A 144,179-nucleotide genomic window follows, 5' to 3' on the forward strand; every position below is an offset into this window, starting at 1 on the left:
AGTGTGTTTGTGTGGACTGTGTGGCCCTGCTGCTCCACACTGCCATTGCAGTTGTGTTTCTCATGCATTGCATGCACATGGTGCCTTTTCTCCTCCTGTGTGGCATGGCGTGTGTGGTGTGATGCCATCCCATATGTGTGCCACTTATGGCTACCCTATGTGTGCCACTTATGGCTACCCATTGTGGGTCTGCAATCCCTCTTTTTGTGTCTACTACTGACAAGCAAGTGAGTTCACTTTGATATCGCTGTCCCCTTGGTTTACATGTGTGTGTGCCTCCCCATCACTTCATTTGTGACACTGTGCTTTGTAGTGCAGTTCTTGGGCCAGAGCAAATGTTCAACTCTGGACATTTGCCCAATGGTTTATGTGTGGTGTTCTTGTGCTATTAATCAGTGAGGATTGCTCATGTGCACTTAAGCTGTGTGTGCTGCCCAGTGCTCTGGTCAAGATGGTTCTGCTCTTGTGTCCCAGAGTGTTACATCTGTTGTTGTTGTGTTGGATGTATGTGTTTTGGCTGTGGTATTGCTTCAATTCCTGGGTGTGCTGTTGTGTTTGTACTGTGCTGATTAGTGTTGTGTGTATTGAGTTGTGGCAGTCAAGGCTGTGTGTGACTGTTCTGCTTGTTGTGCACACACTGCTTGTTGTGCATACAGTGCTGTGTGTATGTGGCCTTGGCATTGCCTGATGTGCATCCCCTGATGTCCTGTGGTGTTCGTTCATTTTTGATTTTATGTGCATCTGTGGTTGGTTTCATGTGGCAGTGTCGTTCTGTGCTGGTGCTCTTCTTGTGTGATTTGTGGTATGTTGTGTGTGTATTGTTCCTGTGTGATGAGGTTGTGAACTCCTGTTGTGTCTGTGCTCCCATTGCCTTTTCACAGTTTGGCTGACAGGGTATATCTGTTTCTGACGTGGTTCTGTGTGTGTTCCTGTAGTGTTTGTGTGTGATTTTTGGGCAGGCATCTGTTCAGGCATCCCTGTGTGTGTGCTCTGTTTATGGCTACACCCAGGGTGTGTGTTTGTTTGTGTGTGTATGTGCTGGCAAGTATTAGCAGCCTTCAGTGTGTGAGGCACTGGTGTTGTGTGTTCCTTGTCAGCCACTCCTGCAGTGGCTGTCTCCCTGGTTGTTTGTTGTGTGGTGCAGGGTGTGCATTGTGCTTGCTTGTTGCTGTGCTTGTTGCTTGTTGCTGTGCATGGGGGTGCACAGAATGGGCACCTGGCCTGTGACTTGATGGGGTGTGTTGATGTGTGGTTGGGGGAGGTGTGTCCCTGTGGTCTTTGTGCCCTGCCCATGCCTTGGAATGGCCCTGCCTTCTGCATTGTGCGCATGTATTGACCGCTGCGTTGACGTGACTGGGACCGGGACAATGCTGCAGGTTCGCGGTTGATGTGTGTCCATGATGCAGTGGGGTGCCATGGTGGCAGGTGGGTCATGTGTGGTTACTCTTGTGGATGTGTTGTTGCCCACAGCAGGGTGTCTGTTATGGTTTTAGATCATGTGTCAGCCCGTGTGTTGTATTTGTGTATTTGCGTACCTGCGGCGGCCCATTAGATGATAGTGCTGTAGCAGGTACAGCACCGGAAACACATGTGTAGAGCTGAGTCCATGGTGGTCATGACCGAGTGGTGTGGACCGGGTCTCTGCTATCGCGTTCCGCTGTCGAGTTTCCGCCGTCTCTGGTTGGGCGGTGTCTCCGCTGCGGTGTGTCTGCTTGTTTGGGCCATCCTAATTTGTGGAGCGGGGCGGGCGTCATTCCGTACGGCGGTGAGTCTCCATTGGCTCCCACCGCCGCGGTGGGGGGCGCGCTTTGATGGCTGTGCGCATTGCTCCGCGGCGGACGGGAACTGACTTATGCTTTGCTATCCGAATATGGCGGACGCGAGGACCACTGCTCGCGGGCAGGAAAATGCGTTTTTCTACCCCGCCAGCACCACAGTGGTGCCAACTCCCGCCATCCTAATGGACCCAATAATTTCCACGACAGCCCCCAGCGCTTTGAGACCTGTAACGGTGAGTAGTTTGCGCTATTCAAATATGTATTTATTTATTTTATTTATCAGCTGTTTCAAAGAATGATTAAAATGATTGGAAATCCTGAGAGATGTGTGCAGTATTTAATTTACTATTTCTTTGAGGAAGCCCTGCACAATGGATGCGACAAGCTAAATATAGGACTGTGAAGTACCTCCTTTAGCCATGACTTTGACATTATTACTGAAATTTTCAGTGACAACAAATCCAATGCTGAGGCCTCCAGGTTCATGCAAATTATTTACTTGGTATTATATGGTTCCATGATATTGGCAGCTGTATTTGATTTTACTATAGAGAACATTGCAACAGTTACATATCACAACATGCTGTGAAAACCATCAGCACCAGTTGGATCAATGGCTAGATTTTGCTTTACTATATTGAAGTACACACAGTATGAAGTGATGCACATGTAATCTGTAACTTGGTTACTGGTTCTCTTGTTCATTGTAAGATGGCTAGACTGAAGTGCCCTTTCCTCCATTGCTTCTTTAATCAATCCCACCACTCGGTGGTTCAATGCTGGCACAACAACAGTTGAGAAAAAGGTCCAGTTCCAAAACTTTCTTTTGGGCAGAGTGTCTCCACAGATTCCAGAAACCCCTCTCCTTCAATGAAAGAATAACGGAGGAGTTCTAGTGCTAATATTCAGTCTAGGTTCCTATTGTATAAAAGGATTAGCTCATGGTTATGGTGGTATGGTGACTCCTTGCATAACATAGACTTGTTGATAGTCGGTTGTTTTGGCAGTTGTTTTAGGGTGATTATATCACTCTTTTCCTTGTGCCATGATGCAGATGGTCAGGGTGATGACTTAATACTAAGAGTGACTGACTTCTTTCCATGATGATGACATCTTATTCACCACCATATCTCATACCACCTCTTTATATCTTTTGATGACTTCTTGAGAAGAAAGCTTCCTTATAGAGCTAAATCCTGAAGAAATTGTGTGGTGGTTTTACTTTCCCTAGGGTGGACTTTGGCTGGGTTGAGGGTTGGTATAGGTTTTTGGATTCTTGAAATTATGCAAACAGGCCATGGTGGTACTTCATGACTCAGAGCAGATAGAATAGAAGTGTTTCAATATCAATATTCACTGGTTCATCTGCCTTGCTTTCAAGGCTTTCAGCAACCAACCGTTTACCTTGCCACTGTCATCTGATGGGGGCTTTGTGAAAATTTGGGAGTGCTCTTTCTTTTTCTCAGAGAGGAAAGTGAAAACAACGCATTCAATTGAGGAGGAGGCACAACATTCAACAGTCAGTGCTGTGCTTAGAAACATTCGCTTTGATTTGGTGGTGGTAGTACCCCTGAGGTAATATGAATTTTTATGGTCAATTGTGTCCCCTAACGTAGACCCCAACGGCTCCATGTACGTGCTTCAAGTACATGTATGTTCCCTCCACAACCTGCTATGAAGACGCAAATACATTTGCGTCCAACGTTAACATGTCCTCTTTCAGATCCACCATGAATGGATCGAAAATACAGTTCCTAAGTATGCCGTGCCACCGTCTTTACATGGTGCACTTTCACGTTTTCCTGGCTCTGGCGAGCTAGGCCCTGATTTCTGCCATCGAGCCCTTTCTGCCTTCTGCCTCTGAAAACTGCAGCCTGAATCTGTATCCATGACCTTTTCCTTACTCCCTGCCCGGCGAGCGGTGCCCGGCTCGGCCTGCTTGCCTGCCAAGACTGTATTTTGCCTTCAAGTTATCTGCTCCGCTCCTCGAAAATACATTCCTGTCTAGTGTTTTAGGTAAACATCTCCCCAGCTACAGAGCAAAGGGCCCGGCCTTTCTGTCTCCGTGCAAGTAATTCATTGCTCCCGTTACCATGGTAGGCCCATGGCCCCTCGCATTACACGTAGACACGTAGTCACATATACACGCACTAGCAGTCAGTATAGAATAGCCTCTGCCCGAGAGACCTTTCCTTCTAGATAATACAGTTCCTCAAACACAAGATATCAGATATGATTGGGTTTAGGTTGTTCTGACATGCCAGACTTCTGTCTCCTCTTTTGGAGCTAAATGTCAAGTCCCCTTCACCCTCCAGTTCCACGTTAATCACACGTCATGTTGCCTGCGCGCGCATCTCAGCCATATATTTCTGCTGACACTGCAGGATTCCTCTATGGATCCACCCACCTGTGACACTCTCATGTGACGTTTCTAGCACACATCTCTGTGTACGCCCTCGTGCACGCCTTCTGTTACGTACATGTGTTCTTATCTCGTTTTCTCTCAGCTGTTACGCCTTCTGTATCCATCACCATTGTATGCATTTACTATATATATTGTACTCTGTTAATAAAGCATTGTCTATCCCTTCCTGAACTTTCGTGGTGATGGAACATGATACCTGGTTCGAACCAATTCCATTTTATGGAATAAAACCCTTATAAACTCAGATGCCACGGACTCTGCCTCTCATTTGATTGAGCTATTATTATTGAACTTTACCGCATAGAAATTCCGCATAGGTAAACTTTATTTACCACATAATTTGGCGCCCGAACAGGGACTCCTCCCCCACCTTACGCGCCGGCGGTGCGTTGCAGGCCTAGCCCCCTGCCACAGCCGTGACGGACAACTACGCGTACCCGCAGGATTTCCTGTATCTCCCTCAGGCCAACGGAGGTGACTGAGACTGCGATCGACACCCAGACGAGGCGGTGAGGAGTGCGGAGGATCCCGACCAGAGCCCAGCCGAGAGAGCAAGGTCCGAGGTGTTCAGAGGCCCACCAGTTCCGAAGTACCTACGTCACGAGTCGAGTCGAGTCCAGTCCGGTCCAGTCCAGTGTCGAGTTTCCGAGGCCTTCTGTTCCGTGCTTCCCGGTGAGTACCGTTGCTCGGGATGCATCTAGACGGGTGCATTAATTTGTGTCTGGTCAAGACGGGTTTGGGTACACAGACCCGGTCTGCACTGTTTTAGCAGTGTATCTGTACTGTTTAGCAGTATATCAAGTATCCAGCTATCAAGTTATTGTCCGTTCCGAAATGTTTTAATGTATTTTAATGTCGTGGTATGAGTGATTGTTTGATCTTCATTACTGTGTTTATTGTATTAGTTGTGTCCAAGTCCGAGTAAGTATCAAGTATCAAGTATCAAGGTTCAGAATGCCACTGTTTTCTAAACTGAGACAGATAGGAACTAGAAAAGGGATACTCGAGGAAGCTGTTCCCATCCCACCCAGGGACACTCCCGGATATTTTATGTACCACAAGCACGGCTTAGATGCGTATTATATCTCGACTTGTGGGTGGACTACACTAAGGACTTAGCAGAGAATCAGAAATGGCCCGTTACAGGGACATGGGATGCCGAGTGCATCATGAGAGTAGAAGAAGCGTGGTGGAAAAAGAAAGCCAGACAGTCACAGAAAGATGCCATTGAACTATGGCGTAAAGAATCACATAGACGGACAGAGAAAGCACTGAGAAAAGCAGAGAAAAGTAGAGAGGATTCTGAAAAAGCTAAAGAAAAGGAATTACTAGAAGAAGGACAGAGAGTCAGAATAGAACAACACGAAAGACAGAGCAACGCAATTATGACAGGATTATATCCAGTACTGACCGAGGGCCTGCCTAAGGTGACCCCGGAAATACTGAAAGATCTGCCCCCTCCATTGGTTCCGACTAAATTACGTCACAAGACCGCAGCAGATATCTTCCTTTCTTCCTATTTAGACGACGTAGCTCCCGAATATACCAATGTCCCACCTGCACCTGTACCACCCACTGATCGTCTGCCCCCAGGTCCGCAACCGCAGACCCCTCCTGCACCACTTCCTGCACCCCCTATAAATCCGCTTAATCCTTTTGGGTCTGGCACGGTCCAGGTTCCAACCCAGTTACAGCAAGCACCGACCCTACAGACAGGTCATGCTCAAGCCTCCGCCTCAGGAGGTGCATCAGGAGGTTACCGTACCCCGCCACCAGTACAGCGATTAACTATTAGAGAACTAGCAAAGCAACGTACTCCAAAACCAGTCACAATTGAAAAGCTTAAGAGTATCTTACAGACTGTAGATATGATCCAGTACCAGGCAAAGACGGTTGCGTGATATTAGCCTCAATACGTATAAGACGTGCTGCAAACTTTTTAGTTCTATTTCCAGGAATGCCAGATTATCTAGACAGGATATATCGTTTTGTTCAGACTGGGGAGGGTCCGGAATGTATTCACGAGGCCATGACACATCAGAAAGTGGACATTCAAAGTATGATTTTAACCTCTTAAGTGCTGCTGACGGCCAACAGTCGTCACAAGCGCTACCTCCCCAGTGCTGCGCACGACCATTGGACGTCCATTCAGCACTAGTTCCAATGGACAGCGCAGCACTGGGGAGGAATATTTGCCAAGCAGCTAAGGTGTTAAGATTCCTCATAAACTGTTTCATAAGAGAACGAGACCGGCCTGGTGTAAATAAAGAAGAGATGGAGGTACTAACTACATGGGGTCAGAATATTGCAGACGGAAAACATGATAGACAGAAATGTACAGAGGCCATGTACAGAAAAATCTGTAAAGAAATAACAGTATTTCATGAAAGAGAGAAAGCTGAAAGTGAAGCAGATAATAACAAGAATAAATCCTCAGAGGAGGATGAGCTAGAAGAAGACATAGGTACGGTAGCATATGTAGGACAGGGTAGATCTTTTAATAAAACGTTACGTCCAGAAAGCAAGAGACTTTTTCACTCTGCTATGTCAAATCCGAAGACTCCTGAACATCTATTTCAGGCTACCGATAAAGTACTTCAAGAACGAATGGGGTACCATGTACTCAATTCCATGGATGAACAAGAATTAGCCAGGTCAGCAGTACAATGGGCTGAAAATTCCGATAGATATAATGATGACGCATTAGCGCAAACATTTTTGAATCTTTCTCCAGACGAACAGCGACTAGCTGGTATGTACATGATACAGCACCTCCTTACGTTGTATAAGAGCCAACATTCTGATCCAGGTCCCCTACCTGATGTACTAATAGAGTTACTCATGGATAAATGGAGAGAACTAGGTACCGATTTAATTAAAGTAATTTTAGAACATCGACACAGATATAGTGCCTTCCTGAATCCACAGTTTGTTTCAGCTCCACCCCCAGAAAGAAAAATGTTCTACATAGACAGACAGAATCCCTTGCGAGAAGTACACCTGATCAGGAAGCCAGATAATTCACTAGAACGTGTATTTGTATACACACCCTTAACTAAAATGGTATTGTTAGAAATGAAGCAAATAGTGCCTAGTCATGATAAAGACCCAGCAGGTTTCCACCGTGAATTAAAAGACATGTTACTCATGGGAGATTATACCTATCCCGACATTATGAAAATACTGAAAGTACTAATGCCTGCCGGTATTTACGAGAAAATCAAGGAAAAAGAATGGGAGGTGGGAGACAAAAAGATTAATTGGGCTTTACTAGAAACAGAAGAAACTGGCCGAACCCCAGGTTTAGGTCTTGGGGACCATACTAAAGCACTACCAGGATTATTAGTACAAGTATTGCCAAGGTTGTTGGCAACTAAAAAGGAGGATTGGGATGCAATATCAGCCTGCAAACAGAAACCCGACGAAGACACTAGTGATTTTTATTCCCGATTTGAGAAATGTTTTATTATTAATAGTGGCCTGAAAGCAAGTAGCGAGTCATACCCACAACTTTTTGTATCCAAATTAGTCGAGAATTCTCTGCCCCAAGTTAAGAATCGTGTATTGAAAGTCGAGAGCACATGGCAAGCAAACACGCCTTCCCAAATGTTACAGATGTTACAGTACCACCAGAACAGAATAAGGGAAGAACATGATCACGAACAAAGACGTATGAAAGACACGAAAATGAAAATGCTCGTTGCTCAGTCAGTTCCAGCTGACGGTCAGAAAAAGGGCATGACACAGTCCAATAATTCGGCAGCTCCTGTTAAAGGGACATGCAACTATTGTAAACAGCCAGGTCACTATGTAAACGATTGTGCAGTTTTGAAACACAATATATCTACAGGTAAAACTAAAGAGAGACCGCGTCCTCCTAGACAGGACCAGGCCCAACAACACGTTACACAGAATGTACAGCCTATGCATGTTCCACACCAGACAGTACAGACCGTAGCGGTACCACAGCCACAACCGATTGCCGCAACCCAACATGCAACACAGCAGATGTACCAATATGCTCAAACTGATTATCCCGATTACCAGCGATACACATGAAACAGCCTAAAGAGGGAGGTTGGCTTGCCTCTTATTGAGGTTCCTGTAGATCAAGAGGGTCCTTATGTACATAGTCAGGTATTAGGAAAGGATAGAAAGTTTTTGATTGACACAGGGGCAAGCAGGACAACAATCAGTCACGACGAGGTTCCAGGGGCACCCCTCTCAGGCTCACAGAATGTTTCCCTTGGATTTTCAGGAAAGCCTATTGTAAATGAAGTATCGAAACCAGTTCCCCTTGCAGTTGGTCCGTTGTCCCGCACTACAGATTTATTGCTCACGAAATCATGTCCAGAAAACGTATTAGGTATCAAGACGCTGAAAGCTCTTGGAGCTGTAATTTGTTGTTCTCCGGAAGGAGTGAGATTGTTTTTGCGTGACTTTAAGGGTCACTATGTGTTGAGAGATATTGATTCCAGATTACAGAATGTTCCTGCACATTTATGGGCACAAGGCCCCACTGTCTTGCCAAGGTATGTAGAGAGAAAGGCGTTGACTGGATAGTAGCTTTACCAGTTGCACTCTTTTACATGAGAATGATAGCACATTCAAGAACAGGGCTATCCCCGTATGAGGTGGTCTTTGGTAGGCCGCCGAATATGTGGGGGACGCCTCTGCCCCATAAGATCACAGATGTTGACTGTAATATGCTGACAGATTACCTTGCCTCCTTGATGTCTGCACTACAATCATGTCGTTCACAGGTAGCTGCAGCCTTTCCCGACCACACCGAGGTGAAGCCACACGAGATCGTCCCTGGGGATCTGGTGCTTGTCCGGAATTTCGACAGGAGGAGTCCGCTTGAGCCCCGTTGGCAGGAGCCGAAGCTTGTGTTATTAACAACAAGGACAGCAGTGAAGGTGGAGGGCCGCAAGGGCTGGCTCCACTCGAGTCATGTAAAAAGACACTATGGACTGCCGCCAAAACCAGACTCCCAGCCCTGCCCCCTTCCAGAGACTGATACTAAACTCCCCCTGGTAGAGAAAACTCCTTCTCAAGAATTTCGTATGAAATTGAGGTCTAGCAAGTCAGACGGTTTAATTGTTTAAGTCCTCCCCTAGGAGAATCGGTTAGACAAGTTCCTGACATGTACCAGTTAGACCCCAATAGAGAGAGAGATAGACAGAAACAGATCAAGAAACATGAATATTGTAAATCTCTCCGCAGTCACTGCATTGTGACATTATTGATTATGTTTTTTCTGAGTCTTATGATTATTGCTACAGGTATATTGCTACACATGTACTTTCCTATTTTCACACGTGCACATTCTTCTTCAAATGACACTGCCGAGCATACTTTCAGTGAATTGCCCCCGCACGAGTTATCTTACCGACTTGCGCTGCGCAACAATACATTCATTAGTATGTTACATCATTCCCATCAGACCAGCAATGCTACCAATTGTTGGATATGTGGCCGACTCCCTCCCTATCAGAAGTACAAGGGAGTTTTGCCCCTCTTTCCGTACCCGTTCACACATAATGGTTCCTGTGGTGCATGGTTTAGTTTAATAAATTCTTTAGATTCTGATTCCGTAGTTTACCAGGGCAATTGGGTATGGGGAAATCTGAACACAGTTTTGCATAAAGTATGTTTCCCTGACAAGGAGGGTCTTCCCCAAAGGACAGGGACCGATCTAGAAAACGAAGTATATGGATTAGGTAATTTTACACTTAACCTCATGATTCTGAATGTCCAGTCCGAAGCCGAACCAGTCTTGCCCGCTATGTCAGTATTGCCAGTCAAAGGTGAATTATGTGTCAGAAAGAATGGTTCAGTACACCTAGGTCATAGTAAATGTACTACTGTGATCGAATTCAGTGATAAAGGCAAGTCTACATTCAAAGCTTCCCGTCATTCCTATTTCATTTGTGGTCATACAGCATATATACGCTTACCTCTAGATTGGGATGGTACTTGTTACATTGCATTCCTTCTGCCACCTGTTTTCCTAGCCCCTCCTGATTATCATAGGGACTCCCATCTAGTACACAATAGACCCAAGAGAGATCTCCCGATTGTCGACTATACTGAAACAGCATGGGAGCAGTATACAGACTTCAATAAAGGTTTCTTTCCCTATTTAGGTGCTGTCTTTAATAGTAAACTGATACGTAAATTAACCAGAACCCTCGAAGCAGTAGTGAATGAAACTACTTCCGCCCTAGGTAACTTAACAGAGGAGCAGTCTGCTATGCGGATTGTTGTCCTTCAGAATCGTCTTGTTCTTGACGTCATCCTGGCCGATAGGGGCGGAGCTTGTAGAGTCATCGGATCGAGTTGCTGTGTTTTCATTCCAGAAAACGCACTATCAGTATATAGAGCCATAACCCGTCTCCACAAGATTGCAAGTCAGATACACCAGAATCCAGGCACCTGGACTTGGTCCGGTTGGTTCTGGAGCGTGTTATCAGACTGGGGATGGAAAGTCCTATCCTTCCTCGGAATAGCCCTTCTCATAGTATTCAGTTGTTGCCTATGTTTACAGTGTGGGCCAGCGATTTGCGGTTTGTGCGCCACATCATGTATTCCCCATCCAAGTTCACGTTCTAAATCCCGCCTGAAAAAGGAAGAGCAAATGATGTTATATGAACAAATTGATGGACTAATGAAGATTGATATATCATGAAGGGTCCATAGGGGACAAGGAGGGAATGAGGTAATATGAATTTTTATGGTCAATTGTGTCCCCTAACGTAGACCCCAACGGCTCCATGTACGTGCTTCAAGTACATGTATGTTCCCTCCACAACCTGCTATGAAGACGCAAATACATTTGCGTCCAACGTTAACATGTCCTCTTTCAGATCCACCATGAATGGATCGAAAATACAATTCCTAAGTATGCCGTGCCACCATCTTTACATGGTGCACTTTCACGTTTTCCTGGCTCTGGCGAGCTAGGCCCTGATTTCTGCCATCGAGCCCTTTCTGCCTTCTGCCTCTGAAAACTGCAGCCTGAATCTGTATCCATGACCTTTTCCTTACTCCCTGCGCGGCGAGCGGTGCCCGGCTCGGCCTGCTTGCCTGCCAAGACTGTATTTTGCTTTCAAGTTATCTGCTCCGCTCCTCGAAAATACATTCCTGTCTAGTGTTTTAGGTAAACATCTCCCCAGCTACAGAGCAAAGGGCCCGGCCTTTCTGTCTCCGAGCTAGTAATTCATTGCTCCCGTTACCATGGTAGGCCCATGGCCCCTCGCATTACACGTAGACACGTAGTCACATATACACGCACTAGCAGTCAGTATAGAATAGCCTCTGCCCGAGAGACCTTTCCTTCTAGATAATACAGTTCCTCAAACACAAGATATCAGATATGATTGGGTTTAGGTTGTTCTGACATGCCAGACTTCTGTCTCCTCTTTTGGAGCTAAATGTCAAGTCCCCTTCACCCTCCAGTTCCACGTCAATCACACGTCATGTTGCCTGCGCGCGCATCTCAGCCATATATTTCTGCTGACACTGCAGGATTCCTCTATGGATCCACCCACCTGTGACACTCTCATGTGACGTTTCTAGCACACATCTCTGTGTACGCCCTCGTGCACGCCTTCTGTTACGTACATGTGTTCTTTTCTCGTTTTCTCTCAGCTGTTACGCCTTCTGTATCCATCACCATTGTATGCATTTACTATATATATTGTACTCTGTTAATAAAGCATTGTCTATCCCTTCCTGAACTTTCGTGGTGATGGAACATGATACCTGGTTCGAACCAATTCCATTTTATGGAATAAAACCCTTATAAACTCAGATGCCACGGACTCTGCCTCTCATTTGATTGAGCTATTTTTATTGAACTTTACCGCATAGAAATTCCGCATAGGTAAACTTTATTTACCACACCCCTGTTGCTCCAGTGATGATAATTCTTCTACTGTCTTCCCGAGCAAACGGCATGCAGCTTTGCCTAAATAAGGATAAGAGTAGATTCTATCACAAGCATCAATGGTATATATGATGGGGAGCAAGGCCAATCAGCTCCTCTGACGAGATTGGAACATCAACAAGAAACAGTTGAGAACTGTGCAACATGACACAACTCAAAACTGGCTGAAATATGATGAAACTAACTATCGTTAGCAATACCACCTTCTTCTGAGGTGCTTTGATAGTAGCCATAAATTGTGATACAAACATTTGCAATCATAATATGCATGCAAAATTAAACGGAGGTAGACACAAACTAAATGGGCAGCTATTGAGAATCCATAATTCAGTTTAACAATACGATCTTGCCCTTTATTAAGTGACATCCTACAATATTGCTTGCATTGTAGGGTGGCCTTTTAGGAGATATGATGCACTTTGGGGATGGTTTTATACAAGGGGGAGGAAGGTTGTCCAAAGTTAGTGTCTGTCCTCACAAAATTGCTTCATGACATACAAATTCAAAGAAAAGGGGAGAACACTGCTGACAAGTCAGCTTTAGTCCTCCCAAGAGCATTATAATATATGCAGTTCTTTGTAATAGCTGTACTCTCAATTAATAATATTCACCATCCAATATAGATGCAGCCAGTGCAGGACATCTATAGACACATAATTCTATTATGTTTCATACAGCTGCCCAATATAGACTCAGGTAGCTACTAAACCTTTAACCTATATTTCCCCATGCCATTACTCTACATAACAGTTCTTGGGACTGACCTTTTACCTAGTTATGGTAATGCCTAAATGACATGGGGTTTTCTCTGAAAACTAGCCTCATTCATTATGCATGAAGATTCTTGGAATCACAGCAGGACACCATCTCCTGCATAAAAACTATGTACAGGGGTCATTCGTTCCGTTGTCTTAGTCTGAGATATCACAGCAAGGTATAAAGCCTGGGGGTACCACTTTGGGTATACATACACCATATCTTGCTGAGGTAATCAGAGGAGAAAAGCACTTCCATGGCGACACACTGGCGCAAGACACTGAGGTTCCTGCACACAGAAACTCCAGCTCGCAGTGGTCTGACAACCCTTCGGGGTGTCCATCTCGAGACCAAGACGGGTCCCTCAGTCTCTCACTTCAGGTAATGGTGGTTGACTTTATCCTAGAGGGATTTTTGGCTTTTACACCTACATACATGCTAGGAACAATTAGGTTTATCTAGTTAGGGTCACATTGTAGGAGTATGCTTTGATTACTGTCATGTTTTATATACTTGCCTGTATTCATTGTTTTAGCACTATAGTAGAAATCTACCATCCTTTTACTCTGTTTGTGATTTTGATCATTTATATCTGCTTCTGTCTAATGGTTGTTTCAGCACACCTATTTTACACTAGAATGATGCTGGTTCTATAACTACTTATTGAGAAACTTTCCCACCGTTTAATCTGATGTATCTCTCTGAAACAAAGTAAGCACGAGTGACTGAGCAAAAAGTATTGTACTGTTTCATGGTCCTGAGGGATCAGGGTTTTCATGTTCGATAGTTGCCATGAACTATTCTTTCCTAAGAGGGGTTTCTAGTGGCACTGTGAGCTAGCTGGTGTACAGGCTAATGTACTAGGTAGGGGTGTCTAGAATCAGTCAGGACACCAGTCCTACAATGTATGTTATCTAAATGCTTAGATCCTATATAGGTTTCTAGGAACTACAAAACATGGTGCCGCCAATGTTGGTTTGGTACTTATTGAACAGTCAAATCTGAGTAGTTCTGTTGTGTAGTTCCTATAGTAAGCTATAGGACAAACTCTCTCATGACTTCTATCTCTTTAACTATCTGGAAATAATCTCTAGTATGGGCTAAACACAACACTTCAACAGTATATTTTGTTTATCGTAATACTTTACTTTATTCAATAGAAATTCATCATAAAAGTACAGACATACAAATATATAAAAAAGACAATCAATCCGAAGTACTACAATTACATCCAAATCATCGTATAAAAATTAAAGAAAAAAAAACAGCAAGATAAAAACAATGTTATGGTTATTAAAAAGTTTTTTTTTTAAAGTTTATGCATTACCAAACAGTCTAGAGCGTATTATCCAAGCGCTACCCCAGGTATTTTGCCACCCCACAAATAATGTACATAGAAACAGTATTAGTTGTAATAATACTTAGGGCTGACCTATGATCTTTTACACCCAACTCCCTACATACAGGTTTCAGCCATTTAGCCCTAACAGATTTGTATGCTGAACAGGCAAATAAGAAGTGGCCAAGGGTTTCCTCAGGACATTGGCAACCTGGGCATTTTAATTCAATTCCCGCGTTAGACTTCCACCTTTCCAAAAAATTTTTAAGGGGCAGGGTGCCATACCTTAATTTCAAGAACAGAGTTCTATCTCTGGCTACTTGGATGAAATCCAAGAATGGTTCCATCTTCATAGACGGTTTGTGAATAAGAAAGTTCATCGTTAAAGTCCCCAAATTTGAGCTGTTGTTAATCTTGGCCTCAACCCAGTCCCAATATAATTTCTTTACAATTTGCTTTGGAGGAGGGACTTGTGACGCCCAGGACTCCCCCAGGCCTATTGATACTACTGATTTCTTAAGGTTGTTAAGCCATTTTATTTGGTTAGAAACAGTTAGGGTTATTAATTCATCCAGCACTCTGGCATACCCAGCTAGTTCCTCGGTTCTTCTAGGCGCACCCAAAATAGCAGCGGCCTTAGTTGAACTTTATCCGGTGTCTAGAATCAGTCAGGACACCAGTCCTACAATGTATGTTATCTAAATGCTTAGATTCTATATAGGTTTCTAGGAACTACAAAACATGGTGCCGCCAATGTGGGTTTGGTACTTTTTAAACAGTCAAATCTGAGTAGTTATGTTGTGTAGTTCCTATAGTAAGCTATAGGACAAACTCTCTCATGACTTCTATCTCTTTAACTATCTGGAAATGATCTTTAGTATGGGCTAAACACAACAATTCAACAGTATATTTTGTTTATCATCGTTTTATTACTCAAAGTAGTTGCATCAAAATTCATGTACATTTTTTGCCATATTTTTTATATTTAAAACACTAAAGACATAAAGCCAGATGTAGGTAAATAGCATTTACCGATTCGAAAATACTGAATTTTACCGATTCGTTTTTTTCAATTCGGTAAATGCTATGTAGCAAATCATTTGGTAAAAATTACCGAATCGTTAGGATTCTGTATTTACCGAATCGGTATTGGAGGCCCATAGGAATGAATGTCAATTACTGAATCGGTAAATTCCCATTCGGTAAAAGGGGGAAAACATTGAAGGGTGGCAGGATGTCACTTTGACAACCTGTTGCACCCCTCAATTGTGCATGGGTGCACATGTTGCAAACATACATGGCACAGAAGTAATTTGCATAAAATTGCTTTTTGGGGTGTTTTCGTTATTTACCACCAACTTGTAGTTGGTGGTAAATAACGAATCCTAACATGGGGTAAACACTCATTTAAGTGCTCCCTACATTAGGAATTCGGTAATTTACCGAATCAGTATTTAAGAAATCGGTAATTTACCAATTCCTTAAATTACCGACCGGTAATAGCCTTCCTACATCTGGCCCATAAACTTCTATTTACATTTGATTTCTTTTTTTGTACATGATTGCATCTACTATGGCTTCACAGAAATGAAACAATGTAGAACATATTAGTCTGTTGAAGTACCATTGCGCAGTAACTGGTCCCATCAGTGCCGCCATTTTCAAGATTTTAGGTGCACATTTGCACCCTCTGTACCCCCAGGTGATTGCAATACACCATTCTATTTGGCAAGGTCCTGAAGAAGGTGGTGTCCATCCGCTTCTACCCCACGAAATGCGCGTTGACCTAACTGTCAAACCTTGTTGTACCAGCTTATCCGACAGGAACATGGAGACTAATTAGTTCCAAGTCTCCCCATGACCCAGATATGAATATTGGTTTTAGGTGATGTATGAATGTGTGTGGTTGCAAGTGTATGTGTCTGACATTTGACATTAGGGGGCATATTATCAAGGAACAGCTTTAAAATTATCACCGCAGGAAACTGCCGCTAAAATGGCAATAATGAGCTTGATAATGAGCCGTAGAGAATTCCAATAGAAGTTCATGTTAACACCAGAACATGGGCTTCTATTGGAATTCTCAAGGGCATATTATCAAGCTCATTATCGCTGCTTTAGCGGCAGTTTCCTGCTGCTAAAGTGGCGATAATTTTACCGCCGTTCATTGATAATAGGCCCCTTCAAAACTTGTTTTGTACTGATTAATCTTTATGGGGTCCAGAGTAAGACATCACATTTGTTTACCCTGTGTCGGTGGCATGCAATCATGTACAGAAAAAGAAATCAAATGTAAATACAAGTTTATGTCTTTAGTGTTTTAAATATAAAAAAATAGTACCCTCATGCAGGACCTGTACTTTTGGATATCAAACACTGTGGGTCCGGTGGTAGACTGATTCTGTGCTTCCCCACCGCGTATGTTAGCCCTGTTTTACATTAGTTAACCCACAGTGCCACTAAAATCTCCTTTTATCAGAGAGATTAGTTATTGGCAAAATCAGAACACAACAAACCCTGATTCCTCAGACTCATGAAAACAATATACTACTTTTCCCCAAGTCACTCGTGCTTCCTCATTTTCTCTCAGAGAGATACACAGAAGAAACAGTCAAGCGTGGTTACAGTAAGAATTTATTGTACTGTTGTTCTTCTAGTGCAAAATATATGCGCTACTAAAACTTTACACTGTAGAAGCAATATAGGATCAGAAGTAGAGTGAATAAAAAAGGAATAATACAGTCTACCATTTTGCAATAGTCATGAACAGATACATGAATATAAAATGCATTTATAAAAGATAGTGCGTACTCATACGATACCTGTCTAGATGTACCTAAGTGTACCTAGCATGTGAGTAGGTGCGAAAGAGCCTAAGCCTAGGATGCAAGAATCCCGCTAGGATTTAGTCGAACCCCATTACCTGAAATAGTGAGAGTGTAGGAATTCATCTTGGACTCGAATTGGACACCCCGCAAGGGATAGTCAGACTACTGTCAGCTGGAGCGATAGTATGTCGGAGCCACAGCGTCTCTGGTCAGTGTGTCGGCATAAAGTCTCGGTCCCTCCTCTTTACTGATAGCAAGAGGTGCTCAATGTATACAGTTTATGGGCGTGTGTTAACTATTGTTTAGTATGAGTATGACGTTGGGGATTAATCCTTGTGTGTGGATCGGAGAGGGAAGTATACCCCTGGGTATGAATGAATAAAACACTCATAAAGCGCAAGGCTACCAAAGGCCTCCCAGCGCTAAAAGACACACCTAAAACTGCGAGTAACAAGGAGATCAGGAAAGCAAGAGGGTTTTCAGATGCTTGCAGAAAAGAAGATGATTGGCCTCAAGACGAATACAATCGTGCAGCTGGTTCCAGCTTTTAGCAGCAATGACAGAAAAAAGACAAACCCCACTCCGGACTCGATTGAATCTGGGAACAGTGGCAAAATGTTTCGACTCAGAATGTAGAGGTCTTCTAGGGACATACAGAGAGATGATAAATTCAAGAATCGGAGGCGAGCTAGCAGTCAGTGACTTATGTGTAATACACAGGCCTTACATTGAATACTTTTATCAACTGGCAGCCAGTGCAATGCCTTAATGTGCGTTTTAGCAGACTCTCTGTTGTGAGCTTGCATAAGAAGTCGTGCCGCACAGTTTTGGACTGTTTGAACTTTTTTATCATCGAACTGAGGGAGCCCAAACAGAGCTCATTGGCATAATCAAGCCTTGATAAAATCAGTGCTTGAACCAGCAGTTTCCTAGCATTAAAAGGCAGGAGGGGCAAAATCCTTCTAATCATTTTAAGAATGCCGTAACAGGAGCCAGCAATCCTGGCTGCCTAAGTCTTAAAACTCAGGTTGTGGTCCAACCAGACTCTAAGGCTTTTTACTTGGTCTTTGGGGGGCAGGCATATCTCCCATGCATTTAGGCCAGAGGGTACCAATCTCCAGGCTTGTAATCTTTCCCAAAAACATCAATTCTGTTTTAGCTGCATTCAGCTTAAGGAAGGAGGAGTCCATCCATGCAGAGACTTTTTCCAGACAATTAGCCCAGATGGACTTTTTATTGTCTAAAAGATTGAGGAACACAATAAGCTGAGTATCGTCAGCGTATGTGTTGATCCTAACCTCAAATGGCTCAACAATCTCAGCCAGTGGGTGCATATAAACATTAAAAATTGTGGGGCTGAGAGAGGAGCCCTGCAGCACCCCACACTGCAATGGCATCCAATTGGAGGCGGCATTGTTCTCAAATACTAAAAAGGAGCGATCTGAGAGGAAGGACTCAAGCCATTTGTAAAAAATACCAGTCATCCCACTCTCTCTAAGTCTTGCCAGCAGCAGTTGGTGATTTACCGTGTCGAAGGCCGCACTGAGATCAAGTAAAATAATTGCAGCGGAGCCTCCGGCATCTCATTTTCCTGGATTCCTCAACAACCGCTAGCAATGCAGTTTCAGTACCCTGCTGGGGCCTAAAATCCGTCTGGAAGGGATATAGGCATTGATTTTCTGCCAAAAATGCAGGCAGAACAGAATTATCGTGCCTTTCACCTTTTTGGAAATCCCAGGCAGTAGCAAAATAGGTCGATAATTCTGATAAATTATTCACATGCACTAAGGATGACGTCTTAGCAATATCGATTGGGAAGAACCCTCCCTCAGCACGGAAGTAGTTGAAAGGTTTATTCCATAAAAGGCATCAGTCCTTATAAGGTGTTAAGTCCCTATAAGGCAGTATGTCCTTATTAGGAGTTATCACCTTATAAGGCTCGTTCATATGAAATGAAGGGGACATGATGTAGGGAAAGTGTATGATGTTCCCGGGACCTATATTAGGGTACCAATAAGAAATATAACTCCCACTTCTCTTAATACTCAACAATAATAATACACAATTTGAGATACACATTTATAACGGTGTCAGTGCATAAGATTTATAAATGAGTCATTTAAAATGTTTCTAAAAACGTTAAAAAACATTTAAAAACAGTTTAAAAAACAAGGAGAGAAATTTTTTTCTCTTGAAATATGTTTTTTGTTGTAAAGTTCTGCAAATCACAGTTCGAAATTAGTTTGATCACACAAGTTGAACTACTGCGAGCGTGCTTAGATGGCAATGCTTTCTGAAAGTGTAAATTTGAAAAAAGGTATTTTGAAGAAAAAGGGGAAAGAAAAAGTTCGGAATTCGTTCCCAGCACACAGTGAGCCAGATTTAGATTAAATGTCCTGGCTGGGAGACATACCATTATCGTTGCCTGCTGCTACAGGGGACAAATACTGCAGTACCTCGAATAGCACATCAAGGGTGCATAGATGAACCTCCTTCCTGCCAACAGCTGGTGTGGAGGCAGCTGTTGCTGAATTCGATACCTTGGTGCCAATGATGGAGCTGAAATCCAATTCAGTTGAAAAAGGCACCTGCGGATGCCTGAGGAATGCATTTGTCAAAATGGCAATACACTGAGGACAGAGTCGAGCATGGGACAGCAGTGATTGCAGCCTGGAATCTAACGGTCAGATTCATCAAAGTAAAATCGGCTCGCAAAGGGCCAGATTGTGAGAATCCGGCCCTTTGCTAGCGCTATTTTTGCATTTGGGATTCATCATCCCAAATGCAAAAATCGCAATTACAGAACTGGCTAAATTGTGAAGAATCGCATTTAAGGAATCTCAATTAGAGATTCCTTAAATGCTATTCATGAACCTTTTAAACATTGCGAATTCGCAATATGGGGCCGCTATTTACCGCGAAGTGTAACTTCGTGGTAAATAGCGAAAACTTAGAAAAATGCACTTTAGTGCATTTTTCTAAGTTGTATGTTACACACACATGTCATTTGGACATGTGTGTGCGCAACACCTGTGTACATTTGCATTTCAGGGGTGCTACAGGGTGTCCCTTGGACACCCTGGCACCCTTGAAATCGCATCCTTATTTGCGATTCGCTAATTGCTAATCGCAAATAAGGATTGACTCCCCATTCATTCCTATGGGCCTTTAGGCCCATAGGAATGAATGGGAAATCGCATCCTTATTTGAGATTCGCAATTTGCGAATCGCAAATAAGGAAGCAGTAGAAATCGCAAAAAATATTGCGATTTCTACATGCATCCCGTTTTGTGAGTCTGTAATAGCGATTCCTTAATAATCGCTAATACAGACTCGCAAAAGGGTACTTTGATGAATCTATATGTAAGTCCGCTGGCGTGTCCATTAGAGGTGTCCGACAAATGTCCAACTCGCATTCTCCTCCACAGAACAGGCATCGAAAGACCAGGTACGATGCAGTCCTGAAAGACTGGTCTGAAGGATAAGAAGCAAGAAACACTTAGTTCTCGTAGGCGAGGTGCACCCAGATGCTGTATTATGCGCTCACAGTAATATCTTTCCAGGAGAGCTTTTGCAATCTCGCTGGTGGATTGTTCGTCCATTGGGCAGAAGGTAGACGATAATCAGGATTCCAGCTACAGCAAGCAGGATCAGAGGTAGTCCCCGAAAATGCTTGCAAATACGGAGTGTATAAAGTTACTAATTACTCCAAGGATTGTATGGAAGGTGCTAAGGAATCCTGACCCTATGGTCTTAAATAGGTGTACAATACCGCTCGTATCTGACATGTTAAAGATATGTCTCACCATTTCTACCAAATGCAGTGGGCAGTTAGTATGATTAAGCATCTGTATCTCTGTTGAGGTCTTACGACTTGAAGTTCTAAGGTTTCTCAAGTGGAGGTTAAGGGTACGGTCTGCTGTAAAAGCATGGCTTTCATTCTGTTCAAAGCACCAAATTGTATAAGAGAAACATTCAGTGAAGGCCATAGCAGTGCCTCACTGACTGTATTTGTCGGAGCAAACAATACTTGCATACAGCAAGTAACCCTGGTGTTCACGGTGACCACATAGGCAATGCCTGGAAGCAACCCACAGCAACCTTGATTGTTCTGCATCAAGTAACTCATCAAGTAACTACCATTCGAGAGTAACTCGAACACTGGCATGATCATGGCAGCTGGAGTTCCTTTCATGTGGCAAGGCAGATTTGCAATCAAACCATTACAAGCTCCATGCAAAATAATATCTTGGCACATGAGAGAACCGCTTAAAGCGTTCTTGCAGTTAGTACCACTAAGAAACACTTCCTGAACCCTACACCAGCATCGAAATCTATATGGTAAATCCCAGGATTTCTTAATATATTCTTTACCCAATTGTTCATATCTGCCTGCCTTTGCTCAAGGCAATAGTGAAACTGAAAGTGTGTGACCGGGAGAGTGATTTGGCCATGAATTAGCCATTCTAATGATGGTAATTCAGCCACTGTGAATGGTAGCCTGTCCAGTTTTTCAATTTGCAGCCGTGTATATTTAGCTCCCCTTTGTGCCATTTCTGTGTATCAATTAGATTGTATTCTGAAAACAGAGATGTACCCTTTATGTTATGTTATGGTATGTTAGGTATTTTAATATAGCGCATAGCTGCCTCAGTGAAGAGGCATCCCAGCACCGGTAGCAGTGTCGGTAGAGAAGCAGGGGAACAGGTAGGTTTTGTTGGCTTTATGGAAGGACAACAGGCAATCCAGGCACCAAATCTGGATAGGGAGGGAGTTCCACAGTTTTATGGCAAAATACCGGAAGGACCGACCTCCAGCACGGAGGAGCTTCACCCGAGGGACCATAGCCAGATATTGCTCTGCCGAGCGTAACAGGCGGGTGGGTACACAGGGCACAAGCAGATTGGACAGAATCTCAGGGGAAGAAAGTTTAAGTATTTTGAAAGTCAGGTAGAGAGTTTTGAATTCAATCCTTTTAGACATGGGTAAACAGTGTAAACGGCGAATGGCCCCTGTCACGGAACTCTAGGGAGCCTCAAAAGGACTCGGGCAGCTGCATTCTGGACTCGCTGCAAACGTATCACTTCTGCCTTGTCAGCACCTAACAGGCATGAGCTAGCATAGTCCAGTCTGGAAATGATAGATGCTTGGACTATCAACTGGCGAGTAGAAGGATAAAAAAAAGCCAGCATGGGCCTAAGTCCCCGGAGGAGGCCAAAGCAGGTGCCTGCAACATTCTTAGTATGTTCCTGAAGCCCAAGAGTGGAATCGAGCCAAACCCCAAGATCTTTTACCATCAACTTAGGGGAGGGGGCATTGCCCAAGGTCGCAGGCCACCATTGCGCACTCCAGAACCCCTTATCTGTCCCCACCAACAGCACCTCTGACTTATTGGCGTTGAGCTGAAGGCAGTTGGTGGTCATCCACAGTGCGACTGCCGCTAGGTGCTCCGAAATTTCGAGGCGCCCCAGGTGGGGTCATAAGAGAGGGCCACGGCCAACTGTGTATCGTCCGCATACGAGACCACGGTCAAGCCATGGTCCCTTGCCACCGTGGCTAGGGTTTGTACGTACAGATTGAAAAGTACGAGCTCAAAAACAAGCCCTGAGGTACCCCCTGCCTGATGGATTGAGCGCAGGAAAGAAATGGGGGGCAGTTACTTGGAATGTTCTGTCAGACCGAAAAGTTCGAAACCAGTCCAAGGCGAGACCTACACCCCAAGCCTCCTCTAGGCGATGTAAGACGATCTGGTGAGAGACAGTATCAAATGGAGCGCTTAGATCGAGCAATAACAGGGCTGCGGTATGTCCCTCATCCAGAATTGTTCGCAGATGTTCGGTCACAGCTAAGAGTGCGGTCTCAGTGCTGTGTCCCGGGCGGAAACCATTCTGGGACCGATCCAAAACCCCGATGCAATTCTGAAAGCCCGAAAGGATGTTGTTGGAGTGGGCCTCAGCAACTTTAGCAACCCAAGGGAGTAGAGATATAGGGCAGAGGTTTTCCAGTGTGATCCGGTCCAGTGAGGATTTTTTCAGCAAGGGGACCACCCTTGCTTGCTTCCATAGCAGAGGCACGACTGCAGTGGTAAAAGAGGAGTTAATTGCCTGACCCAATAGCATAAGGAGTACAGGTAGGGAGTCCCTAAATTGGGCAGACATCAACGGATCCATTGGGGAGCCAGATTTGACGTTTTTTGCTCAGCATGAGGAAAGTTGAGGCCGGCACATCTGGTGTGCCAAGGCCCAACCAGGCCCAGGACCCCATCCTCCCCACCACCACGTCTGCTGCACCAACAACTGCACAGCAGACCCCTGCAGACACGGCCTGTGCCTTCACCGCTGACACCTCAGAAACTACCACCACTACCACCACCACCACCACCACCAGCACCCTCCTTGTCCAAGGGGACAACCAGGACACACCACCAACTGTGGAGGGCAGGGAGAGTGTGCGAGGACCCACCGTGGTGAGGCAACAGGTCTGTGGCAGCCGGGCAGATGGGAGGGCCAGGGCCCCCATCAGACATCAGGAGGTTGGCACACCATCCCTGGACCACTTCACCCGAGTCATCGGTGCATATGAACAGGTCCAGGGACAAAGTGGCTGGTCGGACAAACTTTTAAGTGAGCTCATCCTTCTGATGAGGTCCATCGACAGACGTGTAGGTCACGGCCCAGCAAGTGGCGTTGCAGAGGGACAGGCCTGTGTCCCAAGTCCCAACCAACACCTCTGCCCCCTTCTGTTGTGCCGCAGAATGATAGTGCACCATCTTCCCCTGTGCCAACAGAGAGGGGCGAGTCCTCTGATGCCGCTGGCCACTCAGCAGGCCCCCCACCGCCAAAAAGATCAATAGGCATCCAAAGGAGAGCCTGTGAGTCTCGGGAAGCAAAGCACCTGCCACACCCCAGTCACGGAGCCAGCCCTGATGGCAACCCTCTACCCCACTGCATTGACTGTTTGGACTGTCTTTCCCCACATTTGGCAATGGTACTTGTCTGTTGGACTGGGTCACCACATCCATGTGGTGTCTACTCTTGCATCTCATCTACCATAACTGTCAACTCACTGATCATTCCCCATCCCCACCTTCATGTAAATATTCCCACACAAATCACATGTCCACTTTCCAAATAAAATACCTGACACACCAGATTTTGTTCAGTATCGTTTTTAGTGCAATATTTACAGTGTTGACAATGTCCATGATGTGTCCAAAAGATGTACAGTATGTAGGGCAGGATCATTCTGAAGCACCTAGGGAGACACAACAGAACAACAGTCACTGGTGTCATTGTGGCATCACAGACAGAACACTACACAAAACATACACAAGAGACCACTCGCATACAAGACAATGGGCTGCAGGTGTGAACAAATAGAGTCCAGCATGCATCCCCATATGGAACGTGAATGTCACATTTACCACACACAGGTGAATGAACGTGTGCCTGTCTCTACCATCCGCAGATAGCCCTGCAGAACAACAACTACCACAACAGATAATGTACAAGTTGAACATCTGTACACACCTTCAAGTGAAGTAGCGGTTGATGAGCTGCTGACGAATGTCAACTCCTTCCTCCTCTCCACTGTCCTCATCACTGGACTCAGGTCCTTGGGCAGGTGCGGGCCTTGGTTCCTCTCCATCATCCAGGAGCAGGGGAATCTTCTTGTGAATGGCCAAATTGTGCAGCATACAGCATGCCACAACGATCTTGCAGACCTTCCCAGGCGAGTATGCCAGTGCTCCTTTAGTCCGGTCATGGCAGCGGAACCTTGACTTGAGTAGCCCAAAAGTCCGCTCAATGACACGTCTTGTCCTGCCATGTGCCTCATAGTACCTGACCTCAGCCGGGGTCCTTTGATTTCGCACCGGACTCAGCTGCCAGGGTTGACTGGGATATGCTGAGTCACCTAGGAAATAAAAACACACATTGCAATGTCGCACAGGCTGAGTGCATCAGGTCACAAACACACCTCACACCATATCACAGGTCATACTTACCCACAATGCAAGCACGATCCGGATGCAGGTTAGCCATCATACGGGGCACCATGCTGTTTCTCATGTCGTAGGAATCATGGGCAGAGCCGGGGAATTTTGCACACACCTGCGAAATCGTCATGTCCGCAAGGCACACCACCTGCACATTTATAGAATGATAATGTTTCCGATTCCTAAAAATATGCTCAGTGGCCTGTGGCGCCACCAGACCTACATGGGTGCAATCGATGGCACCTACTTCATGTGGTATGTGCCCAAGGGCATACCAGTCACCCTTCACTCCTGGCAATTCAGCTCCCCTGGGGAAATGTATGTATTGATTTTTATATAACATCATAGCTGAAAGAACATCCCTCATCACCATGCTGAACATGGGCTGCGACATCCATGCAGCAGTGGTGCCGGTCTCCTGGAAGGAACCAGTAGCAAAAAAGTGGACGGCTGCCATCACCTTGTATGTGGGTGTGAAGGCATTTGGGTAGTGGCGACGAGGCTGCAGGTGGGGCTCCAACTGGTCACAAAGGGTCTTGAGGCTCTTCCTGTCGAGGTGGCATTTTCGTATTATTGCAACATCCTCCATGTCCCCCAGCACTGTCAGGTGGCATATGAGATGTGGCCTCCTCCTAGGTGTGATGTACATGAACACATGTCAATGACAACCATCAAGAAGTTGAACCAGCACATACTGTGGTTCATGTTACACAAAATATTATAAATTCCATGTGAGATGCATGACACACAAGGTTACATGTGTATAAATTGGGGACACACCAATCCATTTACCTAAAACATGTCCCACAGACTTAACAGATTTTCAATGTAAAAAGCACAGTTCCTGAACTGGACATTCCACATGTGCACGACTCATCCAGTAACATCCACAAAAGTGTGTGAGATGACCATGAATGCCTCACACACATCTGCTTTACCTGTCAGACCTCAATGCATCATGTGAAGCTGGCGCATATCAAGAGCACACTGATCACAGTAGATGTTAAACTTGTGTGCATGGGCTGATATGGTAGCACAAGTATGGAACAACACCATACAGTGAGACAAGCCTTGCCAAGGTCAGCACAGACCCACAGCACATTGCTTGGTTACACATAATTAAGACCAGCTTAACACTGTCAGCCATCATCAACCATCAAATGCATCAGTGCCAATGCAGGCACACAGAGCAATGTGCGTCACACATAGCATGCAACCACCTGTGCCTGATACCAAGAGATGCAATTGTGTGTACAATGATGTGCCATTAAACCTGTTGCTGCAGTGTACTGATGCAGAGTTCACGGTTCAAGTTCCCATTGCATGTGACCAAATTTGCAGAAACTACTGCCTGTCCACGCCGTTGTGTGTCGCCAGCACCACCCTTGTCCACAAGTGCAGTAGCTATTGGCATGGGTTGCTGGTGGTGGGCATGCTGCGCCACACATATGGCGGTTGATACCGCCTGTCCACGGCGGTGTGACACCAGCACCACCCCCGTCCACAAGTTCGGTAGCTATTGGCATGGGTTGCTGGCGGTGGGTATGCTGCGTCACACAAATGGCGGTTGATACCGCCAGATGTGGTGCAGCATGCCCACCACCAGCAAAGCATGCCCCCCTCCCCTACATACCTAATTTTAGGCCACGCATGCGCATTGGTTATCAAGACAGAGGCGTGAATGAGCAGAGGGAGCCCCGGGACGCAGCGGATATGGTAAGTGCCTTTTATTTATTTTAATTTGCGCATATACTAAAATCAGCTATGTTCAGGAGGGGGGAGGGAGGTGGGTGGCAGTCAACTTCGCTACGCCCAAGGAGTGGGCGTAGTGTTGCCTGCTACGCCTCCTTTGCAAAGGGCGAAGTAGGCAACACTACGCCCACTTTGTGGGCGTAGCGAAGTCCTTTGCCCAGGGTTACCTGGGACCCTCTCCAGCTACTGCCTGGGACCCTCTCCTGCTTCCTGGGACCCTCTCCTGCTGCTGCCTGGGACCCTCTCCTGCGGCTGCCTGAAGTGCCTGCTGTCTGGGACCCTCTCCTGCTGCTTCCTGGGACCCTCTCCTGCTGCTGCCTGAAGTGCCTGCGTCCTGGGACCCACTCCTGCTGCTGCCTGGGACCCTCTCCTGCTGCTGCCTGGGACCCTCTCCTGCTTCTGCCTGAAGTGCCTGCCGCCTGGGACTCATCAACACTCACTTCAACCACAGGTGTCACAAGTCCACAGGGATGGCAAGAACAGAGAAGATCCATGCCAGCCCATTCACAAGCGAGGTGCTGGAGGTGCTAGTGGAAGAGGTGCTGGCACAGTACCCGAGGCTGTATGGTGGCTCCAATGTAGTGGTAAGTTATCATTGAGTGTGCTATTGGGCAGGGGGGGTCATACATGCATGGGACTGGTGGTGTGTGCGACACACAGAGGGCTTTCATTACAGTCATCCTGCATGTGTGTGTGTTTGGCATGTAGCCTGTAGCTATGATGACTATTTGGCCCATGCAGAGTGCCCTTGTGCGGTGTCCCCCAGTTTTGTGGGATTCCAATAGGTCGAGACTCTGCATAATGCTACTGTAGTAATAGATGTGTGAACATGACACTATGCAACTGGTAACTTACCCTACTTTTCTCCCATACCTGCAGCTCAAGGTACACCAGCGTAAGGCCGTGTGGAGGGCCATTGCTGCCAAGGTACGGGCCCTGGGGGTATCCAACAAACGACGCACCCACTGCCACAAGAGGTGGGACGACATCAGCCGGCTGGCAAAAAACGTGGCCGAGATGACCTTGGGGCTGCTACCACTCACTGGGCATCTGGCACGGCGAAACCTAACACCACTGATGTACCGCATATTGGCAGTGACTAATCCGGAGTTGTATGCACGTCTGAAGGAGCATAGGCAGCAAGGCAGGGGTGAGTATTTGGTGAGGGTGACTTTGCCTGGGAGCCAATGCATGTGTACAGAGCCAGTTGCAGCGGTGTGCCATTTAATGTTTGCGGTGTGGTGCAGTGATGTGTCAAGTGAGTGGCTGCAGGGATGTGTGCTAGTGTCAGGCATTGTGCCTAACAGCTCATGTAAAGGTTGATAATCCATGCTGTGCTTTATCATAGCCAGGTGTGTTGGGATACACATGGTCATTCAGCATTGTGATGGTGTGGGAAATGTATTAGGGGTGAACAGAAGGGTCCACTATCTGAGTGTGAGTTCATATAGTCCTACTTTTCATGCACCATGATTGTTAAGGCTCACACGTATGACTACAAGGTGCCCCTGAGTAGCACATGTTGCTTAGTATGGCCTACTTGGCATTGTGGACTGTCATGTCCTAATAGGTGTGTGTGTTCTCCCATCCGGTTCCCTGGAGGCATGTCAATGTCACTGAGCTTTGGTGCATGATAGTTGTGGGCATGTGAAGTTGTATGTGGTACACTTCATCCACCGGCAAAGTTTTGAGCTGTGTGGCCAGAACATGGCTCAGTCATGGCAGGTAGTCAGTGTTGCAGGCACTGTTGTAGTATATGTAGTGTGTTGCTGCAATGTTTGTGCAGGGTGTGGTGGTCAGCATGTTGATTTGTGCATCCCCTGTATGCATACTTTAATTAGCTTGGTCCTGATGATGTAATTTATACAACCCTGCATCTGTCTCACATGCAGATTCGCCAGTGTGCATGGAGGAACCGGAGCTGGAAACCAGTGGAGGGCAGAATGCATAGACAAAAGCCCGTCAGGGAATAGCAAGGCCGGAAAAGCAATGAGGCAGACATCAGCCTCACAAACCTCTGAAGCATCTCCAGCAAAGGACTCTCCTGTCCCTAAAACTTCACGTAGAGCTAGGCGTGCATTGTCTGTGTCCATGGAGGAAGTGTTGCATAGCAAGGGTACACCTAGGAAGGGCACAGGCCCAGTTACCCCACCACATCAACTCCAATTCCAAGCCTAGTGAAGCAGGTGGAGGAGGGCGCTGTAGGTGCCACCTGAGGCATAGAGGCAAATGAGGGGTACGTGGGACACCTAGCAGACAAGCAAAGGAGGATACTGTAAGTGGGACACCTATCAGACAAGCAAAGAAGGGCAGTGTAAATGGGACACCTATCAGACAAGCAAAGGAGGACACTGTAAGTGGAACATCTGGCAAGCAGGGTAAGGTGGTCCAGAGGCGTAGCCAGACAAAGCGTCCTGCAGGATCCAGCACATCACCAGAGGGAGTGCCAGTGTCTGAACCAGATGCGGGCCAGTCGGTGTGTGTACCTGTTGCGTCATCACCTGTTCCCATTAACCCCTAGACAGGGAAGCCATTTCGTATTCCCAAAAAGTGGAAGGGCACCCCTCTGCATGACTCCACCTCCACGTGCCACTATGTCACCTGGTCCAAACAGCCCTCCAGCTTGCCAGCCGACTGATAGCCCTACATCCCCTGTTTCTCTGTCTCCCCAGTTAGGTGTTCCTGCTGAGCCCGAAACACAGCCAGCTCCAAGTCACCATGACAGCCAGATGTGAGTGTTAGTCCCCCTCATACACCTGTCTCTCATAGGCGTGCTAGTCCTGACCATCGTTTGCCACCTGGTTGTGTTGCTGGCCATGAAAGGGTACAGTCACACACTCACTGCAGCTTCTCATGCCCTGACTCTGCACTTGTCCCTGCCCACTGACCTTGTCGTTCACTGCTGTCTTGGCTTGCCTGTGCAGCCTCTCATGTACTTGCTGGGCCAACTGCCATGGCCACTGACCCTGTTGCTCTGCTGTGTTGGAGTCTCCCCTGTGCCATAGACACTGACCCTGTTGCTCTGCTGTGTTGGAATCTCCCCTGTGCCATGGACACTGACCCTGTTGCTCTGCTGTGTTGGATTCTCCCCTGTGCCATGGACACTGACCCTGTTGCTCTGCTGTGTTGGAGTCTCCCCTGTGCCATGGACACTGACCCTGTTGCTCTGCTGTGTTGGAGTCTCCCCTGTGCCATGGACACTGGACTTCCTGTTTATACTTTGCCTATGCAGGATATCTTGCTTTTGATGTGCTTTTTATATCTTGATGATGTGTACAGTTGTTAAAGTTTCACATCTGTGCAATATGTGAATAAATACAGTTACTCCTGTTGTGTCTTTTGTCGGTGTCCTTGCTGATTAAAGTTCTTTTTGTGTGTGCATTTAGTTGACTGGGCCCCATGCTCTATGTATCACTTCTTGTAACAAACAACAGGAGCGTAACCCGTCAACCGTGTTGGGATTGGGGTGAGAAGTAATGCGAACAAAGGATATCCCAATTGGTATGATTCATAGGCAAATATTAAGGATATGCATACAACATTATTCACAAGGAAAAACAAGAAGACTCTATTTGGTTATAGTAAGTGCTCTTGGCATTATTTATATAAACAATTTGAGGTAAATTGGTAAGGAAACAAGATAAATAATACAGTTTTAACAGCACTGTAATACATAAATGAAAATAATTGGTTTAACCCAAGTGGTACAAGGTGCTCGTGGTTTGTGAGTGAAAACCAAGTTAGCAGCTCAAGTGATGTGTGAGCAGTGTGGACGGTGCAAGGTGACTAGTGTAGAGATATATACAGTGAGTAGTTAACACAGTGTGGTTCCGAGTAACTGAGCGGGTACGTTTCTACTTCAATTCTATTTCATTGTTCGTGAACCACTTTGTGAAGAAGCGCCTATGGTTGCGCTGGTGTGTCGATGGCGTTTCGATCCACAACATTCGGGATCATCTTCAGGACAAGGATGGGTTGAAGACAGTGCGGTGACAGGGAGGATGCGCTGTAATATCCCTGTGACAGCGAGGTGTTCGCTGTGGGCAGGCCGGTGTGTTTCTCAGGACCCGGACAAGCCAAAGTTGTCGGACGGAGCGGATGAGGTGATCGCGGGCCGAGGCTTCAAAGTGGCCGATCCCGAAGTGATCGGTCTTGAGGGAATAAATCTCTCCTCTGCGTAGGATCGGCGGGGAGTTGACTTAAACGTGAAAAAAGTTGCTTAGTTCAAGTTGGTGATAAATGCGACAAAGTTCTCAACAAAGTACCTGGATGTGTAACTCAAAATAAACAGCAGACTCACAATGGGAGATGTGTTGCTTCCCTGCTCCGGGGAGGATGATGCTTCACGCCTCAATGCTTGCGCCGAGTAGGGGATGCGTCGTGATCCTTACCGGTGCGGGGATGATGCGTAGGTTCTTGGCTTGCGGGCCGGTTGCGATGCGCAAGATGGCGCATCGATGCAATGTGATAATCTTGGTGTGGGGTGAGAAGATGGAGCCCTTGATGCGACGATGCGATGATGCTACGTAGACGCCCTGGCAGCCTAGCTACGACTCTGTACTTTGGAGCCGCGGCAAGCCCTGTGACACGCTCCTCCAGTGATGCGATAGCGACTCTTTCAATGGCGACTCTCTCGATGGCGTCATGCTTCTCCGGTGATGCGACAGCAGGCAGCTTTGATGAAGACACGCTTCCTGAGAGATGCGGCGGCACGCTTCTCCGGGGATGCGACGATCTCAGCTGCGGCGGCATCATGCTTCTTCTCGATGCATCGCACTTCCAGTTCCCAGTGACACGCAGGCTTTGGCAAACAGAATTCCCAGCAAGGAAACTCTGAGGGGAGCTGGAGATGAAGTCTTTTGTCCCTGAGACTTCAGCAGGAGGCAAGCACAAGTTCAAGCCCTTGGAGAATATTCTGTAGGATGATGAAAGTCCTTAAACGAGTGCAGGCCAACCCAGCAAACAGCACACTGGCAGAGGGGCAGTCAAAACTCCTGCAGCTTCCTTGGTTCTTCTCCTTGGCAAAAGGTTTCTTATTCCCAGAAGTGATCTAAAGTTCTTGGGTCTGGGTCCCACTATTTATACTACTTTTCTCTTTATTACCGGAAGGCAGAGGGGCCTTTGCCCAGTCCAAACCAGTTCTGGAGCACTCTGTTTACATGGCTCCTTCTGTCCTTTCACAGTGCAGGGCAGAAACATCAGACGCCCCACAGAAGGTGGAGCCAGCATTGCGGAGGGAAAGCACAGCCCTGGAGGACTTTGTTGACATGATTCCTTCTCTTCTTTTACAGTGCAGGGCAAAGACATCAGCTGCACCCCAGGGGGTGTGAAGAAAAGTGGAAAATGACTCACTCTCCCCACCAGGGATCTATCCAGTAATTTGCATAATAAAGCAGGTAAGGAATTGACAGCCAATCTGTAAAATCAAAATACATCTTTATTATTATTATTATGAGGCTTCGTCGTCCAACCGTAGTTTTACAATTGAAAGAGGGAGCCTGCCTGAGCTTTCTCAGGCAGGCCTTTTATACAAAAAGTTTGGCCCTAGGCTCACATTCTTGCTGTGAAACACATCATTGTAGGTCGCTCCCATGGTACCATAACAAAGCAGGCTATAATTATGAATTCCATTCTACTTGCCCAAACTGACCAACCCATCTTCCATCATGAACATATGTCAAACTTCACATATTTTCCTGTGCAGGCCGGAGAAGCTCACAATAGACTGGTTTCCTCCCCATCATATAAACAGTCACCTCCCCATTGTAAAAGCCCAGAAGCAGAGAAACAGAGCCAGGTGTGGAAGATAGAAATGTAGGATAAGGGATGCTTGTGGGTCATAAACAGGCATGGCTACCGTATTCGGCCTTCTAATCTTGCTCAGGCCAATGTACACAACAAGTTGCTCAGATCTTTAATATAGATTGACTAGAGGGCATGGACTGGTTTGGTGAGGCCAACATCACGTAGGCAGATTCAGCCTGTTCAGGTCATGGAGAAGTCAGAGAAAGGTGGACGTGTCCTTTGGATCAAATTCAGCCTTTAATCAATTGACTATTATGAGGGCAAGACACAAGATGGATGCCGTGGGCTCAGGACAAGAACAGTGATTTAAGGGTGATAGCATCACTCAATCGTGGTGAAAATACACAGGCATAATGTCCTGATCATTACCGGTCTATTGATACCAAATTCGTCGTGGTATGATGATATTTTCTGCACGAGTGTTTAGGCCTTGGTACACCATTATGGCAGGGTCCGGAATTTTCAGAACCACAGACGCCCCTTTTGCCCTTATAATAGGCAATAACCCAAACCCATGTCAGTCTGAATCTAGGTCTATACTTATAAGATCATCAAAGGGGTTGCTGTAGTATTATTTTACTACTTAGCAACTCTCTCGGGACAAGTCTTCTTACACACGTAGTGGTACAAAGGCCATGTATGACAGGACCAAATAGTGAACACCTCTATCTGTAGTACGTGGTATAAGATCACCCACCCAACAATTATTGATGTTCTAGTGTTGATGTAGAAGCTGTACAGAAGGGTCTATCAGTAAACTCTGGCCTAACCAATGTATGTTCAGGTGAAATATGAAAGTCATGTGAAGAAACAGTAAAGAAAGAGTAGGTTGAGAAGTTGGTGCAGACGCAATATAATAACTAATAGAATACATAAAAGTATTAAAATAGATAAAGTTATACCACACTTAGAGAACAACATTCTACAATTTCGGTTTTTCATCTCTTGCTTTTCATCGTCATTCCTCAATACAATCTCCATTTTCTAATGTCGCTCACGCGATCTTGATAGAGTACTTCAGCTGTGATTATTAGCAGGTCATAGGGACACTGCAAGTCCTGCAGGCCTACTGCCACTACTCAGGTCACAAACTGAACCGTTGGTACTCCTACGTGACCCTGCAACTGGCAAATGGTAACCAATCAAAAATTTAACAAAAAACCATAATACAATTTCAGAAAAAGCAAGAGAAAAGGAAAAGCAAAAGTCAAATGCAAAGAAGTAATAGTAGGAAGAGACATAGGTTGGAAGGTGGGTACAGATGTCAATTTGGGTAGCAACAAGAACAATCCCACCCACAAAAGACAAGGTCATTTTAGAATGACACTAGTAAACACGTTGTTGAGAACATATAGACCACGGGAGGATGTAGTGACCATTATTACGAATGAAATCATAATTTTCCACAATCCTAAACAGAAGGCAAATCCTAGAATTATCTAATAACATTCTATATAGCTTCCTATGCATTTCAGTAATCTATTATATGTTCAAGTGAAACAGTGGCGTTCCTGATCAATGCTCTCAGATGAAAAAGGGATACACTTCCACAGAGAGACTTCATTCTGCTTTTACTAAACAGAATAGTACTTTAAAACAAATGCCAACAAAGCAGCAAAAATTAGTTTCCAAACTCCAATTCTATGCAAGCTCACAGAAAATACCCAGAGTCCGCCAAAGCCTCTCATTGCAGGCTTCTATTGTCCATCAAATCAGCTTCCAGTGTCTTCTTCGCGTTGGACCTCTTCAATTCAGGCTTTTTCATGAGAAGACAATACTGTTTAGTACGAGTGCCCTCCGGGCAAAACACTCACAGCTCACTCGAAAGTCTCAATGTCTTAAAACAATGCACCAGTGTCTCTTCTCTGTGACACCTCAGGAAATGTGCTCTTCATTGATCAAGGGCACAAAACATCTTGTGCAGAAACAAGCACCACTGAGAATCAACCTCTCAAGATCAGTAACTCCTTTCAGACTCCAACACTCATCAATTAGTGTCAGAGGACGATCAAGCTGCTCTCTCATGGGCACCAGAATGTAGTGCCGTTTTCCAAACGTGGATGCTTGGGTGCACCGCCGTTCCGCTGGTGCAAAGCAAAAGAGGTGTGGGTGAGGCCAAAACTCGGGCCAAGGGGTCAGGGGACCGCGCGCTGTCAGAGGTTCAAGCACATGACAGTTTGAACAAATTGCACAAAGTGGATGACAGTCCTGCCATCAAAAGCAGGGATCCTTCGCATCTTTGCACTGAACTTCTGAGGCAAAACAGAAAATCAGCTCCTTTATTCTTTTCTTTTCACAACGCCTTCTGATGAAACAAATGGCTTGCTTAGGAGGTACCACTGGAGGCACGCTGATGATCGCTGTCCATGCTGATGATTGCTGTCAGGAATTGCAAGGCCAAGAAGTCTGTAGTCGTCTGCCATGTTTACTGATGGGGACCAGGCTTTTTTGATTACCGGTCTGCAGGGTAACATTCTTCCTTTTTGACTCTGGAAGATTCCCGCAGAACCTAGTGGTATAGGAAGTGTAACACAATTGTTAGTTTCCTTCAAGTCAGATATAAAAACAGTTCATGGGTTGGCTTTTTGACAAGAGGGCTGCAAGCAAGTGGCCTGCAATCTGCAAAGGAGTGACAATTCGTCATGGGAACCTAAATGGATGCCCTCATACAGTGGCATTATCTAATAGGATACATTATTTAATGGGGTAAATACATATTCTCCTTAATGATGAAGCCTAGGTGTTCCTAAACTCCTTATCTAGAACATCTCAAATAGAGCAATGGCATAATACATATTATCAAGGACATGAAGAAAAGTCCCTTTTTAAAACAATGTGCATCAAGTGCGCTATGTAATACAAAGGCTAATGATCAACTGTGCAGACAAGAGGACAAGAACTAGAGAGTCCTGGTATCTGCATGATTAGAACACATCTTATTAAAAAATTGAAACAGCAGAAACAGAAGGGAACTGAAAAATTAAAAATAGACATAAAAATATGCCGTACTAAAAAGAATGTAAACTTGAGATATCTCCTATTGAGATGGAAAACTTGTATTGGGTCATTTAACCAGGCTATCACTATCCTGACAGTCAGTCTGAAAAAGACATTTGAAGTGGGTCTAAAGTAAATTCTTGAAAATTAGTCTCATCAATCAAAAGGGAATGTATGTGGAACATGAACAATACACCCATAATAATAAATGGGCTGACTGGTGAAAGGAAGATGGAGAAGGGAAAAAAAAATGGAAGTAGGACACAACTAAAATCTTCAATAACTAAACATGATGCAACATTGGTCAGGGAAAAAGCAAAAAGAAAAATCTATAGGAAGGACAAGAGTTTGCTTGGGTGGCCTAAGGCATGTGACACAGCACCAAGAGCACGGGGATACATGAAAAGACCAATGTTACAGAATTTTAACTCTACCGCTGACAATCTATACCCTACACGATAATTCTAACTAATGTTCAGTTGTCTCTTCAGCGAAAAAAAATGAATCCATAGGCTTATTCAGGAATCAAAAAATGTGATAAAAAATGCGATATCAAAATTAGGCCACCTTTAGTCACGGATCTATAATTCCATCCTTAGGCCCAATCAAGGATACATAAATGCAGAGCTGCCTGTCCTTAAGGAAAAAGGGCAGTTAAGTGACTAACAGCGGATGGCATACTTTAATCCAGTATATCATTTTAGTTTTCTTAAAAAAATCATTACAGCCAAATTAGGCATACACTGGAAAAACTGCTGCCTTACTGCTCACAGTATGAGGTCCATATCTGTGAAATTTATCTTAATACAATATTCATCCAATTTTCTCAAGCCATAAGATATACTTGCTGTATATCAAGCACAAGGAAAAACAGCCCAGACAAACAAACAGCATATATGAATAAACGGTCATGCATAATACCATGGCACATGCCCTTCTTTTGACAGCAGGGCATCAGGTAATTGATACCCTGCAGTCAACTATAATGTTGCTGTGTCAAATAACGCGTTTCAGTGGACCAAATGTACAAATGAAACATAAACACACACATTTTTTCTTAAAGAAATTACGCAAAAAAACAAACATTTCTCTTCAACCAGCCAACTCACGTGTCTTGTGAATTAATCCATGAATTATCTGTAGGAAGAAGCAGAAAAGATACACAACACACACATTTCTCATAATACAACATAAATTTTAACCCTTTTTATCAGACTACAAAACATGGCACAACGTGACATACAAAAACTTTTCATTACTTACCTGTAACCTATTTTCCATGTACCTTGCAAAAACGCGCATTCTCACTCAGGCCTAAGGCCTTTAAGTTGCAGAACTTTGGGGAAGGGCTTCTACTTATTGCCTATCTAAAACTCAATGTAACACTTCGTTTTTCTTTTTGTCAAATAAACTTAACTAAAAAAAATTCGTTCCTAGCATGGAGACACACATATACCAGTTCTACAGATCATTTAGCAGAATGTTTGATATTTGTTTTCTCAAAGAAATCACTTTTGCATTTGCCCTTTTTAAATCATGTTCCTTCATTTTACACAGTGCTTAATTTGTAAGACATGAAGTGCAGGTGCTACAATTTTGCATGAGTAATACCTTTCCTATTTGTTTATTATCTCAGATGTGCGCTTTTAACGCAGATGTAATGTGAATGCGGCAAATGAGAACAAGCCAGCCTGCAATGAAATGAAGGTTACAGATTTAAATCATATACAATCAACTACATCTCATATAAAGCGCTTGTGTGCAGCATTTTGAAAGCAACTGGGAGCTATGCAAACCACGTGTGGTGTTCCTTTTATTATTATTAGCGGGATGCAATGCTGTGTCAGCACATATCTAATTGAAAATGAATGTGTTGGTGACATAATTTACCAAACAACAAGCGTTTTGAGGGAACATGCTAGAGCTATTATTTATTCTTTGGCTAAAATGCAATCATCATTGCTGTACATATGCCTTGCATCCTCTGCTCATTTTAGTTCAAAAAAACAAAAACCCCATCCCAGCTAATGTCAAATTTGTAACAAGAAGACACTTTTAAATTATGAACATGATCAGGAATTAAATTTATCAGAGCAAGTCAGGCTATTCAAGTGACCTCAGGTCAGGACCGTGGCATGGGCAGGGATTTAAATACAAAGAGGCAGCTGATGCATGCTTAACCATGTCATGCTGCATTCCACAGGCAAGGCCCTAATTAAAAGGTCACAAATGTCAACAAGACAGCCTTACAAGATAACATCTCGGCCGGCCGCTACTGCTGGAAACACGTTATACAGGTTCTGCCAGTCCCCTGCTCCTGGTAACTGAAGCTGACAAGGCCAGTAGGTTTAACCACTTCCACATAACCTGCAATATTTCACTATATTTAAAACAATTTCTATGACGCATTGACTCGCTGAATCCTAAGAAGGCACAACCTGCAAATATATATATATTAAGATCTAAATGTATGTATTTAGTAAAGAGACACTTTAAACAGGGGCCCTGAAACCATTTAAAACAGTCTATTTATGTGAAAATCGACTTTTGCATTCTAGATACTAAGAAATAAATATTCTATAATTTTATTGGTTAATGGGTATTACTAGAATGTCTATTATCCAATTTACGAGAAATGCTTTTGAAAATACTAAGTTATACCTTATAGAAATGAGCTTGTTTGCGCCTGGGGTAAGGGAAATTGCGCACAGAAGTGTTTGGTCATTTTCGTGGTACAACATAACTTAAATCAAACATTTTAATGCTAGGGGGTCATAGTATGAGTGTTAAGCTTCACAAATATTAAAAAACGATTTTTGTAGCACTTTGTTTTTAATAATTATTTTTCATAATTAATAATTTTTTCCTCCTAATGAAGCCTAATTATTGCTATTTGTGACTGTTCTACATGTAAAATGCTCACTACATCCCTTGCCTATTATTTAGATACATATTAACACACAAGCCTAAGCGCAGCTGCCTTACTGGGAATGCGTGAGATGATTGCGCCACATTTATTTAAAAAGGACTGTTTGCAAAATTCCACCACCCGTGTTTAACTAGAGAGGTGCTGGCTGAATGATTAGATATACTGCAGCTGAAAAGACTTGGCTGTGAACATCTAACACTGTGCGTCTAAAGAACAGGCAATTTCGTTTTTTCATTTTTTTCTTTGGAGCCTTATTTACATCTATTGAAGGTGACCCATACACATACATACATTGAGCTCATTCCAGACACAAAACAGAAGGGGGGTCAAACACTCAGGACACACAAAACAGCGCGCTCTAACCATTTCTTGTACATAGCGCAGTTCTTGTACATAGCGCCGTCGCAATGTACAAGAAAACCTTCAAACAACATAGACATTTAAACACACATTTTAACCCATAGGTCAACACTTAGGACAGGAACAAGGAACAGCCTACAGACTGTGTTCAAAAATAACCTGCCAAAACTAGTTGTAAACCATATTTACAACAAAAACGTTTTAGTTCCTATTTTTTTTGTTTTTCTTAAATTCTTCAACAGATTTCCAGAAGGCTGCAAAAGGGACAGCCTCACAGACCTTTTAGAGAGAGCTCATAAATTGGAGTTCCAACCGGAGGTATCAGACGCGAATCCTCCAACCGGGAATCCTTTGTTGCAACCTAGTCAATACTAATACCAAACAAAATACCGCGACCAGGCATCTGCGCTCACTAGTCGGGTTTCAAACTTCATGGGGCTATCTCCAACGATATACACGCAAATGTACGTGACCCACGGTTTTTGAATACTGCAGTGTTCAAATAAAACCAAGGAACCAATACTGAGGAAGATTATCCAACGATAATCTGAACCACAGCAACCAAAAGGCCTACCAACTGAACCAAATGTACCGGTACCCAAACCAAAACGTCACATTTCTGCGATCAATAAATAACCAAGGACTGGGAGCGACCCATTTTTATTCTTCAACTAAAACAGATGGAGAAAATATCTCTTCAACTGCCTATACAAATTGCAATTTGCATATACACAAATATTTGTCCAGATTATAACTGTCAATTCCCCACTGCACTAACAGTCTGTTAAAAATACTTACAGCAAAAAAAGAATGGGTTCCTTAGTCAGGAGTGACATCTTTAGGAGAGTTTTAAGTCAGAAAAATCAAAAAAACGTACTGTGCCACAGAGACAGATAATCCCCCAGAAAACCCTGTGCCCAGAGTACCTCTTTTTGGTAGAATTCTGTCCTGCCTCCAGTAGTTTTTCCATCCTCTGACAAAACACTCCTGCAGATAACCACTCCATGATAAGGCCCCACGTTGGGCGCCAACTGAAGAAAAGTGGAAAATGACTCACTCTCCCCACCAGGGATCTATCCAGTAATTTGCATAATAAAGCAGGTAAGGAATTGACAGCCAATCTGTAAAATCAAAATACATCTTTATTATTATTATTATGAGGCTTCGTCGTCCAACCGTAGTTTTACAATTGAAAGAGGGAGCCTGCCTGAGCTTTCTCAGGCAGGCCTTTTATACAAAAAGTTTGGCCCTAGGCTCACATTCTTGCTGTGAAACACATCATTGTAGGTCGCTCCCATGGTACCATAACAAAGCAGGCTATAATTATGAATTCCATTCTACTTGCCCAAACTGACCAACCCATCTTCCATCATGAACATATGTCAAACTTCACATATTTTCCTGTGCAGGCCGGAGAAGCTCACAATAGACTGGTTTCCTCCCCATCATATAAACAGTCACCTCCCCATTGTAAAAGCCCAGAAGCAGAGAAACAGAGCCAGGTGTGGAAGATAGAAATGTAGGATAAGGGATGCTTGTGGGTCATAAACAGGCATGGCTACCGTATTCGGCCTTCTAATCTTGCTCAGGCCAATGTACACAACAAGTTGCTCAGATCTTTAATATAGATTGACTAGAGGGCATGGACTGGTTTGGTGAGGCCAACATCACGTAGGCAGATTCAGCCTGTTCAGGTCATGGAGAAGTCAGAGAAAGGTGGACGTGTCCTTTGGATCAAATTCAGCCTTTAATCAATTGACTATTATGAGGGCAAGACACAAGATGGATGCCGTGGGCTCAGGACAAGAACAGTGATTTAAGGGTGATAGCATCACTCAATCGTGGTGAAAATACACAGGCATAATGTCCTGATCATTACCGGTCTATTGATACCAAATTCGTCGTGGTATGATGATATTTTCTGCACGAGTGTTTAGGCCTTGGTACACCATTATGGCAGGGTCCGGAATTTTCAGAACCACAGGTGGAGCCAGCATAGTGCAGGGAAGGCACAGCCCTATTCAGGTCCCAGGTGCAACTCCTCTCTCCCATCTAGATGCAGATCTCTCTATTCACCACTGGGCTGACTCATTCTGTTTCCTGGAATCCCCCAGTCCTGTCACTCAAACTCCAGACAAGGAATACACAACCTAGCAGAGGCAGGCCTGGATAGTTAGACAAGAAAATACCTAAGCAGTATTTTCAAACATAGAATGTTAAAACCAACTTTACTAAAAGATGTATTTTATCATTCTGAGTTCAGGCATACTAAATTCGAATTCCTACCATGTTCCCCGAGTCAGTTAGGATTATAAAATATAATAATCTAACTGCCCATTCCGGCCTATGAAGAACAGGTAGCCTTGCAATAGTGAAAAACGAAAATGGCTGTAATTCACTATTAGCACATGCTACACACACCAGGGCAAGTCCTACCTTATATTTACAATGCACCCTGCCCTTGGGCCTACCATCGGGGTGTCTGATATGAAGAAAAGGGAAGGTTTAGGGACTGGCAAGTGGGTGTACTTGCCAAGTCGACCTGGCAGTCACAGACTGCACACAGGCCTTGCAATGGCAGGCCTGAGACACACTTTATAAGCTGCTTATGTGGGTGGCACAACCAGTGCTGCAAGCCCACCAGCAGCATTTGATTTACAAGCCCTGGGCACACAAAATGGTGCACTGTACTAGGCTTTGACAAGTAAATCAAATAACCCAATCATGGAATCACTAATTAGTACATCAATTTAACATAGGGAGCACTGGCACTGTGGAACTGAATAGCAGTGGGACAGTGCTCAAAGCATATAACCAGCAAAAACATATCAAAAACAGAGGAGGCAATCAGTAAAACTGGAAGGGAGACTCACACCAATGATGCCAGGTCTAACAGCAACACTATGTGCATTTTGGACAGTAAATGTCTTCATGTATGATTTTAAATGTCTGTAATCTAAAACTAGACAATATGTATTGTCAGGCTTAGAGACGGGAAACAAAGGATTGTTCATTGGATAGATAGATTTTTAATGACCCCCTGGTATTCAAGTTTATCTAAGATGTCCCTGACCATTTTTTTAGCTTTTTGCTTTATTGGATATTGCCTGTGGGCAGTAGTAACAGGATCAGCCCACCTAGCATGATTTTTGTAAAATGCTGGAGCTTGGGCTAGTACCACTCCCTTGCATATGTGTGTTTAAGGTGAAAGGGAACGTGGTCGAAGAATGCAGGAAAAATTATACTTTCTCCCCAGGGGTACTCCATTACGAAGGCTGGTGGCCAATCTTTTTCTGCTAAAAGGATGTTATAACAAGATGATAAGTTCTTCCAAAAAAGACCTTTTACTTTCCTGGGCTTGTCCCCCTCCATCCGGAGTTATTTCATATAACTTATGTGGGATTCTCACACTGGTGTCTGGTGTTTCCACTGTGATGTAATCATTCAAGTCCGCTGTCACCGGAAATTCCTTCAGTTTTTGGCAAGCTATTGTTACTTTTGCTACACTGTCTAGCATCATCAGAGCTCATACCTCGTTCAGAAGTTGTGTCCTCAGAATTCTGGGCATGTTTGATTTTCAGAACAGCAACTTTATTTTTCTTAAATTGAGGTTTTGAGTTTTGCTTATCTTCTTCTTTAGAAGTAAAGTCTTGAGCGCGCTGCTTGTCTCTGGACTGTGTGAGCTCCTCTCTGTAATCTGACCATCCTTCTCTTTTGGAGCTTTTCTTTGAGCCCTGAAAGGAATGGGAGGAACTTGTATCAGTATCCTAATTCCTGTCAGGTTTCCTAATATTACCCCTATTCCTAAGGTTGTACCTCTTTTCAGAGGGCTCCTGTTGAGGAGACCTACCTCTGGGCTGAGATCTCTTGTCTTTAGAGTTTTCTATTTTATTATCCCACTTCTTTTTTAGAAGAAGTAGGTGTTTGCTTAGAAGTGTCCTTTTCAGTACTGCCCAGAAGTTGAGGTTTTAAAGCTTTCCCCCCAAACTATCCCTGCCTACTGCTGCATATGCAGTCTCAATTATTTTGGGTAGTTCATTCACCTGTTCTAATGGAGCGCACTCCCGTAGGCCTTGGCGGATTTACACTGATGCTGCTTCCCCTTTATTGTTAGCTAGTAGTATGGCGGATACCTGGTTGTAGTTATTTTATAACTTCATCCCTAAGTTTAGAGCAGGCTCTGCTCCGTACTCATTTTGTATTTGTCTTAATACATCAGGTATTACTGCTAATGAAGGAATAACATGAGTTCTGGTATATATGGCAGCAAAGACTGGACCCAAAGATGTACAATCCTCTAATTGTGGTGTAATCCCCATGGGCAAGCAGATTGTTAACATTCTGTGTTTTGTTTGGGAATACTGCTTCTAACTGAGCTACCCAGAATGGAATGTGTTCACTTTTTGTGGGCACTTTGCCCATTACTGTGTGTAATGTTTGTGGAGTAATTTTAGTAGCAGTGGTCAATGTAGGAGCTGCATTAGGTGTAATTACTGTAGGTTGAACAACTGATGTCCTCAAGAGGAAGTATGTCATGTTTCTGTAAAGATTTTTCAACTCATTGTGTTGTACAAGCAGATCATCACATGGCATTGTGTCAATGTCAGGATGTGATGCATAGGTCGCTGATATCAGCCATGTTGTTCCTGGTCTTCCTGAAGGACCAAGCCTTGCTCTTTTTCTAATGTGGTGTGGGGCACCTGTTGCAGTCTGCTTAAGATGTTATGTAATTATAAGAGGCACATTCCGCCCCCCCCCGGACTCCTACCTGTTGGTGTGTTCCACTGGAGTCTGCTTTGGAATGTTGAGATTCTCCAGGTATTCTAGAGAGCTAGGTGACAGATTAAAGACAGTTCTTACCTTCTCCTGTCTAAAAGTTTCATCTTTTCAACAGCACCATTAACCCAGAAAAAATATTCCTGGTAAGTAAGCAGAATCTTAAACTCCTCAAAGTTTCATCTTTTCAACAGTGGCGACGATTTCAGCCCAGGGGGCCGCTCTGTCACCTCCCCTTTGAGTTCTCTCTCCATTTGCTACGAGTTCAAAGTGGATGTGAAAAGTGAGTAGTGCTCTACACTGAAGGCCTGGCAGTTTCCTCCAGAAGAAACCTTGCTTCGAGTTGAAGGTGGATCTGTAACATCTTGGGAAGAGTTTCACATTATTGCTGACGGTTGCTGTCAAGTGAGTGCCCCCTGTGACAAGTGCTTCTGTGAGTTTCATGCTGCTCCTGCATGTGGTGTGGCGGGTCCTGATGAGAACATGAGCCTACCTTCAGCTACACAAGAGTCCTAAGAAGTGTGAGTGCAGCTAAGTGTCGTATTGTGGGATGCTGCATCTCTTCTTGTTCCGGACCGAGCACTATTTGCAGAGTGATCATATGGTGCCTTTGTGTGGAAATTCCGTTGTGATGTGCGGAGCATCTTACAGATATTGAGTTGATGTCTGGCTGCACGACGTTGGCGTCCTTGGTATGATCCAGTTCTTCGATCTGTTTCTTACGCCTAGTGTTCACAGAACCTGCAACTTGGTAAGCCTCCTCCTTCCCTCAAGTGGAGCTCCGGCATGTTGGGATTTAGAACGGGTTGCGTCCAGTCCTCTCTCTGTGCACATGCTGTCAATTACACCCCTCCCTCTTGACCCATGTGATCGCATTTAAGGACGAGAAACCGGGCAGTCAGTGCTTGGTTTAGTTACCGGTCACGTTGTCTTTTCTGGTGACCGAGCTACGTGGGATTATCGGCTGTGTTCGTGTTGGATTACTGGGAGATTCTTTGCGTACTGAGCGAGGTTTTGCTCAGAAAAGGATACCTCCTGTATCTGGATTGGGAGTTCGAACTTTGTTGGGTAAATTACCTGTTTTAGGCATTGGAGTTTGTACGCGGCTGCGGGCGGACATTTTTAAATGCCAGTGCCTTCATTTCCGGACTTTGGATCTCACTCGATATCCTTTTGTGTTATTCGGGTTCATTTTACGAACCAGCTGCTAGTTGGCGGGTTACGTTTTCCTTTTGTTTTTGGTGGCCACTGAATTTTCGGGTTGTTGGGAAGCGGGACGTTTTGTTTGTTTACACATATCCACGACGGAAGGTTTTTTTTATGTCGGACGACTTTTTCCCCTAATGTGTATAAAGAATCCCGGATGCTACTATAGAGTGGAGTTAACTCTAGAGGACTGCAATGAAATGAAATGAATGAAATGAATGAAATGAAAGGAAAATGAAATGAAAAAGGAATTTCTAAAGCGCACTGCGGCCAAGCGGCTTCCTGGCGCTAAGGGGCACATCAGTAACTGCAGAGGATCCCAAGGAGATTAGCCGGGGAAAGCCTGAAGAAAAAGAAAAGTTTTGAGGGCTTTACGAAAGTGAGAAAAAATAGGGATAGAGCGAATAGAGAGAGGGAGATTGTTCCAAATCTGGGGAGCCCGCACAGGGAATCGGGTGCCCCCGGTGCGGGATTTGCGAAAGCGGGGGACGTGAAGAAGGGAAAGAGAGGAAGAGCGGAGAGAGCGACTGGGGACATGGGAAGAAATTAAAGAGTTAATGAAAAGCAGGGCAGAGCAAGAGTGCGCCCGAAAGGCCAAGCAGGCTAGTTTAAATTGAGACCTGAAATGAACAGGGAGCCAATGAAGGGTTTTAAGGGCCGGAGAGATGTGGGAGGATTTGGGAAGACGAAAGATGAGGCGGGCCGCCTGGTTTTGGATAGCTTGGAGACGGCGAGTTTCGTAGGCAGGAATGCCTACGTACAAGCCGTTTCCATAGTCCAGGCGGGATGTAATCAGGGCCGTGATAATGGTTTTAAGGGTGTCAACAGAAAAGAACCGGGAGATCTTACGAATAAGACGGAGGGAAGAAAAACAAGAAGACACAACGGAACTAATTTGGGCATGCATGGATAGGTCATTGCTGATCTTGATGCCCAAAGTCCAAACAGAGGGGACTGGGGAGGGAGGAGGGCCAAAAGAAAGGGGCCAGTGAGCAGAGGACCAGGGATTAGATGAGCCACCAGTGAGGACAAGCTCTGTCTTGTCGGGATTGAGCTTCAAATGATTGAAGCTCATCCACTGGGAAATGAAAACAAGAGTGGAACAAAACTTAGGGAGAGAGTCAGCTGGGGATGAGAGATCAAAGACGAGCTGGAGGTCATCTGCGTAATTGTACACAGAGACCCCCAGCTCAAGAAGGGAGGAAACAAGAGGGCGGATATAAAGGTTGAAAAGAAGGGGGGAAAGAGATACTAAAGAAGAGGCACAACATCTCCGGTCCAGCGATACTGACACCTTCAGCGGGTAAGAGGAGAGGGGTTGTTGTGGTTCCGAAACCCTGGATGTGCATAGAGAGAGTACAGGGGGGTGTGAATTCTCATTTGTATTCTTTGTGTTTATCTCTCCTCTGCAGGGTGTGTTTCTCTATGTACCCCTAGAGAGCCATAAGAACTGGAGAAGTACTGGGTCCTCTGAAGTCTTCCTCTTCCCCGGGACGGGTGCTTTTCTATCCTGCCCCCTCTCCTGGCGCAGGCTGTAGTGTGCAGTGTTATACGTATTGAGCGCTGCAGTCTGTGTAGGGATAGAGGGCTGGGAAGATCGTCGCTCCTGCAGCGTGGTTCCTAGTGGGAGACAATCTGACAAAAAAAAACAAGCCCACGAATAGTTGCGCTGCCCGAGCGAGGATGGACATTGATAAGAATGAGGATAATGGGCAGGAAGAGAGGGTCCCCACGATGCAGGAATTAATGGGTGCCATAACTGCTTTACAAACACAATTGCAGGACTTGAAACAAGAGAATCAGGGGTTGCGTAGGGAGTTGGATGTGGCTAGGTCCCGAGAACAGGGAAGCTGGGGAGCTGGGAAGCCTGTGATACAACCTGCCACTTTTCAATATGACCGAGGTGCTAGTAATAGCTCTGCTCCCATGACAGTCAATGTTACCACCCCTACTCCTGTCCCTTTAGCGGTCCCTGAACGCTTTACGGGTGACTCGAATAAATTCGCTGTCTTCATGAATCACTGCCATCTCCACTTCTTGTGCAGTCCCACCGCTTTCCCTAACGATTCCGCCAAGGTGGCATTTGTGATCTCATATTTGGCAGGGACTGCAGCTACCTGGGCTGTGCCCTTAGTGGAGAATGACGATCCCGTCTTGAACAATTATGATACGTTCAAGGAATTGATGCATGCCCTATTTGCTAAACATGCGTTTATGCAGGCCAGTGACGCTGAACTATTGAAGTTACGGCAAGGTAAACAAGACCTACTTACCTATGTATCCACCTTCAATAGACTGGTGTCCGAAACGCATTGGCCTGTTGATAAACGTACCTCCATTTTCTATCAGGAGTTATGCGAGGAACTAAAGGATGTGGTTTCCCAGGTGGTTAATCCTCCTTCTGATTATACTGAGTTTATCGATCTGGTGGTGAAGTTGAATCACCGGTTATTGGAAAGGAAGGGAGAAAGAACTAGACACTTTCTGTCAAGATCCCTGCCTATTCGGAGTGAATCACGGGGAACAGGGGGGGAGGTAAAACAGACCCCTGAACCGATGGAGATAGGTGGAGTCAGAGGACCGTTGTCATCTGTAGAAAAAGAAAGGCGTAGAACCAACAACCTGTGTCTATATTGTGGCCATGAGGGACATTATGCAAGGGACTGTCCCGTGAAGCCCTCTAAGGAACCTTCACGGAAGGCGGTGGCTTGTGTGCACAGGGACGCCCTGCATAAGGACTCTATGGTTCCATGTACCCCGTATCAGATACCCGGCATAGTGAAGAGGGCCCCCAGACATTTTACTATCACCGTTTGTTTGGTTATATCAAACAACCATAGAGCTTCAGTGTCGGCTTTGTTAGACTCCGGTGCTACGGGGAACTTTATGGACATCAAGTTGGCCGAGAGAATTGGAGTTCCCTGGATTTACAAGGAACAACCGGAACCGGTAAGGGCTATTGACTGTACTGAATTGTCATCTGGTACAATCACACGGCAGACCGAACCTCTATGTATGGTAGGAGACAATGGTCATTCGGAGGAAATAGGTTTTGATTTGATCGATGCCCATTCTTTCGGTGTGGTTTTGGGAGTACCGTGGTTGCAGACACATAATCCCAAAATAGATTGGATAAGGAGAACAGTGACCCTTGACTCCGTTCATTGTTTGCAGAATTGTTACAAGGTCGCAACAGATTGGATTACCCCCTTGACTTGTGCTGCGAGTTCCGGTGGGACGGGGGAAGAGTTGGGAGTCCCTGAATCCTATTCGGCCTTTAGTGATGTATTTGATAAAGGGAAAGCTCGAGAATTACCCCCGCACGCCCTTTTGATTGCCGGATTGATCTGATGCCAGGGGCTACGCTACCTTGTAGTCGTGTCTATGCTTTGTCGGGCCCTGAGGAACAACACTTGAAGGAGTATATCGAAGAGATGCTGGAGAAAGGGTTCATCCGTCCCTCCTCCTCGCCAGTGTCATCGGCTATCTTCTTCATACCGAAGAAGGAAGGTGGACTTCGGGCGTGTGTGGACTATAGAGCACTCAACAAGGGTACGATTAAGAACAAGTACCCTCTTCCCTTGATACCTGTGTTGCTTGATCAACTGAAACATGCGACGGTTTTCACCAAGTTAGATCTCAGGGGTGCTTACCATCTCATCCGCGTCCGTGAAGGCGATGAATGGAAAACTGCCTTCCGGACCAAATTTGGCCTTTATGAGTATTGCCTTATGCCTTTTGGGCTATGTAACGCTCCGGCTGCGTTTCAGTTTTTCATCAACGAGGTATTGAGGGAATATTTGGATTTGAGCGTCATAGTCTACATTGACGATATCCTTGTGTTTTCCACCACTGTTGAGGAACACAAAGTCCATGTGGGGCAGGTTTTGCAGCGTCTGAAAGAACATCAGTTGTACGTCCGACTCGAGAAGTGTAGCTTTCACACGCCTAAGGTGGAGTTTTTGGGATTTGTGATTTCTGAACAGGGGATCATGATGGATCCCAAGAAAACAGACGCTATCACTTCTTGGCCGTCACCGACTTGTGTGAGAGATATCCAAGTCCTACTAGGGTTCGCCAATTTCTATCGGCGGTTTATATCGCATTTCTCGGAGATCATAGCCCCCATGACGGTGTTGTTACGGAAGGGGGTGCCTTTTGTTTGGTCCGATCATGCCCAATCTTCTCTGGATCTATTAATTGAAAGGTTCACTACCGCACCCGTTTTGGTTCATCCTGACCCTACATTGCCTTTTTTTGTGGAAGCGGATGCTTCTTTGGGCGCCGTGGGGGGGGTGTTGTCCCAGAGAGACGTGGAGAATGGATACATGCATCCGATTGCCTTTTTTTCAAAGACCTTGCTGCCCGCTGAAAGGAATTACACAGAGGCGGAGCGTGAATTGTTGGCCATCAAATTGTCATTTGAAGAGTGGCGCCATCATTTGTGGGGTGCTCGGCATCCAATAACTATCTTCACTGACCATAAAAACTTGGAGTTCTTCCGGTCAGCACGCGCCTTAACCCCTCGACAGATGAGGTGGGTCTCATTTTTTAATGAGTACGATTTCATCATTACTTATAGGCCCGCGGTGCAGCAGTTAAAATCAGATGCATTGTCCCGTATCCATGTGAAACACACTAACCTGACAGTTGAGAAAGAGAGGTGTTCCTTCATAGCTCCTGAAAGAATAGTGGGCAGCATTTCCATTGAGAACTTTAACGAATTGGTTCGGGAAGAACTGGCCAAGATAGATCTTACACCTTGGTTGTCGCAGCCTTTGATTTCCTTAAGGACAGGGTTGCTGTATCATGAGGACAAACTGTTTATTCCCCCTGATCTTCGAGATATGGTATTGGAATGGTGTCATTCTTCATCTCTTGCTGGGCATCCTGGCTCCACCAAGACCATGGAGTTTTGTTTGCGGTAGTTCTGGTGGGAGTCAGTGTCTAGAGACGTACAGTTGTATGTAAAGGCCTGTCCGGTGTGTGCAGTGAATAAACCAACTCATGCTAAACCCTCAGGATTGTTGCATCCTCTCCCTGTCCCCAAGGCTCCCTGGCAAACAATAAGTATGGATTTTGTGACGGACTTACCTCTGGAGTCTGGTTTTACAGCCATATTAGTTGTGGTTGATTCATTCACTAAGATGGCACATTTCATACCCTTGGCTAAGTTGCCTACTGCAGGGGAATTGGCCACGATCTTCTTGTCCTCAGTGGTACGCCTGCATGGATTGCCTCTGGCCATCTTTTCAGATAGGGGGGCTCAATTTGTTGATGGTCGGATGGTCAGACGGAGCGCACCAATCAGACCATGGAACAGTATTTGAGGTGTCTGGGAACATCATTATCTTGTAATTGGGTTGTGGCTCTCCCGCTGGCTGAATTTGCCTATAACAACAGTGTGCATTCAGCAGTGGGAATGACCCCTTTCTTTTGTTCCATGGGGTTCCACCCTCGACTAATCCCCATTCAGCCTTCAGGCCAAGTACCGGCTGTGACTGCCTTAGGTCTCTCTTTGGTTCAGATCTGGAACACAGCTTTGGAACATCTATAGAAGGCCAAGGTTGACATGAAGAGACAGGCAGATAAACATAGGGCCCCTGCTCCTTCCTATCGGGTGGGGGATAAGGTGTGGCTTTCCACCAAGAACTTGAGATTAGGGGGGTCGCGAAAATTACAGCCTAGATTTGTGGGTCCTTTTCCTGTTCTCAAGGTAGTTAATCCTGTAGCAATGAAGTTGGGGTTACCTGATGAGTATGGGATCCATCGTGTCTTTCACACCTCCCTCTTGAAACCCTATGTTGTTACCACCCAGGATTTGCCCCCTTCTCCCCCTGTGATGGTAGGTGAGGAAGAGGAGTTTGAGGTTAGTGCTATCTTGGATTCCAGGAGAAGGAATGGGAAACTCATGTATTTGATAGACTGGAAGGGATATCCCCCTGAGGATCGTACTTGGGAGGCTGCGAGTGGGGTCCATGCACCTAGATTAGTGAGTCTTTTTCATTTGCTCCACCCATCCAAGCCCCGTCCGGTTGGGAGGCCTTTGAGGGGAGGTACTGTTGGGATTTAGAACGGGTTGCGTCCAGTCCTCTCTCTGTGCACATGCTGTCGATTACACCCCTCCCTCTTGACCCATGTGATCGCATTTAAGGACGAGAAACCGGGCAGTCAGTGCTTGGTTTAGTTACCGGTCACGTTGTCTTTTCTGGTGACCGAGCTACGTGGGATTATCGGCTGTGTTTGTATTGGATTACTGGGAGATTCTTTGCGTACTGAGCGAGGCTTCGCTCAGAAAAGGATACCTCCTGTATCTGGATTGGGAGTTCGAACTTTGTTGGGTAAATTACCTGTTTTAGGCATTGGAGTTTGTACGCGGCTGCGTGCTGACATTTTTAAACGCCAGTGCCTTCATTTCCGGACTTTGGATCTCACTCAATATCCTTTTGTGTTATTCGGGTTCATTTTACGAACCAGCTGCTAGTTGGCGGGTTACGTTTTCCTTTTGTTTTTGGTGGCCACTGAATTTTCGGGTTGTTGGGAAGCGGGACGTTTTGTTTGTTTACACATATCCACGACGGAAGGGGTATTTTATGTCGGACGACTTTTTCCCCTAATGTGAATAAAGAATCCCGGATGCTACTATAGAGTGGAGTTAACTCTAGAGGACTGCAATACTAAAGAAGAGGCACAACGTCTCCGGTCCAGCGATACTGACACCTTCAGCGGGTAAGAGGAGAGGGGTTGTTGTGGTTCCAAAACCCTGGATGTGCATAGAGAGAGTACAGGGGGTGTGAATTCTCATTTGTATTCTTTCTGTTTATCTCTCCTCTGCAGGGTGTGTTTCTCTATGTACCCCTAGAGAGCCATAAGAACTGGAGAAGTACTGGGTCCTCTGAAGTCTTCCTCTTCCCCGGGATGGGTTCTTTTCTATCCTGCCCCCTCTCCTGGCGCAGGCTGTAGTGTGCAGTGTTATACGTATTGAGCGCTGCAGTCTGTGTAGGGATAGAGGGCTGGGAAGATCGTCGCTCCTGCAGCGTGGTTCCTAGTGGGAGACAATCTGACACGGCGCACCAGCCTCATCGGCCCGCCAAAGTTCGTCAGTTTCATCCTCTCAGGAGCTCCGGCGCTCCAGCCTCTTTGGCCCGCCAAAGTTCGTCAGTTTCCTCCTCTCAGTGAGCTCCGGCGCACCAGCCTCCTTGGCCCGCCAAAGTTCGTCAGTTTCCTCCTCTCAGTGAGCTCCGGTGCACCAGCCTCTTTGGCCCGCCAAAGTCGTCAGTTTCATTGATATTCCTTTTAGGCTGTGAGGGAAACTCCTCATCCTGGTCAAGCTCCGGTGCTTCAGCCTTTTCGTCTGCATCAGGAATTTTCCTGTCAGCTGTCCGCTCAGGTGACGTGCTCCTGCACTCCAGCCACATCTTCGGTGATTCGATCTGTTCACTAAAGCATTCGTCAAGTGCTGTATCTCCTCAGTACCGTCTCCTTGCGGCTGTCATGTTGGAGACCTACAAATTTGTTTCATATACGCCCACAAGTTCTACAAGTAAGACGCTTTCGTTTACCTGTACCCTACCGTTTGGCTGCTTCAGTATTATCATTCTGTCTGTCACGGTTGCCTCATATTGTGTTATCAATATCGGTGTCCAAAAAAAAAAAAAATGCCCGGCGCAAAAGCCTTTTCAAGACTGCCATATACTTTTACTCAATTATTCTTCACTTTCTGGGCAGCCCTGCAGTTCCTGGACGTTTTCGTTTTGCTGTATATGTGCAGTCGGTGCTAATCGAGTGACAGCAGCTACCTATCCATCCTGTGAAGCGATTTCTTGGTAGACTGACTGTTTCTACAGTAAGACTGCCATTCTTTTACGCCTTCCTGGAACTGAAATTTCTTCATTAAGACTGTCCCGATTTGTTTTTCTTCCCCTTTTCCTTACAACAGCCAAGGTGTAGTTATATGGTTGCATGGCCCACTCTGCACTGTGTAAATTTTTCCTATCTACAGTATTTGACAATACTTTTGCCAAAATTGATAGTATCGGTATCAGTTCCTTTAGGTTAATTTTTAAGCGTACTTTCAACTATCGGGGTGGGGGTGTTTTTTATCCCTAGGCATTGACAGTTTCATGTGAGGTTGTGCATTCGTGAATAATTAATTTATTGTAGAAATTGTGACATTCTGGTACACTAGGTACAATTTGCAGTGTTAATACAGTGCGTGATATCTATCATTCTATATTTTTGAGTAACTTGCATTCCCTATTACAGTCTAGTTTGTACGCTTAGTACAATTCAGAGTTTTTTGCACCTTTAGGGTAAATTTCTTGCCTCTTTTTGGGTAGTGTCAACTTTGGACACCATTTTATGTACCTTGTCATATTTATATCTCAATTGTATTGTTAGTGAGTTTTTTAGGGCTAAGTCAATCCCTACATTTCTCAACCTATTTCCTCTATTGTAAATTGTGTATTGCGCTGTAATTCCCTCTCATGGCGGCATCATCAATGAACCCACCCCCCTCTTTTTTAAACGATATCGGGGATCGAGATATCCACTGGAAGGACTGGATCAATTTATTTGATTCATACCTCATTGCCATTGGGGGGGAGAAATTTTCAGCTGTACGTAAGCAACATGTGTTACTCCATAACCTAGGAGTTCGGGGAAGAAGAATTTATGACACCCTTCCTGACCCAGTATTGGAGGATGATGAGATAGACTTAGCTGTGTTTAAAATTACCATGTTAAAACTAGAAACCCACTTCGGGGACAAAGTTAATGTAGTTCTTGAGCGGCATAAGTTTTTTTCGCAAGTTCAGGCTAAACATGAGTCAATTACCAACTATATAGCCGCTCTCCGTGGTCTCGCCCAGTTGTGTGAATTTGGAGATTTGAATGACTCACTTATCAGGGATCAGCTGGTGAGGTGCACACACAACCCTCGAATAAAAGAGAAGTTACTTGCTAAGAATCCCTCATTGAGAGTAGCCGCCGCAATGGCTCAATCCATCGAACACACTGCGAAGTGTATTAAGGAAATGAACCAACCTAAAGGACCTGTCAGTGATGTGAATAGAATTAAAGGTTACATCCTTGAGGATAATAGAGATGGGGAAGTGCTCAAGATCAAATCTAGGGATATTAAGAGTGAGAAACCTATTAGTGTTAAAGAAGGGTTGAAGTGTTTCAGATGTGGGAGCAGCAACCACCTAGCCAACAGTGTCCATTGCACTGCACGTAATTCCACTTGCATCAAGTGCAACAAAAGGGGCCATTTTGCAAGAGTGTGCAAAGAAGGGGTGATGAATCAGGTAAAGGCGGTACACAGTGAAGATGAACAGACTCTAAATTTTGTGTTCTAAGGTACGGCTAGGTGAGCTCCTGTTTTCTACACCGCAAGGTTCTCTGTAGCCTTATGCCTAGAATTTTTGCATTATACATTTCTTCCTGTGACTTAGATCCTTTTTATTGTGGTTACATTGGTGCTTGTGTTACCTTGGCCTGCTACATGTAATGCGTTTTTGCATATGCTAGTTCTATCCTTTTGCCTTCCCTTCCCTACTAGTCCATGGGACTTCCCACTCCCTACCACCCCCTGGTGCTGGGGGTACCTTTAGTGTGTTTTCTTGCATCCATGTGACCTTGACCCCTGATTCGCATGTAATTTTACCAGACCTCCTCTCTCTCTTGCTCTCTCTCCCTGTGTTATACCCCCTCCCTTCCCCTTTTCCCCTTTTGTTAGCGAAAGGAGATGTGTTGCAGTCTGCTTAAGATGTTATGTAAATATAAGTGGCACATTCCGCCCCCCCCACCCGGACTCCTACCTGTTGGTTTGTTCCACTGGAGTCTGCTTTGGAATGTTGAGATTCTCCAGGTAGTCTGGAGAGCTAGGTGACAGATTAAAGACAGATCTTACCTTCTCCTGTCTCAAAGTTTCATCTTTTCAACAGCACCATTAACCCAGAAAAAATATTCCTGGTAAGTAAGCGGAATCTTAAACTCCTCAAATGGAGTGTAGACCGCCAGTGTATCCTTATGTGTGTAATAATGAAAAGTGTTTGTTACGACATTCGCTGCTGGGAATGTAACCCATGAGTAGAATACCTCTGTTTGGAAATCTTTGTGTGCCTCTTTCACAAATATTGCTACTTCTCCTCCCATTTGTGAGTAGTTTAAATGTCAGAGTGTGTCTTACTTTGGCTGAAATATGTATTGCATTGACATCTTCCTCACCTTCTGATTGATTCAGTGCTTGGTTTAAATCTCCATTTTCGGTAGTCATTGTGTATAGAACACAAACTAACTATCCAAGGAAATTATGAACACAACACAACAAACCCTGATTCCTCAGACTCGTGGAAACAATATACTACTTTTCACCCAGTCACTCGTGCTTGCTCATTTTCTCTCAGAGAGATACACGGAAGAAACAGTCAAGCATGTTTACAATAAGAATGTATTGTACTGTTGTTCTTCTAGTGTAAAATATATGCACTGCTAGAACTGTTACACAGTAGCAGAGATATAGCATCAGCAGTACAGTGAATAAAAAGGAATAGCACATTTCTTCCATTTTGCAATAGCCATGAACATACATGAATATAAAATACATTAAAAAAAATAGTGCGTACGCCTACGATGCCTGTCTAGATGTACCTAAGTGTACCTAGCATGTGAGTAAGTGCGAAAGAGCCTAAGCCTAAGAGCCAAGAATCTTGCTAGGATTTAGTTGAACCCGATTACCTGAAATAGTGAGAGTGTGGGACTTCATCCTGGACTTGAATTGGACACCCAGCAAGGAATAGTCAGACCACTGTCAACTGGAGCGATTGCATGTTGGAGCCGCAGCGTTTCTGGTCAATGTTTCGGCGTGAAGTCTCTGTCCCTCCTCTTTACTGATAGCAAGAAATGCTGAATTTATATAGTCCATGTACGTGTGTTAAGTATTGTTTAGTATGAGGATGACGTTGGGGATTAAACATTGTTCGTGGATAGGAGAGGTGAAGTATACCCTCAGGTATCGTTCTCATAAATTATTCATATGCGCTGAGGATGACGTCTTAGCAATATCGATTGGGTAGAACCCTCCCTCAGCATGGAAGTAGTTAAAATGTTTAGTCCATAAAAGGTGTCAGTCCTTTTAAGGTGTTCAGTCCCTATAAGGCAGTATGTCCTTATTAGGAGTCATGACCTTATAAGGCTCGTTCATTTGAAATGAAGGGGATATGATGTAGGGAAAGTGTACGATGTTCCCTGGACCTTTATTAGGGTACTGATATGAAATATAACAGTACAGTCATGCTATTCTCGGAGATCTCTACTCACATTTCCGCTGAGACATCTGGAGTGGGAAGGGAACAGTGAGCCACAGCTGAGTAGGCATATCCTATGTATTGGCTGTATGTTTATCAAGCTTGTAGGGCAAATTATTCCTATTGTGCATAAAACCTTATCTCAGTTTCCTTGAAACTTTTCCTTGAAAACATTTTTTTAACAATGGCTGACGAAGACGACGCTATGCCAGCTCAGCGCGTTATAGTTAGGGAAGAAGAGGAAACGAAATTAACATTTCTGAAAATGTCAGAAATGCCCTTACTCTAAAGCTAGCAGACTATGGTGTCTCAGCTACGGGTGGGATAGTCACCTTTGTGATTGAGGGTCATGAGTCATACAGAACAGAGGTATTCTATTCATGAGTTAAATTCCCAACAGTAGATGCAAAATCACATACATTTCATTCTTACACTGAGGATGAACTACAAAATGAATACTGTCCACATGAGGACGTTGAAGTTCCACTCACCTATCAGGAACACATAAACTGGTTTAAAGGCACCCTCCCCTACACTAAAGACAAAGTGAGACTTGGTCCGCTGGGAAGAGATGGAGACACTTGGCCAACCTTAGCGGCTTACACAACACATCCAGGGATTGACACAATGCCAGTAGCAGGCCTACGTCCACTTCATAAAGAAATATTAAAACTTTATAGAAACCTGACACCATTTGTGATGAAGGCACTCACAGTTCAGTCAGCAATAGCTACACAAACAGGACCAATTCAGGATTCTGCAACTAAAATTAGACCACAAAGACTACATGTCGTTATGGATAAAATGCCAACTAGACATCAGCAAATGCCATTCTGGATAGCTCAGAAAATAACACAGCTCGAGGCAGTATTTCCACACACAAGCCCTCCAGAAAAACACAGAATGCTAACAATCTGCTTGCCAATGGGGATAGCTCCCCAGATAGAGGATTGTACTACTTGGAGAACAGTTTTTGCTGCAATATATACCAGAACTCATGGTATCCCGTCATTAGCAGTGATACCAGATGTATTAAGACAAATACAGAATCAGTAATGGGCAGTACCTGCACTGAACTTAGGGCTGAAATTGTTAAGACATTTTGCCCAGGTATCAGACATTACATTAGATAACATTAAATGGGATGCAGCAGCAGTGGCAATATGTCAATGCCTGAAGTATTTCACTCCTTTATAACAGGAACATGAATTACCTAAAATTATCAGAGACACCTATGCTGAATTAGGTAGAGATTGTTTGGGAGCTAGAGCAACAAAACCTCAACTCATGGGCGGTCCTGAAAAGGATACCATCAAGCAATCACCTGATTTTTCCGAGTAGAAATGATATAATAAAAATAAACAACAAAAGAATAGAGAAAATAGATCTCAATCCAGGATTGGGTCTCCTCAACAGGAGCCCTCCGAAAGGAGATATAACCTTAGGAATAGAGATAACATTAAAAAAACTGACAGGTATCAGGATACTGATACACTTTCCTCTTGTTCCTTTTAGGGTTCACCAAGAAACTCTGAGAGAGAGAAGGACGGTCAGAACACAGACAAGAATAGTGTACAAAGTCCAGAGACACGCAACGCGCTTCAAGCTATACTTCCAAAAAAGAAGACAAGCCAATATTTAAACCTCAATTTAAAAAGAAGAAGGTAGCAGGTCTCAAAGTTAGATGCCCAGAATTCTGCGGACTTAACTTCTGATTGGAGAATGGGCTCTGACGATACTAGACAGCACAGCAGAAGTAACAATAGCTCACCGGAACCTGATGGAATTTCTTATTACAGCAGTATTGAAGGAACATATCACGGTGGAAACACCTGATACAAGGGTACGTGTCCGGCCCTGGTTACATGAGATAACACTCCAAATGGAGGGGGACAAACCCAGAAAAATTGAGGGTCTTATTGGAAGAACCTGACTTACAACTATGACATCCTTTTAACTGAAAATGTTTGCCTACCTGCAATTGTTATGGCTTGCCCAAAGGGAGAAACAGTGATTTTGCCGGCTTTTTCTGGCCTCGTTCCAATATACTTAAAATACAGATACGTGCAGGAGTGGGCGGTAGCCCTAGCTCCAGCATTATATTGCAACCATGTTGGGTGGGATGCTGAGTCACCTCACCGTACAATTCCAGTAAAAACTACTCCAACTCCACAGAGATAGTACCCAATAAAACAAGAAACAAAAAAACAGGTCAGGGAGATCTTAGATTAACTTGAATACCAGAGTGTAATAGAAATGTGCACCTCTTCAATGAATTGTCCTTCGCTTCCTGTAATACAATCTGATAATTCATACCTTCTAGTTTTAGACTACAGACATCTGAACACATGCACTATAAAATGTGCAGTACAGAATGCACATAGGGCTGCATTGATGCATAACATGTGTGGCAAAAATACAAAAAAACACTAGATATCTCAAATGGATTCCTCTGCCAAAATATAGCGCCTGACAGCAGGTATTTGACAGTATTCTCGACTACCCCAGGACTATAAGAATATCACGGGGTTGTTTTCCGCTAGGGTAAAAGAACTACTTCAGAATTTAGATGAAGAGGTATTGTCCTATGTAGATGATATTTATCTGACGGATGATGATTTAAAGGATCACTTGTCCAGGGTGAGCAACATAATTTTGGGGTTCGCTTCTGAGGGTTAGAAATTCAAGTACAAAAAATCTAAAGTAGCCCACCTCAAAGTCCTCTTTTTGGGATATGAGCTATCAAGTGAAGGTAAAAGTCTGGCAGCTAACTTTTTAGAAAGGTGTACGCTGCTTTAACCACCTAAATCTTTGAAAAACATACAATCCATATTAGGATTTTTAAATTTGTGCAGAACATACATTTTGGATTATGCAGAATGAGTAAAACCTTTCTACGACTTAATCAGACCTGATTTTTCAGTTAGGCATTGGACACAGGAAAACACAGATAACCTTTGTTCCCTACAAGCTGGCATGATAGCATCGAAACACTTGCAGACATGTGTAAATGTTCTCAACTTGGTGATCCGTGTCATAGCGGGTCAATCTGGTTACACTTACCTAACCTTCAACAAAGAAGAAACAGTACCCATAGCATACAAATCACACTTGTACACAAACGCTGAAATGCGCTTTGCTTTTACGGAAAAAATACTGACAGCAGTACAGACCACTGTAGTAAGAGAAAGAGCATTGGCTCAGGGAAAACAACTAATTGTTGTAACTCCAGTACCAGCCTTAGAGGCTCCTACAAAGGCAAGCGTTCCAAACGCTAAACCCTTACATCCAAGATGGATACAATAGGCTAATTCTCTCACTGCAATGGACGTAGAATACGGATATGATCCTAGTTTAAAAACACAAGGTTTCCTGCAATGTGAACAAGAAGATCCTCTGCCAAATGGAATAATGTCTCTAGATCAATATGAATACATTTTTTACACTGACAGTTCTGCTCAGTCCACCGTAGGAAGTAAACAGCAATACAGCGCTGCATGTGTTATTGTGAAAGGTTGTATGCTGGATGGTAAGTTCTGTCCCGGCGATACAAAGACACAGTCTTTAGGACACTGCACGGCACAGCTAGCAGAACTAAAAGCACTGTTACTTGCACTAATAAATATGAATCGAGAATTCCCCTCACTGATTGTGTACAATTCTTTTTATTGTATCCAGTCATACAACGAATATCTTCACTACTGGGGTTGAAATGGGTTTAAAGACTCGAAAGGTGGCACAATTAAGCATTAAATGCTATGGGAACAGGTAGCTGAGTTGAAAAATGAACTACCAAGAGCTCACATGATTCACACACTGAGTCATCAATGTGAAGGCATTCATGTTGAAGGAAATTCATTGGCCGATGAAGCTGTAAATGGGGCAGTAGGTACTGCTCCCATAGCTGAAATCACTTGTTTGAAAATGAGAATAGACGGACAGATAATGGTAGCTGTCATTGCTTCACGCAAAAACAGTCCGGACTTACCGAAAGGTTTTCCATTCAAGTACTTCTACAGGTAGATGCAAATATCATTCCATATGCTCAAATTCCACAAGTGGGGGATAGAGTAATGCCAAACATGGATCGCAGATTAGGTTTAATTCTTGCTGCACACGAGGGTCTAGGTTCTGCACACACAGGGATTTCCACGACGGTTTCATTATTGAAAAAGCGCTATTGGGTGCCTGGGTTAACTAAACAGACAAAGAAGTTAGTCCTTAAATGCTACATTTGCTAGCAGATGAAGGGTTCCACAGTGACATGTCCAGCGCAGACACCTTTACTAATATCAGAAAGATGACTCACTTGTGTCTATTTGGACCACTGCGCCCCTTACACTTTGATGGAGCTTTCAAGTTCATTTTGATGGCAGTGGATTCATGCTCCAGATTCCTATGGGTTTGGCCTGAGCACTCGGCTGATACTCAAACTGTTATAAAAGATTTGCGAGTCTTTATAGGGACATACGCAGTTGGCACATTACATTCTGACCATGGTCCCACGTTTAGCTCTAGGGCTTACAAGGAAGCCATGGAAAGTTTTGGTGTAGCATTGCGGTACTCCTCTCCGTACCCTCCCAAGGGATATTTGGTAGTAGAGAGGATAAACCGGGACTTAAAGCAATCTTTAACAGCAAAAGTATTAGGTTCAGGTGGTAGTTGGGTCAATCACTTATATGGAATCCAGCGAGCTCTTACTAACATGGCAAGAAGTTCTCTAGGGGGTGTCAATTCTTACGCAGTCCTATTTGAGATGAGAATGTGGGTACCTGATCTTGATTGTGAAAGCACAGTGGTGAATTAAAAACCATTTGACATCAATAAATCTTTGCCTGTTTTACAGGATCTGAATGAATCCCGAGAACTAATAAAATGCAAGTAAAATGCACCGCCACTGGGGGAGTCACATCAGTCATAGCAAGACCTGTCTGGATCCAAAAATTCTGGGATCTGGTCAGAGAAAAGATCGAGGACAAGAAAGAATTTGGGCCATTGTACAGAAAAGCCGTACCTGTCCTTACTGTCGAAGGAACAAGAACAGTACTTCTTCCGCACCTTGCCGGAAAAAAAGAAAAGAGATTTGTCACCATTGATCTGATCAAGCCACACTATGTGGCTGATACTGAATAGTAGCCCTTTTTGGCTCCTGGTTAGCCGACGCTCTCCTTTTGCTACCATACAGGAAGTTCAGACAGAATGACTCATAACATTTGAAGAATCACCAATACCAAGGAATGGAATTTCCAACAATGACATGGAACTCGTTCCTCTGGAACAGAACTTCAAACTACAAATGAAAGACAAATATCAATCGGCTTACAAACGACATCTACATCAATATGCCTCAACAAGAGGCACCTGCCATTTCAACAAAACCTGCTGAGCTACCAAAGATAGATCGTACTGCATCTGGCTACTTCATCGATTTTGATACCTCCTCTCTTGATCCCAGTGAATCTGAGACAACCCCCAGCTCAGGTTTCACTTAAGCAACACATTTGTGAATTCTACACTTTTCTGAAACAGACTTACTTAGTATTACCTTGGCTCCAGCTTTTGATCATAACTAGAATATTGTTTTTTCTGTTCTGGATTGGCCTAGTGACTGTTTTCTGATTACTCATAAATGAAAAATATCTCCCAGAAGGTTCTGCAGTTTCAAATGTGATCTTGTTCCTGAAACCTCATACATCATCTCATTGTGAACAAAGAGGCTTGTTTTCTGTGAACAATATAGATGTTTTAATTACGGATGGTATAGTTTGGGAAAAGGTTGATTATGATGTTTTTGGCCCTACTGAACTTTTGAAAATACCACATTTATTTAAAATTTCTCTAAATTATATCGTTACCTCCAGTACATTTTCTGATGATTGGGATTTTGAACTGTAAATAATATGTTGTCTGATTCAGAACAATCTGCTGCATTTTCAAACAATGAAATGTTAGAGGAGACATCTGACTTTGATAGCATGTACTGTTATGGTCAACACTTCTTCCACAAATCCAGTATCCCAAAAAATGTTTTTATATACCAGCAGTCAGCACATTGCCCAACACCGCCAAATGTCAGTTCAAAAATATTTGCACAGAAGTTTTTTTTTATTTATCAGGGTTTAACACTTCTGACCCAACCTCATATTACTATAAGGTTGCACCTACACCTGCACAGAAAAATATGCTAACTAACACCAAACAGATGTATTCTGCATCCTTTATTTCCCAACTGTCTGAACAGGGTTTTGACTTATGGAAGGACACAATAGACATAAAATCAGTCTGGGGTTCAGAAGCACTATTTAGAGCTTGCCTTATCCCTCAGCAATTCATCTTTTTGAATGACACTGTGGAACAGACTTCCTGTCTTGAAATAGCCAAAAACAAGGATTTGATACACCTACCCCCACATGCATCAAGCATTTTTGGAGTCGCAAACGGTGCGATTCCTTAAAATCGGCCGTTTGCGATTCCAAAAATGCTTTTTGGAATGCATCAAGCATTTTTTGAAATCGCAACATTTTTGCGATTTCCAAAAATGCGATTTCTTTTAGGAAATCGTAAATTTGCGATTTCCTAAAAGCAATGCATGAATACTTTTGAAATTGCGAATTCGCAATTAGAGGGACAAATTTACCGAGTAGTTGAACTACTCGGTAAATTTGCAAAAAGTGTAATTAACACTGAAAACGCATTTTAAAAGCATTAATGTTACGGACACACATGTCCTTTGGACATGTGTGTGTGCAACATGATGCGAAAAATACATTTCAGGGGTGCAGGGGGGGTTCATTTGAACCCCCCTCACCACCCTTGAAATGCAATCAGGATTTGCGATTTTGAAATTGCGAATTCGCAATTCCCATTCATTCCTATGGGCCAAAAGGCCCATAGGAATGAATGGGAATGGCGAATTCGTAATTTCAAAATCGCATTTTTTATGCGATTCGGTAGAAATAGCGATTTCTACCGAATTGCATAAATATTTAAAAAATAATCATGCATAGGCTTTTGCGATTTCTAAATTGCGATTCGCTTTTTATCGCAATTTAGAAGTCGCAAAAGCCGAGATTGATGCATGTGGGCCCTTGTGTTCCCACACCTTCACACATCAATTTTACATAACGTGGAGGAGATACATTAGATGGCATAATTCAGTACAATACTTCAGACCCAAATTGGGAGGGATGGTTAGTTTGGCCCACAGACACAAATAGATGTTAATCAAGATTTAGAGGTACAACCGAAGGGTTCAGTATCCATAGGCCAGACCCATGATAAGTATACAGAGAAAATCCAGGGGTATTGACATCATACAGTGTTGGGAAGTTATGGCTCAGTTGGCTAAAAACCTCGACACTGTCCCAGGTGAAACAGCACTTATCCTTACTCTCAGATGAGGTGGATCTAAGGGATTTTTTTATTAGGACCCCAGAAGCCACGTCAGAAATGTTTCTATTAAGCAGCCTAGAATGAACTCTGGAAGTTCTCTCAACAAGCAGCAGCTGAGAGACTTCATGAAATAGATAGAATTAACCTAGAAAAGGTGTTAGCTGTAGTTGAAAATGGTATGACTACATTAACATTCAGGATTTTTTTACTGGACAACATTGTATCTTCTGTTATTGATATACAAAAAAACGACTTGTCCATACTACAACACGGACAATCTCAACAGCGTTCGATTATGTTTTTAAGCTAGACGCTGCAATCATTGCTCGCTGGTGATGTGCCTAGGCGATTTACCAACAGTACGTCTCTATTTTCAGCATACAATCTAACTGAAAAGCAGATAACGATGGCACAAAGGGGAGCAAAATATACAATGCTGCGTATTGAAAAACTTGACAAGTTACTTTTTACTGTGACAGAGTCACCATCCACAGAATGGTTAATCCATGGCCATATAACGTTACAGGTCACAACTTTCCAGTTTCAGCATTGCCTAGAACAACAACAGGCAGGCATATATGAAGTGATGGGTAGGGAATTCATCAAGGATTCTTTGGAATTACCATACAGATTTTGATGCAGTAATGGGGACAATGAAGTGTTTCTTAGTGGTACTAACTGCAAGAGCGCTTTAAATGGATCTCCCATATGCCAGGATATCAGGTTTCACAGAGCCTGTAATGGTTCAGTTGCTAACTTATCCTGTCACTTGAAAGGGTACCCAGCTGCCATGAATAATCCGATGCTCAAGTTACTTTCATATGGGAGTTACTTGATAATCAAGGTTGTTTTGGGATGCTCCAAGGCATTGCACATCTTGTCACTGTAAACTCCAGGGTTACTGGAAAGGGGCGACCATTCGGTCCCCCCGAACGTATGGTGGAGTACCACGATCCCCCCGGGAAGCCATCTTGGGCGGGAGGCAAGTCTCGGCTGGTATGCCCGAAGCGGCGTAGCCGGGGCGCGCCTTTTCCCGCCCTGGAGTGGGTTGTCCTAGACACTGACGCGGCCGGCCACGCCCTCGGAGGCAGGCGGGGGCGGGTTTACGCCCGCCCGAAGACGGATAAAAGGAGCAACAAGCCAAGAAAGCATCCTCTTGTTCCTGTGCTCTGAAGCTGCACCTCCCCGCTGCACGTGAGCCCGAGACAGAACGAAGAGCCAATTTTGAGCGTTGTAATCTTTCTTTTTGTTTTGCAGATATCTTCGTTGAGAATGCCAGGCAAGAAGGTCGGAAAGCGGGTCGGTACCGATCAGATGCTCCGCATGCTCATAAAGGAGGTAGCCGATTTGAAGAAGCAGATGGCGGCTAAGAACGTGGAGGGAGGACCGAAGCGAGTCATCGGACCAGCTTTGCCAGGAGTAGTCCCTGGTGGGAGAGGCAAAAGGTCCAAAAGGGGGGCACTTGGGGGGGAAACCCCGGTTCCCGATACTCCACTTGAGGAGCCAACCCCGGTTCCGAAGGAGGGGCATCCGATCCCCGTGGTGGTCACCCCCGTGACCGGGGAAGATATGCCTCCCGAGTTAGCGGCGCAATTAGCAGCGTGGTTGGGAAAAGATAGTGAGGGCACCACGGCTGACGACGCCCGGGCAGTAATGAGACAACTGCGGGAATCTAGAGAGGCTGCGAAGGCATCTTCTGTTACCCCTCCAGTGCCGGCGGCGAAAAATGCAACAGGCCCAAGTTCGGCGGCAAATGCAGCATCTGGTCCAGGTAAGCGGCCATTGCCGATCTCGGGGGAGGGGTCTGTACCTTCGAGAAGGGAGAAGGTGGCTCAGCATGTTCCACTGGAAATTAAGGAAAAGATTTGGGCAAATAAGTATGTGAACATTTTTTCTTTGCTTACCGACCATTACGAGATGGAGCATGTTAAGAGCCAAAAGGAGCTCATGCATCCGAGTGTTTGGCGCGCAAAAATGGCCGCCTTTAAGGTTGATGAAAACATAGGTACTTGGGGCAGAGCGTGGGGCATTTTTACCTCCATCATGGGCGAGCACAGGCCCGAGTTGCTGACCGAGTTGCCTATTTATCAGTCACGTATCATGGAGTATTCCGTATCGTACGGGGGCAATCAGTGGTTCTGTTATGACAATATATTTAGGAAAGCTAAGGAGCACGACCCAGATCTGACGTGGGATTGTTTCGACTCCGTTTCATGGCCAAAAATGGAGAGTTCAGGAATGTTAAAAGTGCCATTGTCAGGGAGTAACGGGGGTGAGTTTACCCGCCAATCCTCTGGGACACCCTTTCGGACGGGTGCAGGTAACGAACACCACTCGAAGTCGAGTGGCAACGCAGGTAAAAGGGGGATTTGTTGGAATTTTAACAGGGGAAAATGTACGAGGCCCCAGGGGTCATGCAAGTTCAGGCATGAATGTGGGGGGTGTGGGCAGCCATCCCATCCTGAGTCCATGTGCAGAGCCAAAACGGGTGATAACGGTGGTAGGGGAAGCGCCAAACAGGTCTGAAATAGTCCGAGGGGCGCCTTTACCTACTCCGATTGATACCATGGCAATGATTCCTTGGCTCAACGAATACCCGGATCATGCTTCCGCTGGGGTGTTGCGAAACGGGTTTTCATATGGTTTCCGCATCCCAGTGGGGGATTTTCAGGGTGTAGCAAACTGTAAGAATCAACTGTCGGTCTTGCAGCATACAGCGGTGGTACAGGTAAAGATTGGGAAAGAGGTGACTCGAGGGCGGGTTGCCGGTCCATTCGATTTACCACCGGTTGCTAACTTTGTTTGTTCCCCCTTAGGGGTGGTCCCCAAGAAGGACCCGGGTGAGTTTAGGCTAATACATAATTTGTCAGCCCCACGAGGTCTTTCCGTGAATGATGCGATAGACCCGGAAGTGTGTTCGGTGCGGTACGCATCTTTCGATGAGGCCGTCGCCATGTTGAATCGCCTGGGACCCGGGGCGCTGATGGCAAAATCAGACATCGAGTCAGCGTTCCGGTTGCTCCCGGTGCACCCAGACGATCAGCGTCTCCTTGGTTTCATGTTTCAGGGTCGCTATTACATGGATAGATGTATGCCAATGGGGTGCTCGATTTCCTGTGCCTATTTTGAAAAGTTCAGTTGTTTTCTGCAATGGGTATTCACAAGGAAGATGGGTTTTCAGCATGTTATGCATTATCTCGATGACTTTCTGTTTTTGGGGGCAGGCGGGGATCCTGAGTGTGGACAGGCTTTACATGAATTTTGTGTCTTAATGAATCAATTCGGTGTGCCATTGGCGCCAGGTAAGACTGTGGGTCCCTCGACTTTGCTCGAGTTTCTGGGGATCGAGCTCGACTCGGAAGAAGGTTGTTTTAGATTACCCAGGGAAAAAGTGTTAAAATTCAGGGTATCCCTTGAAACATGTATTTGTGCAACGAAAGTAAACCTGCATCAATTGCAACAGGTGGTGGGTCAGTTGAATTTTGCCCTGAGAGTGATGCCAATGGCACGCCCCTTTTCCCGCTCGATTGCACAAGCCATGGTCGGCCTGAAAGAAGGACATCACCGCACGAGGCTCTCGGCAGAGGTTCGCCAGGACATGCGCATTTGGTTGGCATTCTTGGCGGATTTCAATGGTCGAATTGTCTGGAACAAACCGGCGGTGTCCTCCGAGGAGCTGGGGCTTTGGACAGATTCGGCGGGGAGTATAGGTTTTGGTGCCATATTTGGTACACAATGGTCGGCTCAGAAATTGCCGTTATGGTGGCACGAGTGCGGCCTGACGAGTAACATTGCTTTCCTTGAACTCTTCCCTATTTTGGTGGCCTTGAGGACATGGCCGGAGGGGTTTCGGGATCAGTCTGTGGTGCTCTGGTCTGATAACATGACTGTGGTTGAGTGTATCAATAGTCAGGCAGCACGTTGCAAATGGATTCTGAGACTGCTCAAAGAAATTGTGTTATTGTGTATGCATTTGAATGTGCTCTTTAGGGCAAGACATGTCCCGGGGGTACTGAACAAAGCGGCTGATGCGCTTTCTCGTTTCCGTATGCAGGCCTTCTGGGGTTTTCTGCCCACAGCGGACCTGGTGGCAGCACCCTTTCCCGAAGCTCTCTGGTCTCTCGGTGCCCCGAACTACAAAACCTCGTGGGAGAGAGTTTAGCACCCAGGACAAGGAAGGCGTATGAAGGGGCGTTCCGTTCCTATTTGTCCTTTTTGGGTTCTGCTGGGGGGAAGCTTTGGGGACAGGAAGAGCTTGTCGTAAGATTTCTGCTGTCTTTACATCAGGCAGGCAAATCAGTAGCTACGGCCCAGAGGCATCGGGCCGCCATTTCCTTTATGGCAAGGGCTCATGGGATCCAGGACCCGACAGCGTCTTTTGTGGTGCAGAAAGCGCTACGTGGGTGGCAACGCCTTGAGGGTCGCAGAGTAGATGAGAGGCACCCGATAGGTCTGGATAGGTTGACCCTGTTATTGTCCGTACTCCCGGCAACGTGTTCATCCCAGTACGAAGCAGGGTTATTCCGAGCTGCATTTGCGCTAGCATTCCATGGGGCTATGCGGGTAAGAGAATTAGTGGCGAAGAACAAGCAGGATACGATGGGGGGACTGTGCCGGGAGCACATTCAGGTCAAGGAGGAGACGATGACGGTCTCGTTTGTTAGGTCCAAAACCGATCAGGGTGCAATTGGGGACTGCATAATCATTCAGAGGATCCCCGGGTCTTCCATGTGCCCGGTGGTTTGCGTAGAGGAATATTTAGCGCAGAGGGTGGCATCATGGGGGGGGACCTTGTTGAGACACGCTGACGCCACCCCACTGACGAGGTTTCAGTTCCAGCGGGTGCTTGCGATGTCGATTTCGGCCGCGGGCTTGAACCCCGGCGAGTTCGGGACCCATTCCTTTCGGATAGGGGCTGCTACTGAGGCTACAGCCAGGGGTCTGAATGTAGAAGAAGTAAAACGTTTGGGGCGTTGGTCCTCGAACTGTTATAAAAGGTATGTGCAGTTGCACATGTTGTGAAGCTGTAATAATGTACTCACGCTTCTTGTTTTTGTTTGGTTTTCAGTTGCGCAAGCTTACGAGGCGGGGCAGACTGTGCAGTTGACCCGACACCTGGGGAACAGCGGTCAGACATCACCGGCTGCGAGAAAGGAGGTGTGGGTCGTGGGCCACTCATACGTGAGGCGTGCCGCGGACGTATTCAAAGCAGGTGACATGATTCACGTGGCTGGGGAATACGGGTACAGGGTGTCCTTCTACGGAAGGGGCGGGCTCTGTATTGACCAGTTTCAATCCTTTTTCGAGGGTTTGTTAGGGCGGACAAGGTCACCGCCGTCTATAATCATAGTCCATCTTGGGGGCAACGATTTGGTGGCCACTGGTAGACGACTTCTTCTTGAGGCAATGCTTTCCACAGTAAGTTGGTTGGCGAGAAGAGTTCCAGGGTGCACAATTGCATGGTCCCATATGATCCCACGGAAAGTGTGGCGGGGGGCTATTTCGGTTTCTGCTCTGAATCATTCAGTAAAGAAAATAAATAACAAGTTGAGTAGATTGTTTCGTTCAAATACACTGCATTCTGTTTCGCATGGTTGTATCAAAGGGGACAGTATGTATTTGGGGGATGGGGTTCATTTGTCCCGGGTAGGGAATGAGTTACTCATAGGAGACCTCATAGCTTGGCTAAAGAGTTTAAAACATGACCTTTAGGCAGGAGTTGTTGTGGGGGGTCCGGATAGCCGGTCAACTATCCGGCCTGTGGCGGTAAGGTCATGATCGGTGAGCAGTAATTGGAAGATCCCTATGGGGGGGCGTCACCCATTACGGATGGGAGCGCTCGGGGGAGGTGGCCATTGGCCCCTCAACGGGGAGGCGGTCCCTTCTAAGGATAGGCCGCCGGAAGGAAAGGAAAGGTGGTCAAGGCCCCTTCCTGGATAGGAGGGGCTACGGGCCCTCCTGGGGAATTTCCCGGGGCCAGGACATCTGCGACGGCAGATGGGGTAAGTTGTGTGGGGTTCGGGAGGGGGTTTACGCTACCTTTTAGACACCTCACACGAGTCCTCGGACGACCGTTAAATGGCGTGGAGTTCATTGGGGCCCCCGTCAAGTCCAAGGGAAATTGGTAGATGCACTTGAGGTACGCCTCTGTGCGGTCGCTCCCCTCACAAGTGAGGGGTGGATTTATGGTTTAGGGATCTGACACCGGTTACGACCTTGCCGTTGGCCCTTAACGTTAGCATGTACAATTTCAAGTCAAATGTTTTGTAGGATGTTAGTTCGGCTAGGAGAACCTTTGTATTAGAGATCTGTTAAGGTTAGCCAAACATCGTAATGTGGAAATGAAATTGTACATGATATGAAACTGTTATTTTAATGTTTTGATTTTGTTTCATATTTTAATAAATACGGCCGGGAGGGTCACTCCCTCCCGCCTTCCAAAAGTTCAGAACCGTTTCCGGTTTCCCATCCTTGGGGATTGTGTTGAGAGGGGGTGGCGGGTATCTCAGCCATATGGAAAGGGGCGACCATTCGGTCCCCCCGAACGTATGGTGGAGTACCACGATCCCCCCGGGAAGCCATCTTGGGCGGGAGGCAAGTCTCGGCTGGTATGCCCGAAGCGGCGTAGCCGGGGCGCGCCTTTTCCCGCCCTGGAGTGGGTTGTCCTAGACACTGACGCGGCCGGCCACGCCCTCGGAGGCAGGCGGGGGCGGGTTTACGCCCGCCCGAAGACGGATAAAAGGAGCAACAAGCCAAGAAAGCATCCTCTTGTTCCTGTGCTCTGAAGCTGCACCTCCCCGCTGCACGTGAGCCCGAGACGGAACGAAGAGCCAATTTTGACCCACCCACCAGCCCCTTGAGGACAGCTAGTTGTTTTGAATAAAGTTTTGATGTGGTAACTCTATTTCTTGCAGGTTGTGATGATTGTCGTGATATTTTGAGTATGCAATAAAGAATGGTTATTTTCAGTATGTTTTTTCAAATAAAGTAATTCTGCACTAGTGTTGATCAGTAATCATGCTTGCAATAGTTATGGTGGTTTTGTAAATTAGTAAGTTAGGTAAATTGTCGTATTTATTTTGGTCGGGCGGTAAGGTCATGATCGGTGAGCAGTAATTGGAAGATCCCTATGGGGGGGCGTCACCCATTACGGATGGGAGCGCTCGGGGGAGGTGGCCATTGGCCCCTCAACGGGGAGGCGGTCCCTTCTAAGGATAGGCCGCCGGAAGGAAAGGAAAGGTGGTCAAGGCCCCTTCCTGGATAGGAGGGGCTACGGGCCCTCCTGGGGAATTTCCCGGGGCCAGGACATCTGCGACGGCAGATGGGGTAAGTTGTGTGGGGTTCGGGAGGGGGTTTACGCTACCTTTTAGACACCTCACACGAGTCCTCGGACGACCGTTAAATGGCGTCGAGTTCATTGGGGCCCCCGTCAAGTCCAAGGGAAATTGATAGATGCACTTGAGGTACGCCTCTGTGCGGTCGCTCCCCTCACAAGTGAGGGGTGGATTTATGGTTTAGGGATCTGACACCGGTTACGACCTTGCCGTTGGCCCTTAACGTTAGCATGTACAATTTCAAGTCAAATGTTTTGTAGGATGTTAGTTCGGCTAGGAGAACCTTTGTATTAGAGATCTGTTAAGGTTAGCCAAACATCGTAATGTGGAAATGAAATTGTACATGATATGAAACTGTTATTTTAATGTTTTGATTTTGTTTCATATTTTAATAAATACGGCCGGGAGGGTCACTCCCTCCCGCCTTCCAAAAGTTTAGAACCGTTTCCGGTTTCCCATCCTTGGGGATTGTGTTGAGAGGGGGTGGCGGGTATCTCAGCCATATTGCTGTATGCAAGTATTGTTTCCACTGACACACACAATCAGGGAGGCACCGTAATGTCCTTTGTTGAATCTTTCTTTTATAAGAATTGATACTCTGAGCTGAATGAAACCCATGCTTTTAAAGCAAACAGTGCCCTTAACCTCCACCACAGGAAACGTATTATCTCCAGGTTGCAATGTCCCTGGCTGAGGTACAGACACTGGTATGAACAAACTTCTCTTTCCATTTCACAGAAATGGAACAACGTATCTTCAACATGTCTGATACAACCAGGATATAGCCTACCTATTTAAGACCGTAGGTTCTGGACTGTTAAGCACCTTTTAGACTATCAGAATTATTCCCAACTTCATACACTCTGTGTATTGAAGCATTTTGGAGGGCTTCCACTGATCCTGTTCCTAATACCAGGAATCCTGATTGTCATTTTTCTGCCACGCAATGGACGTCCCAGTCACCAAGGAGTTGGAAAACGCTCTTGGAGTGCCAATGCCTTGATCGCATGGTACTACTTCTGGGCGCACCTCGCCTTCAGGAACTATGCAAGTCTTGATTCCTATCTTTTCAACCAGTCTGGATTGACTGTGTTCTGCCTGTCCCCCGCTGCCTATTCTGCAGACACAAATGCATGTTGGATCTCTGTCTAACACTTCCATCGGTTGCGCCACCGGACGTGGATGCTCTACTGGAACCATTAAAGGCCCATGTATTGCTGTGTCCTCAGCGTATTCCCATGTTGATTTCGGCATTCTTAGAGCCACCACAGGATGATTCAGATCCTGTTGGAACAGAGACCGGCTCCTCTACAGGCACACCAGTCATGGAGACTAAACAGAATTCCCCAGCATAGGATGTGGGCACTGCAGAAGATCATCTGTGCTCGATTGACCTAATCCGTGAGGTGTTACAGGGAACGTAATCTGCGTTGGCAAGCAACAGTGATCTTCCATCTCCCAGCCAGTACACAAACATTTTGGCTCATCGTGTGCTGGGAAAATTGGCCTTTTCCAAAACAACCTAAATTTGGAATATTAAGCAATAGACTACTTTTAAGTGCTGCTTGGCTTTTAGGCACTCATAGTTGTTTGGACCATATATACGAACATATTTTAAGAGACTTCTTCTAGAGATTTCTACAGCTTTTATAAGAATGTCTTTTTTTTATAATACGTTATTTGTTTCTTGTTAGATTCTAAGATTATCAACGTTATTTCTAGAAGTACATGAAGTATTTTTATATGTCATCCAGTCATAAAAGGAGTGGGTTTTATGTTCCGTCCAGGTGCCCTATATCGGCTTAGGTAACGACTCAACCTTTCACCTACATTTCCCCTGCCATTACACAACATAACAGCCCACATGCATCAATGTTAGAAATTGCGATTTCTTATTTGCAATTTTTAAGGAATCGCAAATAAGGAATCGCAATTGTCTATTCATGATTGTTTTCGCATTTTTTTGCGAATTGCAAAAAATCGCATTTGTTTGCGATTCGCACAAAAAATGCGAATTCTTAATTGCGAATTCGCAAAATGCGAATTTGCAATTAAGAATAGACAATTGCGATTCCTTATTTGCGATTCCTTAAAAATCACAAATAAGAAATCGCAATTTCTAACATTGATGCATGTGGGCCGTTATTGCGAAAAACGACACATGATGAATTCCATCAATCTGATTGCCAGGAAGCCAGTAAGGCAATCACAGGCACCTGGGAACTGGTTTGACTGAAGCTCTGGCAGTTGGACTTTGAGGCTGCTTTGAGAGGTTGCTGCTGCAGTCTGTGTTCTTCACTTTTAAGGAGAAATTGAGATGGAAAACCAAGTAGAAGAGGGGCCCTCAAGAAAAAGGAAAATAAAGTTTTCCGAAAAGGAACTTGAAATCCTTATTGAAGAGGTGACTGACAGGCATGAGCAACTTTTTGGCAAGTTGTCACATAAGGTGCCTGATTCTGTAAAAAGAAATATTTGGCTTAACATACAAACCAAGGTGAATGCTGTTGATGTTGCCCACCGTGATATCAGCAACTTACAAAAAAGGTGGTACGACTTGCGTAGTCGCGCAAAGGAGAAGATTGCGTCAAGAATGAAATCAGCAAATAAAACAGGAGGTGGTCCCCCCAAAGACATACCCACAACCCCTTTGGAAGACCTTGTGGAAGGGACACTTTTGACTGAGGCAGTTGTGGGTGTCATGAACATAGACACGTCTGATCTCATTACCCCTTCTGAAGGTAAGTCTTAATATAAAATGTAATAAAAGAAAACTTAATGAAATACTTGTGGCCTTTGCCAAAGTAAACATAGGGAAAGCTTATTTTTTATAAAACAAATTACTTATTACATTACATTATCTGAAGTTGCCAACTCCAGAGTAGCAATCTATTCATGCTTTAAGCAATGCATCTTGGGAAATGTAGTTTCTCACATTAAGAAGTAGGGTAAAATTCATAATCGTAACTTTGACTGAGACACAGAGTAAAGTTAATGTAAATGAAACCATGTCAAGGAAACAATTACGCATAATGTAACTTTGTTTTTATTTTCACATTTACAAAGCAATTTCTAAAGTAAAAATATGTGCACTTTTTCAAACAGAATTGCTTCAAGAATTAATTGAGCAAGATTTGAGGGATTTCAGTACCCTAGAAATCCATGTAAATGAAGAGGCTAATAATCCAAGTACTTCCACTGCTAATCTGCAAGTGAATGAAAGGCAAAGAGTACGCCAGTTACTACAAACTGATTCAGAGGAGGGTAACAGTCAAAGTAATGCAGTGACAAAACCTGAACCAACACCAACAGTCACCAATGCAAGGCCTAGTAGGCGAAGGAGGCAAAGTCAATTTTATAGACGGCGTAGACGGCGTTCTAAAACATCAAACTTGGCCACATTTGAATAGGGATCCAGCACTGGCAGTGTTGTGGAGGACAAAATATTGAAGATACAGCGCCTGCAAGGCAAAGATGTTAGAATCATTAAAGGCAAAATAGCACATATGTCTAAACAACTTGGTGGCATTCTCAGCACTATGAATAGGATGGTTGAGGCTTTGAAAAATGGCCATGAGGCAACTGCTGAGAAACTTGACAGGATTGCTAAGTCATTAGAATAAATGTGCACAGTAATGAAAATGCAACATAAGGAAAGTTTGAATAGGCACCTGAGGCTAATGACCAGCTTACGTGGTCAGAACAGTCAGTTGTCACGTATTTCTAATTGTGCAGCAAAAATCGGCAAACAAAATGTTGTCATGCACGAAAAGTTAAATAATATTTTTGTTGAAATTCCAAGGGGAATGGTGAGAGGGAATGAATTAGTACATGTTTCAAACAGTAGTGACCCACCAGGGATTACTTTTTCTAATTTTGACAGTGTTCAGGGTCGGAAAATTGTAGACCAACCTGAGTGTGCCATTGCTGGGACAAGACGTAGCAATAGAAAGCTGAAAGAAGGGTGCCTAATGGTTTGGGAGAAAGATAAAAATGTTGGGAAGGCTTTAGGTGTGCGCAGGCGTAAAAAGTAATATGATATCAATGTTTTTCCCATGCATGACTATTTGAAGAATGTTGCATTTACAAAAAGTTACATTTTTACAAGGATTACTTCCTTTAAACATGTCATTATTTGATTTAGTTATTTGCAGAAAAAGGTATTTTGAAAGCACATCATCTTATGTTTGTTGAAAGAAATTAATATTATTATGGCAAAAACACAAATAAAGCATTGTACCTTTCTCAAAAATAATTCTGTGTAATCTCAGCTCTTCTTCTCCTTCCTTCTGCTGCTTCTGGTCCATGTTGTCTGGTTGGGGGTTGTCATTTGGCGGTAAGACATCTTCTTCCAAATGTATGCCTCTCTCTGTTGCCATGTTGTGTAGCATTGCACATGCAGCAACTATTTTACAGCAAGCTTTGGGATTATATTGCAAAGTTCCACCAGTCTTATGCAGTATGCGGAACCTTGATTTTAGAACACCAAAGGTTCTCTCAATTACATTGCGAGTTGATATGTGAGCTTTATTGTAATGTTGCTCCTTTCTAGTTGCTGGGTTGAGGTATGGAGTCAATATGTAAGACCTGACACCATAGGCACTGTCACCTTTCAAGAAACATAGATATATAAATGACATTACTAAAGCAGTGAAAGTGTATGACTTTTCCTAATTGAATAAAAAATGATTTTCCATATTTACCTAGCAAATAACCATCTCCAAACTGTCCAGCAAGAAGTCTTGAATGTATTGGGCTGTGCTTAAAGATGTATGAATCATGGGCACTGCCAGGGTAACTAGCCACTATGTCAGTAATAATGGTCTTTGAGTTACAAATCACTTGAATATTAAGTGAGTGGAAACATTTCCTGTTACGGAATATATACTCATTTTCTGAGGGCGGACAAATAGGTACATGTGTCCCATCCACACAGCCTATTACATGTGGGAAATGTGCCATATTATAAAAATCTACTTTTGTTTTCAACAAATCCTGTTGAGAATTTGGAAACTTTATGTAATTCCTTATTCTATGCAACATAGCATCCAAAAAAGCATTAAAAAATCTTGAAAGTGAGCTCTGGGAGACACCGCCAGCAATGGCTACTACTCCCTGAAAAGAACCAGAAGCAAGAAGGTGTAGAGAACACAGGACTTGTACATGAGTAGGTATTGCTTTTGTCCTGCGAGTCTCCCTTTGCAAAATAGGGTCTAAATCATTAATTAAATCTAAAATTAAATTACCAGTAAGCCGGTATCTATCATAAATCTCATCATCAGTTTGCCCAAGTAAGGTTATGCGTACTCTGAAAATTCTCTCTTGTATCTGCCTTCTCCTCCATCCTGCAGCTACTCTCAATCTGTGGCGGGGAGCCAAAAAGAAAAGTGCTGCCATTGTGCAATGCTCCTGGAAGTTCTGTGTGGCCCATCAATAGAGGGAACTTGAAAGACACCTGCCTTATATACTGTAGCTGCCAATCAGCAAGGCACTTCTAATATGTGTTCTGCCCTAAAGAGCAGTGGAGATGGATGAGAGATTCTAAACATATATGACTCTCTTATTTGCACACCTAACTGCACTTAAACTGTTAACATCATCAATTTCCAAGAAGAAATGTTTTTTGAAGAAGCAGCATAAATGTATAATTACATTATGTGCAACTTTGTCTACCTACATTACAAAATTTACCATTGTGTTGTGTATGGAAGGGAGAATTTATTCAGGACATCCCTCCTGTAACATCTTATTTTTTAAAAACCATTGTGTGCATGTGTGAGGTCAGAAACCATCAGCCTTTGTCATATTTTTACATTTAAGGTCTGATTTATTTACACAAATAGAAATCCGGCATTTTGAAAAGCTTCTTCCAGTTCCCTAAAGGCCCACTACAGCTGTTTCCCTGAAGAACACAAGTTTCCCAATGGCTGCAAAAATTTAACACCAACTCTGACAGCTTCTTATTTTTGGAAATGCAAATTGCGATTTTAGTAAAAATCTCAATTTGCGATTTTTGATGCATTAGAAAAATTCGCAAAAAAATGTGATTCGCATAAACTGCGAGACATTTAAGAAATCGCAAATGTACTTGCGATTTCTTAAAATGCGAAAAACCACAACAAAAATCCTGCATTTCAAAAAGATAGATTGCATTCGCAAACGGGTGAATTGTGCGATTCGCACCGATTGCGAATGCAATGTACTTTGATGCATGTGGGCCAACAGTTCTTGGGACTGACCTTTTACCTAGTTACGGTAATACCTAAATGACATGGGGTTTTCTTTGAAAACTAGCCTTATCCATTATGCATGAAGATTCTTGGAATCACAGCAGGACACCCTCTCCTATATAATAACTATGTAAAAGGGTCATTTCCTCCGTCATCCTAGTCTGACATGACACAGCAAGGTATATCCCCTGGGGTACCACTTTGGGTATATATGCACCATATTTTGCTGAGGTAGTCAGAGTAGAAAAGGACTTCCATGCCAACACACTGACGCAAGGCGCTGAGGTTCCTGCACGTAGACACTCCAGCTCGCAGTGGTCTGACATCCCTTGCGGGGTGTACATCTCGAGACCAAGACGGGGTCCCACAGTCTCTCATTTCAGGAAATGGAGTTGACTTTATCCTAGAGGGTTTCTTGGCTTTTGCACCTACATACATGCTAGGTACACTTAGGTGCATCTAGTTAGGGTTGCATCGTAGGAGTATGCTTTCATTACTGTCATGTATTTTATATACTTGCCTGTATTCATTTTTAAGCACTATGGTAGAAATCTACCATCCTGTTATGCTGTTGGTGCTTATGATCATTTATATCTGCACTTGTCTAATGGTTGTTTCACCACACCTATTTTACACTAGAATTGCGCTGGTTCAATAAATGCTTATTGGAAAACATTCCAACTGTTTATTCTGTGTATCTCGCAGAAATAAAGTGAGCATGAGTGACTGAGCAAAAAGTATCACACTGATTCCACGGTACTGATGGATCAGGGGTTGTCGCGTTCGATAGTTGCCAGACTTATTCACTCCTCGGTAAGAGGGGTTTCTAGTGGCACTGTAAGCTAGCTGCTATACAGGCTATCATACTCAGTAGGGGTGTCTAGAATCAATCCGGACACCAGTCCTACAGTTTTATGATGTCTAAACACGCAGATCCTATATAGGTTTATAGGAACTACATGACAATTCAAGGTATTTGTCTATCATCCTCAGAGAGAAGCCTTTGGGGGTACAAAACAGACTGCTTTCAGTTTCCCAAACCTATAAATTCCCCCGCCTTATTTGGAATGCAATCAATTTCGCAAGCAATGACTGAACTATCAAGCTCTAGTTGCGCACACGTTCCTTTGAAGAAAGTTGCCTAGCTATTACTCGCCTATAACACCCAAAAGTCTATGAATTCTCATCATATTAAACAACAAGCATCAGGCGTGAACCCAAGTCTATTAATACACTTTGCTTATAGCTTTCCAGGTCCTTTGAAAGTTATACAGTAAAACAATCATTGCCACTTTATATCTCTTCAGATCCTTGGTTTGAGCCTCAGCATCATCTTTTAGTCCTCCTTTTGAAAGCGCCCCCCTGCCTCCGGGAGTCTGCATCAAGTAAAAAGCCGTTTGCGGAAGTGAAATACATCAAAGGAATCTGTTGTCTGAGAATTGACTACACTTTTCTGGAAAGGTCCACAGAGTCCATAGAGTGTCTCAAGTGTGTGATTTAAATCTCTGGAATGTATCCAAAAAGCCTTATTTAAAAGTCAAGTACGGCTGTGAGCTCATTCACAATGTTGTCATTGCTTTTGAAGGTCAGGCTGCAGCTCATTGCAGCTACCGTTGAAATTTGCAAGCACTGACAAAAAAACTTCAAAGAAAGAATGTTTTTGTTTCAACTGCACAAATAATACGTTTCTGAATGATAGTAGCACTTCATTTACAGATTGTGTTTTGCTGCAAGATTTTTCTAAATGAAAGAAACCACATCTCGCATGCTCACTGCACTGTATAATGTCTAATTCTGTAGGATCTGCAAGTTGATTAATACACTTAAATGTTCGCTTGAATTTAAAAATAAACCTGTCCAATGCAAGCATTTTTATTTCACAAACGTCATCTTGCCTGAAAACAAACTCCCAAGCGGAGGTTATTTCCCCAGGCCAGCTTCAGCGTTTGTGTCACCTAGTCCAGTCTTAGTAGGCGCCCCCGTGCAATTATCTCTTTCTTCACAAATTCCCACAATACCACCTTTCAATGGTGCTCCTTATCTCTCCTCAGCCCCTCACTCACATTTATTTATTTTATAGCGCTACTCATCCAATGTAGAATTTCAGATCAATCTATCGGGCACATGTATCATTGTCAATTGCATTCGCAAACGGTGCGAATCGCAATTTTTGGCCGTTTGAGAATGCAATTGACAAAATTGGGATGCATCATATTTTTCGCAATTTTAGAAATTGCAATCATGTTGCGATTTCTAAAATTGCGATTGCATTTAAGAAATCGCAATTTGAGATTTCTTAAATGCAATGCATGAACATTTTAAATTTGCGAATTCGCAAATAGGGAGAGGTAAATTACCATGAAGTTGACCTTCATAGTAATTTGCAAAAACTTTCAAAAATGCACAAAAGTGCATTTTTGAAAGTTTCATTTTACACACACACATGCCCTTTGGGCATGTGTGTGTGAAAAATGCACTTAAAGTTATATTTCAGGGGTGTAGGCGGGGTCCATTGGACGCCCCCCTGCACCCTTGAAATTGCATTCTCAATTTGCGATTCGCAAATTGCTAATCGCAAATTGAGAATGACTTCCCATTAATTCCTATGAACCTCTTGGCCCAAAGGAATCAATGGGAAGGGATTCCTTAATTGCAATTTGCAAATTGTGAATCGCAATTAAGGAATTTCTAGAAATCGCAAAAAAAATTGTGATTTCTTGATGCATAGCCTTTTGCGATTTCTTAATTGTGATTCCTTAATTTTTGCAATTAAGAAATTGCAAACGGCAACAATGATGCATGTGGCCGTAGATCACAAACATATTATACAGAGACAATGAATAATGCACGTGTGTAAATCAATGTATAGGAGATGTTAAAGACAACAAGGACTAAATAGTGTGGGAGTCACATCATTCACACCAGTAGTTAGTATTTGATAAAAGTGCCTGCTAGGGAGAAAGGAAGGGAGAGATTTACTAAGTTTTAATCTGATACAAGAACTAACGTGGAGAGCAGAACAGCACCGTATCTACTGAGATATGTGAGGTTGCCCTCTCCTCTAGTGCTTGTTTAACACCTCACCGTTTTATATGTGAGCTGTACAGTGCAGCACATACGCAAAATTGGAAAGGCCAAAAGACAATAAATCTTTTCTCCAATTTTACACCTTTCTTGAGAATGAGTAATTTTTTGATGCAGATCCCTTTCTACCAAAGTTTGTAGTTAAGGATTAGCACCAACACCTGTTGCTCAAATATTAATTTATTTTGAAATAATGAAAGATAAGAGCCGTTTGGCAAAACAGGAACAGATGGTTTTATTAAATGCAGCAACCAGGAGAACGGGTAACAGAGTCGCAGTCCGAAGACTGTCTCAAAGCACATTGGTTTCAGCTGTCTTTTTATACATTTTTTAAATAGTGTGTGGTCTTTTTGTCTTGAAACCTTAGGCCTCCTTGGGACTTCAGAGGTTGTTACTGAAGAGGTGGTGAGCCAGAGTAAAGGTGGTGCACGTAAGAGTTGATTGCAGACCTATTGGATAAAGTTGTGGGTTGTAGGTTAGCTTTTAGAAAAACATAAATCATTATTCGGTCTCGGACATTGCTGTGCCTGTCCTTTTTGGGGCATTTCTGTGCATCCATTTTGCGCAATCTTTGATGAGGTACTGTAAGGAGGGCCCCAGTTTGGGCTTCATTTTAGGAAAGAGTTTTTGGCCTTGGGTTGCCTCAGTTTTATTTTGTGGGTCTTTTGGTCTCCAAAGTGATAAAGGTGAGTGTTTTAATGGGGGTGATCTTCATCGGTCTGTGGATGACTTATTTTTTACCTATAATTTTATTAGTGTTGTCGACCCTTTAGTACCCTTTTATCTCAAGTGTGTGTGTATGTGTGTAGTTTTATCGATGCCAATGGTACCTTTTGATCTACACATGTATGACGTGCCATGAAAGGAAGGGGGAGTGGCACAATTTAGGGGTTGTGGGCACTGTTCTGAGAACACCTGGATGACCCTCTGGCCCCTGCATGTGGCGTGTAATGAGGTTTCCTTTAATGGAGTTGGGTGTTTTGACTACACATTTTCTCTGGAAGCTTTGAGCCCGATTCACAGAAGTAACTTAAGACAAAATCCTAAACTTACTACTTTTGGTATTCACAGAAGTAAGGATTTTGTCTTAAGTGTGTCTTAAGACAGACTTAACCCTTTCGATGCTGATGACGAGCTCAGCTCGTCATCACCCACGGGTGGCGTGTGCTGATGACGAGCTGAGCTCGTCATGTAACGCGGCTTTTAAAAAAAAGCCGCACAGCGCAAAAATCGCTGCAGCAGCGATGCGGTTAAGACAAAATCCTAACTTAAGTCTGTCTTAAGTCTGTCTTAAGACAAACTTCAGACAAAATCCTAACTTCTGTGAATACCAAAAGTAGTAAGTTTAGGAATTTTTCTTAAGTTAATTCTGTGAATCGGGCCCTTTGTTTTTGGGATACTTTTGGCAACCTCCTGCAGGTCATTGGGGGCCTTCCTAATGTCTCATATAGTGGTGGTTTTATGGTGTGGAGAAGTGTGGCTCACTGGTTAGAGTAGCAGACCCTGATGCAGAGATCTGACCTGGGACCAGGGTTCAATTCCCGTCGCGGCAGGGTCTTGGGCTCAATGTCCGCGGACCAGATAATTCTCGCCATGGTGCCTACTCTAATCATGGGTCCCACTCTGCAACTCTGGGCAATAGCTTGCTTAATCTCCACACTGGCCCTAATCGCTAAGAATGCCTGGCTTCACCTTGGGTTTCCCAGGAGTGGGCGCCTCACAGGAACAGGCCAGGATGGGTTCCTCAGCGATACAGCGCAGGGAAACACTGGCTAGTGTAACCAGGCGCTTTATAAGCTCAATTACTTACTTACTATGGTAGCATACCGTAAGGGCTGAGATGCTGATCTGTGTTCCCTGTGTGATTTGGATCTATTGCGCCCCTTTGAGGATTTTGGTGAGGCCCCGTTTTGTTTTGATTCGACAAGCTGGGTGCATTTGTGAGCACATCCATGCACCAGGTGTGGGGCAATGGCCAGTTACAGAAACCATTTCCCTCCTGGCACCCCTCTCTCCCTCAGATAAATGATGCTTTGGGTGTGCACCCTCGGTAGAGGTCAGGGAATTCTTACCTGATGACGCACTTCTACTGCGGTTTTGGAGGAACATGATCTGATGAGTCAGGTGCGCTGCTGAAACTTGACATACTGTGAGTAATGAACTGAGATGGCTGACTGCCATGGCCAATTTCTCTACTGACTTGGTGCCACATTGTCACTGATGTTTGGGTGGACTAAAGAGTTCTTTAGGGACTCCATTATCCCAAGTGTATGGAAAACATGGCTTCCGCCACTAGAACGTCCCCTTGTTTTGGAACTGAAAGGGGTGATCCACTAGCTGGAGGTCTAAATGGGGTCCTTTCAATCTCGTAATAGGAAAACTGTCCCAACTGGACCTGGATGCGTGTATCTGGGAGCCTGTTTTATGCAGTGATTGGTGGCTGCCCTGGCCGCTCATTAGACTGCCATCCCCCATGTCTTGGCCAGCCAACTCCGTCCTGGGGGACTAGCAGCAGAGTAGGGCCTAGGCCTCTGCAGTAACCCAAATGGTTGATTTTAGCCAGGATTCCCAATTGACCAAGCATATGGCAACCCTGAGTTTCCTGAACACAAGTAAATGTTTGAGTTTTCTCCTACTGATGTTTCACTCGACTTTATTGCTTTGCTGTGTTCCCTGGAGCTGGTGTCAAGTGGATGGGTCATACTGGGGGTTTGGATTTACTGCGTAATTGGATTGGGCGATTGCGTGAAGGTTTTGCCTTCCCATACAGTTACGTCTCCCAACCATGGCTGTGGCTCCGGTGCTTGCTGGGCTGAGTTCCCTGCCTGCTGCTGTGGCCATGTGTTCAGCCAACCACCTCCTTGTTGAGGTAGTGTGTTTGCTTACTGATTTCCTTGCTGCTAAATGTGCTGTGTGATTGGGTTGATCTGGGCTTGGTTTTGTGGATGGGGATTTTGTGAGGACGGCCCAGCCCTACCAATCTTTGCTCATGGTATTCCTTTACGTGGCAATGGTCGATCAGGTGGCCGATCCTGAGTCAGTAGGAACATTCTCTACGGTCTGACTGCTGCTAGATTCCTGACCTCTGTCACCATAATTGAGCGGGAACCCTCTGGGGTAATGCAGCTTGCTTGGGGGTGGTTTTAATTAGTTTGTAGGGGCCTGGCTCAGTGGAGTTTTTCTGGACTTGCTCCTGGTTTTGGCCCGTCCTAGTGGGCCATTGTGTGGGAGGTGAATGTGGTTGCCAGTCCCCTTCTCACACTGTGACCGGTTGCAGCACTTCCTTTTGGTGGTGTATCATTTGCTGGGTGTGTCGAGTTCCCTCCAATTGTCACTCGCTTGGTTACCACATTCAGCAGCAGGTAGGGGCCTTCAGGTGTGGGGGACCCACTGTACAGTGCTGAGAAACCTTGTATACGCCACATTCTCACTCATGTAAGTGCTAGAGTGGCGACAGAGGTTTAACTTGGTAATCCGGGGGGGTACGAGTTGTCTGTTGGTCGCCACATTGCCCCGATGTGCCTTAGGCTGGCTACTCAGCGTTATTTTTTGTGGAAGTTGCAGACTTGCCGGCCCTACTTTAGGCCATGGGTTAATTCCCTTTCTATTTCCAGAGTCACTGCCTGGATTTCGCACTACGGTGCATGTTAGCATATTCTCACCCGCTCCGTCCACAGACACGCCATCGAACTCTGGAACCTCCTCGACACCACAGCCCCTGACGTTGCCTTCCTCACGGAGACCTGGATAAACGCCTCTTCAGCGCCCGACATCGCCATCGCCATCCCAGAGGGCTACAAGATCACCCGGAGGGACCGCACCGCCAACCAGATGGGAGGAGGCATTGCCGTCATCCACAGGAACACCATCCGCATCACGACCAGCACCGACGACACCCATACGACCGCCGAACACCTGCACTTCCAGATCCACACCGACCCGAAGACCACCCTCAGAGGCACCCTGATCTACCGACCCCCGGGACCACGCACACAATTCAGCGAGGACATCGCCGACTTCGTCAGCCTGCATGCCCTCCCCTCCGCTGACTACATCCTCCTGGGGGACCTCAACTTCCACCTGGAGAACAACAACGACCGCAACACCATCGCCCTGCTCGACAACCTCACCAACCTTGGACTCAAGCAGCTGGTGTCCACCCCCACCCACCTCGCCGGACACACACTCGACGCTGTCTTCTCATCCAGCAAAGACATCGCCTTCAGCCACGCCACAGAACTCCACTGGACGGACCACAGCTGTGTCCACTTCACCTTCAAAAGAACGACGATCCACCACCACCAGCAACAGGTTGCCCGAAGAAGCTTGAGCAAGATCACAGCCGACCAGCTCGCCGCTTCTCTGATCCAGCACCCTCCTGCCAGCTCAGCGAACCCCAGCCAGGCCGCCGACAACCTCTCGAAGTGGATCAGCAACTGCGCGGACGAACTCGCCCCTCTGAGGACCCGCCCAGCAGACCCGGCAGCAAGAAAGCCCCAGGGTTCACCGACGAACTCAAGAGCTCCAAGAAGAACTGCCGAGCCCTCGAGAAAGTCTGGAGAAGGGAACCAACACCGGACAACATGACCACCCTCAAGCTCGCCACCCGGAAGCACCACTAACTGATCTGCGCCGCCAAGAAAACTGCATTCAAGGACCGGCTGGACAACAACGCACACAACTGCAAGGAACTCTTCAACATCGTGAAAGAGCTCTCCAACCCCAACGCCGGAAACAACGACATCACCCCATCGCAAGACCTCTGCAACTCCCTCGCCTCCTACTTCCACAACAAGATCGCGGACATACACAACAGCTTCAGCATTCAACCGACGCACGCCACGACCGCAGCAACGCCGCCCACCACCACCCTCCGCGCCTGGACTCCGATCAGCACTGAAGACACCGTCCGCATGATGAACTCCGTCCACTCCGGATCTCCGACCGACCCCTGCCCTCACCACGTCTTCAACATGGCCGACGCTGTCATCGCACTCCACCTGCGGGACATTATCAACACCTCCTTCGACACCGCCACCTTCCCTGAGAGCTGGAAGCATGCCGAACTCAGCGCTCTTCTCAAGAAACCCACAGCGGACCCCACCGAACTCAAGAATTACCGCCCCATCTCGCTCCTCCCGTTTCCAGCCAAAGTCATCGAGAAGACCGTCAACAAACAGCTGGCCGCCTTCCTCTGAGACGAATGGATCCCTCGACCCCTCACAGTCTGGCTTCCGAGCCAACCACAGCACCGAGACCGCCCTCATCGCTGCCACCGACGACATCCGAGCCCTGATGGACAACGGAGATACAGCGGCCCTCATCCTCCTAGACCTCTCCGCGGCATTCGACACTGTCTGCCACCGCACCCTAGTGCAGTGCCTCAGCAACGTCGGAATCCAGGAGAAGGCACTGGAATGGATCATCTCCTTCCTCGACGGAAGAACACAGAGAGTCCGCCTACCACCGTACAAGTCAGAGGCCACCAAAGTCATCTGCGGCGTCCCTCAAGGATCCTCGCTGAGCCCCACCCTCTTCAATGTCTACATGAGCCCCCTCGCGGCCATCGCATGCCAACACAACCTCAACATAATCTCCTATGCCGACGACACCCAGCTGATCCTCTCCCTGACCAACGACCCGCCGCCGCCAGAGCCAATCTGCACGAAGGGATGAAAGATGTAGCCGAGTGGATGACGACCAGCCGCCTGAAACTGAACTCAGACAAGACGGAGGTCCTCATCCTGGGCTCCTCGCCCTCCACCTGGAACGACTCCTGGTGGCCCCCCCGCTCTGGGCACCGCACCCAAACCGACGGACCACGCACGCAACCTGGGCTTCATCCTGGACTCCTCCCTCTCCATGACCAGGCAAGTCAACGCCGTCTCCTCGTCGTGCTTCAACATCCTACGCATGCTACGGAAGATCTTCTGGTGGATCCCCACCGAGACCAGGAAGACCGTCACCCAGGCCCTCATCACCAGCCGACTGGACTACGGCAACGCCCTCTACGCCGGTACCACCGCCAAGCTCCAGAAGAGACTCCAGCGGATCCAGAACGCCTCAGCCAGACTCATCCTCGACATCCCATGAAACAGCCACATCTCCGGACATCTGAGAGACCTGCATTGGCTCCCCGTCAACAAAAGAATCACCTTCCGTCTCCTCACCCACGCACACAAAGCCCTACACGATCAAGGCCCGAGCTACCTCAACAACCGAATCAACTTCTACGCTCCCAAACGCCACCTCCGATCAGCCAGCCACGCCCTCGCCGCCGTCCCCCGCTTCCGAAGAGCGACAACAGGAGGAAGGTCCTTCTCCTACCTGGCCGCTAAGACCTGGAACTCCCTCCCTCCCGACCTGCGCCTGACCCAAGACCACCTCTCCTTCAGGAAGAAGCTCAAGACCTGGCTGTTCGAGCAGTAACGGCACCCCCCCCCCCCAAGCGCCTTGAGACCCTACGGGTAAGTAGCGCGCTCTATAAATGTCTTTGATTGATTGATTGATTGATTGATTCTAATATTCAGATACACTTTTAGAATTTACACATGCTGCTATCGACGTATGGAACTCAGTCTTGAAAGTTCTACAATAAAGATTTACTTTTAGATTACAGGGACACAGATTGATTGCTGTTTACCGATTGGACCCCTCTCTTTTCACTGAACTTTTTCTCTTTGAGATTGGAACCCTGACTACATTTTGAACCGCTCTTGAACTAAGATTGATTATAGTTTTTCTCGATTGGACCACCCTACTGTACTACTTTCCTTAGAGATGGAGACCCTGGGGACAGTTTGAATCACTATTGGATCAAGAATACATTTGATCTTTGAGTTCCGGCTCGGTACATCTGTTTATGCAAATTTGGTCACAATGAACGCAATTTTACATGTGTTTGTTCGATTAGAGGGGTGATTACCCTGAGAAACCCTGACGAAGTTCTCAATGAGAACGAAACGTGTTGGTTGAATCTTTGTTTGGAATTTTTCTACAATAACCTGATAATAAAAGACCTTTTTTCAAAATTCTACATTGACTTGTTGGACTCTCTTTCATCCTGCCCACCCTGTTTAATTATTCGACAAAGGATCTGGAGCGCAGTGACACCATAAGACGGTTGGTGTCAGGGTCGACTGCGCGGGATCACTATAATAAAAGAACTGGTATAGAGGTGCAGGAAGTACGGTCCACCGTCTTTTCTGCTCTTTTTCTTAGGCTGGCTACTCACCTGGCCTCGAGGAACTCAGCATGCATACACAAGTCGAGGTCCCAGATCTCTTCATCCTTGTGTACCTTGCCGGCTAACAACATTTTTGGCACTTTCCACTAAGAGGTGGTGTGCGCGGCACGCCCACATTCAAGCTAATTTGCATAACTTGAGGAGATTCCCACTATACTCCAGGACTACCCTAGTGAATGCAGTTCAGCTGGCTGGGGCCTGTCTGGCGTCCATGTGGCAAGGATGAGTATTGTTGGTTGTTGCCCTGAGGTGGGAACTCCAGGGGAGGAGCAGGCTATAGGAGCAGGCTATAGCCCCATCCTCAGAAAACTGGATTTACATTTTCAGTGTGGTCATTAGGTCCCATCCCAAGATATTGGTCGGGTAGGAGGCAAAGTACAACAACTGTTCCTACACCCTTTCCCCCCTATCTCCACCTTGAAGGGTTCTGTGAAGGGAATCTCTGCCACCGTGCCTGAGATACTTTGTATGGTTGCAGTGCTCTTTGATAGGGGGACTTCCCCTTCCCATAGGCACAACCTCGAAAGTGGTAAGGTGTTCCGTTTATCAGCACCATGACCACAGGGTCCCGCTCTGGACAGGCTGGGGACGGCAGTAGTGGGTGTGCTTCTTTATGTTGCCAGTCAGTTTCTGGCATGGCTATTCCTGCATCCTCACCATTGCTGTCCTCTTCATCACTATCACTAGTCATGCTACTGTTTAGATCCGTTAAGAGGTTCCCTGCTGCTCGTGGAGTGTATGTTTTGTGGGCTAAACATGGAGGGTGGGTTCGAGCTTCAGGGGATTCTAGCACCGAACTTGGGTGAGGCTTAAGTCACTTAGTTTAGCCAGTTGGCCAACCTCCCAGGCCTAGATCTAGTTGCTTGCTGTCCAGTGGGGGTCACCCCAGCCCCCTTGACCAGTGGATTGTTGTAACCTAGTGCCTGAAAAGCTGTGTTTGCCTACATCAGAGAGAGTGGCTCTGTGCTGGTGCACAGTAGGGGAGGTGCGAATGCCTTGCTTGCGGATTCTGGAACAGAACTGTAGGTCGGGCCACATTGATGATGTCCCACAGTTCTAACAGTCCCTCTCTTTTAGTCTTTTTTTTGTCCTACATATTTGGTCCCAATATGCACCCTTTTGTGTTCTATTATGTTGGTTTTGAAGGTTCCCCCCTCTGGCCGGGGGAACACATGCATCTTAGTGTGTGTGTGTGTGCCATTGACAGCAGATTTTATCTAGCTTTTTAGCCTGCATGGTCAATCTGGTTTTCATGTGGTTCAAAGGTGACTCCATGATGTGTTGGGAACTTTTAAGGGATTTAGTGCACTTCTAACTTCTCAAGATAGTCCTACATTTTACTTTGATCATGGGGAAAATATGTCAAATGGATTATGCTGGCAACAACTATTTTACTGTGAGTTCCGCTTTAGGACTAAGATGCATCAAACAAACATCCGCATATGAAGGGTAACAACCTGTAAGAAAGTGAAATGATTAATTCAAAACATTGTAAATTGTACTTTTACCAGTGTAATAGCAAATATGAAAATAGGCAATTTCTTTATATGCACATGGAAACGTTAGCAAGACCTAATATTCAACATGAAACACAGTCAATAAAATGGAGATCATGGTCTTCGGTAGGGCTCAACTACTTGGGTCCCTGTACTGGTGGCCATCGGATTTGGGAGCTGTACCTACCCCAAATCCTCACTTAAAAAACTGGGTGATCGCTTGGACCAGGCTCTTACTATTAAAGATCAGGTAGTGGCTACCACTGGCAACTGCTTTCATATGATGAGTTTGTCACGCAGAGTCTTTCCTTTACTCCTACTTTCGGTATGCAATACCCAAGTCCAGGCTTTGGTGATCAGTCACCTGGACTAATGTAATCCTCTTCTAGCCGCCGTTAACGAGTCTCTACTTGATGAACTCTGAGTGGTCCAACATAACTGTGGCCAGTCTAATCCAAAATATGCCAGCCAGATCTGCCTCTACTCCCCTTTTGCGCTCACTCCATTGACTTCCCATGCAAAGACTCACTTTTAAGATCAGCTGTATAGTGCATACATCGCTAAATGACAAGGGACCCAGATACCTTGCCGAGAAACTCATCCCTTACCTGCCAGGTAGACCTTTAAGATCGAAGGGCAAGTTATTTCTTACTGTGCCCCAAATAAGAAAAACTCACTCCAGGGGCAGAGTCTTCTCTTATTTGGCCCCTTGCTACTGGAACAAATTTCCTACTCATATACGGAAGTGCACTGATCACCTTCTTTTAAAAAATCTTCTCAAAACCAATGCTAACTGGCTTGTTGGTCTCTGCTGCACTGAGATACCCCTCTAGGGGTGATTCATGTGCATTAGTAGCTAAATTAAGATAACATAACAATAATTGATCAGCACCACAATATCAAGAAAAAATGCATCAGGTGAATACCATAATGAAAAGAGAAGAGAAAAAAGAGACATTGGAAAATGTTTTCATTTTGTCCAAAGAACCTTAGCTGGCTTCTAATGCATGCCATTCAATGACGAGGGGAGGCTCTACGTCGTACATGGAACTAAGTGAGCACGTTAGTCTGTCAGAGTATCGGCTTGAGGACAAAGATAGCAATAATTTACGTGCAGAAGAAGGAACTACGCAATAACTACAGGCCCTCCTTGGCCAAGCACAAGCTGCACCTTATTCTCCACGGTCTGAATTTTTCCCTAACGTCTGAATTGCACCCTATGCCACACCCAAGGATCATGCGTACCGGCTGTGTCACACCCAGTGGGCCAAGCGAATAACACCTCTCACTTCTTTCAGATACCACCAGTGTTAAGATACCATTGTCACTAAGAAAACTTCTTAAGACTAAAATATTAGGATCACGATGCTGGCTCTTTATCACACCCAGAGCCTATGCGTACGATCTGTGTCATGCCCATTGGTTCAAGCGGTGAGGCCCCATCCCTGTATCACACCCAGGATACAAGCATACCCTCTGTGTCTCGCCCAGCAGTCCAAGCAGTCCCTGTATCACACATAGAGACAAGCATAGCTTCTGTGTCACGCCCAATGGTCCAAGCCACTAAACAACCCTGACCTTTCCTAGCATGCCGACCATTGAAAAAAGGGACCTCCTTGGGATTGTCTCCGAGGCTGCCTTGTGACTACTCAGCTTAGACACATACAATAGGCACTATATCAGATTTCTGTTAGTAGCAGGGTGATCAGGTTATATTTTTATGCTTCTTCCTTGTTTGTCATACTCCAAATGTTGGTACTAAGGATCAGAGGATGTTCCTTACCCACTGATGGCAGATTCAGGACAGATCAGGACAAAGGTTACGAATACGCTTAGGATGTCATTGGACAGGGACTCCCCAGTCATGCTGGTGCTGCTTGATCTGGCGGCGGCGGCATTTGACACCATCTCTCATCATATTCTGCTGAAAAGGCATAGGGAGATTGGTGTCATAGGCCCGGCATTTGACTGGATTCAGAGTTACCTATCAGATAGAACACAATGTGTGCAGTTGGACTCATTGGTGTCACCTACAACTGCAGTGGACAAGAGGGTCCCCCAGGGCTCTATACTGAGCCCCACGCTGTTCAATCTTTATGTGGATCCCCTGGCCTCTATCATCAGAAATTATGGTATTGAAACCATCTCCTACGCTGATGATATGCAGTTGATAGTACACATTGAGAAAAACCCTGTAGACACTAGGGCTTAGTTTGTTGCGTGTATGAGGAATATAGCCAGCTGGATGAGGAAGAACTTTTTGCTACTTAACTCCTCTAAAACAGAGATTCTGTTGTTTGGCAAGGCAGAGGAACTGTGGAATGCCGACTGGTGGCCGACAGAACTAGGAGAATCCCCTGCCCCCAGAGGCTGGGCCAAGAATCTAGGGGTCAACATAGATAATACACTTTCTATGGAAGAGCAGGTAAAAACCCTCGCAAGTACCTGCTTTGGGACCATGTGTATACTCAGAAAGATCTTTCCCTGGATTCCACTGAACTCTAGAAGGACCCTTATCCAGTCGCTCCTTATGAGCCGCTTCGACTACGGCAATTCATTGGTGGTAGGAATCAGGGAAGTCCTGCTATCTAAGTTGCAGGTGGTGCAGAATACCGCAGCCCGTGTGGCCCTTAGCAAACCAGCATGAACCCCTTCTCTCCCACTCCTGCGCCTTTTACACTGGTTTCCCATTAGGAAGCGTGCCATCTTCAAACTACTCTGCATGGTCTATAAGTATCTGTACGGGCTAGGCCCGGTCTATCTGACGAACAAAATCGCACGCTACCAACCTGCGCGACAACTTAGATCCTGCAATCGCAGCCTGCTCTGTGGTAGGAGAATTAGGAAAGTAAAAATGGGGGGTCAGGCATTTTCTTATCTGGCCCCCAAATATTGGAATCAGCTCCCCGAACCTCTTCGTGCCTGCCCGAACTTTGCACAATTTAAAAAGTTGCTCTATAGAGTAAACAGTCATCTCTCCTGCATTTGCCTCCTTCTCTGGGCGCCGAGAGATCCCCTTTGTGCACCTTACAAATGAGTGATATAAAGATCTCCACCCCGCAGATTCAGCAGAACTTCCAATCAATTATGACGTTTGCTCACCTCTCTTGCTGCGCAGATTTGAACGTGTACGGGCTGTGTCCTGTTCTTTCGGCTGCAGTTGGGCTCAAAGAAACAATCTCTACTGGCTGGCTCACAAAAATATTGCTTGAACTTGAATTTACCTTGAAAAAGTTAAAGACAAGAGGCATTTGGCAAAACAGGAACAGTTTGTTTAATTAAATGCAGCGGCTGGGAGAACAGGCATACAGATAAGTAAGGTTTCACATCAGGCAGGCAGTAAAAATTAATTGACACATCTTCTGATAAGCTGCATGATATCGGCAACAAATATGAGGTATCACTTGCCATTGCTACCATAGATGCAGCTAAGGCTTTTGATAAAGTAAACTGAGCTTTACTGTGGGAAGTATTGTCTGTTTTCAGTTTCAGTAACAAGATGATAAACACGATTAAAGCATTGGTTTTATATGCCAAGGATCTAATATTCTACACACCTGACCCAAGGCTGTATGTCTTTTTTTCTGCTGTGCTCTCCAGGAAAACCTTGGTGCTGAGAAACCAGAAACAAATATAATGTCCCCTCATCCTAAGAAAAGACTGCCAGTGTATAGGGGCATTAGCTTTTTGTTTTCCATAACAAACTCCTGCATTGAGAGTTTGTGTGAAAAACATAAAAAAGTTAAAAGTTTGGTAGGATGCCATTAAACCAACGCCAGCCATCTACCGGATGTCAGCAGAGCCAGCAGTCATCTCTAGATTTGGTGGGCAGTAGTCTGTAGCAGTGGCAGTGGTAATGTCTGCCACCACAATGCCTGGCTGTATTCCTTCTGCCAAATTCTAAATAAACATTTAGGGGTCCATTAGGATGACGGGCGGACTTTGCCCGCCCCCGTCATCCTATCGTAAATTGGGACCGCCCGCCATAAGGGCGGGGTTCCCGGGGGTGCCATTAGGATGTGCCCGCCACAGCGGCGGGCACATCCTGTATTTTCAGCATTGTGGCGGGCGGTGCTATCTGCACCGCCCGCCACAATGCTGAAAATGCACTTTCACATTTTCATTTGCAAAGCGGCAGGCACCGCGCGGTGCCTGCCACTTTGCAAATGACAATGAAGGGGGGTACCACAGGTACCCCCCATGTGCACCCCTCCAACTGTACTTCACTCTGGGGGCCCGCAGAGGGCCCCCTGAGAGAAGACTGCATGCCTTTCCGTGGCGGCATTGCCGCCACGGAAAGGCAATGAAAAATGCCCATTATAATAAGGCTGGCGGTGTCTGATAGACACCGCCACCATGTTATCCCTTTTTCGCCCCGGCCGCAAGGCGACCGGGGCGGAAAACAGGCGGGCGGTGTTTTCCACCACTGCGGTTCCCTCCGCCATCGTAATATGGCGGGGGGGAATGCAGGGAAGGATGTCGGGCGAATTGCCTCCGCCAGGGTGGCGGTGGCCACCGCTACCCTGGCGGAGGCAATCCGCCCAACATCCTAATGGACCCCTAAGTCATGTTGCTGCTAAAGATCTAACAAGCTCTTTATAGGTTAGGTCATCATAAAATAACAGTGTTTTCAGCCATGAAAATTAGGTTAATAAAATAGCTTTTTGTTTCAAAGCTATTGAAACTTTAGAAAACAAAAGTGTAGCATGTAAATTAATTCAAGAGCAAGAAGATGTTTCTCAGAATTGTGACTAAGTACAATGAAAATCATATATAATTGCCGAGCTGCTGCAAGGTAGATTATTCGAACTCACATAAGTACAGATACAAAGAAGCACGGGAAATGGCATTGATTCACCTTACAGAGTTATTTAAAAACATGAGAGATATATCTTTTTGTAATTATGCTTTAAAGGTGTAACAGAGGAGTGCTCTGCAAGACAATTAATGATAACCATTGTATTTTTATTAGAAAGGCTCAGAAAAGACAAGACTGATTGCGAGGTTGTTGATAATGAAAAATAAGCCTATTTACATTCAAAGGAGTATTCATGGCTGGACGTAATTCAGCAGCATTACCCCCATGATGGGGGCATTTCCAAAAAGGATGTTTCTGGGGTGTGGCACTTCCTCCAGAAATCTGAAGATTTTATATTTCCAACCAAATCTAAGTATTGCTTACCTTTGGTGGAGAAAACTCCACTGGTGTAATTTTCTCCAATTTACCACTTCCTCCACAAATCAGAAGATAATCCATTACCATCCAAATCCACATTGAGCACATAATTTTACTTGTTTAATGAAGAAATTCAGTTCCCTCATTTGGTATAGTCAAGTGAGAGCCACAGTCTACACAGACACCGCCATTTGCCTCATATATGTGGCAGCTGAAAATGTATAGTCGATTATTCAATCTATAGTTTTTGAGACCAAGAGCTAGATGTACTATTTTCAGTTTGAAAGATGCTGGTCACAACTTAGAACCAGCATTTTTGGAATGAGTGGGATGAGTGAAGAATTTGTGAAGCCGGCCTTTGTACTAGTAGGTTGGATTTTACAATTCTGAATCACAATCCATTGCAAATTTGGGATCACTTTGATTAGAGGCCATCACAGTGATGGTGGCCTTCTGGAGTCAGCAGACCACTATGTCTGTGATTGCTTTTAAATAAAGAAACGTTTTTTTGATTTAAACCAACCCATTTTCTTTAAAGAAAACTAAGTTGCATTTTTTTAAAACTCTATTTTTTAAGGTTTAAGAGTAGGCAGTAATTCCTTTGACCACTGTCACTTTTCAACACACTTTTTTGTTCACATTCACAAAGAGAAATGTTTCAGAAAGGGAAATATTTCCTTTTTGCAAAGGTACTTCCACCACCTTTGAAGTGTTAATAAACATTCAATGTTTTGCAACCAAATTTCAGTCATATTTGATAAATATGACACTTATTCAGTATTTTGGCTGGACGCCTATAACACTCCCCTTCCAGATACTGAATCAGTATTTGTTGTTCACAAATATTAATCAAAAAGTGACACTTGGAAAGGGGCGACCACTCGGTCCCCCCGAACGTATGTTAGGGGGCCCGGATTGAAGGACTGGGTTCTTTTGGACCCAGCGGTGCCAGGGCACAACACCTGAAACCTTCGTGGGTAACCTGCTCCGGCGTACAAATCACAGAGACACGGGACACTTCCTTCGGCGTCAAAGATTCAAGGTTTATTTGCTGCAGGGAACACAGAAGTCACAGGAAGTACATCGAGTGTAGTTCGGGGAGACTGCTTCCAATTGGTTCTGTGGATCGCTCCTTTTATACAGTTTTTACCCATAGGATAACATGTTACACAAAAGTTTACAACCCGGTTCCCACAATTAGCCCCCAGAGGGGTCGCTTTGGTCACTTTGAAACACACAAGGTCCGGAACATAAGTACGGAAACATTTGGCGGTTCCCAACTGTAAAAACCCATCTTCCCACCATTAGCGAATTCCAATCAGCAGTAAAGTAGATCGAAAAATAGGAACAAAGACAGGTGCAGAGGAAGACGGAGACAGTGGGGAGATCGGAAAGGGTGTAAAAGGGGAGGTATCGGGAAACACGAGATACAGGCATCAAAGGGATGTGCCTAATGAGATGCACGGCTGAGACAATAAGCCCGTGCGGCAAGATGAGCCTCGAGCGGCGCCATCTGCCTTACAGCAGCAACCCCCTTGTCATAAAGACACTTTCAAAGAACACGTGTCTTCCGCCAATATCTTGGGAGTCCCAGGGTCGCGAAGCGGACAGCGTCCGTTCGCTGGCTACTTGAGGGCAAGAGACAAAATGGATGCCGTATCTAAGATGGAACCCGTGGGTACAGATGAAAAACCCACATAACAAACGAACGGTTTAAGTTAGCACAGCGAAACTGCGCACACTTACTAAACTCGTCATTTGCGGTTCATAGATACCAGACTCGACTATATTCGTGCGAGTTAAAAACACCACTTACAATTGTCACGGAACCTCAGACGCTCCTTTTGCCCTCATGTAGGCAAGCACTAGTCGGAATCATATTCGATATTCATCAGACCATCAAGATGTTGTTGTAGCATAGCTCTGTCCAACCGAGTCCCCTTGGTAACAGATGGTTGTCTCATACACGTTGTAGCACAGAGGCCACATAAGGCAGGACCACACTGCACACAAAGGCAACACGTGAACAGGAACACTACCACAACTCCGATGATCATCAGAATCTTCCAACCCCAAGTCGACATCAGGCCCCAAAACCATCCAAGTAGCGTCCAATCCCCTACATCCACGTGTATGGATTCGGAGATCTTATGCAACTTCGAGATGGCTTGATAGACAGTAGGAGCATTATCCGGAATGAAAATGCAGCAGCTCGAATGGATCACTTTACATACCCCACCGCGATCTGCTAAGACGACATCTAAAACCATACGGTTTTGTAACGTCATAAGCCTCTCCGCCTGAAGTTCTGTGGTGATATTACCAAGGGCACTGGCAGTAATATTAGCTGTCGATTCTACCACTCGAGTCAACTGTCTCAGGTTCCTACTATTAACCATAGGTCCCCAAAACGGGAGGAAACCCTTGAAAAAGTCTCCTGCCTCTTGACCGGCAGTGTCCTCTTCGCTAATTATGCCTCGTACAACTCTAGTCTTATGATAATCGGCATCTACAGTGAACGTCGGAGGCAACAGATTTGCAATAAAACATGAGCCCATGAAGTCTGCGGGCAACCATGTGTATGCACGATCATAACAGATAAAGTATGTACCCTTGGCAGCCAGAAACACAGGGGACGAGAACATTGGCAGAACGTAACTTTCAGTGCAAGCACTTGCTCCAAGTGGGGCTTGCGAACCACGACCCATAAGACAAAGATTACCAGTGTGGGGTACGACCCATATTGGAGGCGAGCTTTTAAGCTGCTTTTCACTAGTGAACATACTATATTCCCCTCTACTTAGGACCCTATAGGCTTGTACCTCTTCTTCAGGGATAAGAAAAGGATCATGGATCTCATCTTCCATATCCTCTATTGCCATCGATAGCAGCCTCTGATACGAGGTAGGACCAGAGTAGGGGGAACGTTGTTCTTGAATGGGGTGGAAACCCAGTGCGCTTCGAAACATTGTTTGAAATGCTCGAGCTGACCCTTGGGAACTATACGGTAACACCAGATATGGAATTCCCTTACCCGTAGTATGTGGCATCAACCCACACACCCAACAATTAGTAGTGTTAACCACTAACTGATGCTGATGGAGGAGCTGAATAAAGGAATTGTTGCGGAATTCTACACGTCTAGCCTGCTCGTGTTCCGGTAACATATGAAAGGAATGAGGAGAAGCAGTCGAAGTAAGGTTAGGGTAAGGAGTAGGAGTAGGGGTAGCAAGTAAGAAGTAAGACATAGTGTAATACACCCCACCCGTCAAAAATGCAGAAGCAGTCAGAAACAACACAAACAATTGAAATATAAAACATTTGGTATGACTGAGTCGCTGCAGCTTGAATCTGTACGCCTGAGCTCCTTCCAAATCATTCAGCTTCGAAAATGCCATTCCCTACGACCGTCCGCAACGTTTCTTGACGCACTTCGTTCTGTGCAGCAATAGTCAATCCCCAGGAGTTCCTAGGAACCGACGGCCTTTAACCTAGCGTCAAGACCTACTGTCCAGAAGGAAGTACGCGCGCGGCCCTACGGCCTTCAATACACAATATGTATATATATAAGCACAATGTCTCTCAGCTGTGGCTTGAGTCTTTTGCTGACAAGTGTTCAACAGTGGCTTTCTGCTGCGCTGAGGGTTCTCCAACAAGCTGTGCGTCGCTAAAAGGTACAAACGCCGGCAATGTTTCTGTTTCTGTTGACGCAATGCCTTTCCTTACCCACGGGTCTGCCGGCAAAGGAATAGGGACTCGCTTACAATGGGTAGCATGTACCCAATTTTTCCGTCCCTCAAGACGAACGGCAGTCCTCGTGGCCAGGAGTACCTGGTAAGGTCCGGTAAATCGGGGGTCCAGATTGTTCTTGCGTGAGAAGTTACGAGTAACCACCCAGTCCCCGGGCTGGAGCTGGTGGCCTGGACCCTCCGTCTGCGTCGGCAAGGCGTCGTAAACCTGTTGGTGAATTAACCTCAGTTTAGCAGTCAAGTCATGTAAGTAGTCAATCAACATCGGATACTCAAGATCAGAGAATAGTCCTGGCCTAGGAACCCCCCACACATTCGCAGGACGGCCGAACACTATCTCATAGGGACTAAGCCCCATTCGGGAGTGTACAGTCGCCCTAGTTGACAGTAATGCTAGAGGCAAAGCATCAGGCCACGAAAGTCCAGTCGTAGCCTGAATCTTCGCTAGCTTTAGTTTAAGGGTGCCATTGTACCCCTCAACCAAACCAGCTGACTGGGGATGATTGGCGCTATGGAATTTTTGATTAATTCCAAGGCCCTTACACACACTCTTCATCACACTTCCAACAAACTCACTTCCGTTATCTGACCACACGACTCTAGGCATTCCATACCGAGGAAAGTATTCCTTCAGTAGGATTTTCGCAGTAGACAAAGCAGTATTGTCTTTGAGGGGATAGGCCTCGATCCATCGGGAGAATGCGCAAACCACAACCAAAACGTACTTCAGGTTATTGCATCGCTCCATATGGATGAAGTCCAATTGAATCACCTCAAAGGGATACGAAGGAGGAGCAAAACTGCCAGGGGGAGTTGGGGTTCCTTTGCCAGGATTGTACATTATACACACCATACAATTCTTCACCAGACGTTCAGCACACCTTGTAATGCCATCATTCTTCCACACATCAGCCAGCAACTTACAAATGCCTTTCGCGCTAATATGTGCTAACCCATGTGCCATTGTCACAACGGCCAGCACATACGCATCAGGCAACATCCATCTTTTCTGATCCGACAAATCAATCCAGCAACCATTCACATCCAATTTTCCCGTACTTTCTTTCCACTTCGTCTTTTCAGTGTCGGTGGCCTCATTCTGAATTGCTTTCACGCTCTCTATGGTATCTTCACACATACTCGATTCTGTAGGCCACCTAACCGAACTCGTCACATACATTCGAGTGCTAAGGTTCCGGGCAGTCTCCTTAGCAATCTCATCTGCAAACGCATTACCACGACCAACATCATCCGTCACTTTACGATGCGCACTACACTTAACAATTGCAACTTGCGCAGGCAAAGTCAATGCATCCAAAAGATCGTTCACAAGCTGGCCATGCTGGATTTTCGTGCCATGCGACGTCAAGAAACCACGCTCTCGCCACAATCGTCCGAAACTATGCGCTACACCGAAAGCGTACTGGCTATCGGTGTACACATTCACACGTTTCCCTTTTGCTAACACGCATGCTCTAGTAAGAGCAATCAGCTCTGCAGCTTGGGCAGAATTCTGATTCAATCTTGCAGTCTCAACAACAGTATTCAATGTTACAACAGCATAAGCAGTAGTCACATCGCCATTCGGCAACTTAAAACATGACCCATCCACATACAGGGTGCCATCCGGGTCTTCCAATGGGGTGTTTTTAAGGTCCACACGACCTTTTGTTTCCTCTTCTGTCCGCAAGTAACAGTCATGTTCTGCTACTTCATCTGACTCTGCACTAATTGGTAACAAAGTTGCCGGATTTAGGACATTACAACGCTTTATCTGAATGTGGCTTGCCAAGAGCGTCAATTCGTACCCAGATAACCTCGCACTCGTCAAGTGCTGAGTTTTCGTTCGATTCAAAAGAGTATCGACTGCATGCGGAACCATCACTGTAAGCATATTATCCATGACCAATCCTGCTGATTGTCGGATGGAGACCGCAGCTGCCGCAGTTGCTCTCAAACAACTCGGCAATGCTCTAGCTACCGGGTCTAAGGTCGAGGAAAAATATGCACATGGACGTTGCTTACCACCAAAAGGTTGCGTTAAGACACTCAAAGCACAACCTTCCCTCTCGTGAACATATAACGTGAACGGCTTGCCGTAATCAGGAGTACCTAACACAGGAGCCGAACACAATGAATCACGCAATTCAGAAAAACTTTTCTGACATTCGTCCGTCCATGGTAAAGGAGTTGAAACATCCTTGCACGTAAGAGCCACCAATGGTTTCGCTAGCAATGAAAAATTAGGAATCCACTGCCTGCAGTACGACGTGATACCTAGAAAGGCACGCACATCTCTTTGGGTTTGTGGCACAGCCATTCGCGCAATCGCTGCAATTCTCTCTGGGGTCAATCTCCTTCCCTCCTTTGACAATAAGTGACCTAGATAGGTTACTTCTTGACAACAATATTGGAGTTTAGAAGGTGACACCTTGTGATTTAACTCACAGAGATGTTGCAGCAACGACACTGTAGCAATTTTGCAAATGTCCTGAGTATCAGCAGCCACCAATAAGTCGTCGACGTATTGGATTAAAGCCGCACCAACCGGCAACCTAAACGCATCCAGTTGACCCTTCAAGGCTTGACTGTAAATCGATGGACTTTCACAGTAGCCCTGAGGAGCGCGTTTGAACCGGAAGCTACGTCCACCAAGAGAGAAACCGAAAAGGTCCCTGCTCTCTTCGGCAATCGGGATGCTGAAAAATGCATTTTTCAAATCAATCACCGAAAACCATGAAGCAGTAGCCGGAATCAGAGTCAGTAGCGCCGTGATGTCAGGCACAACAGGGAATTGAGGAACCACAATTTTATTTACCTCCCGTAAATCGATAACAAAACGATAAACAGGCGGTTTGGTAGGATCAGTACGTTTAAGAATGGGCAGTACAGGGCTATTGCACACGTTTCCCCGAGTTTCTTCGATGACATCTTTCTCGATCAAATCATAGATGATCGCTAACAAAGCTCGTTCACCATCAAGGGAGATACGGTATTGGGGAATACGTGGCAATCGCACATTAGATTTCAACTGAACAACATAAGGGGAGATATCAAGTAGGCCCACATCATTTGGACCCGTCGCCCACAAAGACGCAGGAAGAGAATCCAATTCCGGTGGAAGCTTATCGAGGGACAAATACATGGGAGAGACTACCCTCTCTCCTAACGTAAGCGTTACACCCGCAGGAGAACAATACAAAGTTGCATACAAACGTTTAAGCAAATCCAGACCCAAAAGATTCTCACCACAACCAGTAGTCAAAATCAGCGGAGCTTTGAGCTCACGAGGCCCAATTTTAAGGGGCAAAGGGCGCGAAACTGGATTGCTAACGGGGGCGCCAGAGAATCCAACGGAAACATTTGTTAAGCCAGACAAAGGTGCGCCAGGGAGTTTCGAATGCATGATAGAACTTTTCGCTGCACCAGTGTCCAACAGAAAAGGCTCAACGACGCCCGATGTAGCAACTGCGACGTAAGGCCCTCTCTGATCAACCGGAACTGATACCACTCCCTCTCCTTGTCTTTGACTGTCCTAGTAATTACTATCGTCAGTTCCCTGATCGACGTAATAATCGTCTACATTGTACTGCGCAGATCGTCCTTGCGATGATCCACGTTGATCGAAACAGTTATTAGAATTTGATGAATTGTCAGAGCGATCATTCTGAGCACCACGACCTCTACCACGTGATGCGTGCTGTGAACCACCACGGCCTCCTTTGGATGAATTACCACTATTACGTTCGTTTAAAGCAGGACAATTGAATTTAATGTGTCCCTCCTGTCTACAATAAGCACATTGATTGTATCCTAACGAGGATCTTTGGAAAGAGGAATCATTACGCGACTGCGATCGATTCGATTGCGACTGTGATCTATTCTGCAGAGACGCATTCTGATTAGAACGTGGCGGATACGCTTGTTGTAACAACACTTTAGTTTTTAGCTCTTTCGTCTTTTTATCAGCACGGTCATTTTCCTCTTTCTCTCTATTCTCGTAATATTGTGCCGTAGCCAATATCTGAGCTGAGGTAGAAACGGCCCACGCACTCTCTGAATTCCTTAATTTATTGCTTAGATCAGGCAACAAGTTCGACACAAATTTATCCACAAACAACCTCTGTCCACCCTCGGTACCCATATCCTGTCCACTATGATCAATGAATGCTTCCTCGAACCTCGTAAAGAAGTCGGAAACACTCTCATCTTTCTTCTGCTTACAGGCTGACAACTTGTCCCAATTTACCCTCATAGCTGGCATAAGCGTTTTCATTAACGTTATTATCCGCTGAGGAAGAGCAGTAATCAATTGATCGGGTTTAGTAGCAGCCACTTGTCCAGCGTCTGCCGCTGTAATGGCAGCCCAATCACCACCTAATTCATTTGCGTGATCTTGGTGACGAATCTTAGCCCATACCGGTTGCGGTACGACGTTGCCAAACAACATATCGATATCGGCAAGATTCATTACCGTAGCATCTACAAGCTGCGATAATTCCTTATAATACCCAGTAGGATTTTTACGAGGATCGGGCAAAGATTGTTTCACCTGAAGCACTTCCGATCGTTTCCATGGGAGGTGTATCCACACTCTCTCAAAATGTGCCAATACCGGAGGGGCAGCATTAGGATCAGCTGGTATCCAAACCGGCGGAACTTCACGCATAGGATATTGGCCAGACTCGTCTTGTTTTTCAATGTCCTCAACGAACAATGCATGAGGAATAGGAGCGGGACGAAGAGATAGCAACCGCTCAATAGCACGTCGAACATTAGTATCTACTATCAGTCCAGTTGCGAACTGAAGCCGAAGTTCGGACAGAGCGGTCAGCACCTCGTCAGGCGCATCGGCCACTATCTGATCATGAAGGAACTTGCACATTTCGTCAAACACATATCTCTGAGTTGGTATGTTGAATTGATTAAACGTTTCGAGGACAACCCGGGGTGGATTTCTAAGAGGGTTTACCATCCAACCCATCGCCATATTATATAGTGCAACACGTTCCCTGTTACCAGGAAGCTGACTACGTCTCTGAGGACCATCAGATCCAGCAGACCCAAAAACAGGTCCGAGCGACTGAAAGAAGTTTGTCGCAAGGGGAGAATTACGATTACGAGTAGAGGGAGAAGAGTAAGACACAGGACTAACAAGAGAAGGAGTAGAGACAGTAGCAACAACAGGGGTTAACAACACAGGAGCAGTAGCGGGAGCAGGAGTATGTGGAAGCGGAGGAGCAGTAGGAATAGAAACAGACAAAGGAGCAGGAACAGTCGGAAGAGCGGGTGCAGGTTGAGGAACTGGCGGAGGAACAATAGGTGGAAGAACAGGTACGGCAGGGACCACAGGAGCTGCGGTACCCTGTACGTACGGAGGTGGCGACTTCATAAGATAGGACATTAAAGGATCCTCAACTGCCTCTTCCTTCTTATCCGACTCCGTAGGCAAAGCAGGATAGCATTTATCTATGGACATACGTTGTAATCTCTCAAACACTTCCTTATCCTTATTCTCCTTATCACGCTGAAATTGCTCAGCTTTCTTCACTATGGTAGCAACAGTATCTCGCTGACTACGTTTATTCTGTCTAATTTCTTTCTGTCGGGCTTCTTTGCGCCACAACCGAAAGGCATCAAACATGGCCGGCCTTGATTTACGTTCGAACAACTTTATTTCCAAATTATCTAAGATCGACGCCTCGAAGCTACCGTGAGGTGGCCAACGAAGATCGCCGTCTTTCTTTGTATATTTAATCCAATAATCGTTAAAAGCAATCGGGCCTAGCCCATGTTTGCTATATAAGTCATAAGTAGGAGTTCCAACCGGAGGTATCGGACATGAGTCCTCCAGCAGGGAATCCGCGCCACAAGGTCTAAAACAACTGAACAAAGTACTGCGACCAGGCATCTTGCACACTAGCCGAGTTTCACAAACTTCAAGGGTTACGGGATTTACCAAGTCCCAGCAAAGAACAAAACCCTCGGTTTTTGGCGGCTGCAGTCGTCAAACAATACAACAACAAAGTACGCTAGCAAAGTGTCACCGACAAAAACACTCACACAGCGTTTACAACAAAGACACTCGCTAAAGTGTCAACAACCAAGAACTCTGGGAGCGACCCACAAATACTTAACTCAAAGATCGATGGCGTCCTCAGGAAGGCCCGTCAATCGTCTCGCTATACCAAGGTCTACGCCAGGCGCCAAAACAGGTCTACAGTCAGGGCAGCAGTCCGTCGCAGCCGTCAGGAGGCGGGAATCTTCGCGGGAAAAGTCTTCGGGCCACTTATTTCGACAACAGGATCGATGAAGCGGGGTGCACCTTCCCTCGGAGATTTCACACGAAGTTCCTCACGATCGTCGGGCTTGGACCGGTACCACTGATGCAGCCCCACGTTGGGCGCCAACTGAAGGACTGGGTTCTTTTGGACCCAGCGGTGCCAGGGCACAACACCTGAAACCTTCGTGGGTAACCTGCTCCGGCGTACAAATCACAGAGACACGGGACACTTCCTTCGGCGTCAAAGATTCAAGGTTTATTTGCTGCAGGGAACACAGAAGTCACAGGAAGTACATCGAGTGTAGTTCGGGGAGACTGCTTCCAATTGGTTCTGTGGATCGCTCCTTTTATACAGTTTTTACCCATAGGATAACATGTTACACAAAAGTTTACAACCCGGTTCCCACAATTAGCCCCCAGAGGGGTCGCTTTGGTCACTTTGAAACACACAAGGTCCGGAACATAAGTACGGAAACATTTGGCGGTTCCCAACTGTAAAAACCCATCTTCCCACCATTAGCGAATTCCAATCAGCAGTAAAGTAGATCGAAAAATAGGAACAAAGACAGGTGCAGAGGAAGACGGAGACAGTGGGGAGATCGGAAAGGGTGTAAAAGGGGAGGTATCGGGAAACACGAGATACAGGCATCAAAGGGATGTGCCTAATGAGATGCACGGCTGAGACAATAAGCCCGTGCGGCAAGATGAGCCTCGAGCGGCGCCATCTGCCTTACAGCAGCAACCCCCTTGTCATAAAGACACTTTCAAAGAACACGTGTCTTCCGCCAATATCTTGGGAGTCCCAGGGTCGCGAAGCGGACAGCGTCCGTTCGCTGGCTACTTGAGGGCAAGAGACAAAATGGATGCCGTATCTAAGATGGAACCCGTGGGTACAGATGAAAAACCCACATAACAAACAAACGGTTTAAGTTAGCACAGCGAAACAGCGCACACTTACTAAACTCGTCATTTGCGGTTCATAGATACCAGACTCGACTATATTCGTGCGAGTTAAAAACACCACTTACAATTGTCACGGAACCTCAGGATCCCCCCGGGAAGCCATTTTTGGCAGGGGGCGTGTCTCGGCTGGTATGCCCGAAGCGGCGTAGCCGGGGCGCGCCTTTTCCCGCCCAAGAAGGGTTGTCCTAGACACCTACACCGTTGGCCACGCCCCGTAGGCGTATCGGAGGAGGGTACACGCCCTCCCGAAGAGGAATAAAAGGAGCAGCAATCCGAAAAAGCATCCTCTTGTTCCTGTGCTTGGAAGCTGCACCCTCTCGTTGCACGTGAGCCCTCGACGGAACAAGGAGCAATTTTTGAGAACTTGCAATTTTGTGTTTCTCTTTCAGCGACTCCGAACCTTCGGATCCAGGACCGCGTTGAGTAGCAAGGGTCGAACATCCGACAACGATGCCTGGCAAGAAGGCCGGAAAGAAGTCAGGGATTGACCAGATGCTCCGCATGCTGATAAAGGATATGGCGAGCATGAAAAAGCAGATGGCGGCTATGAACAATTCGGGCAGACTGAAGAAAGTCATAGGACCAGCATTGCCAGGTGTCGTCCCCGCTGGGAGGGGTAAAAGGGCCAGGAATAGGGCGGCAGGGGGGGGGGTCCCAGTTCCCGAGTCACCCCCGACAAGCCCGGTTAGTCCAGTTGAGGCCCCGGTACCGATCCTGGACGCGGGCCAACCGATTCCGGTTGTAGTTACGCCCACTAACGAGGAGGATATGCCTCCGGAGTTGGACGCCCTGTTGGCCGCATGGCTCGGTAAAAATACAGGGGGTGCTACGGCACCAGGAGACACGGCCGAAGAGGCCATGTTACTAATAAAGCAGTTGCGGCAATCCCGAGATGCCGCGAAGGCGAATCTCCCTCTTGTCCCCCCACAGGTTCCCTCGGAAGGACCAGCGGCTGGCATTGAAAAAACAGCGGGACCAGCTATGGAGTCGGGTAAGCAGCCATTGCCAATGGCAAGGGAGGGGTCTTTACCCTCAAGAAGGGAAAAGGTGGTCCAACATATTCCGCTGGCCACGAAAGAATTGATTTGGGCTGATAAGTATGTGAATATGTTTTCTCTCCTGACTGACCATCGCAAGATGGAGTATGTTAAAACTCAGAAGGATTTGTGGCACCCGAGTGTGTGGCGTGCCAAAATGGCGGGGTTCAGGGTTCATGAGACGATCTCAAATTGGGCCAAGGCCTTTGCGATGTTTACTGCAATCATTGGGGAACGTAAGCCTGAGGTTTTGACCGAATTGGTCTGCTATCAGGCACGTATAATGGATTTCTATGAAACGTATGAGGGCGATGAATGTATGGGTTATGATAGTAAGTTTCGTAAGGCCAAGGAGTACGATTCATCTCTGACGTGGGATTGTCTCGACTCCATCTCTTGGCAGAAGCAGCTCCTGCCGGGCGCGACAAAGTCGTCTTTGCTTGGCGGGAATGGGTCGGCGCCCTCCCGCCATCAATCGGCGGCGCCCTTTCGAGCAGGCCCTGCTGCTGACCACCAACCGAGGAGTGGTGGGAACGGGGGTAAAAAAGGGGTCTGCTGGAACTTTAACAGAGGCAAGTGCACGAGGCCACAAGGTACATGTAAGTTCAGGCATGAGTGTGCAGGGTGCGGACATTCTTCACACCCTGAGAGTTCGTGCAGAGCCAAGAATGGTGATACAGGGGGTAGAGGAGGGGCCAAACAGGTCTAATGTCGACCATGGGGTACCGCTACCTACCCCCGTAGATATCATGGCAATGATCCCCTGGCTAAATGAATACCCTGATCATGTCTCCGCTGGGGTGTTGCGGGACGGCTTCTCGTATGGTTTATACATCCCGGCGGGGGATTTTCGGGGGGAATCACTGTGTAAAAACCAACTGTCGGTTCAGCAGAATCCGGCGGTGGTAGAAAGAAAGATTGCAAAGGAGGTTGCCCGTGGCCGGGTCCCTGGCCCATATAGGCACCCGCCAGTCACTAATTTCATTTGTTCCCCGTTGGGAGTAGTCCCCAAGAAGGACCCAGGTGAGTTTAGGTTAATTCATAACTTGTCGGCTCCTAGGGGTCTTTCGGTGAACGATGCGATTGACCCAGGAGTTTGTTCGGTGCGGTACGCATCCTTCGACGAGGCCGTCGCCATGTTGAATCACCTGGGGCACGGAGCGCTGATGGCGAAGTCAGATATCGAGTCAGCGTTCCGGTTGCTCCCGGTACACCCATGGGATCAGCGTCTGTTAGGTTTTGTGTTTCAAGGACGCTACTACATGGATAGATGTATGCCAATGGGCTGCTCCATCTCTTGTGCTTATTTTGAGAAATTCAGTTGTTTTCTGCAATGGGCGTTCACCAAAGCTACGGGCTATACCCAGGTTATGCACTACCTAGATGATTTTTTGTTCTTGGGGGCAGCCGGTGACATGGAATGTGCGCAGGCGTTACGGGAATTTTGCACTCTCATGAAGCGGTTCGGCGTCCCATTGGCACCGGGGAAGACGGTGGGGCCATCTACTTCACTCGAGTTTCTTGGAATAGAGCTCGATTCGGTGGAGGGATGCTTCCGTTTGCCCAGGGACAAAGTAGCGAAATTCAGGGCCTCTCTGGAACTGTGCATTAGCAAAGAGAAAGTTACTCTCCATCAGTTACAGCAAGCAGTGGGCCAGCTTAACTTTGCCCTTAGAGTGATACCAATGGCCCGCCCCTTTTCCCGCTCTATTGCACAAGCCATGGTTGGTCTCAAGGAAGGGCACCACCGCACAAGACTGTCTGCAGAGGTTCGCCAGGATATGCGCATATGGTTGGCATTTCTGGCGGATTTCAACGGTCGAGTGGTGTGGGGCAAGCCACCAGCGTCCTCGGACGAGCTGGGTTTGTGGACCGACTCGGCAGGGAGCATAGGATTTGGCGCCATCTTCGGTAATAGATGGTCGGCGCAGATATGGCCGACGTGGTGGCACACCAGTGGGCTCACAGGTAACATTGGGTTTCTTGAGTTGTTCCCCATTTTGGTGGCTCTGAAGGCATGGCCGGATGAGTTTCGTGCTCGCTCTGTGGTGTTTTGGTCCGACAACATGACCGTAGTCGAATGCATAAACAATCAGGCAGCACGCTGCAAGTGGATATTGAGATTACTGAAGGAAATTGTACTACTTTGCATGAGACTGAACATTAATTTTAGGGCGAGGCATGTGCCGGGTGTGCTGAACGAGGCGGCTGATGCACTCTCTCGTTCCCACATGCAGGCCTTCAGGGGTTATCTACCTTCCGCGGACCTAGTGGCGGCACCATTTCCCGAAGCACTCTGGTTACTCGGTGCCCCGGATTACAGGACCTCGTGGGAGCAAGCCTAGCCCCCAGGACAAGGAAGGCATACGAAGGGGCGTTTCGTTCTTATTGTGCATTTTTGGGTCCAGCAGGAGGGGACAATTGGGGGCAGGAGGAGTATGTCCTAAAGTTTTTAGTAGCACTACACAGGGCAGGCCGATCAGCGGCAACGGCCAATAGGCACCGGGCCGCCATTGCATTCATGGCGCAGGCGCATGGCATCAAGGACCCCACATCGTCCTTTTTGGTAAAAAAGGCCCTGCGTGGTTGGCAACGCCTTGAGGGTCATAGAGTAGACGAAAGGCGCCCGATTGGGTTAGAAAGGTTGTCCCTGCTGATGTCAGTACTCCCCGCGACATGTTCCTCCCAGTCCGAGGCAGTGCTGTTCCGGGCCGCTTTCGCATTAGCGTTCCATGGGGCTATGCGGGTGAGCGAGCTGGTTGCAAAAAATAAGAAGGATGAGGAGGGAGGTCTGTGTCGGGAACACATTCTGATCAAGGGTGATTCAATGGTGGTCACAATAGCCAGGTCCAAGACCGATCAGGGTGCTATGGGAGACAGTATTGTTGTCCAGTGCATGCGAGGGTCCCCCATGTGCCCAGTGAAGTGCGTTGACGAATATTTAGCGCAAAGGGCGGAAGCATGGGGGGGAAGCCTGCTAAGACACATCAACGCCACCCCACTGACAAGGTTTCAGTTTCAGCGGGTGCTAACAATGGCAATCGCAGCGGCGGGCTTGGACCCGGGCGATTTCGGGACCCATTCCTTTAGGATAGGGGCTGCTACAGAGGCTACAGCCAGGGGTCAGAGTGTTGAGGAGGTGAAACAATTGGGACGATGGTCCTCGAACTGTAATAAAAGGTATGTGCGGTTGCACATGTTGTGAAGCCAATGTCATGCACTCACGCTTCTTGTCTTCTGTTTGGTTTACAGTTTCGCGAGCATGCTATGAGGGGCGGACTGTGCAGTCGACCCGGCACCTGGGGACCAGCGGTCAGAGACCACCGGCTGAGGAAAGAGTGGTGTGGGTCGTGGGCCACTCATACGTGAGGCGGGACGGGGACGTATTCAAAGCAGGTGACATGATTCACGCAGCTGGGGAATACGGGTGCAGGGTGACCTTCCACGGAAGGGGCGGGCTCTGTATTGACCAGTTTCAATGTTTTGTCGAGGGACTGTTAGGGCGGACAAGGTCACCGTCGTCTGTAATCATAGTACACCTGGGAGGCAATGATTTGGTGACACTCGGTCGGCGAGTACTACTCGAGCGAGTTCTATTTACTGTTAGCTGGTTGGCGAGAAGGATCCCGGGGTGCACGATAGCATGGTCCCACATGATTCCCAGGAAGGTGTGGTGGGGGGGCCTCTCTGTATCAGCACTGAACCATTCAGTAAAGAAGGTCAATAACATGCTTGGTAGGTTGTTTCGCTCGGCACAGTTGCACTGTATTCCGCATGGGTGTATTCGGGGGATCACATGTATCTCGAAGATGGGGTCCATTTGTCCCGGGGGGGGGAATGTCTTACTCATAGGAGACTTCATAGCATGGTTAAGGGGTTTGTAAAAGCATGACCTTTAGTAGGAGTTGTGGGGGGGCCGGATAGCCGGTCAACTATCCGGCCTGTGGCGGTAAGGTCATGATCGGTGAGCAGTAATTTCAAGGTCCCTAGAGGGGGGGCGCCACCCATTATGGATGGGAGCACCCGGGGGGAGGTGGCCATTGGCCCCTCACACGGGGAGGCGGCACCCACTTAGTATGGGGTCGCCTAAGGGAAGGCGGTCATAGGCCCCTTCCAGGGGAGGAGGCGGCTAGATACCCCTCCTACGAATTTCCCGGGGCCAGGATATCCGCGACGGCGGATGTGATAAACAGTGTGGGGTGGGAGGGGAGTCCACGCTACCTTCTAGACACCTCACACGGGTCCTCGGACGACCATTAAGATGACATCGAGTTAAATAGGGGGCCCCCGCAAAGACAAGGGAAATTGGAGTTGGCACAGAGGTACAGTCCTCTGTGCGCCCGCCACTCACACCGTGAAGGGGGAGTTCTGGTAGTAGGGATCTGACACCGGTTACGACCTTGCCGTTGGCCCGTAATGCTAGGATGTACAATTTTTATTTAGAAAGTATGCATTTGCAGGATGTTTAGACTCGGCTAGGAAAACCTTTGTATTAGAGATTTGTTAAGGTTAGCCAATGAACGTGTCTGCATCGTAATGTAATAAATGAAAAATTGTACATTATATGAAACTGTTATTTTAATGTTTTAATTTTGTTTCATATTTTAATAAATACGGCCGGGAGGGTAACTCCCTCCCACCTTCCAAAAGTTCAGAACGGCGTCCGTCTTCCCATCCTTGGGGATTGTGTTGGGAGGGGGTTACAGGCATCCCTGCCATATCTCAATCACCTCTCAGCTGTCCAAACATCCCTTTGCCCAGGAACATGTGAAATGTGATTTTATGTTTTTTGGTGAAAAACATTTAAGAATTGCAGGTACAGATTGTTCTATGAGCTGTTGAAATTCTTGAATTTGTTGAGGAGGTAGTTAGCTTTGGAAAGGAAGTGTCTGTCCTTTAGAGCATTAAAGCCCCACAGCAATGTGCATTGTCCAACTGCAGCACAGAGACATCCGCAATTGCTCAAATATAGCCCTTTCTCAAAATGATAAACTTCAAATGACTTCCCCAAAACACAGTGTAAAAAGCAGAGATATAATAGGTGGTGTTATTGAACCCTTCTCATACCTTCCCATGTTCAGCCACATAGCCTTCAGCTCCTTTCTGGATACAAAAAATGTATATCTTTCATTCATGTTTAGCTGCATTTTGTTTGACATATTAAGATGCCTGAACCAAATGGCGAGAAGAGCATTACATTTTTCTCTTAATGTTACTGTGAGAATTTGGGGTAATTATATAATATGAATGAGGGTCCTTAATGTGTAATACACCTGCAAAACCTGTCTTGGGAATACTCAGGTTCGCTTGTAAACCTTAAACTATGCCCTGGGTAGCTGTGGTTTTGAGCAGCAACGATTAACAAAGGGACAATGTGTAATAATTTAGAAGCACCAAATAGCAAAAAAGGACATCATATAACAAGAAATAGACACAACAACAATTTATAAAAATAGATTGTGTTTTTAGGAATTGTTGGGAGGAATTGATGATCAAAAGTCACTGCACGTTCCAGAGATACAGATTTTATAACTTGTTAATACTTTCAAATGCAACTTCAAACAAGCATTGATTTACAAACATTTTTTAAACTTTTGAAAAGATTGAAAGAGTTAGTTTGCAACTCCAGCCTGGCTTGGGTGATAAAATACAACATGATGAAGGTCTAGGGGGCTGGAGAGGATATGTTGAACAGTTACCTGGCCAACACAACATTTTTAGGACAAGTCCCAAGCACTACAGGATGAACACCACAGACTACAATGGTGGGGTTGTACTATTGGGAATGCAGGCAATAGATGCTCAAAGGATGCTCTTGTTGAGGTGTGGTCAACAGGGATGTCTTTGTGGCTGTCCCTCAGTCCTCGAGCGATGAAGGGTTACTCTGGCTACAGTGATCAAAGTACTCTATGCTGCAGTAGTAGGCCAGCCGATGCTGGGCAACTGGTCTTGTTACACCGCTGTTATGGCGAGATCCTTGCAGGGCTAGTGTCCTTCGATTGCTACCAATCCAGACTCTGATAGCACTCCTGGGTACGACAAACAGGGGTCAGACTTTGGCTATCTCGGATTTGTACTTTTTTGTGCCTGGTGAGTGGTCTCTGCAAAAAATCAGTGGTGACTACCAACTTGTGGTGTTACCTCTTTAAGCTCTTGTGTTCCTGGAGCTTGTTCCAGGTCAAGGGGATCAGCCACCTGATCCTTGGAGTGGCTGAAGCGAGATAAACCCAGGTCCGGAGCCGTAAGCACTGTCCAAACTTCACTAGCCCACAGTGCAGCATGTGCGGTCCTTCCGATGGTTCAGGTTCTTTCTGTGCAATTTCAAGGGCAGCAGGGCAGTCCTTCTTAAGTGCTGTCTTCAAGTCAAGATGGTTCTGCTGAGCTGGTTGCCAGGGGTGCCATACTTATCCGGGGAAAGTGCCCTGAGGGGACCACGTTGCCACTAGCCAATAGGCTACTGTGTCCTTACCACCTAATGACATGTTTCCTGCAAACTGTGGCATCTGGCTATCCCACAGTGCACTATTATAGCCACACTAAAAATGGTGGGACCCTTACTCAGCTCCCAGAAGCTTGGTAGTCCATCCTAGAGGTGTGCCAATCTGTGGACGACACAGCCATGGGAAAATAGTTTTGGGGACCTTGTCTCAACTTGTCTGCAGGTACAAAAGGCATCCTACCCAGGAGTTTTGCTGTAGGTAGCCCTTCAAAGGTGACTTCTCCATTGCAGCTCGCCTTTTGTGCTAACACCCAAAGTGGCCTTCCTAGGCAAGGAGGTAATGCCCCACTCTACAGCAACTGCCTTTCTAGCTTAGCCTGAGAGTCATTATCACATCTCCGCAGATGGGCAGAAAATTGTCTGTGTGCTGAGGCCTTTGCATGGCCACTGTACTGGCTGGACACAGTGGTAACTTTAAAAAAGTTGCTTAACCTTAAAAGTGGTATAAATCTAGACTTGGGCAACACGTTGGATGTAATGCCATGATTAATTTGATACCTTACAGTACCTGTTAGGTAGTGCAATTCAGAAGTCAGCCAGGCTGGTATGCCAGCCAGACGGTAACCTCGTAGTGCAGTGATACTCCTTTAATGGAGAAGGTAGGACACTCCCTGTTTTCTGCTAGTGACTGATGAGGACGACCAGCTGCGGCTCATGCAGGTAAGAGCGGTGGGGTGCTGGGGCTGAGTGGGGGGGGCATTTCAACAGACGACGACGCAGGAAAATGAATTATTTATTTAATTTTCCTCCCTAGTTGTCGTCTGTCAAAATTCCCCCCCCCCCTCCCCCCACATCCACATGGCCTAACTGCCCCACCGCTCTTACCTGCATGGGCCACGCGCGGCTGAGAAAGACGTGTTTCAAAAATATCACCTGTGTTCTATAATTGCAGTTGTGTATGCTAAACAACCTCTGTTTTAAGCATAGTTGATCTTTTTTACCAGACAACAACAACGAAAATGATCATGCTGCAATTAACTAGATAATAACGTAAGACTCTCTCGGGCATATTCTCAAGAACGTGTGAAAACTATCGCAAAATTAGCTTAACACTACTATCAACATCGCAGGCCATCGGGGAAAATTACGCTGTGTTAACCAAGTATTCACAACATGGCGGTACCACGTGATAGTCACACAATGATGCATGAAAATGTGGCTGGTTAACAAGCAGTTAACACAGGCTCAGTAGCGCACAACTAAAGTAAAATCTATTGATCAAACCTTTTTAAACCTTTTTTAAAGAAACATATTTTTTATTCATATGTTTTTACTCATCAGTCTAACTTGTTTCAACACAACATTTTGTATTTATACATAAACACTTGAATTTCCATTTGCTAAATCAAAATCATACACATATATACATTGAGAATACATTAAATTTTCTTGTATGCATCATAATCCGCCCGCCTATGAATAAAAAATATGTTTCTTTAAAAAAGGTTTAAAAAGGTTTGATCAATAGATTTTACTTTAGTTGTGCGCTACTGAGCCTGTGCAGAGGTGTATGCCCAGAGACGTTTCACTCGACGACCAACTACAACTTCATCTGAGGAAAGTTTGGCTACAGATCGTGATATAGATTCAGCCCGCGCACCTATAAAAACAACACAGTCATCAAACACAATTCAAACTGATAAAGCAAGTACTTCAAGTCCACAGGTGTCTTTTTTAACCGAGGTCGTGGAAATAGACCGTCCACCAGAACAAGAACAAACAAAAAGACCAGGAGAGGACAAAGAAAAGGAAAAAGAGAAACAACTGAAAAAAGGATTGCGGAGTCAGGGGAAACCCTCGTAATAAATATTTCATCATATTCCTTGACTAAACATGAAGAGAGAGTTTTAAACAAAGGCATAACATTTGTTCCTACCTATATGGGCTCCAAATTTGAGGATGAAGTAGCTTTCTATAAATTTATGAGAAGATTGAAGTTAAGGATTTTTTTCGACAACGTGGTTCCCACAGATGAAAAGCAAGGGGAAAGGAAAGTAGAAGTCTTTCGACCAAAGAGTACGTTTGAGGCACCTACCTCACACAAGACACTTGATGTCCTTTTGAGCCTGTAGTGGGCAATGACATACTCTGGTGTTAAGGCTGGTGCGTTTTCTGAAGGTCCGCGGTCTGGGTCTGCGCCGCCTCTGTGGTGGTCCGGAAGGGCGAAGGAGGCCTGGGGGGGTGGCGGGCTTGGCGGTGGTGGGTGTTGTGGGACTGTTGGTGCTCCGAGATGCATTGATCAGTAGCTCCATGGCATCTGTTGCCCTTCAGGTGTGGCTCTGGGCTGGGCTCCCCTGTCTGGTGCAGGCTGTCGTCCAACTTTACACCAGGTCAGGCCAGGTGTTAACTTCCTGCTGCTTACTCGCTTTATCGCCTGGTTTGGGTTCCTATCGCCGATCTGGCTGGTCATTGAGAATGTTGCGGAGTGGTGTTGGTGCGTTTTGAACGGGAACCCTTACTCTGCATCTCATTAGCAATAGTTGCTGGTGTCATCTGTGGTGATGTTTTGGGGGAATGCTATCTCAGGTAACTGGAGATATGGGCTGTTAGCACCAGTTTGTGAATGGGGCGATACATTTATTGCCACTTTGGCTGCGATAAAGTGCCGTTAACTCAGCGATGACTCCGTGAGAATATGCACCTTTGTCATGGCTACCAGTAGAAACCAGCCACTGGCTGATTAATTTTAGCTGATCAATTCATAGTGCACATCTACAGCAACTAATGGCTTATAAGGGCTGACTTTCGGTTATTCTCTCTGAAAAGATTGCGTACGGTCCATGAGACAGCCATTGATCTTTCTAGTCCGACCTTAGACCAGGTAATTTAGCAAAAACAAATCCCATGAAAGGTTAGGGAGTTCTGACTGTACAATAGACAATGTTTTGTCTGTATGACCTGTTTTTTTTAAAGATTCTAAAATGAGTCTTCAATTTAGATACTTTAGCGCATGCAATCCAAAGACTTTTGCTCAATCCCTAGTTTGCATCTACAGGAATTTCAGTACAAGCAAAACACCTTAAAAATCCTCTTCTTCAACAGAGAACTGGGGGCACTTTGAAATGTTTTCATATAACACTGATGCATGAATAGTTTGTGTCACGAATTCTAAAGGTTGGCTGCATGTATTATTCGAATACGTTTAAGAATTTCAATGACCTCTGGAACAATAGATATTTTAGAAAAGGTCTTTCAAAGATGTAGTGCCAACAATTGACATTTTATCATGCAATGAATATTCCGCAGCAGCCATTCAAATTAGCAGCACTTTAAAACGAGCACGCCAATTACACAGCTAAGCTAATCTGTTCCAATGGAGTCCACGGAAAAGGTATAACTTTAATTAAAATCTGTCACAAAAACTGTAATTTCATGCTTGAGCTATTTGTGAAGATGCAGATGATTTAAATATGTGCTATCCTCTATATTACAGTTCAAAGGTTGAAATATCCAAGCGTATGTAAGCAATGCTTATAATGAAGGAATAAAGACCCTTTATTAAGCAGAGAACATTACAACTTTACTTTCAATTTCACAGTTGAAAGCAACTTAATTTTTAAATTAAAACTCATTAGTATAATACAAATCGGTATGCGATATCTGTGCAGAATTGCTCCCAGAAAATAAACAGATTTGGGAATTGGTAACTGCCTTCACCCCACAAGACGAACAATTCCACTTGATGAGGGCACAACACGATTCACAGTTTACCCCAACCACTTCTTAGTATCAGTGGTTAAGACTGTGCATGATTTAGCGTGAATTATGCATTTAATTGATGGCGGAGGTCGGAGTGAAATCATGTACAGTCTCTCCAAGTTGCATTCTCAAATCACAACTACTGACCTGAATTAAAAGCAAACAAGAGCAAATGTTCGAGCCTTGCCATTCTGACTGATGAATGTGAAAAGGGAATATGGGGCTATGAGTTATGTATATGTAGAGCAAAGCAGCTGGCAACTCAGCAGAGATATTCCACTACCACCCATAAATATTTCTTTAAACATTCTCTTTATTCACTATGTCCTGTAGTGAGCTCAGTAGAGTTATAGGATGCTTGGGCTGTGGGTTTAGAGTGCACCCCTGTGGTTGTGAGTAGGCAGAGCCTGTGAGGTTAGTGGCCCTGTAAAGGGCGGATCAGGGTGGAGGCAGGATTTGGTGGTGATTAGTTATAAAGATTTGCACACCAGCTTGACCGGTGCTTCCAGCACAGCAGGTGGAGGAGAGGTGTGCGGGGGCACAATGGCAGAGAAGGTAAGTTTATTTTATTTTTTTAATTCCCCCCCCCCCCCCTGCGCCCCACCACACAGAAAGAAGCGCTCTCAAATATCCCAAATATATGTACATAATTGTGGTAAAGGTGACCATGAGCAGCAAATGAGTGGGGCTGTCATCCCACCTCAGCATAGCAAACATCACCAAAAATGCTATTTTGTGCCCTTTTCAGAGAGCCGTCATAAAAGCAGCAGGACGGCCTTGTTTGCTTTCTTTCGAGGCTCTTCCTTTCCACATCTTTCTCCTGTGACCTCACCCTGCGGTAGGAGAGGGCAAGGGAGGGACTGGGAGTGGTTTGAGAGAGAAAGGACTCGGTTTGAAAAAGTTCAAGCACAATAAAGAGAATGCCCGTTCCAAGCCCCAGCCCATCAGCCACGGACCCCTCCCCAGCACAGACTGGACACCGGGGATGCCCGGAAGGTTTGTGTGAGCTGCTAATAGGGATCCAGCCGCACCTTGTGGGGAGAGGGCGCACCAGGTCCGCACTGACATGGACAAAGAGTTCCAAGATGTCCTCCAAGGCGTAGGTTGCCTAAAAGATAAAAAGGTGCGACTCCACATTCACTTCACAATACAGCATACAGCTTTGCAGCACCAAAGAGTGGCTTTTCAACTGTGCCCTAAAGATGAAGAAGAACTAAAAAACTACAGGGTGCCGATCTCATAGAAGTAGTTGTGGGGCTTAACATCAATCGTTGCGTCAAGGCTCCCTAAGCAGCCTGGGAGGTCCGCATCTGTGTGGAAATGTAGGAGCCCAACATGAGGTTCAAGCAAGAGCATCACCTGATGCTGACACTTGATAATTAAGTGGGAGAACTCAGAGGAGCGCGCTGGTTCTGAAAGATAGACCTTTTCTTAGGCCACCACCAACTCCTTCTGACATTGCAATCTATGTACATTAAATCTTTCTCCATCCACGTTTGGGGTGTCCCTCTACAAGCAAATGAATTTGCTTGCCTCTGAAGTTTTCCAGAACATTGTACAGGGAAGTACTGTCAGGGCTGCAAGGGGTTCTAAATTTCAGTGACAGAATCTTGATGAACCCAGCTACTCTAAAAGAACACCACCACCACCACAGGCAGAGAAAAGTCCATAAATTACTATGAGACTGTGGCCTGACTGTACATAGAGCCAAGCACAAGTTGTTAAAATCTTTTATCAGCTTCTTTGAGCACCAGTTCTCTGTGGAGTCCATAGCCCCAGGCCAAAGAAAGTAGCTGACATCAAATCTGTAAGTGTCTCTTCCTTGATCACTGAAGTAAAGAGCTTTTTTCGAAATGATCAATTAATGTGGGAGGGTCATTCACAACCTGACACTTCTCAGAGCCTCATTGAGAGACGTGTTGCAATCATATACACCATTCAGAACATGAGAAGGAGAACAGAAGGAGGTGTTTTTTAAGACTCAAGAAGCTTTGTGTGCAGATGCTACTCTAGCCCTCTTTGACTCAGCAAAGGATAAAGAGGTATCAATTGACGCCAGCCCAACAGGACTCGGGCTGTTTTGTCCCAATGGACACAATGTGGTGAGTTGGCACCAATAGTGTATGTCAGACAGGCTCCCACTCAGCTGAGCAACGCTATATGTTATGTTATGTTATGTTATGTTATTTATTCTTTTGTATAGCGCGCGGCTACTCAAAAAGAGTGTCCCGGCGCTTTATGGAAAAGGAGGGCTGCAACACAATAACATAACACCGTTAAAAAGAAAAGGACAGAAGGCCAAACAAATACATACAGGAAAAACAGGCTACTGGGTAAACAGCCAGGTTTTAAGGCCTTTTCTAAAAGCTAGTAGGCTGGTAGCTCCCCGCAGAGTGAGCGGCAGAGAGTTCCACAACTGTGGCGCCAGTAGTCCAAAAGAGCGGCCTCCCAGGCGAGCTCTCTTCACACGCGGAACAACCGCCAAAAACAGAGATTCCGACCTCAAAGACCGGGTCGGTTGATAGAAGACCAGTCTCTTTTGAAGATACTTTGCTCCCACCGCGTGGAGAGCTTTATAGGCCAAAGTCAAAGCCTTAAAGGCGATCCGTTTCCGGATAGGAAGCCAATGCAAGGTTTTCAACAGGCCCGAAGCACTGGCCCGTCTATTTAATCCAAAGATTGCTCTCGCGGCAGCGTTCTGCACCACTTGGAGCCGCTGCAGCAAATACTCTGGCAGGCCCAGGTAAAGAATGTTAGAATAATCCAACCTGGACCCGATCAGAGCCTGCACTGTCAGTTTCCTATGCTCCTCAGACAGCAGGGGGAGGAACCTCCGCAACATCCTAAGGATGCCGAAGCAGGTGCCCGACACCCCGAGGATCTGGGATTTCAATGTTAGCCCCTTATCCATCTTGACCCCCAGATTCTTGGCGACTTGGGAAGAACAAGACAGAGGAAACATATTAATCGGCCACCAGGCCTGCCAGTCTGGCTCTGTGTCGCACCCAAAGAAGAGTACCTCGGACTTATCGGAATTGCACTTGAGGCTGTTCAGTTGGAACCATTGGAAAACAGCCCCAAGGCAATCCCGGACACTCTCCCCGTCAAAGTCTCCTCCTCTCTTACACGAGAAGAGGAGCTGGGTGTCGTCGGCGTAGGATACGATCTGGGCCCCATACGACTCCGCCAACACCGCCAACGGGGTCATGAAGATGTTGAATAGGGTCGGGCTCAAGATAGAGCCCTTTGGGACCCCGACTCCCAGAGGCGGCATCACGGCGGAATCTGGCGAGGCCCAGACCGTTTGCCGGCGGCCGGCTAGAAAGGAGGAAAACCAGCCGAGCACTGTCCCCCGCAGACCTATCTCATAGAGTCTTGCGAGAAGGCCATCATGGGGGACGGTGTCGAACGCCGCCGACAAGTCCAGCATCACCAGCATGGCTTTGCCCCCAGAGTCCAGAACCCCTTTAATGGTTTCTGAGACCTCAAGGAGCGCAGTCTCTGTGCTGAGATGGGGACGAAAACCCGACTGGGTGGCGTGCAAGATCTCATTGGTCTCAAGAAAATTGGAGAGCACCACCTGAACGTGCTTTTCCACAATCTTCGTGAGAGCCGGCAGCAGAGAGATAGGCCTATAATTGACCGGGGCCTTCGGATCTAGGCCTGGCTTCTTGAGCAGTGGAATCACCATCGCCTGCTTCCAGGCGTGCGGGACCACTCCCTGACTCAACGAGAGATTCAGCAGCGGATTACCACATTGAATGAGAATCTATTGCAGTGCACTGGGGGTACTGGTATTTCCGCCTATTTGTATACAGAAACCAGTTTACAGTGCGCACAGAATATAAGCCTCTCATTCCTTTGTTCAAAGGATCCGTCTCCAAGCCACCTCCTCACATAAAGGAGTGGGCACTGCACCTCCAACTGCATGAAATAGAAACGTGAAGCTCAGAATTACAGAGATTATTTATCTCAACATACCCTGGCAGGCCCACCTGCTGATGAGAAAGAGGTGTTGGAGGCTGAAGAATAAATAAGGCAGTACAATCTGGAAACTGTAACAAACTTAAGCAAAACTTAATATGGTGGACAACTGTGGCTCAAAAAGTGTTGAGGTTTCTATACAATGTCAGGCAAAGTAATAGTAATATTTCACAATGGGGCACATTCTGGATAATATGGCATATTCCACTGTTACTAGAATCTATTTATGATGTTGGCTGATGGTACTAAAAATGTATAATATCGATGCATATATGGTGGAAGGGAACACAATAGGGAGAGGCAGAAGGGAACTTTCGGCTCCTTCTCACAAATTATTTGCTGGCATACAGGACACCATACAGGACACTCTTTATTTATTTATTTATTTATTGCATTTATACAGCGCGCTGTTACCCGGAGGTGTCCTGGCGCTAGATGAATACTCCTAAAGGCTCAGGCCAGAATCAAGTTAGTGTGTAAACAGCCAGGTTTTAATGTCTCTCCTGAAGGCCATTAGGTCTGTCATGTTCCTCAATGCAAGGGGCAAGGCATTCCATACTCTTGGTAATAACGCGAAATCAGTGCAAATGGACACAATTATCACGGTTGGCCTACTCTGTGTTTTTGGGGGAGAAAGAAGCCTCTCTATACATCTGTTTACCAAACACTAAATACTTCCCTTTGAAGCGGTTTAGGAACAATTAGCGCTATCTAATTATGTGTAGGAATAATCAATTCAATAATGTGATCCTTTTTCGAACATGAAACAGTGGCCTATCTCGCCTTCTTGCACTAATCCTGGATTCTCAGGTGCTTTTTTCAGAACTTTCGTTCGGGAAGTATATAGTAGCCCTGACATTTCTAGACCCCTCTTATTTGCCTCCTGATTTAGTCAGCTTCACTGTTTTTAGTCATGAACATCCCAGTGAAGGGACCCCTTTCAAAGCAGCTCTCATTTCTCTTCCAGTTTTGCCCTCTTTACTAGGATTATTTTCGTTCTCTCTCTTCAAAGTGGGTGTTAACAGTACTGATAATTAAGCCTTTTGGTTAGGGGTCTGAATCTATTTCACTGTTTGAAGAGGAATTGTTCATGTAGGATATTGTTAGTAATCTACGTGAACACTTAATCCACACTCCTGAAAAATCGACTTAAGCAGCAGCAAAATCAGTTCGAGAAGCTGCCCCCTCTGGCACGCCGTGTGGTGCCATTATCGATAATTCTTCAACATGGAATGATCTCCCAGCGCTAAATCTCGTGGTATTCCACGTAATCTCACAAAGTTTTTTGTAATTCCACAGAGTTCCACAGAATGAAACTCCCAGTCCTAGATTCCACAGACCGGGGAAATAGCCGAGCATAAAAACAAACAGCTCACAAAATTTAAAAGTTTCTTCTCATTTTTAAATTTGACATTTTAAAAAAAACTCTAACTAGCCATTCATCCTTGATTTTATGCAATACCTGAAAAACCTGCCCTCACTACTTTTCAAAAACAGCCCCATATTTCATTAAACATCCCCATCTGATAATTTAGTTGATAGATAGATTTGTCAAAAGAAGCCATGGGAGCCATGCCTTAAAGCCATAACACACTCATTGAGATTTTATAATTTCTCCACAATCGTAATATCCTGTGTGTGACCACCCCTAAGGCAGTTAAGAGCTATTGCATATGTCATTGGGTGAGTTCTGAGTACATAGATGTCTCATACAAAAAGCACTCTGACCGAGGGTCGCGCATCCCCAGATTCTTGTGAAGGCTTCCTATATACTTGATTAGTAGTGTTGTAACATCTGACATTCACATGCTTTATGAAATATGACACTCTCTATGTAATCAATAAAAAGTGTAAAGGAGAAACCCTTCAATGAAAAGGGAGGGGTTAGGTACTCTGAAGCAAATATGAAGATTCCCTTTTCATGTATTTTAAGTAAAGAGACTAAGATCTTGCATGCCTCACGACCTAACACTGGTTTGGACCCAAAAGAGATCTTAGTCTCTTTACTTAAAACACATGAAAAGGGAATCTTCATATTTGCTTCAGACTCTCTATGTAATTACACCTCCATCGCACTGCTGGTTGTAGGAAGCTTGCCCTACTAAGCCAAGAAAGGGACGAATGCTGTCTGTGCAATACTTCATGGCAAATAAACCTCAATCCTACTTCTCAGAGTTGTTTATTATGAGACCATAATAGGTCCAACCAGTGAGAGCTTCAGGCCTTCAGATTTTGGATCACTGGATTCAATAATAAATGTGTTTTTACTACTCAGTATAGCTCCTTTATATCTTTCCTAGATACCAAGTATTAGGATAGGCAAGATACACGCAGCTCCTGGAACTGGAACTGCACACCTAATTTTTTTAAACAATGTGTACACTGTTGTTATACCCAAAATTGATACGTCTGCAGCCCAATCCCCTGACATATTTCCCCAAACATTTTAAACCGTTTACCCATGACCATCTGGTCTAGTGTGACTAGAGCTTTATTTCCAAAGTCCAGCCTAAGTATTTCAGTCCTCTCTATGCGTGTCATTCTATTTCACCAGATGGTGCTCCAACATGCGTTTTGCTGTTCACCCCCAATTTGGTATATGTGTTGTGTCAAACAAAGTGAAGGGAATGAATGACTGAATTCACTTTTTCTGACGTCTTCACATCAGAGGAATATAATGAACTCATTTCCTCGCCCTCCTTAAAAGGTCCTTTTTGTAGCAGATTCAGCTTAGGGGGCCAGGTTATCATCCGATGGCTTTTATACCTGCGAGAGTTGGGATTTGAGCCAGTATGTTTCCATAAGCAACAGTCTCGTCACTTCATATTCAATGGACCATTAGAGTTTGCTTATCTTTAAACGTGGTCTAGAACCTCCCAAAAGGAAGATTCCTAGTAGGAAAGCAAATAGCTTTAATGCGAGCATGGCAATTACAAAAATATAGGGTGACATATCATTCATTTTGCTGGCTGGACTTTCCTTCACAAGGTACAATGCAGGCAAAGATGTGTCTAAAGGTGAGTTCAAATTATCTACAAACATTTGCTCTAGCTTCCCTGTTTATCAGAACCCCCATGTATTTGAGTCTGGAGCCCTTCCACACAGAGTGAAACATCCAATGAGGCAGGCACTGTCATTTTAATTTTCATTCTTGTCCTAGAGAAGGTGTCAACAAATATCTTAATAGTTGTTTATGTTTATGTTTATTAAAACGTTTATAGCGCGCTCTGTTACCACGGGGTATCCTGGCGCGGTGAGTGGATTGAGAACATAAGTGCTGGAGCAAAGCCTGGATGAACTATAAGAGAGGGGCATTGAACAAATGGGTCTTGAGATCTTTCTTAAACACAGAAATGGTTGGCGAGGCTCTGAGGGAAAGGGGGAGAGCATTCCAGGCAGAGGCTGCTTTAACTGAAATGGATTGACCTCCCAGACGTGCATATTTGAATTTAGGGGTGGTTAGTAAACATAGATTGGCCGATCGAAGGGCACGGTTGGGAGTGTAGAATGAAAACCTTTTCTGCAGATATGTTGGTCCCTGGCCATGAACTGCTCTGAATGCCAACACAAGAATTTTAAACAGAATTCGATGTGGTACTGGTAGCCAGTGCAAACTGCGTAAGTGGCTACGCACGCTTGACCTCCTTGGGAGAGAGAAAAGCAGACGTACTGCAGCGTTTTGTATCACCTGCAGGCGGTGAACCATGTACGCAGGTAGACCACTAAATAAGGCATTGGCGTAGTCGAGCCGGGATAAGATCAGAGCTCGAAGGACAGACTCCTTGGCTGCCCTAGGCAGAAGAGGAAAAAATTTCCTCAGGGCACGCAAGGTGCCAAAGCAAATGCCGGTCAATTTTTTTATGTGATCCGCAAACTTTAGATCCTGACCGAACCAGACCCCCAGGTTCTTAGCTGGGCCTCCCGTCGCACTGGGACAGGGCAGGTCCGGGGGCCAAATCTGGTCCTTAAAATTGTCAGGGAAGGAGCCGAAGAATAAGACCTCGGACTTATCTTTGTTGCACCTAAGTTGGACTTGTGCAAGCCACCTGAAAACTTCCGACAGACAATGCTGGACTGCTGATGGATCGGACACACCCTTAGGCCATGTGAATAGCAGCTGAGTGTCATCAGCATAGGCTATTATCTTGGCTCCCAGATGTTCCGCCAGATAAAGTAGAGGGGTCATATAAACGTTAAACAGTAAAGGGCTTAACGTAGAACCCTGCGGGACTCCAGTTGACAGTCTCTTCGGGGCCGACGAGTAGGGGGGCATCCAGACCTGTTGAGTTCTATCACTCAGGAATGATGACAGCCAGTCAAGGGCCAACCCAGAGATGCCGACGGCACGCAGTCTGGCAATCAGTAAGGCATGTGGGACCGTATCGAAGGCGGCAGAGAGGTCCAATAAAATCAGGACCGCTCTGCCACCTCCGTCCAGGCACTCACGAACAGCCTCCGAAACCTCAACTAAAGCTGTCTCGGTACTGTAGGCAGCTCTGAATCCTGACTGAGCAGGATGTAGGGCGTGAGAGGACTCAATGAAGTTGTCCAGTTGTTTGAAGGCCACCTTTTCGCACACCTTCGCCAGAGCTGGCAACAGTGAAATGGGCCGATAGCTCGATGGTAGTGCTGGGTCTGAACCGGCCTTTTTTAATAAAGGGAGCAGCTTTGCCTCCTTCCAACTTCTCGGGATCATGGCCGTGGAAAGGGAGAGGTTAATGATGTACGTCACCTCTTGAGTAATGGTGTCCGCTATCCCGCCCAAAACCCTGGCTGGGCAGGGGTCTGTGGGAGATCCAGATTTTAAAGCAGTCAGGATTTGCCGTATGTCCAGTTCCGAGGCCGGGAGGAAGGCAACAAGTTGGTCCTGTAGACATAGTCTATCCGATCCAAAAAGGACAGGAGGAGTCGTAAAGGACTTTTGAGCCATTTCTAAGTCCGATTGTATTTTTGCAATTTTGTCCGTAAAATAGCAGGACAGTTCTTCACACCATTGAGCGGAAGAAGGGAGCTGGGGTTGGGCAGCACAGGGAGATAGAAAATTTTGGACAATTGAGAAGATCTCTTTGCTGTTGTTTTCCGCCTTCTCAATTCTGTCCGAATAATACCTGCTTTTAGCTGTCTTGATCGCAGCATAATAGTCCATTTGGGCTGCTCGTAAGGATTTCTTTGCGGCAGGCAGGTAGGCTTGTCTCCATGCTCACTCTAATTTTTTACAGACCAGCTTCTGTTCTCGCAGGGCATGCGTGAACCATGGTTGGGAGGGTCGTGACCGCATTCGCCGGACACCCCCCACATTAGTGGAGGTAGCGACACCATTCGCTATCCAAGAATTGAATGCGTTAACAGTCGCTTCTAGCTCCATCATTGGGGCCGGACGGGTGTCGGAAAGGGACTCAGATAAGGACATCACATTAATCCGGGGGTGGTGTACCATAGAAGGAGTTTTCCTCAAACCCTCATCTAGCTGCCAGGCAAACTTGATCATGTAATGGTCGGACCACACCATAGGCATTGGGGGGGACAGACTAATATCAAAATTAGTGCAGATGAGGTCAAGAACATGACCTCCCACATGTGTGGGGGCGTCGACCCATTGGGAGAGGTGAGCCATGCTGAAAGTCTCACTAAGACGAGTAGCTTCAGTGGTGTTAGCAGAATCCACATGTATATTAAAATCGCCCAGCAGTAAGAAACGAGAGAAGCGTAAGGCTCGTGGCACGATAACCAAAGATCCAATAAAATTTCCGACGTAGCCTGGCGGTCGGTACAGTAGTGTGCCGCCTAAGGTAAAATGCGGACTAATGTCCAAGCAGAAATGGAGAAGTTCCGCTTCTTTGATTTTGTCCAGATGCTCGCAGGTGAGAGACCAGTGAACCCTATAGATCACGGCAACCCCCCCTCCTCTTCCCACATCAGCAGCGCGATCTACTCTACAAATTCTGAAACCACGAGGGATAGCTAACTCGACTACCGGCGAGCAGGAGTCAGTCATCCAAGTCTCAGTAACAAAGAGTAGGTCGAAATCATTATCAGCTAAAAGGTCAAAGACCTCAGCCGTGTGGCATACCAAAGATCTGTGAAGAATGTGAGTCCTTCACAATTAATAGGTGTGCACTGAGGAGGAGGGAACGTCCGCATGGGCTGCGGCATTCCCTCCTGTGTGATTAGGATGTGACCGCCACCCTGGCGGTCACATCCTCTATTTTTAACATTGCGGCGGGTGCGGCTTCAAGCTGCACCCGCAGCAATGTTAAAAATGCAGGCATTGCATTTGTATGCAGAAAGAGGCAGGCACCACATGGTGCCTGCCGCTTTCTGCATACAAATGCAGGGGGGTACCATAGGTACCCCTCATGTGCACCCCCACACCCCCCCTACACCTAGGGGGCCCCCGCAGTCAAGATCCGTATGCTTTTCCACGGTGGAAAACCCGCCGTGGAAAAACATTTCTTTTGGGGCATCCTAATATGGCTGGTGGTCTGAGAGACACCGCCACCATATTAGGGCTTTTCCGCTGCGGTTGTAAGCCAACTGAGGCGGAAAAGCTGTGGACGGAAACCAGGACCCACCAGACATCCTAATGTGGCAGTGAGTCTTTGGTGAGTCCGCTGCGGTTTTTCCGCATCCTCCGGGCCGGCGGTGGCTTCCACCGGCTCGGAGGATGCGGAAAAACCGCAATCGTAATAGGCCCCTATGTACCCCATTGTAGCACTTGACGCTCTTAGAGTGTGAAGCAGGGTTGTCCAAGGCAATGTTATGGACTAACAAGCCCAAATTGCTGGTACATAACTACAACACTCAATAAAATATTGCCTAGTCAGTACTTTTTATTTTAAAAATGAAAAACATTTTTATTACAGAAATGTGTACATCTGATTGTTGGAAATACCTTTAGGTGACATCTTTCTATCACATTACATCCCTAGTGGTTCCTGAACTCCATATTCACAATACACTCCGCCTATACCAGATGCAATATCACAATATGATGGTGCAATTTTACATAAGGCAGGCCTACCCTCTTTGTCAGGCTGGCAGGACAACATTAAAATCAGCCACATGTCATGTTTCAAAGCAACATCATATTGATATCAATAGAAGCAGTACTACCAGTCAAAGGCATGCATTATAATAGTAAACATCGATTGTTAAACACCATATTGTAAATAAAGCATTTGAAGTCCAAACAATGGGGCCTATTACGATTGCGGTTTTTCCGCATCCTCCGGGGCCGGTGGAAGCCACCGCCGGACCAGAGGATGTGGAAAAACCGCAGCAGACCCACCAAAGACCCACCGCCACATTAGGATGGCTGGTGGGTCCTGGTTTCCGTCCGCAGCTTTTCCGCCGCAGTTGGCTTACAACCGCAGCGGAAAAGCCCTAATATGGTGGCGGTGTCTCTCAGACACCGCCAGCCATATTAGGATGCCCCAAAAGAAATACTTTTCCACGGCGGGTTTTCCGCCTTGGAAAAGCATACGGATCTTCACTGCGGGGGCCCGATGCGGGCCCCCTAGGTGAAGGGGGGCGGGGGGTGCACATGGGGGGTACCTATGGTACCCCCCTGCATTTGTATGCAGAAAGCGGCATGCCCCTCGCGGTGCCTGCCTCTTTCTGCATACAAATGCAATGCCTGCATTTTTAACATTGCTGCAGGTGCAGCTTGAAGCCGCACCCACCGCAATGTTAAAAAGTAGAGGATGTGACCTTCAGGGTGGCGGTCACATCCTAATCGCACAGGAGGGAACGCCGCAGCCCATGCGGACGTTCCCTCCTCCTCAGTGATCGCGGACGGACGCAAGTCTGTTCGCGATCATAATCGGCCCCCTGGTGTCTGAATCTTGATTCAACCCCGGAGAAGAGTTAATATCTTTAAAAACATTAGGGGGCTGCTGCACGGTTTGTGGCCCCACACAATATTTTCAGAAAATTACTGATGGAGCCACCAAAAGAGCTATTCAAATGTCATCCCCTTTGTGGGTGCCAAGGAGACTTTAGCAAAGCCTGATGGCAGGGTTTACGAATTAACAGAATATTGGATCCAAAGCTAACCAAGATTTCTCTGTGGAGAAAAGGGAACTAATGGGAAATCTCTGTGTCATGCACCCTGTCCTTGTGTTTGGCTTACATTCCACACCCCCTTGACTCTATAGCACTGGAGTGCACAACTCCTTGGGTTTCTGCCCCGTAAAGTTCGGAAGAACATTGAAATATGAGGCAGAGGACATTAAGGTTCATCTATCTTATGCTCTCGCTCCCTCTCACTATGCACCCCACCTCTACCCTGGGGGCTTTTTATTCTGCATCCCCTGGTTAATTTGTTTGGGGGTGCTTAGTTCACAGGGGTGTTGGAGGCATGCTTCTACAGATCCATGGATTCCAATTGCGTGGAATTCGCCTGACACTCAGCACAAGGTAACACGAAGTCGAAGCTTAGAAAGAAAAGGCACTCAAGAAGCTATTCAGCACTCGGAATAACTAACACCTTGGATGAGGAAGATATGCATATAAGAACAATATCTATGAAAGTAGAATGGGGTAAGGCACCTGGGGGCACCACACACTAAGAATAACGTTCAGTAACTTCCTCACTCACAATTGCTGTTATAGATACTGGCTGCAAATGCCCAAATATAGGATATACATGCAAAGGCAAAGTTGGTGGAGCTGATACCTTTGGCGATGTTATAATAGACAAGCAGCTAGGGGGAAAGAGCCCATTACAGGAAAGAAGCAAAAATAAAAGAAACACCAGGCAGAAAGCAAATAAACAAACACTCTAGGAAACTGTAAGCTAAGGCAGTAGGAAAAATGGGTAGCAAGCGATAAACAGGAACTAAGGGAAAGAAAGAAATAAACCAAAGAAAGAGTGAATGTTCAAGGGTGCCCTAAAATAGTGCTGCCTCAGAAAATCAAGGAAGCACTGAAGCCACAAGGAAAACAGTTGTCTTTGCCTTAATAATATTTAGGCTTAATTACTGGAACAACCTTTATGCAGGGAGTTCAAAGCAGTTGCTTCACAAACTGTTCTATGACTTCACTGGCTACCAGTTCACAACAGGATCCTATTTACGATCCTGGGTCTCGTTTCCAGATCATTTCATGCTACGGGTCCCAAATATCTCACTGCTCTTTTAGGTCAATACAAGACTCAACGAATGCTGAGATTCTCTAATGCAAATCTTCTAAAACTTCCACCTTTCAGGCTTAAATCCGAGGTTAGCAAGTCCTTTATGGTTTTAGGTGTTAAAGCCTGGAACCAACTTCCAGGTCCATTTCAATTTATAGTTAATGAACCCAGTTTTTAAAAGACTTTGATAACCTGGATTTTCTTGCACAAGATACTCTTTGTTAATCATTAATCTAGCTGGGTGGGATCTCCCTACTTTTCTCATTTTATTCGTCCTACTTTTTTTGGTTGTTCCTTTGTACTGAGTACAGGTTCTGTTTGCCTCTTAGTTAGCACTAGTATGCTCTCCTTTGAGTGACAGTGCATTCTCTAGAAATGTCATATTCATTTATCACATGCCTCGGGTGGGAGAGGCTAGCACTTACCATCTTCAGGTGTGCTTAATTCCTCAACCCATCTATGCATAGCAGGGGTGGAGATGAAGCACTGAGCAGGGAATGCAAGGAATTGCAAATTGAGAAAAGCAGGCTTGCTTCCGAAAATCTGCCATGGATCTACAATGAATTGGATTTTCAGAATAGTGTCTAAGAGGCTGGAAGTCATTATATGGATAACTATTCCTCCTGGTCAAGATCTTCCCAAGACAATGGCACATGTTCATGACAAAAGCAAGGAGATCAAGTAATGAATCAAGGTCTTCCCTAAAAAAATGTATTGTGACTTTAAACCTTATAGAATGAATGGCCAGTGGACACTGATGCCGCAGAATGACCAGGCTACAAATAATATTAGGTCATTTGCTTTCCAGTCTGTCTAAAGAGTGACAGTGCAGCAACACACTGGAAGGTAGCCCTGCTGGGTGGAGAAGAGTACACACAACATGGGTCCCAAGGAAGCGTTGGAGATTAAAAGCCTTATACAAGATACAGGCAGTCTAGAATTATGCCAGCAGTATCCATGGGCGGTTAGATGAGGTTTGTAGCCTCGAATTAGGCTATGAGGTCTGCTTGCCTCTGAGAGAGCGCAATTTGAATGAAAAGTATGTCCGTACCATATTTACAAGCCTGTAGCGTAAAGTTAGCACATGTAACTTAAGTAATAAGAAATGTATCTGTATTTACTCTAGAATGTGCATTAGAATTTGAAAGGCCCGTATATAGGTTGGGCTAATATAGAAGTATGTGAAAATGCTTAAGAACAGTAGAACGTGCTAAACGGAATTCATGTACGTATGTAATTAATTAAACGGAGAAAGAGGTGAAATGTAAATTGAAGAAACGTGCGGACTACATAGCACTGTGTAAGAACGAGGGTATAACATTGTATTTTATGTAACATGGATTCGATTATAATCAATAAGTTACTAATTTGATTATGTATATGTGTGTTAAAAGTCATACCGTACAGAAGAGTTCGTAGGAATTTTAGAATGGTGTGTTCATATGCTATTTTAACCTAACGGACCAAGGGTTCGCAAGAGAGTAGTCCACTGCATATAATTTAGTGGGCTCCCAGGGATAGGGGGATAGCTTTGATCTGTACGTGCGAGCCAAGAGTCAAAGGTCTCGTTAAATTAAAGTGACAATGCTGGCTGAAGTTTTATGGCCTAGTGAGATAAGGGACGTTTGGAATTTGGGGTCTTGTTTCGAAGTGTCTGTTTTCGAGGTGACAAGGGGGTTACAATCACAATTGTAATGAATAGAGCTCTGTTTGAGGTGATAGACTTTGGTCTGGAGGTGTCAACTGGAATGTCATGGGGTTACCAGCACGACGGAGACGGCGCCTGAGAAGCAAGGTCAACTTAACAGACGACTCGAAGAGACGAAACTATGGAAAACCCAGAAGCAGGACTACGTGAAATGTGTACGTGGTGGGCGTCTCAAGGGGGCGTTCCACCCATACTGTGATTTTGTATTTAGGGACAGCACCCCGGGGAGAAGGCAGAGCAGATGGCCTGAGCAAGAGAGTAGAGAGCAGTAGGCCGAGGACCCTTAGAGAGCGGATGGGTAGGCAGAAAGGGTACTGCTTCTCGACATAGGTTTCCATCAGAGATTAAGAGAGTTTGAACTTCTTTGGAAGTCAAATGGCTGACACCTTTTTAGGTAAAGAACTTGTTGAGTAGGGATGTCATCTAGCATAGAGTAGGGACAGATTTAACTTGTTTAATTCTTTTTCTGTAAATGACGCATCATATCCATTTTGTGTCTATGCTATTCAATTTGCTGATTTTAGAATTGGTTTTGATTGTTTTCTTTTGTAGACTGAGATTCTTTAGGGAATTTATGTTCCTTTTAGTACCTGTATACTTGTTGAATCTTATATTGAGAGGATTGTATTTGCAATTAACTTTGGGTTTATATTAAACTTTTTAAACTCTACCAGTCGTAAGTGGTTCTTCAGAGTTGCGCCAGTGTATGGGGTTGATTTAACTTATGTGGGTTTGCCTTTTACTCAATGACAGTCAATAATCGATCCAAAAAGGATAAATGAGATAGGTATCTAGGTGATCAGATAAGATATCAAAATCTCATTCCCCGCAGTTGGTAGCAGAGAAAGATGGTTGGCTTCTTGAGGAAGGCAACCTAGGTTAAGTCTAGATTACCCCAAGGCCCCTAGTCATCGACGACCAGAAGAAGAGTCCCTGCCGAAGAAGGTGCTGACGGTGCGAGAGAGAAAAGCAGCAGAGTCGGTCGAGAGTGAGTATAAGGGTCATGCGTTGCCAGATTGCGGTTTTGTGTTGTACCTGTGTTGTAATGTCAAGCGGAGTTGAATGCCTGTAGTGTGATTGGGAGAAGGTTGTGAGCGCGCGCAACCGGTGAAAATCTTAAGTCCAGAGAAGGGCTTAAGTGGTTCGGGTGTATCGAACATCCAGAGTAATTGTCTACCATTGTAAAGGGGGTCATGAGGTACCATTGATCGCCCGTTGGACCGAGATAGGGGGAATGTCAGAGTGAGTGTATGAGTAACGGACGCTGGTCGGACGTTTACTGTGTGTAAGTAACCTATCAGTTAAGGCGAGCGTCTGGACGTTAGGGAAAGACGTCTCGTCAGTTGAGGTGACAATTACAGTTAGACTGTGGACGTACAGTCAAGAAAAGTGATCGCTTGGTCGGAAGTAGTCATTTTTCGGTGTATGAATGAGACGCATGCAAGACCGCGAGACGAGCTGAGAAAGGAGGGGAACTGCTGCAGAGGGGACGAGTGACGGCAGCGTAGAGACGCGCTGGGATAGGCTGGTCAGCGAGAGCCGCGCAGGGATTGGTGGTTCACCATCGGGAAGTAAACAAGGAAGAGAATTAAGGAAAATCGTAGATTCTTGAAAATGAAGTGTTTTAAACGTTTAAGGGCGATCTTTAAGAGAGATAGAGGGAACTCGTATGCGGGGGAAGAAGCCCCACCGGAAGGCACACCAGCTTATTATATGGCTGTGAATGTTGGGTTACACTCAATACTATGGATCTCCGAGTGGAGTAAGCTAACAGAAGGAAATGAGGAACTGACGTTCCCGAGATACGGGAGGTTTAGGTTAGAAGCATTGAATCAGCTGAAAGCGGTAATGCTCTCAACGAAACCTCTACCGAGGCCAACACAGTTCGAAGCCCTCAATGCATGGTTCAGGGCGGCACACGACAGGAGCCTGAATAGGCGCCAAGAAAGAGTGAGACGATCTGTAAGAGCAGTGCAGGATGCTAAATGGGATGATGAAGCTAAAAAGTGGAGGGTGCAAAGAATAGAAGCAGACAAACTGTACCCAATGCTAGAGGCTACGGGAGAAAAGAAACCTCCAGAAGAGGATGAGGAGAGCGAGACGGAGGATAATCTGATAGATAGGCTATTATTGGACAGACCAACTCCGTACAACAGAGAAGCCGAAAGTCCCGACCTACAGCAGGGGGACGGGGCTAGGAAGGGGGAATATAGACCGCTCCCCATAACAGAGTGGGAACCCAAGAAAGGTGAGGAAGTACCTCAATCTAGTCCCGTACAGAGAGTAGTAGGAAGATTTGTGGTACAGAAGGGGCCAGAAACGGAGTGTACAAGGTCGTATCAACTGCCAGATGCTCTACAAGTACCTGTTACCATAGGTCCTATAGTGTCAATCTACAACCCGGAGGGAGCCCAGCAGGAGGAACAGGCACGGTGGGACAGGGAAAGGGCAGAGATGGAAAGTAGGAACCATACAATCAATTCCCAAAGGCAGTTGCTAGGACCAAGGAGTCGGAGTACCCCATTGGATCCAGTAACGGATCCCTGGGTAGAACAGGGGGGTCAGAGAGGACAGATGGATCTGAGGGGACCGAAACCGAAATCCTTTAAGGAGTTAAGAGAGTACTTGAAAGAATGGGATGCTGCCGTAGAGACTCAGAATAAAAGAATAGAAACAGAAACTGAATGGAGAGATCAAGATAACAGGATCCTCTCTCACTGCGGAGCTGGCGAAAGCAGTCCGGAGTGGGAGGGAGGGAGTCAAGGAAGCAAAGGAGATACTTGCCATACCATCGGTGGCAATAGACAAATGTGTGAAGACAAGAGTACAGGATGTGGGGGAGTGCCTCGCCCCATCCTTAGTGAGGGAGAACGAAGGACACAGGAGTACCGAGATAGTTACGGGTGCACTCACCATACCCCGGACGAAAATGTGCGACATTGGAGTCACGAGAGTATGGGGAGTCGCGAAAGGTCTCGCCATGCATCCAGTGATCACGGACGGGATCGCGGGAACATGGAGGGCCGTGAGGGACCTTATCGGTTATTGAGTGACACCAGACAGCAAGGGAGTTGCAGTGATTTAGAACAGAACGGAGGATCCTATCTTGCATCTAGAGAGACCGAGCCGAAAAGACAGAATGCAGTGATGGGGAATAGAACATTGTTCCACCATACCCCTAGGGAAGATGGGAAAGCTTGGGACCTAGAGAGGTGGGAACAAAGAGAAGCAAGAAGGACTCCTCATAACTCACCTGTGCCTAGACGAAGGACTCGTAGTGGGGGTGAGAGGGATGTGAACGGACCATCTAGGAGTGAGGTACTGAGGGCTGAGATAAAGGCAAAACGGCTCGATGTAACTAGTTTAAAATCAGATTTGGAGGAAATAATAGACGGCACATTGCCAATGGAAAGGATCGATCTGTATGAACAGGATGAAATACTGTTTATGGCTAAGGATGTTACTCGGAAAGCGAGGTCAGTTCATGAAAAATTATCTGAGTTGGCAACCAGGTATATGATAGACCTATCAAGAACAAAAGCTTTACAGGGTAACCACAGGCTAAATTGCACGGATCAGGATCTAGATGAGCGTAGGACGATCGGGCTGAAAATACACATAAAGGAACTGATCCTGAGTATCAGAATGTGGAGGGATTTGGACAAATGGGAGGAAAGATGGTCCAAGAGGGGAACCGTCAGAAGGAGCACACTTGCGGGGTCCCCGGAGGGAGGGCTAATGCGAATGGAAGCTTTCCCTTTGCGAGAAATCGCAAACAGAAACTACGTGCATGTGCCCTGGAGTAGGGGGGATCTAGCGGCATTTACCAATTCCTTCCCAAAGCTAAGGGAGAATCCCGTAGAATGGTACAAACAGGTAGAGAGGTTCGTGAAGATCTCTAAAGTACTGTGGGTCGACTTGACCCTGTTTGATATTGTAGTACCCGGAGATTTGTGGACGGCATGCAAGCTTAGTGTTGAATGGCCCATTTCCGAACCGGATAGAGATGCCCAGACGAATGGGCCATCAGAGAAAGTCATGGAAAAGTACGAGAGGGTAATGGCATGGTTGAAAGAGAAGGTGCCGTTGCAGGACATAGACTGGGTTAAGATAGATCGAACCACTCAGGAACCCAAAGAGACCGTTCACGAGTACTATGAGAGATTGCTGAAAGCATTCAAACAGTACAGTGGATTGGACGTGATGGATCCTAAAGACATAGGACAGTTTGTGTCGAAGTTCGTCCTGGGATTAAGATCAGACATAAGCCTAATGATTCAACAGCATTTGATCTGTTGGCAAAACAAACCTTTAGATGAGATCCTGAGGTATGCGAGGTACTGTAGCGATGAAATAGATTCGAAAGCAAAGAAACTTAAGGAGAAGCTGATGTTGGTGCAGATGCAGTCAGTTGGAAAGGGTGGACAGCGGCAGCAGGGAACAGGAACCCTAGGGAAGAAACAGATTAATCAAAGCAGAGATGAGGAGGAAAAACCGAGACCTAGGGTAGATATCGCGACACTGAAAAAGACAACGAGGTGCCATCAGTGTAACGAGGTGGGACATTGGAGACGCGAGTGTCCCTATAATGTCGAGACGGGGGAATTAGAACAGGAGGAGGATGAGGTTCAGAACAGCCTGGTAAAGGGAACAGCGGTCCCGAAGGGAAAGTTTATCAAAGGGGGGACTCAGACCCCTCGAGCTCAGTTCCCTCAACCGCCTCGGATTGCAAATGGAGGGAAAACCTATAGGCAACTGCCACTGTTCGTAGGAGGAGAAGAATGCTACTACGTTGATCCCTTTACGGGACAACGAGTGAATAGGGAAGAAGACTGTACCCTAGGGGCAGCCCTGGAGGTAGACCAGAGGGGACCATACATGGAGGCTGAGGTGGCTGGATGTCCTACGACCTTTTTGGTGGATACGGGGGCCACTCGATCCACTTTGAGATCGGCGGTAGTCCCAGGTCTGCCAATGTCGGGAGAGACAATCCAGGTGGTAGGAGTCGCAAATAGGAGAATGACGAATCCTCTGACAGAACCGGTGTCGGTGAAAATAGGGAAATACAGTGATGAACACCAGTTTGTGATTTGTGATTCAAGCCCTGTGTGTCTCCTAGGAAGAGATCTGTTGTGTAAACTAAACTGCACCATATATTGCACACCTGAAGGAGTAGAAGTGAAGACTAACGACGATGATGCCGACTTTAAGGTTGTAAACTCACAGGGATGTGTGGAACTATACCCTACCTTAACGGTGGAGGAGCTTCCACAGGACTTGAAGGAGATGGTGTCAGCTGAGGTGTGGGATTTTACTGGAGAAGAAATAGGCCTGATCAAAGGGGTAGAACCGGTAAAGATCATGGTAAAACCCAATGCCGACTATCCAAGAACACCACAATATAAGTTGACACCGGAGACGATTGCAGGAATAAAGCCTGTGATCGAATCCATGATTAAACAGGGAATATTGAAGGAGATCGTGGGAAGTCCATGTAACTCCCCGATTATGGGTTTACAGAAGCCTAGTGGGAAATACAGAATAGTGCAGGATCTTCGAAAGATTAATAATATTGTTGTTTAATGTTGTCCAGTGGTACCGAATCCATCAGTGATATTGTTTCAGATACCATTCCAAGCTGAATGGTTCACGGTGATAGACCTGTGCCAGGCTTTCTTTTCAATCCCCTTAGATGAGGAAAGCCAATATCTCTTCGCTTTTAAGCTGGAAAATCGCGTTTTAACATGGTGTCGTATTCCCCAGGGGTATACAGAAAGCCCATCGATTTTTAACCAGCTGCTGAAGAAAAATCTTGAAAGTCTAGTACTGCCCATGAACTCGGTTCTGGTCCAGTACATAGACGACCTACTTGTGGCGTCAGAAACTGAGGAAGCTTGCAAAGTAGACACCATCACCTTACTAAATCACTTGGCCGAGAACGGACACAAGGTATCTCCAAGTAAATTGCAGTATTGTCTGACAGAAGTGCAATACTTGGGCCACAGGATTGAAAAGGGAAAACGGAAGGTGTCTCCAGACAGAATAGAGGCGATCATGAAAATGAGTGCGCCCAAAACACAAAGAGAAGTCAGGATGTTTCTAGGCATGGTTGGTTATTGTCGGCAGTGGATAGCCAACTTTGCACTGAAGGCAAAACCTTTACAAAAACTGACGCACAAGGGGGTGAGTGATCCGGTACCATGGGACAAAGATTGTTTGATGGCGTTTTTGCAGTTGAGGGAGGACTTGTGTCGTGCCCCGGCTTTGGGAATGCCTGATTACGAGAAACCGTTCTTGCTTTACTGCTGTGAAAGGGAAGGTTGTGCTTTGTCAGTTTTGGCCCAGATACACGGAAATGCCCGTAGACCAGTTGCATACTTTTCGGCTACCTTAGATCCAGTAGCCGCAGCGTTGCCCGGATGTCTCAAATCCGTTGCTGCAACGGGTGTCAGCATTGAAAGGTGTGAAAATGTGGTTATGGGACATCAGTTAGTGGTGTACGTACCGCATTCTGTGGAATTGTTAATGACTAGGACCAAGACTCAGCATTTGACGAATAGCAGGCTCACACGCTATGAGCAAGTCATATTGGCTGCTGAGAATGTGACCCTAAAAAGATGCTCTGTCTTGAATCCTGCTACTTTGATGCCACTTCCTAATGATATTGATGATGAAGTTTGTACAGATCATGACTGCCTTGATGTGACTGAACTATGCACCAAACCAAGACCAGATATCGTAGATGAGCCATTGACCGACCCTGATGAAATATTCTTTGTTGATGGTTCATGCGTAAGAGACGATATCGGTCAGCTGAGAGCAGCATATGCAGTTTGTACCATTACCGGAGTAGTGGAAGCCGCCTGCCTGGAAGGAGTACACTCCGCTCAGGTAGCTGAAATCATTGCTTTGACCCGTGCCTGTTTGGCAGGCAATATAATTTGAGTCACCATATACACCGATAGCCAGTATGGTTTCGGGGTAGTTCATGACTATGGGCAGTTGTGGTCTCAAAGAGGTTACATGACCTCCTCAGGTTCTCCCATTAGGAATGGAGAATTCGTGAGATTATTGTTAGAAGCATTACAAGGTCCAGCAGCTATAGCGGTTGTTAAATGTACCGCGCACACAAAAAAACACAGATTTTGTGTCGCAAGGTAACCGGTATGCAGATGAAGTCGCACGTTACTGTGCGGAACAGGGGTATTCCCTCACCAAGGTAGAAGTGGGGGGAATACAGGAAAGAACTGATTTGACTATGTTGTTAGAAACTGTAGACACGTGGGATGAACTGAAATGCGTCCAGGAGAATGCACCTGATTTTGAGAAAAAGGCATGGGAAACAGGTGGTTGTACCAAAAGTGAGATGGATTTTTGGATCTCTGCAGATGGGAGAGCAGTTTTACCAAACGAACTTGTTAGTCCAATGGCAAGGAGATTTCATGGACCAGCACACATAGGTAGAGATGCCATGGTGAGAGTATTCAGACAAACGTGGTACAATCCGAAGTTTAGAGTAGCGGCAGAAGCAGTATGTCAGCGTTGTGTGATTTGTCAGCAGCTAAACGTAGGAAAAAGAACACCAGTCACATTGAGCCACATAGGGAGGTCTGGGGGGCCTTTCAATAGAATGCAGCTGGATTTTATTGAAATGCCCAAGTGCAATCGCCTCAGATACGTCTTAGTGATTGTCTGTATATTTTCCAGATGGGTTGAGGCTTACCCTACACGTAGGTGCGACACACTTACAGTGGCAAAATTGTTGCTTAGAGAACTGATACCGAGGTTTGGGGTGCCGGCCTCTTTGGAATCGGACAGAGGAACACATTTCAACAGCGAAATAGTGAAGATGCTATGTTCAGCCTTAAGTATAGACCAGAAGCTCCACTGTAGTTATCGACCAGAAGCTTCGGGGATTGTAGAGCAAATCAACAGCACCATTAAATCCAGACTCGCCAAAGTTTGTTCATCGACGTCCTTGAGCTGGCCTGATGCACTTCCACTGGTCCTTATGAGTATACGTAGCACGCCAGATAGAAGGACAGGTCTCTCTCCACACGAGGTGCTAATGGGGAGGGCTATGAGACTGCCATCGGTTCCGACTGCAGCACTGTTGAACATCACAGACGATTTGATCCTGGACTATTGCAAGGGACTATCTGACACCATTCATTCTGTGTCCCTCCAGGTCCAGGCTGCAGAGGTTCCATCAGCTCAAGACCTGTGCCATGACCTGTGTCCGGGGGACTGGGTCCTGGTGAAGAAACATGTCAGGAAGAACTGTCTAGATGTGCGCTGGCGTGGACCATTCCAAGTCATACTAGTTACGAACACTGCATTAAAGTGTGGAGGCTTGCCCAACTGGATACACGCCTCACACACCCGAAGAGTTCCAGCACCTCTGGAAGAAACAGCTCTTCTCTCGGATGAAAATCCAGCGGAAAGCGGAGAAGCCACAGAGAGGGAAAGTCAAGCTGTAGAGGTGATCGAAGAGGCTGAGCCTGTGTCGGAACAGGCTGAAGACGGTCAGGACACCAGTGAGACCGAAGCTGCCTCAGAAGAGGAAAGTAGCTGGGAGTTCGGGTCAGACACCGATCAAGCTGTAAGTGGTCAAGAAACGAGTCCAAGAACAAGGAGTAGGAGGACAAGGAATGGAGAAGCTAGTTGGCCGGAAAGAAGGAGAAGGTCAAGCTTGAGAGCAAAGCCAGAGAGAACCCTTGTCCTGATCTCTGAAGATTCAGATCTAGATGAAGGAGCTACGGACTCAGGCTCTGAGAGTCCGAGAAGATCAAGGAGGGTACGTGTGCCCTGCAGAAGATACGCCACCCCTGAGTGGACCTATCTAGCAGCAGATGTCTTGGGGACAGAGATCTGGGAGAGTGAGAGAGGTGCAGGTGACCAATCTCGATCCAATTGTGACGGTGGAGATATGGATGTTGACGCCTGGAATCGAGACTGAGGGGTTACTGACCTTCACACTCCCCGTTCCCCTTTACCTAAGTCGGATCAAGGACCTGGTGCTGAATCGATTAGAGTTTCCAACTTTGGGTCATCCAATACCAGCACAGGAAGAAAAAGTTATTCGTTTAGAACTGTTGGAATATGCCATTAGAGCTGCTGGCACTAGAATCATTGTAGATGCATAAAGACTTTGTGATTAAGCCATAAAGAAGAAGATAACCTAGCACCGAGTGGAAAGAAGAATAAAATTAGGGATTACCTTTAGAGGACGGAAAAGGGTTAGGGTTGTCTGTTGCTGAAAATAAAGAGACTTTTTGTTGGTTAAGAGTGCTTCACAGACTGAGAAACAAGTAAAGCAAATAAAGACCTGAAAAAGAAAACTTTAAAAAAAAAAAAAGAAAGAGCCACGTTGTTTGATAACATGGAGACTGGCAACCCAAACCGAAAGGTCAAATGCATAATAGGCACATTAATAGCAGTAGTAATTTCTCTTATCATCACAGTAGTTACCATATCATACCTAATAGGACATGCAAGTGAAAACGAGACAACAGATGTAAAGCCTGTAACGACCTTGAAACCTGCTCTTGTTGGGAAGAAGGAGGAGAGCAATGACATCCGTGAAAAGACGTTACTGGCAGATGAAGCCCGTAGGTCACACGTAGACGAGTCGCAGGGAAATTTTAGATCAAACGCATATGCCAAGTTATTGTACGAGTATATTGATGCCATGGAGGCCAAAGATTGTTATGTTTGCATGCAATTGCCGGCTTCCGTAGATGAAGGCATCAGATATCATCACCTTCCACTGACATATGGGATAACATGTAGTTTATTGCTCAGTATATTTTATGGTCGAGAAAGGTTTGAGTACTACTTTTCAAATTATGATTCGGTACTGCCTGAAGTCCCGAATTATAAACAAATGAATAAGTGGGACTATTACAAAAAGGAAGATAGATTAGCAAAATTCTTTCTTCCTTGGGATACATTAGATACTTCATATGCACGCCGAAATAATCTGACTTGCAAAGTGTCAGAGATTGAGAAAAAATTCATTGGACAAGTTGATGACCGGTACAGGAGGCAGAAGATTCTAAAATTGTCAGGACAGTGGAAAACAGATTGGACTGAAGAGGAAAAGGCACACAAAAGGAAGGGTAGTAATGGTCCAATAGCTTTGGATAGAACGCAGAAAGGAAAGTTATGTTTGACTCGAAGCAAGACATATTATGAGAGTGTATTTGTAGGTGAAGTTAGTTGCGAACATGCTTTCCGGTTAGAGTACTATACAAAAGATTTCATGAAAGGGATGCAAGCGATTCCTAATGTATATTTTGTATGTGGAAGAAATGCCTATGTAAAATTGCCTAACAATTGGTATGGTTCATGGTATTTGGCAATTGTCTTCCCCAAAATATATCATGCAAAGGATTTAGAGATCATAGAGGGAAAGGCTTCGACAAGAGGGAAAAGGGAAGTAGGAGATGTTGAGGTAGTTGGAGACGTATTTGGAGCCATGTTTCCTCTTTTAGGTTTGATACTTAATGATGTTAAGATCAGGAGACTAGCTACAGTTGTGGATAGACTGTCTGCCAGTACTGCAAGGTCATTGATGCTAGTAGAAGGAGAGATGCAGTCGATTAGGGCAATGGTCCTTCAGAACCGTCTTGCTTTAGATGTTCTGCTAGCAAAAGAGAGCGGAGTCTGCAAGGCTCTGAAGGTCCAGGAATGTTGTACTTACATTCCAGACAATTCAAAACCACTTGAGAAGGTTATACAGAACATTACTGAGATACATCAAGAAATCGAAGATTTGACAAAGATAAATGTTTGGGAAAAAGTAGGTCATGGAATGGGAAAGGTTGGAGGTTGGTTTGCCAATCTCGGTAAAAGCATTGTTTGGTACATCTTGAAACCTGTCTTAATAATTTTGATTTGCATAATCACATTGTGGGGTTTAGTGAGACTGTACAAATGGTATAGGTCAAACCGGTTGCAAAGGTCCATGAGAGAGCAAGAAAGGAGATTAGCTGCTTTGCAAGATCAGCAGTATAGAAGTTTGAGAGCTCTCGAGACGATAAAAAGAGGGAGCCTTGCAACTAGTTCTGTGTAAAGTAACATTCAAATTGAAGTATTTGTGATGACCCCTAGAGGTCATCAAAGGGGGGAACTGAGAGAGCGCTATTTGAATGAAAAGTATGTCCGTACCATATTTACAAGCCTGTAGCGTAAAGTTAGCACATGTAACTTAAGTAATAAGAAATGTATCTGTATTTACTCTAGAATGTGCATTAGAATTTGAAAGGCCCGTATATAGGTTGGGCTAATATAGAAGTATGTGAAAATGCTTAAGAACAGTAGAACGTGCTAAACGGAATTCATGTACGTATGTAATTAATTAAACGGAGAAAGAGATGAAATGTAAAATGAAGAAACGTGCGGACTACATAGCACTGTGTAAGAACGAGGGTATAACATTGTATTTTATGTAACATGGATTCGATTATAATCAATAAGTTACTAATTCGATTATGTATATGTGTGTTAAAAGTCATACCGTACAGAAGAGTTCGTAGGAATTTTAGAATGGTGTGTTCATATGCTATTTTAACCTAACGGACCAAGGGTTCGCAAGAGACGGCGCCTGAGAAGCAAGGTCAACTTAACAGACGACTCGAAGAGACGAAACTATGGAAAACCCAGAAGCAGGACTACGTGAAATGTGTACGTGGTGGGCGTCTCAAGGGGGCGTTCCACCCATACTGTGATTTTGTATTTAGGGACAGCACCCCGGGGAGAAGGCAGAGCAGATGGCCTGAGCAAGAGAGTAGAGAGCAGTAGGCCGAGGACCCTTAGAGAGCGGATGGGTAGGCAGAAAGGGTACTGCTTCTCGACATAGGTTTCCATCAGAGATTAAGAGAGTTTGAACTTCTTTGGAAGTCAAACGGCTGACACCTTTTTAGGTAAAGAACTTGTTGAGTAGGGATGTCATCTAGCATAGAGTAGGGACAGATTTAACTTGTTTAATTCTTTTTCTGTAAATGACGCATCATATCCATTTTGTGTCTATGCTATTCAATTTGCTGATTTTAGAATTGGTTTTGATTGTTTTCTTTTGTAGACTGAGATTCTTTAGGGAATTTATGTTCCTTTTAGTACCTGTATACTTGTTGAATCTTATATTGAGAGGATTGTATTTGCAATTAACTTTGGGTTTATATTAAACTTTTTAAACTCTACCAGTCGTAAGTGGTTCTTCAGAGTTGCGCCAGTCTATGGGGTTGATTTAACTTATGTGGGTTTGCCTTTTACTCAATGACAGTCAATAATCGATCCAAAAAGGATAAATGAGATAGGTATCTAGGTGATCAGATAAGATATCAAAATCTCATTCCCCGCACCTCAATTTAGATATTTGAGTATCGACAATTGTTGCATGCTGGTTGTGTTGCAGTTGAAACTTCCCATTCATTTGTATGCATCTTCTTCTCCTAAAGCCCCCTGACAGGTCCTGTGTAGGACAGAAGAGTACACCAAAGTTCCAACTCCGCCTTAACAGAAGTACTTAGAATATTAGAACACCGCACATAGCAACTCCCACTCACTTTCTTCTTTGCACTATATGAACATTTCATGTTTTGAAACTTAGCACATTTTTCAACTATAGTTTTTTCAGCAGAATTGGTGCTCATATCTTAGTATTCTCCTCATTTCTGTTTCATGTTCAAGGCTGGCTTTGTTTTTTCTGTGCATAAAATGTCCTTAAATCGAAACTGCTTAAAACATACAGATTTGCAAGCCATTATAAATAGGCAATTCATGTTTCAGAGTTGATTAAATATATTCTATTTGAATAGAATTAGTCCACACAAGGAAATAATGCACTTCTTCTTAGAGACAGAGTTAACTCACGCAGATAATATAATTTAAATTCTCTATTCACCATATCTGATTATTAAAAATACAACCTTTCTTGCTGCCACTAAAACATGGCTGTT

The sequence above is a fragment of the Lissotriton vulgaris genome, chromosome 10 (assembly GCF_964263255.1).
Source record: "Lissotriton vulgaris chromosome 10, aLisVul1.2, whole genome shotgun sequence".
Classification (NCBI taxonomy): Eukaryota; Metazoa; Chordata; class Amphibia; order Caudata; family Salamandridae; genus Lissotriton; species Lissotriton vulgaris.